Below are 142,490 nucleotides of genomic sequence, written 5' to 3'. Positions count from 1 at the left end.
TACGGTTTCAGTTTGTTTGTTTTTTTTTCTTTTTTTTCTTTTTTTTTTTTTCGGAGCTGGGGACCGAACCCAGGGCCTTGCGCTTGCTGGGCAAGTGCTCTACCGCTGAGCTAAATCCCCAACCCCACGGTTTCAGTTTTAAGGTTGGGTCAGTTGTACATTGGGAGCTAAGCTCTGTATGTGGTGTGAGGTAGAGTCAGCTTCGTCTTTCCCAAAAGCCTGTCAGGTTCTCTAGCATGGTTCGCTGAAGACACTCTCCTCATTGGTGTGCCTTGGCCCTTATGGAAAACTCCATCAAAACGGTAGGGGATACATCTCAGTCAATAAAATTACCGAAGTGCTGCAGACCTGAGTTTGATCCCCAAACCATGCATAAGCCACATACAGCCACCTGCACCTGTAAGCCCAGCGCTGGGTGTGGTGTGAAGTTAGAAACAGACAGATCCCTGGAGCCCACTGGCCCGACAGCCTAGCGAGCCAGTGAGTTCTAGGTGGCTAAAAGCACTTGCTGCTCTTCCAGAGGACCCAGGTTTGAATCCTAGTACCCCCTGGTGGCTCTCAACTGTCTGCGACTCCAGTTCCCAGGGATCTGATGCCCTCATCCGACCTCCACAGGCACCTGCAGTAAGCTGATATATATGCAGGTAAAGCACCCATACGCATAAAAGTAAATCAGTAAAACTTTAAACATATTTAAGATAACCACTGGAGAGCAGTTGAGGCAGATGCCCGTCTCAGTCTTTGTCCTTCATGAGTATGTATGTACACACGTGTACTCACGCACCTTCATACACACTTGCACACATCTTCATGAAGGCATTCATACCACACACATGCCCAGAAAGCAAGGGCAAGAGCAATTCGTGTTGAGCACATTCCCGCAGGTTTATTTGTAGACTTCCTGGACTTCACTTTAACTTTTGTGAAAGGCCTTACACCACATTGTCTTAATCCCTGCAGTTTTACAGAAAATCTTGAAGCCAGATAGTGCACGTCCTGTCAGTGTCAATGTTATTTTGGTCATCTAGGTCCCTCGTGTTTTCGTAGATACATCTTAACCAACCTGTTGTATTCTTACCAAAAAGTTGGTCACTAGCAACATTTCTAGGGCAGTTGGATAGATCTGCCATCTTTCTTAAGCTTTGCTTTTAATCATGTGTATGTGCACACACGTGTAGGTGCCCTCAGGGATAAAGGTGTTAGAAGGCCTGGAGGATATATCTGCTGGGAATCAGACTTTGGATCATATTTTTTCCCTGAAGTAGAAATTATTTCTTTTAAATTCATTTTTTTATCATTTCCCCTCTAGCAGAAAGCTTCAGTTGCATTGTACACATTGACATTATATCTGGGGACATGGCTGAGCTAACGTACTCTGTCTTTTGACTGATTGGGGAGAATGTTAGAGCTTCCATGTAAACCGCCATGTCATCTAAGGTGGACGACTTCTCCCCACCTCTTTGTGCCTTTTTCTTTCCTTGCTCAATTGTATCAGCCCCTGCCAGGAACAGAATATTAAGTAGACAGGACATGCTTTGTTCCTAGTGCAGGGCAAAGCATCTTGTCCTTCATGTTGAGCTTCTGGCTAGCTACAGTTTGTCATTGCCATGCTTTATGGATTGAGGACATTCTTCTGTGTCTGTGGTACATGGAGAATGTCCATCATGGATGGGTCGTGGTCCCTGCATCTCCTGAGCTGGTCATGTGGCTCTCCTTACTCTTCTGGCTTCATCAGTTATCTGTTTTGATGTAGAATCTTGTCTTTTTGAGTTGATTTGTATTTTCCTATATTATTGAATTTATTTTTTTTAGCATTTCTAAACAGTAGTCAGCAGAATACACACATATATGTGCATATGTTTATGTGTGTATGCTATTCATATGAAATTGTAAAGAAAAAATGTTAATAGTTGACTGTATATCATAAACAGTCCGAGGATGGATGAAGTAATTAAACTAAGGCAGTGAAAGTATCTGCACCATGCCATGCACTGATGCTAGAATGAAGGTTAGGGAATTTCTTGAGAGATTAGAAGAATCTGGGCTGGAGAGATGGCTCAGCGGTTAAGAGCACCCGACTACTCTTCCAGATGTCCTGAGTTCAATTCCCAGCAACCACATGGTGGCTCACAACCATCTGTAAAGAGATCTGATGCCCTCTTCTGGTGTGTCTGAAGACAGCTACAGTGTACCTATATATAATAAATGAATAAAATCTAAAAAAAAAAAAAAAGAAGAAGAAGAAGAATCCCTTCGAAGAGGGTGGGTTGGCAATGCAGAAGGCAGCACAAAATGCTGACTGGAAACAATGCGGTGCATTACTGCCGTGAGGCTGCTGTAATACAGCAGCACAAACTCGATAACTTTAACCCTGGAGATGGTCAGCAGCACACGTTGTTCTCGAATGGCTCTGGAGGCCAGGAGTCCAAAGTCAAGACATCCAAAGTCGGGGTCCTGGCCCCTCCAGGCTCCAGGAGAGAACCTGTTGCTTGCCTCTTCTGGTGCCTTCAGCCTCCTAGTCCCACTGCCTTTCTCCTTTCTGTGTGTCTGTCTCCTTTATGGGATGTAAGGCCCGTTGAGATAATCTGGGGTGTTCTTACCTTAAATTTCCTTAGTTTAAGGGCTGGAGAGATGGCCCAGCTGCTAAGAGCACTGGTTGCTTTTGCAGAGGACCCAAGTCCAGTTACCAGCCCCTATGTCAGGCTGCTTGACACTGCCTGTAACCCCAGTGCCAGAGGAGTTACACCCTCCTTGGGGCTTCATGGGCACCTGCTCTAAGGTGAAAACACACACACACACACACACACACACACACACACACACACACACACACACAGTTAAAAAATAAAATCCTTAACTTAATTATAACTACAAAGAGATTTTCCCAGGCCCTGAGATGTGGTATGAGGTCTTTTCAAGGAACCCCCCCTCCCTCCCTCCTCCTCCCTCCCTCCCTCCTCCCTCCCTCCCTCCCTCCCTCCCTCCAGCCTAGCACATAGTAGAGCTTTAAGACTTTCTGTATGACACATGGGCGTTTGATTACTAAATCAGGTGCCATAAAGCCCAATAGGAAACACTAAGAAGACTGAAGTTAGGGATCCAGGATCTTTGATTTTGACCAGCATAGTGTTTTTTTGTTTTTTCCCAATACTGCTTGAACACGAAGTGAAAATGTATTAACTGAAACAAAACCATCTCCGGCAACATAAATTGTTGTCAGCTTTTATAAATGGTTAAAATAAACAAGTTTGGCCTAACTGTTTATTTGAAAAATTTGGGAATGAAGCCACTTGGCAACGTAATTTGTAGCTAATTGGCTTTTGATGAATTGGTCATTTGACACATTGAGTTTTGGCCAGCTGGCTCTTTGGGGAGTCAGCGTTCAGCCTGGGGCTTGGTGCCTGGGGCTGGTATGAGGCCCACGGGGGCGCCAGACAGGCTGTATGCTGGGCCTAAGATCTTAAGGTCACCTTCGACCAGGAAAGAGCCCAGAAGGCCTACCCATTCCTCAGACCTGGCTGGGGCCTGCTTCCGGCTAGGTGATAGGAGGTTTTGGGGACTCTACTAGTACCAACGCTTCATTGATTTTAGTGCCTGAGCTGAGTGCCTTGAGGTGACTATTATCTCATTTAACCACTGCCTGAACAGCAAGTGTGATCTTTGCTTTACGGATAAAAGGAGCTCAGGAAGGGTAGCTTACCTGGCTAAGAACCGGGTAAGTACCATTCACATTCCAGGCCAGGTTGTCTGTCTCTCTCTTGCTCTTAACCACAGGGCCCAAATGAACCTGTTGTCCTCCTCCTTGCCCTTAGCCGGCTCTGATCTGCCAGTCCCTTCATAGACATAGACTTCATAGACTTCATTTGCTAGGGGCTCTATTCAGAGGCACCTGCTACTGATTCTCCACCTGAGGAAACTGAGGCAGGATTGGACGTGAGACTCAGCCAAGTTCCAGCATCCCAGCTGAACAGGAGGGAGGCTGTCTGCTGCTTCCCACAGCCCTTAGCCTCCAGCCAGGGCTGGGGGGCTACTGCTGCTTGGTTTCTCTGGCAGTGGGACTAACCCCCAGGCCCCGCCTTCTGCCCCCAGCCCTCCTTGTTTATATCCCCGTTAATGGGCCCTTGCAGGCCAGCCCAGCTGCCGTGGGAGAGCCAGTGAGCCACCTGGAGCTGTGTCTGCTGCAGAATGTTTACGGCGCATGGAGCCAAAACGAAACAACATCCATCTTGCTGACTGGTCACAAACACTGCGCCCATTCATGGCCAGGCGGTGGATGGCCCTTCGCTTGGCAGTGAGCTGACAGAGATCAGCAGCTTTGCAGGACAGCAAGAGAGTGAGGAGAGGGCAGGTGGGCTCGGGTGAAATCACGCCCAAGCCCAGGCACACCTCTTGCCATTTTCCGTTCACCCGTTCCTCTCACCAGATGTGTCATAAGATGGTGCGCTCAGAGTTGCCTGAAGAGAGTTCTCAGTCCCTGAGGTGGCTTTAGACATATAGGTCAGCCCCAGCCACAGACCTCAGGAAGGTCCGAATGAAGTCATCTGTCCACGTGAGGTGCCGCAGCATGTGACAGCTATCTGGCAGCCTACAAGAGTTTGGCCTCCTATAGACTCCCTGGTTATACGCTAGAGGACCAGTTCACACAGTTACCGTAAAGAATTTCCATCCTGGTATGAACCAATTATAGCGCTCGCTGCCTCCTGTTTAAGGGTCCTGTGACTTACACAGGCCTCTGAGGACAGCAGCAATGTCAGACACACCCTTGTGTTGGTGCAGAGTTCAGCAACAGGTGCGCAAAGCTATCTTTGGCCCAGATCAGGCAAAGGTTTTAGGGCAGGCACCCAAGCCAGAACAGGGAATACCCCCTTTCCCCCATTTGTAGTGAGGTCCCTAGTGTTAGAGCTAGGAACAGGAGGAGGAAGCAGGGCAAGGCCCTTCAAGCCCCTCCTTTGGGTCACAAAGCCTTTTGGTGGTTTCACTATGCTGGGATCAGAAGATACCAACTCTGGGCAGCACCTGCAGTCTCCGTGATCTACAGAAAAGTAAATGAAGGCCCGGAGCTTGGGAGTTCACAGGCTGGAAAGGCTTGCTTTGCTCAGCGTTTCCCTGCACTTAGCCTTACTCGTGACAGGGGGCAGAGTTATGGAAACAGAGCAGAGAACCCTCACCTTTCCCACAGAGGCAAAGAAAGGCAAAGCTTTTTCCTCCCCTCAGCAGCCACTTGCTTTCTTGCAGCCTGTGGAGCAAGGGCAGGGTCTTATTCACAGCCTGTGCACGGGAGCTCAGCTTCCAGGGCTCTATGTTTGAGCCCATTTCTGCTCGCAGTGAGAATGTGCTCTGCTCGGGAGTGCTCTGCTCCCCTCTTGTCTCCTGGGGTTTGCCTGGCTCTCAGTCAGTAGAGCAAAGGAGCTTCCATGTGCCCTGAGCATCCTAGGCCAGAAACAGGGATGAGTGCACGTGTGTCTTTCCACAATGCTGGGATTTACTGAGTAGCAGTGAACCCAGAAGGTGCAGCCGTTTTGATAGCCGTCTGCCAGGTAACCTATCCATATATCTGTAGCTGTATTTGTGTGCACATCTATGTCTGTATATGTGTGAGTTACAGAATGAGTACGCATTAAAGAGACTGCAGCAGGCGTCCAGAGGGTTCAGAGGCAGGCTGACAGAAGAAATGCATGTATTGACGAGCAGCCCAAGCCAGCTGCAGGGATGGAGGTGCCCCTGTGGAGATCCAGCCATCGGAGAGTCAGGGCTGAGAGTGCAGATATGGTCAGCTGTAGAGACAAGGGTGGAACAGGATCCAAAGTGGGGTCAACAGGCCCAAGTTCAGATGGGCAAGGCAGTGAATCCAGTGGGCCATGTCAGCATCAGGAGAACAAACTGAGCTGAAGACCCAAGGATAGGTAGGAGTCCTCCTGTCCATCTGTCCCAGTGGTGTCAGGTGATGGGTTGGCAGGGTTGTGCCATCACCGTGATGGGTACTGTATGGAGTCCAGATGAGGGAGTGATACCCTTGGTGTTTGTATATACTGCTTGGTCTGGCACATCCAGTAGGTTCTTGGGTCTGGCTTCACTGGTATGATTTTAATATGCCCGTGTGTCCTCAAGGTCTCAGTGCACCCCAGTACATTTATGTGGCCGCACCTTTTCTACTCTCAGAAATAAGTCATTTGTCAGTCTGTACTGCATGGATAGTGCCCAACAGAGGGTAGTGTTTGTGGGTCTCCCCAGGCATCATCAAACACCCTCAAAATAAAGTCAAAAGCTACTTACAAAATGGAGCCTCTCAGGATAAGGGCCAGCTGCAGACACTGTTTTATACATCTAGAATGACTCAACAGCAGTGATCAGGGCTTCCGTGGACCCTACCCCGTCACCTGAAAGGCTTCTGAGCTGTCTTTCCTCACCTCCTCTAGTCTCCCAGGCTCCATTTCCTTGAGACCTAGCCCAGCGATCACTCAACATTGCTCCTTTCAGCACTCATTCCTTTACTCAGTGGTTCTCCCCGAAGATATGTGGTACCCTTATCTGCCAGCCAGCTACCCAGTGCAAGGGGAACGTAGAGAGGAAGGGCACACTCAGTGGGGGGAAGAACAAGAGGAATCAGAACAGAGCTATGACCAAGTCAGACACCATGTAACCGTGCCATGTGGTGGGAATTACAGGGGATGGGCTTCTGCACCGAGGCCACACTGAAGGTCAGTCTTCCTTGGTTGGCTCGGAAGTCATGTCCTAGGCAGTGAGAGGATCAGGGGCTAGACATGGCCACATCTGGGCTGGATTTTTATTTAGAGCGAGAGATTGCCCTGACTGTGGTAGAGAGATGGATCACATTTAAGGAGCAGAGGAACTTAGTCCAGGTAGAAGAGTGGCTTAAAAGCAAGGCAGTTAGTAAAGATGAGGGGAAGGAGGGGCAGGAGGAGGGAAGAGCTGGGAGAGGGCATTGGCTGGAGTCAGGGTGTGCATCGAAGGCATCTCCAGGCCTCAGCCAGTGCCCACTGCCTGCCAAGGTGCCGAGGGATAACCTGGCATGCCTCGGCACAGACCGGACTGCCAGTTTCTCTTGCCGGGCAGCAGCATGTGTGGAACCCTGTGCCCGCTTTCTTGTAGGTGCCTTCAAGTTCAAGACCTGGCCATAGGATCCAGGAACAGACCTTACAACTCAGGGAGATTAGACCCAGTCTTGTTCTCAGAGCACCTCTGTGGGGTGGAGTGGGATACATTTGATCCAAATCTTAACCCTGCCATGCTTGCTCTTGTGACCTTGGGAAGACCTGGCTTTGCTCCTCTGACGAATGAAGAGTAGGCCTGGGGGAGAGGTGGCCTGCAGGGCATCTTTCTCCTAACAGGATCCTTTTTGTGTCACCCCCCCTTCACTCCTGACATGGACTCTATAACGTTCCCTTCCCGAGCTGCTGATTAGGAAAACCCCATGTAGTGTTGTAATTGCAATGTGAAGAAAAGACGAAAGGAGGGTGGCCCGTGAGCACCAGGTTCCCTTGTGTGACGCTCAGGCATCACTGGCTGGGGGAGGTGGTTGGCTGCTCACACCTGTGTGCATTGTCACGCAGCTTGATGGCCGCAGATGTACAGAGTCACGGGCAGAGTGGCTGGGGTGACGTGATTCTCTGAATTGGTGAACAACCCTTGGGCAGCTTCCAAACAAAACACAGTACAGTCTTTCCCTAATGTACATGGTAGTTCCAGGCCTGGAAATTTTAATGTATGTTACAACCATGAAAACAGCGCTTTGTTTTCTGTGTGAAACAGACCTATGTTCTGCCTTCCACAACCGGGTCGCCTGTTTACAGATATTTTGAATCTTTGGCATAATATTAAACACTTAGATTAGGATTGACCCACCCTTGGCAGTAAGTTGGGCCTACCCCACTAAATGACAGTCTATGACCATCAGAAATCCCCCCAACCCTGTGATTTCCATTGTCCCTTGGAGTGGCCCTCTCCCAACCCTGTCATAGTGATGCCTGGGCTCAGGGTGTAGCCCGGAGGACTTAGAGCAAGAGAGCACCCCCTGCCACCACCACCAATCACAGGGCTTCCTGCGGGGAGGGCCCTCAGAGCTGGGTGGGTTCAGATCTGGAGTGGAGCTAGGGGGATTTTTCAGATGCCAAAACTGTGCCTTGCCCTGCAGGCTTTCCTGGCCTTTGGACCAATCTGTGGAACAAGTAAACTTTTCCACAGGGTTCAGACTTCTGAGACTCTCTGAAGGCCATGGAACCCTTCCTGTGTCTTCCTACGAGGCCACCTCTTTGCCTGGTGGTGTTCCCCAGGGGGTGGGGATGCCCTCCCTCACTGGATGGTGGTAGGGGCACTTCTCTCCTCCGGCAAAGGTGCTGTAAGTGGAAAGCCCAGTGTGTGTTCACTGTCCCTAACATGACATGGTGGAAGAGGGGTGACTCACCGCCACTAGTCGTCATCTAGACAGTGTCTTAAAAAAAAGTCACAATTCAAGCATGGTTTCTGCCAAATGTGGATTGCTTTCCCTCCTCCCCGACATCCTAATTTCAGATTCTGCCAGGGACTGAGGTGCCTTCATAGTTACCGATCCTTCTCGGATGGGAGGCACGGGGACCACCGTCCTCATCCCTACTTCAGAGTTGTCTGGAGCTGGGTACCCTGAACCTCCCCTGCTGGGCCATCTTCCTTCCTGGGTTTTACATATTTTCCAGCAGCTGGAAGAAACATTACAGTAGCCGAGAGAAGAACAAATGGGCAAGGAGTTAACTAATGAGCTTGTTTCAAAGGAAACAGAATTGTGAGGTCGTAAATACATACCTGTGTCAAGGCTCGTGGCTCTGGACTGGCTGTCCGTTCAAGTTTTATAGAACCCAACAGCCATTTCCTCTAGTTTCTTACCACCCCATTCCTGTCTGTGCTTTCTGAGCTTGAATAAGAACAAGTGACGTTTGGTGCCGGTTACTGTGTGTGACTTGGGCCAGGCAGGACTCCTGTGGAGCTCCAGAGCATCCTAGAAAGTGAGGGTGAGAAAGGAGAGCTTGGAGCCTGGTACCGTGGGCTCTCAGGCCCATCTTAATGAAGGTACTGAGCTCTGTGAACCTGAGGCATCACGGGGTGAGAGAAACAGATTGATAGGTTCCCAGATGCATAGGGAGCTCAGCTTTCAGTCTTGGAACCGTGGAGACTGAGAGTGTTAAGCCATATCAGGACTTATTCACTGGGCTACCCTGCCCCACCCCTAGGAGGTTCTCAGATTCACTGAGGACATGTTTTCTTTCCTTGGGTCCCTGACACTCCAGAACCTCCATTGCCACCGAGAGGCACTTAGCATCTTTTCTGCCTGAACTGGTCAGGGCCCCTATAACAGGGACTGAGGGGTTCCCTGAGGAAGAAGAGTCTTGGCCCTCGGAAGCCTGGCAGTGTGTCTACCACAGTAGCCAAATGTTACAAGCTCCTTTTAGACTGTGCTCTGGTATTCTTGTCTATTGGTTGCTTGTGGAGGCCTAGAGGAGCAGGGGAAGTTTGCACACCAAGAAGCCTGGGGGACAGCCATTGAGAAGCCAGGTGGCAGGAATCTAATTCAATCCCATTTTTGATGTAGCCTCGAGGACTGGTTATTCATTTGAAAAACAGTATGCAGTGTTTTAATATATACAATACAGATTATAACCTAGAATTTATACCTGTAAAATTTACCTATGTCTGTGGACAGTTTATGAGATGACGAGGATGACTAACACTGTGGCTCTCAACCTATAGGTCATGACCAACAGGGGTCAAACAACCCTTTTACAGAGGTCGCATGTCAGATATCCTGCATAATAAATAGTTACACTATAATTTGTAACAGTAGCAAATTTACAGTTATGAAGTAATTTTATGATTGGGGGTCACCATGACATGGGGGACTGTATTAAAGGGTTGCCGCACTAGGAAGGTTGAGAACAACTGGCCTGTAGTCACATTGCCTGTTTCCTCTGCCCTAAAGGAGAGTAGAGAAAGATAGAAACCCTCAGTCCTAAAGCCAGATCTCCTCCGAAACCTTTCCTAGGCAGAGCCAGGCTGAACCCCGTGGCCCATCATATCTGCCATTCCCTGCTCAGGATCCATGGCTTCCTGCTGGGCCACACTGTCATCACCACCCACAAAGTCCTGCAGGACAGTCCCAGCCTCTTCTGTGGCCTCACCACAACCTTCTCCCTGTTCCTCGCCGGGCTTTTCTTCCTGAGCCTTCCTGCACCCCTTCTCTGGAGAGCACACTGGCCTTGAGGCCCTTACTATTCCCTCTGCCTAGAATGCTTGTTCCAGGTGTGGCTTCTGCCTTCCTTCCCTCCTCAGTCAGCCCCTCCCTGACCCTGACTGGCCTGCTTCTCCTTACTCTCTAGCTTCTTGGCTAGTTTAACTCATAGCCTTAGTATCTACCTGATATCACAGGGTTAATTTGTTTCTTTTCCTTTGACATTATCCTCTCTCCTACCAGAATGCAAGCACCACGAGAGTGGAGATCTTTACATTTTGTTCAGCACATCCATGGGGCCCAGGGCAGAGGGAAGCTTAATTTCTGGTCTCTTATCCTGGCACCAGTAAGTTATTCACTGAGTGTGTGTTAAAAGAACACGTCAATCATTAGCATTTGATATAGCAACTCCTTTCCCATTTTTTATTTGTGGGAGCTTTTTTGGTTTATTGGGAAAAAAAAAAGTGTTTTTTAAAATTGCCAAACCATACATTGACATACTCTCCACAAAGAAAGTTACTTGGGTTAAGAAAAAACACAGTTAAAAACAGTGAAAATCAACACAAAATTCAAATCCTTCTTAACTAGCTGCTGTTCAAATAAGATCTGCAGATATTTTCAGGTTTTATAATATTGAAGTCTTGTTACCCTTTATTTATCGCATTAATTTTTGCTCTAAATTGGCATTACTTACACTAACCACTCTTTATTTATTTTTTTTCCATCTTTATTAACTTGAGTATTTCTTATTTACATTTCAATTGTTATTCCCTTTCCCGGTTTCTGGGCCAACATCCCCCTAAACCCTCCCCCTCCCCCTCTATACGGGTGTTCCCCTCCCCATCCTCTCCCCATTACCGCCCTCCCCACAATAATCACGTTCACTGGGGGTTCAGTCTTAGCAGGACCAAGGGCTTCCCCTTCCACTGGTGCTCTTACTAGGATATTCATTGCTACCTATGCAGTTGGAGTCCAGGCTCAGTCCATGTATAGTCTTTAGGTAGTGGCTTAGTCCCTGGAAGCTCTGGTTGGTTGGCATTGTTGTTCATATGGGGTCTCAAGCCCCTTTCCTTTTTCATTTTTTAAACAATCAAGACTTCAGTTTTTTTTTTTTAAGTACGTGAAATTTCAAATCCTGCTCTTTTCTGGTGTTTGCTTTGGTGGCACTGTGGCTTGAGCTTGGAGTCTTGGGTGTTCTGAGCATGTGCTCTACTACTGAAGTATCTCCCCATCGGTCTTTTCATTGGATGCAGTTCTTAAAGTGCTTTCTCTTGTGATGAAGATTTTTTTATAAATCCAGAAAAAATATGAAATGATGGCTTGTGGTGAGGCGGACTTCCCTACGTTGTGTCTGTGATTAGCAGCTGTTTGGTCCCGTGTCCAGTGCCTCCAAGTAGGTGAGGAGGGTCCCCCCTCTCTCACGTCTGGCAGAGGATGTGGGAACCGACTCCCTCATGAGCTGTGAGATGGTCTCAGTTCCTACTTTGTGGTTAACAGGCCATTCAGTAAGTAACCCACATGAGTTGAGGAGAGAAACTACCAGAATATTATTCACAGACTGCATTCCTCAGCAGCTGAAACTTTCGAGTCGTGGTGGCTGCATTGTGGTGTCATGTCTGATGCCTATCAGATTTCTGTCTGTGTTCCATGGTTGACTTAACCATTCTGTTGGTAGATGCACAAAAAGCCCCCTGTCCTTATCTGTTACCGGTGGCTCTGAAGTGTAAGGTAGCAGATTTTTATTTCAGAGTGGAGAGGGAGGGAGGGAGGTGAGCGCGGGCGTGCTTGTGACGCTGCGTGCGTGTAGAGGCCACGGAGTCTCGGGAGTATATTCTCTCCTGCCGTGACGTTAGGGATCAAATGCAGGTTGTCAGGCTTACACAGCAAACACTTGACCCACCAAGCATCTCACAAGCCGACTCATATTTCTAAATGGGAACACCGAGAGTCATCTGCGGAGAAGACAGAGGTGTTGCGGATGGCATGAATCGATAAGAGTCTTTTTGGCGGGCAGTTTGGACGGTGAGTGAGACCGTGCTTAAAAAGAGAGCTGTGCTTCTCTTTGGACTCGGTAATCCCATATCCAGAAGATTATCCTAAGGCTATAAATACGGATAAATGTAAGATAGGTGATCATAACCTGACTGGTTTGGTTTTCTCTTTTCTGAACAGTTTGAGGTACGACTCTAAGGAATAATGTTTGCGCAGCCAGGAAATAAGATGCTGCTCGGTTGGTACAGTTATTTGTTGGAAAAGTGTTTTCACATCTGGACTAAAACAAATTTGGCCTGTATCGGACTAAAGCTTCTGCCTTAGTCTTTTTTCTGTTTGTACCATTCATTACCTGAGAATGGGTTACTTATCCCAAGGGGAATCTGCGGACTCATGGTTTGGAGGCTGGGAGCTGATACTAAAGTGCCAGCCCCTGGCAGATGTCTTCTTACTGCTTCACATCAGGGTAGATGGCAGGGCATAGCTGGAAGCTCACTAGAAGGCAAGAGAGAGGAAGAGGGAGGCAGACTCCCAGCAGGACAGACCTACTCCCCAGGGAAAGGCGTCATCTGTTCATGAAATACAGTATGAAGATAAGTGAAATAAAATCAGCTAGAAACATCAGCCCATAGTGCCGCACAACAGGAATTAAATTCCAACATGGTGGGGTTGGTAGGTCAAGTACATTTAATGCTTAAAGTCAATGAAGAGCTGCCAAGACAGCCAGGAGTCCACACACAGAAGAGAAAAACAGTACACTGAGGTGACTGGGACTCTGGGTGTCATAATTTCCTTTCAGGCATTTATCACTTGCTGAACTCCAGGGAGCTTTTTTGCAGCCTTACTGTACACGTAGACTCAATTGGAGTTTATTGGAGGATAAGGCTGAGTTCCCAGGAAGACAGATAGACTGGAGTCTTACTCTGTCATTTCATGTTGCCTTTCCTGCCCACTCATATTTACTGGTGCTGCAGTGTTACAGGCAGCGGATGAGAATGTGGGAGAGTCCGGCAGTCAGAGGATGAGAAGCGAGGTGAACTTTCAGTGGCTTCAAGGAAGACAGATATTGAAGTTCAGAGTCAAGAAGGAAGAGCCTGGGGTTGGGGATTTAGCTCGGTGGTAGAGTGCTTGCCTAGGAAGCGCAAGGCCCTGGGTTCGGTCCCCAGCTCTGAAAAAAAAGAACCAAAAAAAAAAAAAAGAAGGAAGAGCCTGACATCCCATGCCTTCCAGGACGGCATCCTAGGAGAAAAGGATACAAACACAGCCACAGAAATCCAGGGGTATGGGATTTAGGACCAGGAGTGGGGAAACCCCACACAGATTCAGAAGTGGTCCAGATGCTCCTGTTGGAACATTGGATAGAATAATAGAATTAAAGTAAGGGGGTGGTAAATATGAATGAGATGTGATGTGTTGGTGGGCTGGATGGAGTTGAGAGTTCTGTGCTCTTGTCCTGCCAAAGAAGTAGGAAAAAAAAAAACCTATTAGACAGTAATATCTCAGGGTAACTTAAAGGTAGAGGAGTTGTGTATGATAAGCTAACAGGCAGAAAACAGAACAATAAAAATCACTTATATGAACAAAGTTGAGAATGAAGAGGAAAAAGTATAGAATAGGTAGGCCAAATAAATTAATAGTAAGTTTACAGATTTAATTCTGAGCATATGGTAATTATATTAAATATAAGTGGTATAAATGGACTAAATATTCACATTAGAAAGGTTACCAGAGTGCATAAAAATGATTTTGTAGAATGTTGTATTAACAAGGTCTTTTTCGTGGTGACGGGTATTGAACACTGTGAGATGTTATCTATCCACGAGTGCCGAACGTTGTTCGGCTGTTCTGCTTGAAGTGCCTGGTTTACTGATACTGGCCTCACATGGACTCTCCCTGAGACACGACGGCTTCTCCTTAAACAAGATGACTTCATCTAGTTCCCAGATCTGCCCACTGCATGCAGGAGAGCAGTGGACACTCCCTCCTGGTCAGAAAGTAGAAGCTCTAGCTTCTGACCTAAACCAACTTGTTAAGTTATATGTCTGTGCTAACCCCTGGCCGAGAGGACCAGGTCCTGCTGATTGACATGGGTGTAAGGAGAACGGCAAGGCAGGCTGGGTGCACAGTGCCTACTGCCTGTCATGCTCTGCACTGGGCACCTCGTATAGTGTGGTGGTGGTTTCAGCTTCATAAGCCGTGCCGTGGAGAAGAGAAAGCATGTGTTCTACACAAGGCCACAGGGCTCCTAAATAACCAAGCCAAGATGGAAACCCAGCCAGAATGGCCATGGAATCTGCCTGACTCTCCTATCTCATTTCTAAGCTCGATAAATAGGAGCCATCTTCTTTCCTATCTCTATTAGCAAGGGGGAAGGGCCGAATTGGCTACTGGGGGTCATGGACTGGGTGGGTTCTCTTCCTCCAGGTTCACAGGTTGAAGTCCTAACCCCCCAGTGTGGGTGCCTTTGCGGTAAGGAAGTCAGTGAGGTTAGATGGGTCCTAAGTGCAGGGTCCTGAGCAGTGGAACTACCGCGTTCATAAGACGACACCAGAGTGCTCCCTGCTTTCTTTCTGTGTGTGAGCATGTACCAAGGTCAGACCTTCGAGCCCATGTGAGATAGTAGTGTCTGGAAGCTCAAAAAAACAAAAAAAACCAAAAAACAAAAAAAAAAACCCACAGCCTTCACTGGAACCCAAACTGCCTAGGACCCCAATCAAAGCCTTCTGGTTTCTAAACTTGAGAGGAAATAAACTCCAGTTGTTCAACCACTCTGACTATGGTGCTTGTAACAGCCACAGAAGACTCACACTAGGAGAGTGATGAGTACCTCTCCCCTAAGGCCCCGATAGGGAGCGGCTCTCCGGGGATGATGGAGTTCTCCTTGTATGATCACAGTCATTTATAGTGGTGAGACCATAGACATGTCCCATACTCTGCTTCTGGAAAACACCAGTTAGCATATGTCACAGACAGAGCCAAGGACACAGGACATGACATGTGACAGGCATGTCACCTTCTTTGCTATTCATCATTAGAAATGATTGGAAAAAGACAGGACAAGAATATGTTAATTATCTTATCATCTGACTGTTATAAGTAAAAGCTGTATGCAGATACACGGGGAGGGACTACCAAGCTCTTTCTCTCTCTCCCTCCCCCCACTCCTCTTTCTCTCTCTCTCCCTCCCCCCCACCCCTCTCTCTCTGTTCATTGTGGCTCTCTGGCGAGTGGCTATTGACTACTTATTAATATTTGCGATTAGTATGTAGCAATGTGAGGAGAGAACTGGCCCCCACGTGTGTCTCGATCCCAGCATGTTCATAGCCACACTGTGACAATCTTGGACTGTCATGGTTTCTCTGACCTGGGACAGAGGTGTGGGTTTGCTCTTGGGGTGCCATCTTAAGGTGAGCTGGCTCGGGTTTTATTGGCTGGAGTCCCTGTAAATCTAGCTTAGCTTTAAAGGGGGGATTTATGGGGTTCTTATAGTCTGGGATAAGAGACAGTGGGCAGCTTTGAGCTTGGTGAGAGCTCAGCATCGGGAGCTGCTGCTGTGGAGGCCTTGTCCAGGTTACAGGCCCCCTGGTAGCCGTGAATACCGCAACACTCCAGCAAGTAAATGGCCTCAGCTTCCCGTCTTGCTAGGATACGTGGATGCAGAAGACACGTGGCTGTGCGCCTCTCACTACCTCTCCTCTAGTAGCTCCGGCTGCACCTCAGGGTTTGGTGTTTCCAATGCTAGGAGAAGAGGGAACAGAAGTAACCTGGTGAGGCAGGAACAGCCAGAGAAGTTCTTTGTACTCTGCCTCTTCTGTGTCCCCTTAGGTGAGCTACGGACTGGGCCTGGGAATAGGAGGCATGGAGCCCTCTGTGCCCTGGTTCTCTGTGATGCCCTGCTGCCAGTGCCTGGCACATGAAGTTCAGTTCCTATGTTCCCACCGCCCGGAGGGGAAAGTTGCAGCTTAGCATAGGCTATACGCATGCTGCTGAGGAGGGGCTGCTGGCAGGGCATCCCTGGCCCAAGGCTGCCTGTCTGTGGTCACTGTCACTCCCTGCCCAGGAGAGTGGGCTCTATCTCTACACCTGTCAAGAGAACAAAACATTGGGCCCCCTTTCAGAATGCCAGCCGCACCAGAAACCATACCTGGGGCTCTGCATGCTCTGTGTCCTTTAATGTGCACTGCCAGCCACCCCTGCTGCTGAGATCCTAAAGCCCATTTTGCATATGAAGAAACTGAGGCTTGGAGAGGGAAGATCACCCACTCCGGAGTCAAACATCCAGAAGGGCAATGGTGGACTTGGATGCTATCCTAGATGTGTGTGCTGGAAGTTGTTTCGTTCTCCTGAATTACACGAGGCACGAGTGTGAACTTGGTCCAGTTCACAGACACACTCTCTCAGCATTCCAGCCACCTGCGGTGAGCCTAACTATGGGCTCTGAAGAGGGACGTATCCTCGTATCCTCGGGAGGGGAGAGGGAGGCAGAGATGTCTAGAGGACCTACCTGCTGGGTGAGACGGATAAGCCCCTTTCTCAGCTGGACCTCTATTTTCTGTAAGGAGAAAGTTGGTCCAGTTCACATCTGGAGCTAGGTCTGCTAACAAGAGACTAAGATCTTTGTCCTGGGGCTGTTAGGGGCCTTTTGGGAGGGGAGCTTTAACTGTTCCCACAAGCCAGTGTGGCAGTTCAGTGGGGGTGGAGGGTGGGGAGTGGGTGGCAGTGATCCAACTCTGGTGATAGGGATGAGATGTGACGTATGGGCCTGGGCTGTGCACAGGACACCCAAGTAGCAATTACTACCAGGGCCGCTATGAGCTGAGTGGTGGGGAAGCTCCTAGAGACTGAAACAGGGAATGTTCTAGAGGAGAGGAACTTGCAGAGGCCTCTAAATTGGTAAGGATGTGCCTCAGGGAAACATTGTGAGAGTAGGCTCACCCAGGCAGATGGGCGAGCCCAGGTTTTGAGGCCCTAGAGCCAGGCTGGCATCCCATCCATTTGTATGCCCACCGGGCTGACCTTGTCCTGAGTGGTTGGTTTTTCATTGTCAGTGCCACCTATAAATGTCTCCCCGCTTTGTAGACGTAGGACAGTATAACAGTTCCGGGCTCTGAATCTCTGGCTCCTTCAGTGATCATCAGACTGATAACCATGGTTGCCTTCATTGTATGATAATACCTGTCCAAAGTATCTTAAAGGAAGAAAGACTTATTTCAGCTTTTGTTCATGACCGAGAAGGTGTGCAGGCATCATGGCAGCAGAGTTTGGGCCAAAAGCCAGGCTTCAGTGCAGCCCTCAAAAGCCTGCCAGCCATGCCTCCTGTCCCAAATGTTTCCCAACCTCCTAAAACTGCACCCAAGTGTTCAAATACAGTGACCTGTGATGGACATTTCACATTCAAACAACCACATCCCAACAGCCTGGGACCTGATTTCTAATAAAGTCCTGTTGGACGCACAGCCCGACCTGCTCCTGTGTTGCTTTTGGTCCCTCTGTGGCAGTGAGTAGCTGTGAGTCCTCAGTCAACCCCTGGTTGTCTGCTGGTTTGCCTTTTGCAGAAATACTTCGCTGACGAGGGGGACCGGGTGGGGTATTACTGTGTGGACTTGGGCAACTTACAAGCCACTCCGAGCCTGCCTAGCCAGCTCCTGGGGGTTGTAATGAAACTCACAGTTGAGGACTACGAAGTTTTTATAAACTGTGAAGTGCTGTGGCCTGTCCCTGGCCTGGTACCTGGTTCGTTGGCTTTCCTGGTCCCCATAGGTGGCCGCAGATGGCTCCAGGAGGTGCCCTGGATACTAAATGGTACCTTGGATACTAAATGGTAGCAAGTTTCAGCACCAAACCACCTTCCTGTGGGTGTCACCTAGGGTTCGGTTCTACCTTATATTCAAGGCATTATAGGAACGTGCCAAGCTTCTGTGCAGTATAATGTAAGCCACTTGCTTCAGGCTGGCTCGCTGGGACTTTGTTCAGCTGGCTGAGCCCTGGGTTTGGTGAACCCTTAGCCTGGGGGTTTGTCCTTCAGAGTCTGACTTTGGATCCTGTAGGGCCAGCCTGCCAGGGGATGGACTGCTTCTCCAACAGCCCTGCCTGAGCCTCAGGAAGCACAGACTAAGTAACAGCACCCTTCTTAACTCTTTGAGTGCTTGGTATAAGCTAAGTCCCCACCATATGCACTTGGTTATCTCCCTCGTTACCACCACCCTATGAGGTAGGTGACTCTTGTCACCCCATTATACAGACAAGAAAACTGAGGCCGGACCTGGAAACGAGACCAGTTTCTTACTTGGTTTCAGAAGTGCCAGTCCAGGTTCTGCTATGAATATGCTATGTAGCGACACAAGGTCTTTTCCACTTAGAGCCTGTTTTCTTCATATACTACAAAATACATGGCTAGTTCCAGCCCTGACTTTCCAAGATTTCTCACCATTTGTCAAGGGCCTTCATGTGCTTGGAGAAAGCCAGGGCGTGGGGTCCATTTTTTACTTCCATGGCTCTGAGAGAGATACACGACATCTATGTACCCCACCTTATCAGAGCAGCAGGGCAGCAGACGTATGCCTTTCATCCTTCTCTCTCCAGAGAAGATCCTTCCTTCCTGGAGACGAGTATGAGCAGAAGAAGGCCTAACCTGGGTCTTATGGTGCCCTTGGGGATGGAGAAAAAGACTCGGATTCACGGGACCTATATTTGCCCCAGCAGACCTGCTGCGTGTGGCCCGCAGGAGTGGCTGTGTCTCTGGGTTTGATGGCCAGCCTTCCAGGAAGTGGGAGACGTGGGGCTGCTTGGCATAGACGAGAGCTCCATCTGTACCAGAGGTTGCTATGTGACCTTGGGTGACTAGTTGTCAGCTCTGGTGCTCAGCTCTGCCAAGTTCAGAGGTCGGGCTTTCCCGCAGGCTTGTGGCCGCAGCCAGTGCCAACTTTGACCTCAGAGCCTCTCCCCTCCTTTCCAACATCAGTTGTTTGTTTGTTGCAGGGAAACTCTTGCTGTCTCCAGCAGAGAAGCTGCTAAAAGGCCTAAGCATTGATCTACTTAGTCCCCTCAGGCTGTCTTTACTGTGGGATCTTGGCAAAGCAGTTAACCCTACTCTGTCTGCTCACTGGAGTCCTGGTTGGGAACACTTGTTTGGGGGTATGGAGATGCAGGACAACACTCAAGTCTCAAAGTCCAAGAGGTCTAGGTTTGGATTGTGTCCCTGAGCCTGGGCAGAGGCCCTCCATCTCAGCAGCCCATCTGGAAAAATCTATCATGAGCCTGCCCTCGAGTGGGTACCAGGAAGTCTGAGGAGGAAGGGCTGAATGAGTGTAAGGCCTGTCATCACTGCTTCCCTAGGTTAATCACCACTGCTCCCTGATCAGTCGTTTGTGCTCCCTGGGTTAGTCACTGGTGCTCCCCAGACCAATCACCACTGTTCCCTGGGTCAGTCAGTAGTCAGGCCACTGCTCCCTGGTCAGTCACTGATACTCCCTGAGTCAGTCAGTGGTGCTCCCTGGGTCAGTCAATGATGCTCCCTGGGTCAGTCAGTGGTGCTCCCTGGGTCAGTCACTGGTGCTCCCTGGGTCAGTCACTGGTGCTCCCTGGGTCAGTCAGTGGTGCTCCCTGGGTCAGTCACTGGTGCTTCCTGGATCAGTCACTGGTGCTTCCTGGGTCAGTCAGTGGTGCTTCCTGGATCAGTCACTGGTGCTCCCTGGGTTAGTCAGTGGTGCTCCCTGGGTTAGTCAGTGGTACTCCCTGGGTCAGTCAGTGGTGCTCCCTGGATCAGTCACTGGTGCTCCCTGGATCTACCTTTCTTCTTTGCACTCTGCCTTGTGCTTGCAGGAGGAGGTACATGGCCCAGAGCGCTCAAGAGGTCCTAGAGGGAAGCTTAGAATCACCCTTACCTCCAGGATCCGGGAGAGGTCCTGGCAGAACAACCCCCTGTGATGCTTTCTGCTCCAAATGCCATTAATGGTCATAAAATTATCCACAGTTTTTTGGAGGCTGGTCCCATGGTTTGCCTCAATGGAACAATAAAACTGCATGTAGAAATGATCTGGAAAAGGCGAGGACGGCCAAGCAGAGCTGGAGTTAAATGAGCTGCAGCCTGCTCTCATTAACTCGGGCCATTCCCATTTGTTACCAGGGATTTCTTTTTAATTAAAAAGCAACCAAGTTATTAAAGCATAACCCTAAAAAGGCTGGGCAGCTGCCGAAGCCAGCAGAGCGAGCGGTCCACGCAGCGGGACAGGCCAGGGCCACCAGGGAAATGGCATGAAACACGTGTTATTTTGAGCCCTCACCCAACCCAGGGCCTTGAAATCTGCACACTGTAAAGTGGGGTTCAGGGCCAGGAGACGGTACTGTCTGTCATCGGCACAGAGATAGCCTGTGCTAAAGAGACAGTGTCAGCTGAGCTAGGACTGAGGATGCAGCCTTAAAAAAAGGCCACTTCTTATAGTACAGGGGCCCAGCACAGATTTCCAGCTGTGTAATGTGCATGAGCCTCAGTTTCCCCATGTATCAAATAGAAACAAGCAGGCAGTGGGGAACCCATGGCTTGTTCCTAGCGTGCCACATGTGACCTCGTTGCTGTCCTTGTCCTTAGCGTAGGGGTTTCCCATCCTCTTGCTCAGAATTGACAGTACCTGGACTACTTGGGCTTAGTAACACTTTATTCCATCTCCAAGGCATTTTAAGGTTTCAAAGTGCTGTACAACCTAGGAATTCTCGCCATTCCTGGGGCTCCTATGGATGCTGGCACTGTGGGTCCCATGGTACCCAGAGGAGCACAGGGTCAGGCACACATCAAGATTTGCCTACGTTGCAGAATGGGTTCTGGGAAGTGAGGAAGCTCATGCTGTGATCCCCAGGTCGCAAAGCATTACCCCTAAAGGTCCTAGAACAGAGAGCCTAAAGGATACCTTCCCTGACAATGAGCAAATGTGCTGAGGGAAGACAGGAGAGGCTTACAGCAAGCATGTCTGGCAATTTTATTCACTTTATGGGATTTTTAGAGTCACCCATGAACACAGCCTCATCTGAGGCATTCACAGAAGCAGGCAGGGGTGTGGAGTATAGGGAAGTTGGGTCATCAGGAACCACAGGACACAGAGATAGATAACCAGACTGTCTATGGTCTGATTTGGGAAGCAGGATAGAGGGGGCTTTGGGTCCAGCTGGCAGCAGATGCAGTTGGACTGTTACCTCCCCTCTTGGTACATATACCCAAAACATTTCCAGTTCCAGAACCCACTGATGAAACATTGTTCATCCAACCACTGAGGCAGACCCAGGACTGTCCCCAACCCCCAAGTCCAGCACATCAGAACCCAAACCCCTGCCTAGCGTCTTGTCTGTGTGTGGTCAGTTCCCACCGCGAGGTGGTATTTGTGAGTTTCCAGAAATCATCTAGTTGGCTCGCCAGTTTTCAAGCTCCTAGAACAGTTGTGTTGAATTCACAGACACCCAATGTCTGCTAATAGTCATTAGAGCATTGGTGTACCTGTGCATGCACGCCTGAGAACTAAGGAGTTCTGCCAAGTGGTTTGGGGAATTAAATATGGTGTCCTGGAGCTTCAAATGTGGGTTGCTCAGATGGCTACGGGGCTCGGTCCTCTCCGTGCACTCCCTACTGGCTTGTCAACTCACCTGCCTCCTCTTTCCTGTTGTTTCACCCTAGTGAACGGGAGTTATGGGCACAGCTCAGAGAAGAGCCTGCTGGACCTGGACCTGGCCGAGGGTCCCAGCCCCTCCTGCCACCAGGGTCTGTTTCTTCCTGCAGGGACCCCGCCACCCCGGGGTCACCCCCCTGTCTGTGAGAGGCTGCTTCATTTCCCCCACCCTAACAGGTATGTGCCCATTTCTGTCCACCACACCTAGTCTGCTTGGCTAAGGGGACACACAGAGAAACGGAGACACAAGAGGGCCAGGGTCTTGTCGGAGTTTGTTACACAGAGGTGCCTAGTGTAGGCTCTCCTTGTTTGACCAGGGGCTTCTAAGGGACATAGATGGCTCAAGTGAAATGCATGTCCCTGTTTCACAAGCTGAGGTGGCTTCTCTCAGAGCATCAGGAGCTTCCTCAGAGGAAGGCAGCTGTGGGCAGACTAGGAAAGGAAATCCAGACAGAATTCACAGTTCTTAGTGTGGAAACTTTTGCTAGGACCCTGCTCTCTGCACTCGCATGTCTCCGTGGAAGCACACCGCTCACCGCTCACCGCTCACCGCTCACTGCTCACCCTGGGGGCGGCATGCCTGGAGCCTGCTTCACAGGCGAGAGGCTCTGGGTACTAGCCCAGATACTAGTTATATCCCACCGCTTCACCAGCCACGTTGTGCCTACCCCAGCCACGTGCTGGGCTGCTGCTGGGGTCCTTGGGGATGGGGGCAAGGAATAGCTGGAACAGTGGGAGACATTATTAGATAGGAAGACACTGAGAATTTCAACTCCCTGTGGCCTTTTCTGATATCACTTCTGTTTTGAAAGAGTATTTTGAAAGGCTTCTATTTTGAAAGAATGCAGTCGTTTGGTCAGACTCATAATAAATGTCATAGACTGGGTGGCTTAAATAAAAGAAATTTATTTATCATAATTCTGGCAGGGCAGGAAGCCCAGGATCAAGGGGTTGACAGGTTTGGTTTCTCCTGGCCTGTCTCCTCAAGGAACTGTGAGGCAGTCAGATGGCTACCCCTTTAACTGTGTGGTCTGTACTCCTATCTTATAAGGGAATCAGACATATTGGGGCCCTCAGAACCCCATTTAGCTTTAATTGCATCCTTAAAGGCCCTGTCGCCAAACACGGCTTCCAACACATGAATTGGGAGAGGGCAGTCCAATCTCTAACAGGAGTAAGTCTTTTAGTCTTCAAGCTGCCTACTAGTTAATGCCAGTCACGTGTGACTACTGTCTGGATACTGAGACTCTGGCAGGACACTTTGTTGGGGGAAGGCAGGGGTAGTATAGGGGGTACACACTGTGCTGTGCACTGAATAGAGAGTCTTCAGCCCAGGTTATAGGCTTTAGGCCACAGAAGCATGGACCCCCACCCCAGGTGTGAGGCCCTCTTTGCCCCCCACCACATCTCTACTGCAAAAGCTGGTTCCTCAAGTTAAGCATCTTTGCAAAGAGTCCAGGGCAAATGTCAAAGGAGGTTTACATCTTTGACTTAGAACGTTGATGCCCTAATGACATGGTTCTCAGAAAGTCATTTGGCAGATGGGATGCTGGCTTCCCAGTAATGGCATTGTGAGAGTATGGGGTTCTGACTCAGGCAGACCCATCTGCACTGGGTCCATCACTGTGGCTTTGAGATATGAACCTGGGTAGAACAGTATTCCTTAAAGATCTGGTCCTGTACCAAGTAGAACATTGTGGCCGTTATTCCACTGTTAAGAAAGGAGTAGTCAGCTCTTGGGGGGTGGGGCACCTGGTGCATCTGGCTCTTAGACACTGTGTGTGCACTTAGGGCCCTGGACTCACAATTTCTAGAGAGAATTGTAGAGCTCAACCCCAAAGCAACCAGAACCATTTGTCAGGCCTCCCAGGGCAGGGAGCAAAAAGCCAGGCCCTGCCACGCCCATGAGACCTCAGGTTGGGACCTCCTACCCTCCCCACTGAGGCTGTTCAGGTAGCTGTCACTTGCATTCCTAATTCAGCCCCTACTGAGCCACGCTCCTTTGCTGATGTCAGTTCACTGACCTGGAGACATTGGCAAAAGCTCCAAGCTGGTCTCCACTGCCCTCCCTGCCAGCCTGCCTCTGCCCGCGTGGTGCTCCGCTAAGGCAGCTATGGTTTCCTTTCCTTAAATTTACAAAGCCGCCACTTTCACACAGACTTTCAGTAGAACCTGCTGCTGGCTGGAGTCAGCCCTGTCCCTGCCTCTGGGGATTGACGTACATTTGCTCCTCAGCAGAGATGCTGGGAGGGAAAAGAGCTCAGTGGGCAGTTGCTTAGTGTCTAAGAGCAGACGTTTCTCTTGTGCTTCCATTCAAGGAGAGTGCAGTCAGCTCTGCACAGGAGATGGAAACTTGGTTCCTGGTCCAGGCCTGACACTGACTCTGCTGTGACACAGGGTCAGAGGCCAAGCTCTGAATGCCTCTGGCTCCGACTGTCCTTCCTGCCCCTCCCTCCCCTCCATTCTCTTCACCCATTGTCTATAACGGAGGGGACAGGGGCTAGGTCTCCAGGCCATCTTGGAGAGCTCCGCTCTGGCTGGGAGAGCCATGGGGCAGTGGTCTTACAGAAGCAGGAATAAGGGTACCACACCTAGTCAGCCCTCTTCCCCAGGCTGACCCTTAACCCCAGCCATTTCCCTCTTCTGCATACAGAATGTGGCTCTGGTCTCCCGGATAAGGAAGCAGAGTCAGACAGGGCATGCTCATCAGTCAGGCTCTGAGCATATAACCAGACCTCCAGGCCCTGTAGCTACTGGCAAGGTGTTTATGCCAGCATCATCCTCCATGTCTCTTGCATTTTCAGTCTTCTGGTGACAGGTTAGCCCTGGTATTTCTGCCTCCGTCTTACCTTGTCACTGTCCACACTGGTGAACAGATCCGTGCAGGGATTCCCGTTTCCTGTGAAGATGGTTGAACGGTGCTTGTCTGTGGCCAGCCCACCCTGCCATCCTTCCACTTTCACCGTTGATGTGGATAGGGACCCCAAACTTGCCCAGAATGAAGTGATTTGCCCCAGTTTGCCCAGCTAGCACAGAACTGACCCCCAACCTCAGGCCTGGTCTCCCAGTTCCCAGATGGTTCTCCCGAGAACTGCAGCTTCACACACATCTGAGCTCAGAACTCTGGGCCATCCTGCCAAGAATCCTGTCCCCTTGCTGTTGACGGTGCCTCGGGCTCCCACCCAGTCACACCAACTGTGGGAAGACAAGCCGGATAGGGCAGATGTCACTAAATGAAGGAATGAGTGTAGAGAGGAAGAATTTAAACCCCATTGGACCTGAAGAGGCCTGTAGCCTTTTGCCCACAGAACCCACTTGAAGGCCAGTGGGGAGGGTCAAGGCTGGCTCCAGGGAAGTCAGAGAGGCAAGTAAGATGGTGACAGAAGCAGCAGTAAGTGGGTCTGGCAGAGGATGGTGCCCTCCCGGGCTCCTCATTCATGCCCTGGTTAGCCTCCCGCCTCCTCTCCCTCCTGTATCTCTCTCCAGGCCATACCCTTCTTGCTTCTGCTTCATTTCTCTTCCCCACCCTTGGCACAACCAGTTCTGGTGTTCCCTGTGTTCTGGCTTCTGTCCTCCTCTTCTCCCCAGACCCCTCCCTATCTCTGCCTCTACTTCGCAGGAGGGCAGAGAGCCTGACCTCTCCAGCAGAGAGCACCTGCCTGCCTTTCACAGTCACTCTGTCCACTTTCTTCCAGGTCACCCAGACCTCAGGCTACGTATGCGAATGGCAGCCTCCCAGCAGCCCAGCACATCAAGCAAGAAGCCCTACCCGACTACCAGGCCATGGTCAGCGCCCACACACCCCTGCCCACCCACTGCCGAGCCCCATTGTCCATGGGTCTGCACTCAGACCTGGACTTCCCAGGCCGAGGCCTCACCAACCCCGCACCTTCCTGCTACCTTGTGGGCAATGAACCCATCTCAAGCCTGGGTCCCCAACCCGAAGCCCACCTCCCTGAGGGCAGCCTGAAACGCTGCTGCCTCCTGGGCCTGCCCACCACCTCTTCAGCCTCCTCCTCACCCTGTGCCTCCTCAGATATCAATCCTGTCATCCACTCCTCCCAGACAGCTCTGGTTAGCTGTGTAAATGGACTCCGAAGCCCACCTCTGCCGGGAGACCTGGGGGGCCCTCCCAAGCGATCACGGCCTGGGCCTGGGCCTGGGCCTGTATCCAGTGACGGCCAGGAGGGCAGCTTGCAGCTTGAAGCATGCCGGAAGTCAGGCTTCCTGAAGCAGGAGCCCATGGACGAGTTTTCAGAGCTCTTTGCTCCTCATCAGCAGGGTTTGCCACCTCCCTACCCCTTGCCTCAGTTGCCTACTAGCCCCAGCCTTGGAGGCCTAGGGCTAGGCCTGGCGGGCAGGATGGCGGCCGGTCGGCAGGCATGCCGCTGGGTGGACTGCTGTGCAGCCTATGAGCAGCAGGAGGAGCTGGTGCGGCACATCGAGAAGAGCCACATCGACCAGCGCAAGGGCGAAGACTTCACCTGCTTCTGGGCCGGTTGCGTGCGGCGCTACAAGCCCTTCAATGCCCGCTACAAGCTGCTCATCCACATGAGGGTACACTCGGGTGAGAAGCCCAACAAGTGCATGGTGAGTCCCGGGCTGCCAGGCCCTCTCAGTCTCCCACAGAGCGGACCACCCACTGCCTAACCTTGGGAGCAAGGCTGAGAGCTCCCACAAAGTCCAGGGCTGTGGGTGTGGCCAGTGTATGTGCCCGCCATGCATGTTTCTGTCACTGGAACCTTGGCAGGACTACCTCATCCTTGCTAGGTGCCCTGTCCCCCACATTGAAGCCTTAGATGGATGGTAGATGTAATTTAGCATGCCATGCAGCCTGATGCTGTGTGATCTCTGAACCTAAAGGAAGCCTGGTGAGACTGGTCTTTTCCATGTCACCTTAGTGGCAGATAAGTAGAGAGTGTGCCCTCCAGCACTGGCCTTGACCCAGTGTACTTCCAAGAGAGGCTCCTAGACCTTCTGAGCTTCCCAGTGTTGGCTTCTGTAAACAGGTGCTGGGTCCCTAGGGCAGGCTTGGAGCTGAGGTCAGGACTTAGCATAAGGCCCTGCACAGCACCAGCAGGGTCTGGCTGAGGTTGAGACAGAGGTTTTGGGGAAAAGAAGGAGAGAAAGAATCATGTGTGAGAGGTGCAGGTACCCTGACCTCGGGCCCTTCTGGCTGGCTACATCCATGTTGCTGTAGTAGAAAGTCCTATCAGAGGCTAGGAGAGAGCTCTTAGTCCCTGTCCCCACCCTCCCGTTCAGAAGCAGAAGCCTGGGAATGAAGGACCGGGGCTTGAGGGTGCTATACAGCACAAACAATGCAGACCATTCGGACTACACATGTCTCCCTCCGTAGCTACCAGGCATAGGCTGAGTGTGCTCTCCCGTCTTGAAGATAGGAAATCTGTCAGTTCATAAGACAGGCTACCGGTGGGCAACCTTGAGGAGAGAAGGAGGGAGAGGCTGGGGCTCAGGAGCTATTGTGCTGTGCAGAGGTGTGGGGGGAAGGGGACCGAGCTGCTGGAGAATTTAACTTGATGTCTTTGGGCTGAGAGTATGCAGGCAGGAGGGCTGATGGCTGAGTTAGTCCCTGAAGATGTGAGGTCTTAAGACACACGGCCTAATGAAAGATGTGCTTCTCTAAGATGGGGAAGATCAACAAGCCGATAGGCCAGGGCTGCAGGAGGCAGCCTGTCTTCCCTCAAGGCACAAGGTCTCAGTTGTCACTCATCTTCCTCCTGTGGGGAAGCCATGGTTTCTGTAATGGACCTAGGGAGTAACCGGAGGTGGCCAACAGCCTTCTTGTGCTAGGGCTTTGTGTGCAGACTCCCAGTATCCAGGAGTGGCCAGTGAGATGACCTGGGCCTTCCTTGAGCCCAGTTGGGGCCTTGGTTGCTCAAAGCATCCTCAGGATCTCCCTGGTCTCACTTGATTCCAGCCTCTGCATGGCACTGGGGGCCTAGATTTAGTTCTGTCACAGTCCTTGCCCTGAACAACCACACCCTTAGGGATGTGTCCTCAGGCCATCAGGGACCAGGCTGTGACATCCCTGGATGGAGTTTGAAGAGGAATAGGAAGGGAGTCCAGAGAGCTTCATGGGGTTGGTGTTTGATGCCTTTGGGGGATACATTTAGTCTTTATCAAGACACTGTGAAACTCAGGGCTTTCCTATATGGAGAATCAAAGGTCGGAGGTCAGATAAGTCTGGCCAGCTTCCCACATTCTTGGCACAGTAGTGACTTCACAGCTCCATGTGGTCCTCACCACATCTCTGTAGATAGGAACTGTTCACCCCCATTTTACACATGAGAAATCAGAGAGTCAGAGAGGTTGCACAATTGACTCTAGGTCACACAGAAAATATTAGAAGCAACAAGATAAGAGAGGCTAAGAATCGGAGTGGTAGTAGTGATAAAAGTAAGTTATCCAGAGTTGTACCACCAGTAACCACTGGAGTGGAACTGAACCCACATCCCTGTCCACTGCAGTGCCCTTGTTAATTTAGATGCTTCTCTGGGGCCTGCAGGCTGATGCTGTCAGGTGAGACTATGTGCAGTGGGAGCCTCTGTGGAGCCCCACCCCAGGCTGCTCCCGATGGTGGAGTAGGTAACCAGAGCAGTGGGCCAACCCCGGCCCACACCCAGGTGAATTGAACAGCTCCCATCCCTGTAAAATTATTAATTTCTCATGACAGGCCTGTGCTACTATGTCTGTAACAGACAAAGGAATCTTGGACTGAGGCCTCTGGAGGACAGGAAATAGATGAGACATTTTGATTGAGGAGTAAATGGCCCACTAAAATAGCAGTTAATCCTTTTAGTATCTTCCCAGCAGCATTTCCACAGCTTTCATGAGGTAAGCTTCCCTCACCCTGTCTAACTGCAGCACCCCCATGCTGGCAGCTGGTTTAAATTTAGCCTGTGGAGCCTCTGCCCGATCGATCGGATACCAGGCAGTCTGGGTGTGGAGAGAGGAGCCAACTCCCCACCATTGCCCCTTAGTCCTAAACCCTGCTGGCCTCCAGGTAACCCCGCCCTCCCTTGGCCCTGTCCTGCCCTGTTCAGTAGCAGGCAGCCTGAGGAAGCTTCTAGATCTCCCTACAATATCCTGTTGTCTCGGTCTTATTAAATCCGGGGCTTCATCTGCGTTACCATAACAAGCCTATGTCCAACCCAAATACTCACAAGGCGCCTCGAAGACGTGGACTTTGAAAAGATTAGTCCCCTGCTTTCTTAGGTTGGTTCCACCAGACAGTCAGAATCCTCGTTGTCTGAGCTGCAGAAGCCAGCAGCCAGCCATGGGGCAGAGAGGGGAACAGCGGCTTCAGCTTCTCAGGATAGCCCTTCCCTGCCGTGGGCTCTGTAAAACAACAGCGGTGCCCAGAAAGGTCCTTTCTATGATGAAGAATTTTAACAGCACCGTGATGCCTCATGGGGGTGGGGGGAGCACGAGCAGAGCCGCCATTTGCCAGCTCTGTAACCGAGGCAGGTGACTTACCCTCTCTGAACCGTAGAACGCTCATTTATAAAATGAGGCGATAATCCTGTTGTTAGCAGGATGCAGGAACTCCTCCCCATCACAACCTTCTTGGTGTTGCTCTGAGCCAACACAGGTCTGTCCGGTGCTGGTAAGCAGCTGAAATCAGACTGTTCCCTGCCCTGCCCAGCCCAGGTCAGCCGCAGTCTTCTACCTTTTACACCAACCCTGCTTGCCCCTTGGGCCCTGGTACATTTGAATGGTGGCCTTGACATAGCTGAGTATTAGAGCCAGAGTGAACCAAGGAAGGCAAAACTTAGCCCCAAGGGTTTCTGGAAGGACACACACACACACACACACACACACACACACACACACACACACACACACACACACACGAGAATTACATTTATGCCCACTCCTAGTCTCCTGGCTTCAGCCCCTCCCCCACAACTGATCTCTGGTGCTTGGGGAGGGAGGGTAGAGGGGGCGGGGCATTCTGAGAGTCTTCTTGTTTTGCATGAGCTTGGTGTGAGCATCAGCTTAGGACAAAGCTGGGCAGACTACAAGGCCCAGAGGGGCAGGCCAGCCTCTAAGGGTCACAGTACATGGGAGGTCAAGGGGGGAAGGGGAACTGGTACCCTCAGAGACTGGCTACAGTCACCTAGCCTAGGTGTACCCCACCCTTTACCGTGCATAGCCTCCTTCAGCAGTGCTTGTCCAGTCTTGGCAGGCGGAGTGCCTGGATATATGCTCTGCTCCTGGCTTTTGAACCTAATTTTGAGGCTAACGCCACCACACTATCACAGCCTCATCCCAGGGATGCCCTGGGCCCCTGAAATGTCTAGACGGGCAGGTCTGTTGGTCCTTCCCCTTATGTACAGACAGAATATAGGGGAGCCAGAGCCAGAGAGGGTCACCAGGAGCCTAGGATTGCACAGCAAATGCATCAGGGTAAAACATAAGCAAATACTGGGGGAAGCTTAGGCTGAGAAAGTGACCCCCAGACAAGGAGAGACCCGCTCCCTGACAGACTCGCTTAGTGAACCAGACTTTATGCCGGAAGCCATTTGAGGTGACTTGGAGATTCTGCCACTGGGAGAAGCATGCCATCACATGCTTATAAGTAATAAGTCTTGCCAAATTCTGCTAGGTGATGGGGATGCGAGGGAGACAGGAGCTAAGGATAGAGAGCCAAGATCAGCGGGTCTCGACCTTCCTTATGCTGTGACAGCTCCTCATGTGGTAGTGACCCCCCCAACCATGAAATTATTCTCGCTGCTACTTCATAACTGCAATTTTGCTGCCGATATGAATTATAATATAAATATCCGTGTTTTCCAATGGTCAAGGCGACCCCTCTGAAAGGGTTGTCTGACTCCCAAAGGGGTAGTGACCCACAGGTTGAGAACTACTGGCCCAGAAGTATAGCCAAGCTGATCAAGAGGGTAGGACTCTATAGATATCCTTGGGTATTGCTGAGGAGGTGGATCAGTGGACAAAAGTATTTACTCCATGCAGACCTGAGCTCAGTGCCCCAGCAACATCAAAGCCCAGCAGGGCCATACACATCTGTAAGCCTGGTGCTGGGGACCAGCACATTCTGTGGATGCAGATCTCAGCAGCATCCTGGCCAGACAGTCTAGCTAAAATGGTGAACCTCCAGGTTTAGTGGAGAGGCAAGGTATTCTGATGTCAACTCCTGGCCTCCACATGCAACCACATAGGTACGTGTACACACATATACACACACACCTTCCCACACACACCTCCATACACAGTCATATACATACACACACCTGCACATACACAGACACAGACACACACACACACACACACACACACGCACCTGCACACATACATACCTGCACATACACATACACACATCCCACACACTCATGCACACCACACACACCTGCACACACACACCACATATACACACACTCACACACATATACCTGTGTGCACACAACACACATCACACACACATACACCTTCGTGCACACCCACACACACCACCCCTATCCTTGGAGCATCCAGGGCACAGGGATCTCGTCCCACTGTGCAGACGGGAAGGGTATTCTAGGACATAGGGATCAGCGTCCCCATTGTACAGTTGGGGAGGGCAGTGGGAACAGCAATGTGCAGCAGATTCACACTCCTGCTGGGACACCAGGAGTAGGATTTGAACCTGGGCCTCAGCCTGACTCTGGACATGTCCTCCCACAGCTCTGGATGGGGAATTAAGTACATATCCAAACTTGAATCTTACTCTGTAAGCTTTCAGGGGCCCTTGCCTGGGTCCTGGGGTCACAGAGAGGGATCAGCTAGGTTCAGGAGCCCTGAGCTGGATAGGGAGGCAGGTCATTAAGTCGCCAAGAGAGATAGTTAGCTGTGACTTGGTGGGTTCTCTGTTCTCTGTGAAGGGACAGAAAGTTACCTGAGAACAAGCCCCTGGCACGGAGGTTGGAGTTCCTAGCCAGGTTTGAGGGCTGCGTAGTGTGTGTGCTTTAACACCTCTCCCTGGAGGACTCCGCAGCTAGAAGCCCAGAGGAGCCACACTCCGCTCAGGTCACCAAGTCACACCCTGCTACGGAAATGGGGCCTGAGTATCACCTCATTCCAGGGTTGGGAGATGCCTGAGTAGGGAGATGGTTTTGATCAAAGACAGCTTTGCAGTTGGCATCCAGAGTGCCCATAGCACTAACCTCTCCTGGGGTCAGTCAGTCCCTTGTCCACCTCACTAGGAGACAAGGGAGTCAAGGCCAGAGCAGGCACCAGGGCCTGAGCCACCCAGGGAGTTCCAGCAGTCTTGTATTGCTTGCCTCCTTCTGGTCCCTCAAGACCTTCCTGGGCTCCCACTTCTTAAAGCCTCTAGGCCTTGGCTTCTGGTTTCTGGGTTGGCAATGTCTTTCCCAGCTTGGCTGACTCCTGCTTTTCCCTCACATCCCTACTCAGTGCTTCCTGCCCAGCTCCTTCCCTGGGCCTGCTGTTCTCCCAGGAGCTTCCTGGTGTGGCCAGTTGTCTCGGAGACTGTATTACTTTACCCATTGCTGTGACAAAATGCCCGACAAAAATAATCTTAGGGGTGAGTTTCCAGTTTGAAAAGGTATACAGTAATAATAAGGTACTCAGTAATAATCTTAGGGGTGAGTTTCCAGTTTGAAAAGGTATACAGTAATAATAAGGTACTCAGTAATAATCTTAGGGGTGAGTTTCCAGTTTGAAAAGGTATACAGTAATAATAAGGTACTCAGTAATAATCTTAGGGGTGAGTTTCCAGTTTGAGATGGTATACAGTTGTTCACGAAGGAGTGACAGTGTGATAGCAGCTGTTATACTGTGTTGAAGTCAGGAAAGAAGAGATAAAAATGCCAGTACCCACTTTGCTCCTACCTTTTTAATTCAGTCTGAGGCCGCAGCCCATGTCATGGTGCTGCCCACATCCAAGGTGGGTCTTCTTCAACATCACTAGGGATGTGTTTCCATGGTGATTCTAAATCCAGTCAGGCATGAAGATTAACCCTCAGAGAGACTGGGTGGCAGAGGAGCAAAGTCATGGGCCTCTTTGTCCCAGGGCTGGGCCAAGTTGTCCAGATAGTTCCCTCTGAAGTCATGGCCCTGAAGAGACTCTAATGCTGTCCTATCTGCCCCCTTAGCTGGCACTCAGAGTTTTTGTACCTGGATGCTGCCATCAGCGTGTGACTGGTGCAAGCCTGGCCCTCGGCCTAGACTGTCTTACCTGCGAAGGGGGGTGACTGGGATGTCGTGTGGCTTGGGACAACAGCCCATAAGAAACTGTGACAGATGATTCTGAATGTTTTGGACAATTTTCCTTTTGAATGTGTGTGTGTGTGTGTGTGTGTGTGTGTGTGTGTGTGTGTGTGTGTGTGTGTGTGTGTGTTGGAACAGGAAAGTTTGTTGTACAAAGGATTCTACTGTGGGCTGGCTTTGTTAGGCCTCTGCCTGCAGTGCCATGTACCGGCTCCTCCCTGCCTGCACCTTTGCCTGCCTGACACCCCTGCTCAGGCCCCTCCCAACACATTTTAATTCAAAGCTGCCCACAACACTGGTAAAAGCTGGATGGGCGCGGTAGCCCTCCTGTGTAATCTCAGCACTCGGGAGGTGGAGACAGATGGTCCCAGGGCAAACAGGCCAGCTAGACTAGCGGACTCAGCAGGGTCAGTTAGCGAGAGACCCTGACTTAGTAAATATGGTGGGGTGCGATGGAGAAAGACACTGACTTTATCCCCTGGCCCCTCTATACACATAACACACGGATGGACAGACAGACACACACACACACACACACACACACACACACACACACACACACACACACCCTGAGCCTGAGCCTGAGCCAGGGGCTGGTGACAAGGCTGGGCAGTAGCCAATACCTATGTTAAACCCAGGTTCAGATCTGTATGCTGCCCTTTGGCCAACAGTGAGACCTGGCAAGTCACACAGTCCCCTGAGCCTGGATGAAGGGACGCATGTCGTGAGGGTGAGATGATTGGGTATGTGGAGTGGGTACTGTGTCCTGCTGCTATCAGAAGCTGGGGTACAGGAGCCCTAGTGCTCCCCAACTCAGCTGCAGGCTCAAGGGACTCTGGAACACCGGCCAAGCGCTGTGAGCTCAGCGCTGCTCTGTGGAATATGAAAAACATTAAGGATTTAAAAAAAGCACAACCTTCTGAATCGAATTTAAAATAACAAAAGGAAAACAGCTTTTGAATTTAATGTAAACGGAATTGAAATGATTCCCTTGTTGGAATGAGAATCAGATAAAATCAACAAGGACTCTGAGAAAGTGTCCAGACTGCCTTTTCCAAGGGATGTCTGTCATGGGGATGGCAAGCGCCACAGTGAAGCATTAACTGGTCCTGTCTCGGGTGTGTGGCTCATGTCTGGTCAGAGCTGGCACTGCCCTGGCAGGGACGCTGTGGGACAGACTTCACCAGGGCACTGTCCTGCCAAGTGGGAGCTGGGGCACCGGGTTCCCCCGATGGAAGGAGAAAGAATGGTTCCCTCTGAAGAGACTCCTGGGCTGCTCTCTATACCTCCTTCCCTTCCCAACCTCTCAGCACAGCTTTATGATGTCCTGGGCCAGGTTTAACCAGAGCCATACGGGGGATGGGATGGGATGCAGGATGGGGCGGCAGCAGATACAGAAAGAGGACAAAGCCTTCCCTGGGAGCCATGAGAGCTGGGCTCTCTCTCACTGGTTAGTAAGAACTTCTCCTGTGCAGACCAAGAGGAAAGGCATTGCGTGGAAAGAGATGGTAATCTTCACCGTTGGTAGGTGTGTGGTCGTGCTACCTTGGGTCTTGATAAATGCATAATATCTAGGAACAGAGTGGAGATTGTAATTGAGCCTCAGTAATCCTCAGAGTCTATAAGCAACTTGACTCTACCCCGGGGGCAGTGGCGAGTCCCTGAAGGGTCCTAAGTCGGAGAGTGGCATGAGCTGACATGAAGAGGCCTTTGAAGGGGAATGGTCCTAAGCCAGAGCGGTTTGTCTCCAGATCCTTCAGAGCAGCATGGCTGGGACTGTGCCCCAGAAGCAGAGCTTGGCTGTTGGCCAGTACTGGGCATCCTCTGACTGGGCCCAGTTGGCTCGACATCTGCACACAATTGGGCACTAGAGCCCAGTCCCCACTAGAAACGATGCCCAGGACACTTAACCAGTGGGAAACGGAGAGACGTTTCCCATCACGTGGCTAGGTAAAGTTTGCACAACTTTTCTTTGTTTTCCACTGGCCCCCACAGTAAATCTTCCTCCGCTGCCAGGATGGGCCATGGAGGCCTGTGAGTGATTAGGGTGCGACTCCATCTCCTTGCCCTGCTTTCTTACTGCATGGGTAGTGGTGGGTTGCACCGATGGATGGGTCAGCAGCTATGTGGTCTTGCAAGGGTCTGGGAGGTGAGCTATGGGGGGGGGGTCAGCCTCCTTCTGCCCTCTCTAACCATGCCAGGCTCCCTTGGCAGACCTGCTTTGTTACAGACATAAGCTCCAGGGAGCAGGGGGCTTGGTCAGGCTGGCCTTCGCATCTCTTAGGATGAGACGTTTGGACCAGAGGGCTCTACAGGACTGTGCATCTGGATAAGACCTGATGGGTCTGTGGACATGAGCAAGGCTAGCTGAGTGATATTTGGTGGAAAGTGCCTACCAACCCTCACTCTATAGGATCCCTAAGGCACTGGGGCCTGGAAGTGGCATTCACACCTTCCCTGACAGGGTTCTTGATGGGCAGTATCTGCTTGGGAAATGAGCAGGGCATGGGTAGATTCCAAACACTGCAATCCACGGGGTTACAGCCATGGCCAGGTTTCAGTTCTCCGTGTCCTTCCCCAGCTCTCTACCCTGTGATCCTCCCCTGACCTGTAATCTACTGTCACACCAGAACTGATCCACCCAGCTACACACCACAGCATCTGTTGAACCACGTGGTTCAGGGATCCCTTTGGTCTGCAACATTTCAGACTGCATTGCCAGGAAACATGGTTAGAACTCAAGGAGTCTTGTATGGCCCCTGTGCTTTCTTACGTTCTACACTCCCAACTTTAACAGCTCCCGACCATCTCCCCTCCAGCATCCAGACTGAGGGAAGGGATTCCCAGGCCACAGCTCTCACTGCCTGGGTTTGTTCCTTTGCTATTTGCAGATTTGTAAACCGAGGTTCATAGAGAGGATCCGGCTCACTGCAGGTCAAGGAACCATTGGTCAGCATGTCCCAACATGCCAAGGGATGTCTACTGGTGCTTGGCATGTGCCGAGCCCCAGGCTGAGGGCTCACATGCCTCACTGTCCAATCCTGAAGCACACTGCCCGTGTTACATGCACTGAGAAAGAAGCTTCCAGGATTTGGCGTCTCACTGTGTGTTCCTTTCAGCCACCACGTCACCCCAGTAGAGGATCTGAAGGTCCAGGTCATCTAAGGGTGACCTGCTAAGTTCAAGGCAGGAGTGGCTAACATGTGTGCAACAGAATCGCTTTTGTTCCAGCGATCTGGTACTCAAGACACCGCTTGGCTGCCTCCAGGGAGACCTGCTCAGCAGTGGGTTCAGGCCTCACCCTCCTGTACACTGGAGCAGTGTGGTGACTGATGCCCATGGATGTCAGGCCCAGAGGGAGCTGGGTGGGTACAAAGACTCACACAAGCACACACGCAAGTGAGCTGAGCTTCCGCTGTGGGTCTAGGAGCTACCTCCTAGTGTTGGGGCCTCGGTGTCTCTGTGTGTGACAAGGGATTTGACTAGATGAAGTTTATAGCTATTCTGCTCCTGACTCCTCCTCCTCGAGGCAGCACGGAGCAGGGGCGTGGGGCCCATTCTCTCCACGTCCACAGGCAAACTTCTGTGACTGGAGCTAGCAGCTCTCCCCCTTTGGAGCCTCATTTTTCCTCATTTGTAAAGCGGAAGACCCGGACTCCAGCATTTCTAGATGTTCTGGAACTCTTCAGAGGCCCCTAGTTACATCCTCATTGTCCTGGCATGGCTGGAGGAAGGAGTGAACCAGAAAGGGAGGAGCAGGCAGAGTCCTCCCGGACACTGACCCTATTTCTCTTCCAGCCACGCGGGCCTCCTGGCTGCTTCTCAGACATGTTGGGCTCATTAGAACCACATGCTCTCTGCATAGCTGTTCCCTCTGCCCAAATGCCCTACCCCAGTCTGACCTCTATGCATTCAAACCCCGGCTCCTACGTTACCTCCTCCAGGAGGCCTTCCCTGACCTGTAGCCCACTCTCTGGCGTCTGTATCAGTTCCCACCGTGCAGCCAGAGCTCCATGATGTCTGGACTTGAGATTTGTTTCCTGCTGTCTTCAGTGTTGTCACCAGTCCCCAGCTCATAGTACGTGATCCACAGGTCACAACGAACGTCACCAAATTAAGGAGAGAGTGGTCCAGAGGTGTTGAGGGCAGGTCTTGGGAAGGGTCCAGGAAGGGTATCAGAAAGCTTTTAAGTGAACACCCTACTGTGTGTGTAAGGGACTCAACGGTGCCAGGTGAGCCTGAGTTGGGCCATCCAGGAAGCCCAGCATCAGGAACACGGTAGATGCTGAGTACTTCCCGGCCTGGTTCTTCCCTCACACCATCTGCCGCACTAGTTCAGAATTCTTGGAGCATCAGACCCCAAGACCCCATCCCCTGTACCAACCTGGAAACTCATCCTGCTTCCTTGGAGGGTGCTACAGCTTACAGAGAAATTTGCAGTGAGATTCCCTACCCAGTAGATGTCCTGTGCTCAGTCACCATTGCATTGGTCCCTGAGCCGCAGAGCTTAGCTTCATGGCCAAGTCCACAGATGGAGCAAGGGTACAAATTGTCATTAATTCACAACAAGAAGATCTGTGCAGACTTAGACTGTAGCAGGGGACACAGTGAGGCTCCCTAGAGCTGCGAAAAGTGGGAAGGAGCCAGCTGCTCACTAGTCCAGAATTTTCTTCAGAGAGTGCTGCCTTCTGAGAGCAGAAGCCTGTGTTTCTGTGGCGAATCCTTTGACCTTGGCAATAGTCCACTTTACAGATGAGGAAACTGAGGCTGGGGTGCAGCCCCTGGCCTTCCACTGCTCCGGTTACCTGTGTCCAGAGGTTCTCTGCAGAGTGTGAGATGGAGTTCCCTTTCCCTTGTATTCCCCCTGGAGACCTAAGAGGCAGCCATTCCTTAGGGACAGTCACCTGGGACCACTGGTGGCCTCGGAGCTGATCTCAGCACTTAACCTGCACCCAAGAGGTCTGGTTAAAATAAGAATTGGCACCATAAGCCCCAGGCTTCCTCCTTCAGGAGAGTGGCCACCTCACCAGAAAGGGAGGGGACCAGAGGTGGGGATAGGGGATCTGGGGGTAGGGGTGTCCTTGGACTTTGGCCTGAGAAAGGGCGAGAATCTAGGCTGTGTACAGGGGCAGACAGACTGTAGGGAACCCCATCCCTATGGGCAGGAGTTGGCATGCCCTAGGATCTAGGTAAGCCCTAGGCCAGGGGTTCTTAGTCTGCTGGTTGAGACCCTTTTGGGGGGAATCACACATCAGTTATCCTGCATTTCAGATATTTATAATTCTCAGCACTAGCAAAGTTACAGTTATAATAGCAATGAAATAATTTTGTGGTTGAGGGGCCACTACAACACGAGGAACTGTACTAAAGGGCCAGAGCATTAGGAAGGTTGAGAACCACTGCCCCAGACACTTACAGGTGTTGACTGGGCTGCCATCTTGCTCCTGGCTCAGTTTACCCCTCAGCACTGTAGAAATGATAAATGTCTGCCTGGGGTTGTTCACCTACCCTCCAGAAGATTCATCCCAAGATGATTGTTCCCCTTCCAGCATGTCTGTTGCCATGGCAACCGTCAGGCTACTTGGATAGAGAAGCAGGAAGTGGGTACCAGTGGCGAGGCTCAGGGTTTCTGCCACATGTCTCCTGGGGTCTTTTGATGCTTGTGTGAGGTGAAGAGCTGTTTCCCCAGCCAGCTCTGCCCTCACCACAGCCTCTCAGTGAAGTAGGCCCTGCTGAGTACTGAGGAAGACAGGTGTGGTCCCCAGAGCAGGGGCTCCCAGCTCCAATCGGTAGGAACAGTAGAGCTGCTGGCTGCCCGCAGTCAACACCTCTGTAGGAAGCCTGCAGCTTACTCCCGGAAAGTACCAGCCCTTTAATTGTCTCCACATTGAGAACCAGGAGTGTCTGTCCTGCTGAGTAGCTGGTGAAATCAACCAGGGACCCACCCCCCACCACAGCCCACAGGGGCGGTGGTTCAGCCTTCTGAGAGCTGTCGGAGGTGGTTACTAGGATCCAAATTAAATGCACCTGGCAGGGGCCCTCACTTCCTCTGGTAAATTCATGATAGAGGAGAGAGGAGCATTGGGTGCAGCCTTGGGCCACAGGTGAGCTGGGCAGGTGGGACTTGAAAGTTTGCATTGCCTATTGGTGAAATGGGAAAAGTGAGCTGGACCTCGGGTGTTCAAAAAAAAAAAAAAAAAGTTGTGGTTTTTGACAGCGTTGGCAGTGGCTTAGAGACAAATATCTCAGTAACTGACTGACTTACGTTCTATCTGTGTCTCCCCGAAAACCAAGCCAGCAAAGGTTGGGCGTGTGGGAGTCCCAACCTCACTGGCCTTCCATATCCCCCACCCACTATGGAAGAGGGAGGCAGGGAACACCACAGAGTCCCCTGTGGTGGTCTAGCCTGTTCTGCTCTCGATGATTCTCTTTCTTACCAGTGAGTTTTTCTTGTCTTTGTAGCTTTTGCAAGAGAGAATCTACATGCTGTTCTCACCGATTAGAGCACGTATGTGAACAATCTAAGCTTGTTTAGTTTTAGGTTGAACCCTAGGTTTTTGTTGTTTGGGGTATTTGTTCGGCTTGGTTTTTGAAGGTTTCCCATAGCCAAAGCAGAGAGGGCACCTCGTAGACTTGCAGGATTCCTTTTGTGTAGGAAAGGAGACCATCAGCTTATGTGTTAGGGCTGGTTTCTCCCCCCACCCCGCAATATTGACCTGCTGTGAGGGCTTGTGGGAGCCACGTGAGCGGTGGCTGCAGGGAGGCTTAGCAGACAGAGCTCTTGATTAGCATCACGCTGATGCTGTTCCTAAGAAGTCACTCAGCCTCGCATTCATAAAGAACTCTGCTTGGGTGTGATCTGTGAGGGGACGATGCTCAAGACCCAATCCCGGTTAGCAGGGCTTCTGCAGCAAACAGCCTCTCTGCAGACTCCAAGGCTCAGTCTGTTACTTGGGGCTGATTAAGCCACTTTTCAAGGAGTGCGGAGCCTGGTGCACTCTGTGGGTCTTAAGTAAGAGGAGACATTATGATTGACCCGGCTGAGGTAGGCCATCAGAGAGCACCAAAGAACAGGTGAGAGGCATCCAGGAGGAGGCAAGTACACGGTCCAAGTCTGAGAGAGAGAGAGCTGCTTAAGTCTGGCCTGGCAAAGGAGGGGAGCCCCTACCGCCTGGGAAGAACCACTTCTGGCTGTATGGGGCCCATGCACCCACGGGTGTTCTTGGCAGCCCTTACATTGAGAGGCACAGAGTCTGTAGGCCCTGAGCCTGTGAACAGGAAACCTACATTAGCTTCTCCAGAGCCAGCCACCCCAGGCCCGTAGGGTGAGAGTCTGTGATGCTGTGGTCTCGGTACCCTAGGTGTCACCCTGGCAGGTGTTCCATCTGCCAGGGTCCTCGGATCCAGCCTCCTGGAGGAGGCCTAGCTGGTCTCCCTCGCATACACTCACCACTCTGAGCAACAGTCTGGATAATTGGTGTGGGGCACACTTGCCATTCAAGGATACACCGGGATCTGAGAGGGAGCAGGGAGAGGCAGGAACCAGGAGGAGCTGAGGGAATGCCTGAGTTCCTTGAGCAGGTGGATGGATGCCCACGCAGTGACCAGGCGGCTTGGATGGAAGAAGGTGGGCACCAGCTGGAGCCCTTGGCCAGCCCAGTGCTGGCCCAGGCTGTGTGTAGTCCTGTGTGTATGTGCAAATGTGTGCAGTGGACCACCTGCCCTCAGCCACAAGCATCCACACGGACGGGCAGAGGTATGTGGGAATTTGCCCAGAGAGGAGGTGCTGCAATGTGTCAGCAGCTGAGAGCTGGAAGACAGACCGTGATACTCATGTAGCTGGGTAAGGATGGAGCCAAGGCCAGAGAGGCCCATGAGTGGGGAGGTGTCCTGACTATAGAATTCTCAGGCCTCTGTGCTCAGGACTCTCAGTATATGCACGTGGCAGAAACTGCCAGAACATGGGTCTTCTACCTAATCAGCTGGGAACAATTCTCTTTTATGGATGAGGAAATTGGAGGCATAGAGAAGTCAAGTCACTGAAGAACACGCAGCTCTAAAGCGCAGACCCAACCTCTTAAGAAAGTGTGTGAATCTGGGAGGGGCTGGGTGAGGTAAATGGAATGGAGCTGGTTTAGGGCAAGAGGCTTTACTAGAAGGTCACTCAGGACTCTAGACATAGAGGAAGACTGGATTGGAGAACAGATCCTTGCTGAGACTAGCAAGGTGAGGTGAGGGCTCAAAGTGGAGCTCCAGAAGTTAGCAAGGGGCACTGAGGGGCTTCTGCAGGTGTGGAGGTGTCTGAGTGGGATGCTGGGCACATCAGGCTCTCCTGTGAGAATGTCATGGCGTCCCAGGTGCAGGGTGACATTATGAGGCTCATGCTCTTTGGGGCTGGGTGGTACAGTATGCTGTTCTTGCTCACTGGGCCCCCCAAAATTCTGGCCTGCTCTCACTGACTGACTGTACTTTCCCTGTGTTTCCAGAAACAGCAGATCCTGGGCCAGGATGCCGAGGCCCCTGTGCAGTCCCTAGCGCCAAGCACTGTCCTGTGCATAGCTCTGTATATATCCATTGACCCATCTGTGATTCAGATTCGACTGACAGTTGCTCTGTGTCTTACCTTGGTGCTAAATGTCAGCCTCTTAGCAAGGGCTCCTGCCTCACACAGGAAGGTATCTTCTGACGTGAATTGGTGTGGCCTGAGAAGCGGAGGACAGGAAGACAGACTTGACAGGCTCACACTGGAGGATCTGAAGGTAGTAGGACTCGAGAGGTGTTCTGCTCAGTCTCCGAGCCCTAGCTCATTTCATTTTTAGAAAGGATTTATTTATTTTATTTATGTGAGTACACTGTAGCTGTCTTCAGACACACCAGAGGAAGACATCGGATCCCATTACAGATGGTTGTGAGCCACCATATGGTTGCTGGGATTTGAACTCAGGACCTCTGAAGAGCAGTCAGTGCTCCTAACCGCTGAGCCATCTCTCCAGCCCTCATGTTAATTTTTTTATCATATCATGTTTGATAGATTCAAAAGAATGCATGCAGGTATGTGTCAGCAACAAAGCATAGCACAATGACCGTCTGTGAGGTTCTGAACTGCACCCCATCTTCTGTTTAGTGTTCTCTGCTTTTTAAAAAAAAAGCAAAAGACAGTTTCTCCACACAGTCATGTCCTTAAACAATGAATTGTTTAGTGCTGCTTCATCTAAAGCAATATGGCGTCTGTGGGCTGTACACGTTTGTCACTTAATACTATCTTTAAGACTACATGCATTACCGCAGCCCTAGAGCTTATGTTGTGGAATTCAGTGTTGGGTTTCTATTAGTATAGCCTAGGCTCTATGAAGGTCCCTGTTCACTCATGTAGCTGTTTTGCCCCAGGGGAGGTTCCTTGGAATGCGTGCTTTGAAATGAAATTGCTCATTCCGGAATGGAAGAGAGAACCAAGTCGGTTGTAGAGGTGGTTTTGAGGGGTTTGCACACCCACCTGCACGATGTGGCAGCCCTTTGCTCTGTGGCCCAGCAGGCGTGCGTAAGGCAGCACCTCTGTCTTCATTTACATGTCCACATGCAGGCACGGTGGGTGGTGCATGTGTGGGGGTGCTCAGTGGTCTTTGACTAGAGCAGTGTTGAATCTAAAGTTGGAGCGGGAAGAACCGCCATCTTGACGCAGTCTTATCCATGAACATGGGATGTTTCTCCCTTTCCTCTTCTTCAGTGGCTTTTATTTGTCATTTTCCTCCCATAGATCATATGCCCAGAAATGCTCCTTAACTTAAGACGGTGTCACAGGCTGATAAACTTGTGTTCAGGTTGAGAAGCTGTAAACTGAATCTTACTCATTTGAGCACTTTCTCTAGACTCTTGCCTAACCGCTTCATTTTTAAGGAGCGTTGCTGTGTTTTGAATTGATGTCCAGAATTCATTTGTTCATTCCAAGTATCTAGGAACATATAACTTTGGTACATTGCCCTTGTGCCTGCGGATTGCTGTGATTTGCTCCTACCAGCAGTGTTTCCACACACATGCCCTGTCCCCTGTGAACGGCCTCACTTCTTCCGCAGTCTGTGTACATCTTTCCTTCTCTTGTCTCGTCATGTTATCTAAGTCTTCAGTACGGTGTTAAGAAGGCGTGTCAAGAGCCTCAATCGGGGCAGTTCTTTTTATTCCTTATATTTCTTATGAGCATCGAATGTCATCAACTCTTTGACTAGTCTAGTGCACATGCAGGTTATTTACAAATGTAGTATGTGTATTCCTTAACTTTCAAATGCGGAAGTTAACTTGCAGACTTTGCTGTTAACCCTAAGAGCCACGGGGTTATAATGTGCTGTCCCTTCTACAGTCACCATGAGTGATGTCACCACGAGTGATGTCTGCTGTGTTTGCATTTCTCACACGTGGCTCCTCTGTTCTGATATCAGGATTTTAGCTGCTCTTGCAGAATGAGTTAAGGAGTGTATCTTTTTATATTACTGGAAGCATTTATGGAAGACCGGAATGACACTGTCTGGACATTTGGTAAAGCTTACCTATAAAACTGTCTGCATTTGATGTTATCTTTGTGATATTTTAAACTACTGCTCCAATTGCGTTAATTGGCATGGAGCCATTCAGGCCTCTATTTCTTTTGAAGTCATTTTCCGCCTTCAGGAATTTGTTCATTTTTATGTATGTTTTCAAGTCATGGCCATGAATCAGCCACTTTTGTTCTTTTGTTTTTGTTTTGTGGTACTGGGTAACTGAACTAGGGGCTTTGCACGTGCTGGACGAGTCGTCTCCCATTGAGCTATAACCCCAGCCCTTTCTTACTTTTCTATTTTGAAACAAGTTCTCCCTAGGTTACCCAAACTGGCTCAACTTAGCATCCACCTGACTCAGCCTCCTGAGTAGCTGGGATAAAGGGCATTGCCAGACCTCAATCAGTGTTCTCTCCTTCTTCTTTTAAGAGTGTGTGTGTGTGTGTGTGTGTGTGTGTGTGTGTGTGTGTGTGTCCCATATGTGTATCTGTGGACCCTGTGCTTACTTGGCCTGTGGCCAGACAGAGGCACTGAATCCCCTGGAGCTAGAGTCCCAGATGGTTGTGAGCCACTGTTTGGGTGCTGAAATCAAATTCTGGTCCTCCATCGAGTGCTCTTAGGCACTGAGAGACCTCTCCAGCTCCGGCTGTCACTGTTGAAAACCCTGCTGGATCTGTAATGATACTGGCCTCCTTGCTAGCATCCTTCACGTTGTGTGCCTTCTCCCTGTTTTTCTTACTCCCTTCCCAGAGCTTTGTCTCCTTCCTGGTCTTTTCAAGAATGACTTGTTTGCCTCTGTCGTATCTGTTTAGACTACATCAGCGTCTGCATTTATCTTCATTTTCTCCTTCCTTTCCATGTCTAGGGTGAGTCTCCAAGCACATCAGGTAGTTCCCAGCTTCCTAGTGATAGTCCTGCACAGTGACCTTCCCCTCTAATAACTGTCCCTGTACCACGGAAGCCCTGGTGCAGCTCTGGCTTCATTGCTCAACTCCAAATGAACATTACTGTACTCGTTCTGATGCTTTGGCTGGTGCAGGAAGTCTCTCATTTTCCAAACATAAGGACATTTCCCCCCTTTTATTGCCTTCTAATTAAATTCCACTGTAATTGAAGAGCATTATTTACACGGTCTGACCCTTAGACCTAATATATGGCAGGTTTTTGTAAATGTTCCTGTGTGCTTGAGGGAAATTGTGCACACTTGGTTTTCATTCTGTAGAAAGTCTTCTTGTGTTGTTCAAATCGGCAAATTTATTCACTTCTTTTTGCTTAACATGTTAGAAATGGAAAGAACACATTCTCTTCCTCCTCGGGGGTGACCTGCGTTCCCACCTGTAAAGTTGGGTTCATTGCAGCCCCGCTCAGTCTCTAGAAACCTAAAGCTTTTTACCATGAGAGAACAGATCTAGCCCTAGTAAGTTTTTCGCATAAGCTCTACTGTGTCAGATACTCGTGTGGCTGCACAGCCTTGTGGATGGTTTGTGCTGGGGACCCTTTAGCTTTACACTCTCTTCGTTCTTGGCTTTTACGTACAATCCGTGGAAGTGGCAGGTTAAATTATTTCATTCTGTTGTTCTTTAGTCTGTTCTCTTTCAATTAGCATGTAGGCTTCTCAGTTCTGTGGTTACCAATGCATTAGGACATGTTTCTCTTTTTATTGTTGCTTAAGGCCAGGCAGGAAATCAGCATTCCTCTGCCTCAGACTCCCAAACTCTGAGATTACAGGACTGTATCACCACAGCTGGGTCTGTGTTTCTGATATTTTTTTTAAGATTTATTTTTTTAGTATTTATTTATTTTATGTATATGAGTACACTGTTGCTCTCTTCAGACACACCAGAAGAGGGCATCAGATCCCGTTACAGATGGTTGTGAGCCACCATGTGGTTGCTGGGAATTGAACTCAGGGCCCCTGGAAGAGCAGTCAGTGCTCTTAACCGCTGAGCCAGCTCTCCAGCCGTTTCTGATATCTTACATTTTGCCTTCTACTTCTGCTGTTTCTGTCCCCTTCCCCCATTTTTTCCTGAGTTTAGTTGCTCTATCTTTCTGGATTAAGAGCAATTTTTCCTTACTATTCCCCCATCCTCCTGCCTGCTGTCCCAGTAGTTATGTGCTCAAGTTCTTTGGTTAGTGATTGGCTTCAAACTTTGTCAGACATTCTTGACCTGAAAGAGCAGTGAGTGAGCACCCTGCCGCCGTCTCTAGCTGTACACCCGCCTCAGGGCACTGCTGGCCACACTGTCCCTACAAGTGCCGGGGCTGCAGGGCTCTGACCCTGGCCTTTGTACCTGCCACACGTTTGGAGTGCCATTGTTTCATGGCAGAGGTGTTGAGCTCTGGCCAGCGAGTGTAGATTCAACTGCACACCCCACGTCTTACACAGCTCACACCTTCCTTCAGGAATCATTGTCCAGCATCCTGGACAGTTCTTTTTCTCAGTTCTCTCACAGTATTATTCTCTTACAGCGGGCTTCTGTCTTGGCGATGAACGTGGTCTCGAGGTCGTGCTGTGCAACGTTGGTGTTTTCTGGCTTTTGCTCTTATGTGCTTCAACCCAGTTCTCTTTGTGATCGTAGCTCCGGGAGACACTCCCAGCCTTTCTTCCGGGTTCTCTTCTCTCCTGAAGCTCTGATTAGAGGTGCACCCTCTCAGCCTGGTGTCTAGCCCTCTGGTTGGAATTCTGCAACATGCCTTCAGCTCCTCCTCCTGAGTCAGTGCCGTCTAAGCCAGTTTGCCTAATTTAAGTCACAAAGACATTTTTAATTAACAGTTTTAATGCTGAAACTTTCTACTTGGTCCTTTTCCAATACTGTTGGTTGGTTGGTTTTGCTAGCCTTGGTATATGGTCATGTATACTTTGATGTGTGGTGGCGGGGAGTGCATGAATTCATGCCTACAGATGTCAGATGCTGAATGATGTGTCAGTCACTTTCCACCCCACCCCCTTTCCGAGACAGGTTCTCTCAGTGAACCTGGAACTCACTGATTGGCCAGACTGGCTGGTCAGCAAACCTCAGAAGTCCTCTTGTCCCTGCCTCCCCAATACTGGGATTGCAGTGTGACCAGCGTACCCACTTTTTTTCTGTGTGGATGCCAAGGATAGATATCAGGCCCTCATGCTTCTGTGGCAAGCACTGCACAGACGGAGCCGTCTCCTCAGATTCTCCCCCATGTTTGTGGTTCCGTCCTTTAAACAGTTCCACACACTGAAATCCACGCTAGGGGGACGTCAGACTTAAGGCTCACTTCCCACCCGGGGTTCTCCCATCTGCCTGCCTTCTTGTGTTTATAATCTTTAACCGTGAGATGATATAGCTTGCCTCTGCCTTGTAGAGGGGCGCAGTGGTTCTCCCTTATCCACACGGTGTTGGTTCCAGGACCTCCCACAGATAACCAAGTCTGCAGATGCTCAAGCTCCTTATGTGGAATGCAGCAGCGTTTGCTTGTAATGCGTGCACGGCCTTCGCGTGCACGGCGTTCAGCTACTCTAAACCCTCTCTAGACCCTCCTTACATCTCATTTACACTGCACCGTAACTGCTGCCCCGCTTCGCTGTCTGCATGGAGAATAACGACCAGAAAAAGACTGAACACGTTTGGTACAGATGGGGTTTGGGGGTTTAGGGGGGCACTTTTTATCCTTGGATGGTTGACCGTACACATGCAGCATTTGAGGGTAGCAGAGGACAGCCGTAGTGTTAAACACCGAGAACCTGGTAGTAGGCCACTTTGGAGCCTGGCTGTGTCTCCCACGCAGGCCAGGCCGAGGTGAAGGTGGAGCAGAGCCCCGGACCACCTGCGACCTGCCGCCAACTCCTGTCATCAGGCAGTTCACAGCCAGGCTTTAAGTTGCAGCTTTCTGGTTGGTTTCTTCTCAGTCTCTCAGAACTTCCTGTAACCAGAATAGTAAAACAGAATCCACAGTTCTGCATGGTCTGGTTGTGTTGCGGCTGAGTGGCTCAAAACCCGTACCCCAGGCCCTGGGGTAAAGTGGTCTGCAGTAGACAGCAGCTACCCCAGACGCTGTAGAACGGATCCCAGAAGTTAGGATGACGCAGAGCATGAAGAACTGCTATTCAAAGAGCGATTGCACGAGCTGCTGTTGTGAGGTGCTGGGTGTTTCCCATGCATTATCACCCCGAGGCCTCCCGTAGACCCAGGCCTGTCAACACCTGCATTTCACCACAAGAACTCCAGGGTCCCAGTGTTGAGGCCCACCTTCGTCACAGTATCGTGGTGCGTTGCTGTTGGAAGAGGAGCAGTTGCTGCAATATCATCGTGCCAGGGAGCAAGGCTGCGTCCTCATTGAGAGGCAGTATGGTGCAGTATGGAGTGCTGCTGTGACTCAGACAGACAAGGGATGAGGCTCTCACAAATCCTCGCAGAGTGACCCTGAGTCAGTACAGCTTGTGGTGCAAGTGAGAAGCTTGGGGTTCAGGGGTGTTTTCCCACATGTAGGAGTCTCTATGACGGTGTGACCCTCCTGTTGTTTCATTTATGTGACTGCCCTTCTCCGGTGTGTCCCCCTGTCCTTTTGTGTCCCATCTTTGTTCAGACCCCTTGGCACCTGCTTCCTGTCACCTCTGAGGCTGACTCTGACCTTTCTCCCTGGTTCTCTCACCCACCAGGGCCTATGGCCCAGCAAACATTCATCATGTCACCACTTTGGTCAGCAACATGGCCTGTGTCGTCTTTGTGGCATGGGGTCATCCAGCCTCTGCCTGCTCACCTGTGACTGCCTTCCTACACCACTGACCACTCGCATGCTATCATGTTGCTTGGATCATCTTTCCCTCATGGGCAGGTATGGTTAGTAACAATGGTCTCGGTAACTCTGTCTGCTTCCAGCTCTCATTTTTGTGTTATAGGGAAAGGGCCTTGAAACTAGGCTGCTCTGGGTTCAAACCCTGGCCTCACCACTTACTGACTGAGTGGACCATTGGCATGACTTGGGTGAGCTTTACTACTGCAGTAGGAAGAGGTGGACCAGCCTCCTAGGGGTGTGGGAGTAAGTGCATGGAGAGGGGATGCCCTCCAGCCTCCCTGCCCCCTCCACTGGCTGGCATCTTCCCCCCAACCCAAACAAGCTGGCTCTCCAGGCTTAAGCCGCACTGGCGTCACATCGTATGAGGCCACTCTGTGGGGACTGCTGAGCGCTCTGACTCCTTCAGCCTCAGCCAAGCCCGGCATGTTCTGAGACTTCCCCGAGTGTGCCCCTCGCCAGGACCGTTGCTGTGGTGTTTGCCTGATGAGGAGGCAGCTGCCAGCCCACTGTTTACCTTGGGCGCAGGGGCTCCTCTCTGGCAATGTTTCCAGCCACAGAGCGAGGGCAGATTTATGGACTGGGTTACACAGAAATTATTTAAGGCCCTGGTCGGCCAACAATAATGTAAAGACACACAGTGCCTGTTTGGAGACAGATTGCGGTGTCGGTGCCCACACTGCGGTCTGATTTACAGCATAGGCTGACGATCCAATTAGCAGGCACAGCAGGCTTTGAGCTGAGACCAACGCCTTCCAGGATTATGTAGACTTTCCGGGTCCCAGCTATGATGAAATTATAGCTGGAGGCTTGTAAAATCATGCACGGCTTATAAATACAGCGTAGTCTTGACTGCCCTGCCTCTCAGCTTACCTGCAAGACCCAGGAACCCCCTTAGGCCTGGCTGGTTGTTCAGAAATCCTGGAAGATTATTGCAGATAGATCTGGCTCCGTCTGGCTTACTGTGTGTCCTTATGTAAGTGCCTACCCTCTCTGAGCCTGATTTTCTCACCTACGACTTGACCAATAGGGCCGAGTGAGACTTAGGAAGAGTGACAGAAACTCTGCCTTAGGAAACCAAAGAGACCAGGTGAAGATGGTAGAGAACTCTGCAGAGTCCCCAGCATGCATCGCTATGCCACAGTGGAGTGAGCATTCAAGATCCTAAAGAAAACAGACATCTCATGGCCTCCTCTCTGGTTCTCTGCCTAGGGGCATGATGGAGAAACTTGGCACCGTCAGGATAGGGGTACTGAAGACTAAAATACTGCCCACAGTTCTTCAGGTAGCAGGGCCCGGGGTTGTGCGCAGTCTCTGGGGGTCCTCAAACTCCTCTTGTTAGTCTAGGACTCATCGGCCACCTTCATCTACTTCTGAGGAGCCCACGAAGCAGATATGGTCAGGGTCTTCCTAAAGCAGCCGCTGCATGCATGACCACCCCCGTGCCTGGAACACACTGGACACAGGGTGTCTGCAGATACGTGCTGAAGGCCTGGTAGAGCGGTTGTGCTGCTGTGTCCTAAGGGGAGCCAAGTGTAGATCTCACCAGCAGCCTGCGTGTCACATATGCCCCATCTCCTACCCCTACTCCACCCAGCATCCCTCTCACTGAAACACAAAGACCGAGACCAATGACCTTGGGAGGGAAACTTATGTCCACTCAATGTATGTATGGATTTTCCTGGTCAAAGCTGCCTGCAGAAGACTCATTCATACCTTTGTAAGCTGGGAGTGAGTTCATACCTATAGCCCTCAACCTAGGAAAGCCTGGAGAGGTAGCTACGACCCCAGGGACAAGTCAGCACCTAGGCACAGCTGGCTTTTCTTTGCCCGGCTTTGTCGTGTGCTGCAAACCCCTGGCTCCTCTGTAGATTCTTCTCAGGTCTGAGTTATGGAGGTGGTCCTTGCCAACAACCAAGTCCTGCAGTTCAGTACCTGTGGTACTGTGTGCAGGCTGAACTGCTTGGACTATTTTTAGGAGAGTCCAGAAGGCAGCTCTGCTTGGGCAGTCAGGGAGGTCTTCCCAGAGGAGAAAGCCCTTGTTCTGCACCTTGAAGTGCAAGGGGTCATTGGCCAGAGGGGGAGCAGGAAGTCTTTTCCAGGGGAGAGACCATTGGGACCAAAGGGGTGGGCATGTGTGTGTGCATGTGTGCGTGCATGCCAGTGAATCGCATATACAATATGTAGGGTCCGGATTATGTGGGTGTGTATGAGTGTGTGTAAATGAACATGTCAGTGCATGTGTGTACAGTCATGTCAGAAACGTGTGGGGTGGGATGGATGGCTGTAGACAGTGAGACAGGTGGGTCTGGGAAAGAGCAGAGCCAAAAGCATGGATCTCTGCTCCAATCTACGCCACAGGTGTCACACTTTGACCCCGAGGACAGAGAATGCCGGGCTCTGCTGAGTGGTCACAGGAGCCTCCTCATCTTCATCCCTGGCTGAAATGGCCTGGCTGGAGCAAGGAAAGGCCAGCAGGGAGCAAATGCTCAAAAGGACAGTCCCGGGGACCAGGGGATTAACTAGCAGTTGAGAGATGAGTTAGAGCCCTTCTGACTCAAGATGAAAAAAACTCAGGCCAACTCTAGGGCTGAACAAATGCCAGGGAAGGATTGTGGCCTGAGGACTTTTAGACTGACAGTCTCTCTCCATGTGTGACAGGCCAGCAGTTCCCAGTGTCCACCCATTTTGTGTCAGGTTAGCCTCTGAGAAGGATTGGACACAGCTAATAAAGGCATGGGCTCAAAAGAGTGAGAACTCCAAAAGATGGGATCTATACAAAATGTTGGAGGCTAGCAAAACCTCCTACATTTTCAGTTATTGTTTCTGGGAATTCCCAGGGTTCTATGGAACATTCTAGGCCCTTCTAGCTCTGGCCTGATTCTTAGCTTCTGCTAGTTCTTACCCCTATCTATCACTTGGGGATTCGTATCTTTCCTCATTTCAGTTTCTAGGACAAAGCAGGCAGGCCTCGGACTGCTATGTGCTGTCTAGAGGTCTTGACTTTCAGGCTGGAGGGCACTGTGTGAAGCCCCGGAACTGGAGGGAACCTGGACACATGCAGTGGGTTCATAAGCACTGGCTATATATAATTCTGAGACAGAAGAGTAAAGAAACACAGTCTGGTGGTGTCCCCGCCCTATGCACATACCCAGAAGAACACATCAATTGAGTAGGGCAAATGACTCAACACATGGGGGAAGATGGGCATCTATTCATTCATTCATTCATTCACTCATTCATTCACCCATTCATTCATTCACTCATTCATTCATTCACACACCCTTTGTGATCACCCTTTGAGTCAAGCTCCTGTGGGCTCTATGACACAAGTGGAATGTTCTTGATCTTGACAGCGTAGTAGGAAAGCCAGACAGGAGAACAAGGCGTGTGGGCAAGTGACTTGACCTTTGGGAAACAAGTTGTAATTTGTTAGATGTGGACACAGTATGATTCAGGAGTATTATTGTCTTCAATACTCTGGAAATCTCCTAATGCCAGAGTAAGGGTGGGATTAGGAAGGTCAGAAGGGTCCAGGTTGAGTTCATAGACGCAGAAGACCTAGTGTTTAGTGTGGAAATCATGATGGGTTACAAATAGAGACCTCTCCAAGCTAGGATCACGTTGACTGTCCCCTGCCCCTCCCCAGGGTAAGATCACTTTGACTGCCTCCCCTGTGTAACCAGCGCACCAGCTGTAGCTTTGCTCAGTCGTTTTTGTGTTCATCACACATTTGACAGTGAGCTCTCTAAGCCCAGCAAACAGTCCCTGCTGCAGGCCCTGACACTGCCAGTCCCACCAGCTCATCCCTCATCCTCCAGGGCCAGGTTCCTCAGCTCCTGCTTTGATTTGGGGCTCTCCTAATGACATTTGATTGGCAGTAACTAGAGTCAGCGTCAGCTCAGACCGAGGCTATTTATGTGTTCTCTTTGTTCTGTTAACAATTACTTCAGAGGGGCATATGGAATGGATAAGGGGCTACGTAGAAGACAGAGCTTTTCAAGACACTAGAAGCAATTAGACAGAAACTAACTATTTTATTGTGCTTCATTTATAAAAAGACATATTTACCTAATCTGTCAGGTTTTGCAGGAATTAAATTGGAAAAGATATTCTGAAAAGTAACTGGAGTGAAAAGGTATTTCATGGTAGCTGCTTCATGGGACTGTTTCAAGGCCCACCTGATGGGCCAGATCCACACTTCCCAATCCACCCTGCACTTCATGCTGGTGCCTAGAACCTCAGAGGCATCTAAACATTTTCTCGTCTTCTCTCTTGCCTATCCCAGTGCTGAGCATCAGTCCTGCCTCTCTCTCTGGATTCGGCTTCCTATCCAAGTGGCACAGAGGCGTTAACAATGCTCTTTGCCTTGGTCTCTCAATCTGTGAAGTGGAGATCATGAAAATCACACCTAGCACTGGAGTGATCTGATTCTAGGGCCTGGATGATACAACATCCATGCTGTCTGGGACCTTCAAACCAACAGAGGCCAAGTAGATACACTTTGTTCCCAGACCTAATCCATAAGAACTCTGTGGGGATGGGCGGGAAGGTGAAAGGTTTAGGAGAGCTATCCTGGTGTTGTTCATGTCTCACATTCAGCCCTAGCCAAACATGAGGCTGCTTGCAGAAGGTCTTGGTAGCAGTGTCCATGAGAGAAGGCTGTGTGTGGTCTATGCTTAACTTCTTCCAAACCTAGAGGGAAACATCTTTCTGTGTGCTGGTTTCCCTCTGATCACTCTTGGCATGTTCCACAGAGACTCTTTCCAGGCCTCTCCAGAGAACAATGGACAAGATCCCAGCTTAAGAGGATAGTCCTGGCTGTGTCACATGCTCACACACATAGCAGCAAGCCGGTTCATAGGTGTCCACTACTTTGTGTTGAGAAAGGCTTAACATCCTGCAGCCACTGCAGCCTTTCTAATGTTCTACCCCAGGGGACAGCCTCCTCATGGCCGAAACGTAGCCTGGTTAGAGATTATAGGAGCAGAGCAAGCCCAGAGACCCCCCTCAGCAAGGGCCTTGCTCTAAGGAGGGAGAGGAGAGGGACTTGGTCACCAGAGTAGAGGTAGCCAGTCCTTCGATATGAATGTTAATGTAAATCTTTCTAGAACATTCTGGCCTCAGGATCCTTGAGCCTAGAAAAGCAGGTAGGGTCACCCAAGTCTGCTCAGAGAGAGTTTAAGGCATCCAGACAATGGCTAGGCCACTCCCTGCTTTTGTGGCTGTTCTAATGCTGTACCAAGAAAGCATCATCTCCATGTCTCTGAGGCTGTGATGGAACCTGGGAAGGCAGTGTGTTCTTTCAGGGTGGCATCTCCAGGCCCAGAGGACATGCTCAGGTTGGTGGGCTGTTTGCTGCCTCTCTAATATGACCCCAACCCTTCCCTACCCACACCCATCCCCTAGTGTCCCTGACACCCCCAAGCTCAAACCCAGACCTTCATTGATACTAACAAATTACTTAGCCCTGTAGTGACAGATTTGCATTGAATCTGGGCTCTTCCTCATAGTTTCAGTGTGACCTTGGGCAAGCCACTTCTCCTCTCTGAAGGCCAATCTCTTTTTGTCAGCTAACATGTATAAGTAGCCAGGTACTCTGTAACGCAGTGGCCACTCCTCCGCATTGTCCAGCAGGGCTGTGGTGGGATCTTCTGAACACCTTGAAGAAGGGACTTGGGACATAGTTCCTCATTTGACCCAGATGGCTGACAGCGTCTCCATGCCTCAGTTTCCACATCAGTCAGCAGGGGTTCTTACCCCCTCACCTTGTTTTGGGAAACTCACAAAGCATAGGGGCCGAATGGACAGGTGCTCTTGGAGAGCAGACACTGGACTTCCGGCTACAGTCTGGCTTTTGCTATACCTGGAGGCAGCCCTGACGGGGGCACTGGAGCCAGCTGAGACCCTACCACTACCCACCTCAACCCCACCCAGCCCACTCAGGCACCTTCTACCACATTCCGGCCTCAGGACCTTTGCAGTGACTGTTCCCCTAACGAGAGTTCTAGAACTCTGGAGCCTATCATGGGGTGCCTCTTCTCAGATTGGCCTCTTCTTCATAGAGGCCTTCCCCTAGCTACCTCCCAGACAGAGGTCACTTTAGTTTGTCACATCATTAGGCCAACTGTTTTCTTGATCATATTACCCTGCCTGACCTTGTCTGCTCACTGGAGTGGAGTCTGTGTGGCCTCATAGTGTGGGACCTGCAGAGGCCACATGGATGCTGTTCCCCATGCTGTCCATCAGGGAAATGCCCTGTACCTTAAGACACTTAACAAGTCTATAGTTAATGTGTGTGGGCACATGGCTATCTGTCTGAATAGGAAAGGCTGCCTCAGACAGGGCACAGCATCCAAAAGCTGTGTGAACTGAAGCTGGGTGGGTCCCTGGAGCAGGCAGACTCCTGTCTCCTGGGAAATCTGAGGGAAGTAACCCAGGCCAGACAGAAAGACCGAACTGTCTAAGCCTACCTAGTTCAGCCCAGGTGCACGGTGGAGCTATCCCGCTCTTCCACACAGGCCATCCAGAGCTGTGGGATGGGTTATGGGGTTTGAAGAGAGGCCAGGAAGGCTGGCAGTCCCATAGCTAGCTAGGGATGGGTTGCAGCTGAGACCACCATAGGCCAAGGTTGTTCTGTTTTTAAAAGCCAGGTAAAAGAAACCTGTGTGGGTAGCCTCTCCCTGCCCAACTCCCATCCAAGGTTGGATGATAAAAATAGAAATAGGAAGGCTCACAAGAGGCAGCTTCCTGTGTGGCTGTGGCTGGGTAGAAGGGCCTGACTGAGCAGGGTTAGGGTGGAGGCTCTTAAACCATGGGAATGTTTGCTTTGCTTCCCCCAAGAACTGGCTGTGACCATGTAAATCACCCGGAGGAGATTTAGAGGGTCCCAAATGCATCTGTTGGTTTTTATAAAGAAAGAAAAAGACAACAATCTCTGTGGGCTGCATAAAGTATTTTAATCATTAATGAACAAGAAAGAGCAAACCCCTGGAGCAGGCAGGAATTCAAGGGGAGACTGGTGAGGGCTCCCATCCCCCTGCCACCTGGGCCCCCGCTGTGCAGAACTGGTCCAGGCGTAGAAGCAGCAGGCACGGGGGAGGGGCTGTCGGAGGATTTGAAGAGACCTGCTGGGTTCTCCCGACTGTGGCCATATCATCCATCCTTAGTATCTGCTGCTGAGCGTGTGTGAGGTGCGAGAATAGTATGTATACTGAAAATGTATGAGGTACATAGAGTCCAGGGTTGTGGGGTTCCGGGCTCAGTGACAGTGTGTATGCATATCTATATGTATGTTAGTTAAGCTTTCAGCTACTTAAAACATGTCATCTGTCTATGTGATTATATGTCTACAAATTGTGTGTCTACACGACTATGGGTTACATAATCTGAATAAGTGTGGGGCATTCGAAGTGTGTTGGGTGGGTATAGTTACAGAATATATGTTATGTGGTTGGAGGCTCTTAGATGTAAAAATGTGGGAATGTAAGTGTGGGTTTTAGTGTGGGGTTGGAGAGTTTGTTTAGTTAGGCATGTGCATATTGGGGATGTGTTAGGAACAGGTACCGGGTATTCACAAGAACCATTACCCATCTATACCCAAGGCACTCACATCCCAGACACCACGCCCAGACACTCCTTACCCTGTATATGTATATATTGTTGTATATACTGCATAGCCTGGAGGGCTGCCACATACTGCAAGATGAATGCGTGTGTTTCATGGTTGGGGGTAAGTTTCAGGAGGTTGCTATGGTTGTGTCATATCCCGATGTTTAGGGAATGTCACAGGGATGTACAGTATGAGTATGTACCTACTAGATATGCCTATGTGGTTGGGCAGGTGTGTGTTGGAAGTCGGGGAGGACGTGTGTGCATGTGCAGTGAGTGGGGAAAATGAGCCGGGCTGACTCGGCCTGTGACAGGGTAGGATGGTTAGCTTTGCCTTGAACAAAGTTAGGTCATCATGTGCATGTGTGTTAGATCTAAGGGGTTGGCGCCTGTGTGCTGGGTGTGCCCTGTGTGTGTTTGAAGTATGCACCATGCATGTGTATTGGTATAAGGAATTGTTGGGTGTGTATTATGAGTGTATATAAGAGTCGGTGTGTATCGGGTGTGCCTTGTGCGTCTTTGGAGTACAAAAGGTTGGTATGTGTTCTTTGTATGTTGGTTGTAGAGGTTGGTGTGTGCATGCTGAGGTGCTTACTGTATATGGGAAGATATTGTGTGTACGAAGCATTCATTGTCCATCTGTTGGGTGTAGGGGGTTGGTCTCTTATGCGCTCAGTGTACATTGTTTGGTTGATCATATGTTGAGGTGTGTGTGTGTGTGTGTGTGTGTGTGTGTGTGTGTGTGTGTGTGTGTGTGTGTGTGTGTGTGTGTGTGGCCTAGGTGGGTTCTCATGTAGTCCCATTCTATCCTAGCTGATGTGTAGGGATAGTTCTTGGAGGCATGAGTAGACCAAGAGAATAGAGAGCTCAGATGTCAAAGTCTAGGTGTGGTTACTACAGAAGCCTGAGGAGAGAGTGGGCATCCAGGAAGTCAGGCCTAACCTAGGAAAAACAGAGAACTGGTCCTTCCATCTCCAGGAAGCCCACCCTTGGAGGGACATAACCAAAAGCAATCTGTGAAGCAAGCTCTCATCATCAGGTTCTGTTCGTGTAGCTGTGCTCTGGGATGCTGTCCGTAATGACTGACCTGCTATCTTCCCGGCAGCCTAGGGAGGGTCAGGACCAAGACAGCCCTTCCACTGACAAGAGGGCATGGATCTAGGACTTAAGGTCCACTGGATGCAGTGGGGGCTGGGGCACCCTCAGCTTCTTCAGCAAGATGCTTCCACCTGGGCATAGGTTGGGAGTGTGGTTGGGCCACCACAGGTCCCAAGATGATGGTTCCTTACTTTCCCAGGGGCTCAGGAACTACAAGAAGCAAGTGATTCCCGTTCTTTATATAAATAGCACAGTCCTGAGAAACTTCTCAGGGAATAGAAGAGGACTCCCAGTCAGGGGGAGGAGACCATCATCTGGCCATTTCTGCCATACCAGATGGGGTGCTGAGCGCACTGTCAGACTGAGTGAGAACTTGACAGGCTGTCAGCAGGACACTCCACCGAGAAGAGCTTACGTCCCAGCTTGCCCTCAGCTTGGATGAGGTTATTCACCTCCCTGCTTCTCAGGTTCCCACTGGTGTTGTTGAAAAGATTATGAATAATTAGGATTGTTAAGTGTAGTTTATAAAAATGAGATCTCCCAGGAGTCTATGGTACACTGTGCCCATCCTTTTTCATAGCAGTATTATAGTCCCTTATGTGAGTTGGGGTAAAATATACCCAGTTAACTATTGGACTAGTCTTCTGCTATTCGTATTTTATAACCAGAACATCTATTAACTATCTTCTTGCATAAAACTGATCCGCAGGCCCACAGTGGAGAGGTCAGAGGACAATTCGAACTGGTCCCTGTGAGTCTATGTTCCTCCATTCGCAGTTAGAACTCTGGGGTCAGAGTTCCTCTGGCTGCTGCAAAGCCAGTCCCAAGATGCTCATGCCTGAGCCCTTCTGATGTCATCAGCCTAGAGTATCACTGTCCATGATTTGCAGTGATGCATCCTGAGCCACAGCCTTTCCTCCCTGTGAGAAAATATTCCTTTTTTTACCCAGTAGAGCATGCTTGCCGGTAAGGAATCTAACTCCCTTTGGGATAAAATCAAATCCAGATCCCTCAGGATTGACAGGGGTAAAAGGAAACCCAACCACCCCACCCCACTCCCATCCCCACCTCACCCCAACCCCCACTCTGGTATCAATCTAATGGCTCTAACACCTGCAGGGAAAGCCACACCTCTTTACAAGGTCATCTGCTGCTTGAGGTCCATGTCAACCCCAAGAGGCTCTCCTTCCCAGAAGTAGTTTTGGCAGACTGGGTTATGTTTGTCCCTCATGCCCCAGGATCCACTCTGCCACTTAGTAGATAGCTGAAATGAGCAGGTTACAGCTTTGTGGCTGCCTGTCTGCAGTGTGGGGACAATGACAGCAGTGACCTATGGAGCTGTGGGAGGAAGATGCTTCTGCCTGGAAAGGCTTCAGTGTGGCCCCACGTGTGGTAAGAATTATACCTGTGGCTTTTTTTTTTTTTAAAGATTTATTCATTTATTATATATAAGTACACTGTAGCTGTCTTCAGATACACCAGAAGAGGGCACTGGATCTCCTTACAGATGGTTGTGAGCCACCATGTGGTTGCTGGGAATTGAACTCAGGACCTCTGGAAGAGTAGTCGGGTGCTCTTAACCGCTGAGCCATCTCTCCAGCCCATACCTGTGGCCTTTGTTTGGCTCAAAAACAGTCACCTTTGCAGTCACAGATCAGGGAAGGGACTCACCTGAGCCACAGTAACAATCTCACAGCTGAATGATAAAGAGACAAAAACAGTGGGCTTTTTAATGGACAAAGGCTCGAGTGACATTTCTCTGAGCAGTTGTAGAGAAAAAGATGTTTGACTCATTAACCAGGAGCCTGGACATAGCAATGAGAAGTGACTTGACACTGCTTAATGGCAGTGACCAAAACCATGGTTCTCGTACAAGGGTTACAGAGTTGTGGAGACACCAGAACCATCCCTGGCTTTAGAAAACTATCCGCAGTTCTTCAAGCTAACATAAGGTTGGTGCCTGTGTGGACTTCCATTCTGTGTGGAGATACTGAAGGGAGGATGAACGTCCACACCAAAACCCGTACGTGAACATTCCAGGTCTCACTAACCATAGCCAAAATCCAAAGAACAGCCCAGGTGTCCACCAGTAGATGGACAGATGAACTCCACACAACAGAATACTTCCTTGGTATTACTCGTGTGTTAACTTATTACGTTTGTGTGTGACGTCATGGCAGGGCATGAATGCCACAGAGCACGTGGGGATGTCAGAGAACAACTTTTGGTAGCTGGTCCTCTCCTCCATTTAAACATGGGTTCTAGGAATGAATGCAAGTTGCGTGGCTTGCACAGCAAGCAAGTTTACCCACTGACCCATCTTACAGGCCTCCAAAGAAGATTGTGAAGCCCTAAAAATGACTGAAGTGCTGTATACAGTCCAACATAACACAGAGGAGTCTTAGAAACACGAAACTAAGCAAAGGAAACCAGGCATAAAACCTACATGCTATGTGATTCACTTACATGTCAACAAAGAAAGGAAAGGACCAATCTGTAGGAGTAGAGAGTCTGGCTGCAGTTTCTGGGGACTCAGGAGAGGGAGAAACGAGGACTGAGTGACAGCCAGTGGCCCAGGGTTTCTTTGAGTGAAAATGTTCTACAAACCATTGTGGTGATGGCTTCCCAGGCGTGAATATGCTGACACCCACTGAATTATATGCTTTAAGTGGTGGGTTTTATGGTTGTGTGTGTTCCCTTTCTGCAGAGCTGTTGAAAAGCATTACTGAAGCCTCTGGATGACCACAGGGACACACACCCAGCATATCTGGCCTCCAGCTTGACCTCTGTGGTTCAGCTTCACAGGGCAGGGGCCCAGGCAGCTCAGCAGCTTCTGGGCAGATGCAAGGGCTGCCCCTCAAGCCCAGGCCCAGGGCTGTGGCCACAATGCAAGGCAGAGGAGTATCAGGGTAGCAGAAGCTTCGCTTCTGAAAGGTCGTTTGTGACAGTTTTATGTGGGGTCAGGGTGTGCTGGATAGAGAGCACAGTCCTCCCTCTGCCCCTCACAGGAGAGACTGGCCCAATGAGCTGAGCTCTTCCTGGGGGTGATGAGCCCTATTTCTGATGAGAAATGGTCGCCACGTGCCCTGGTGGGCTCTGACAACTGGCATGAGGAGAGTTGCATACTGTACTCAGTCCTAGCCTACACCTGCGTCATCAGGTTTGTGTTCCGTGACTCAGTCCTCCCAGCAGCCATGAACAATTAGCAAATGTGCCCTAAGTCTCGGCCTCACCATTCTGCAGGTCCCTGCTCAAAGCTCTGCTGGTGGGGAAGTTCTTGGGGTGCTCAGTGTGCTGTGGGAGCTTTTGCCAAGTCAGACTGGATAGTGGGAGGGGAGCAGGCTCACAGACGTGACTGACTACGGTGTCCTGCCTCAGAAGAACCCATGCTGTAAAGGAGTAGAATCCAAGGCCAGTGTGCCATCTAGCACTGTGACCATGACAGGAGGGGCAGCCCTGACAGCATCCATGGCTGCCTCTACTACCTGTCACCTTATCCAGCTGGACGCTGTTGTTGGAGGAGGGAGAACCTGGGACCAGCAGTCTGAGCCCAGGGCTGGAAGGTTGGAGATGAGGTCAAGCCACCGTAACCAATCTAACACTCGGTCTGGAGCCTATCTTTGTTGTTTGTATCTGCAGCACCCCCACCCCCACTCCACACCTCAGACCGTCTGTGATTAGAGCCTTCTCCTTCCCCAGCAATGGGATATGGGTCAAGGAGGCTGACTCTGATGGAGTGGTTTCCTTGCCATCTGCAGACCGTCAGGAACACCTACAGGATACCTGGTCCGTTGCCTGGTCACAACAAGGATTGCACCGTGTCTGACCTCTTCCTGAAGCAGTAGAAATAAGCACAGAGTCTGTGCTGAGTCTGAGGCAGTGATGGAGGGAGGAATATGGCCAGGAAGCCTAGGGAAATCAAGGGGGGCTTCTGAAAGGGATGGTGATGAGCTGGAGTGGCCAGGTGACGGGCATTCTGAGAGGATGGTAGTGGAGGGGGCACATGGGTACCGGCTGCGTGGAGCAGACCACCCTTTACTGCTCCTGCCACTCTGATCTTGTTTTAGTCCTTACACTAAATCTATTGCAGAGAGGGTCATGTGACCTCTACTGCAGGACAGGGCACAGGTGACATGCTCAAATCCTGAGCCAGCAAGAGTCAGAGGTAGGACTTGAACTTATCTCCTGATCCATGGTCCAGGCCCTACCCAGGTGCCTCAGGGTGATACAGTGTTTGAGGCTGTGGTGATGGGTGTTGAGGGTGCCTTTGCCCCTTCCCAGGGCTCTGCACCTCACTGTACTTCTGGGGCTATGGTATAGCCATCGCCCTCCTCGTCTGTCACCACCGTTTAATTAAACCTGTAACTGTCTCCCTGATACCTCTGTCATCACTGGCCAGCATGTGTGACACAAGATCTCAGTGAGCTCATCCTTGTGAGCAGGCATCCGTGACCTTCATTCAGTTCATCCAGGGAGTACCCTACAGGTCCCCAATATACGCAGCACCATGGGCTTCATTCCAAGTCATTTGCCCACCACTTCCCTACTCGTCAGCTCCTCCCAGATGTCACCACACTGTCCGCATGTCTTTATGAGGAAAACTTAGTGGAAGACCCTGTGGCCCTGTCACGTAGAGTGAGTGTCCCATCCAGACACGACTCAGATATTCCTGCCGACACGAGAGTAGGCACGTCCTGTAACCCAAGGTTACCTGCTGAACTGAGAGACAGGTCTAGGATTACAAACTCAAACAATCCACAAAGGACCGCACCAACCACTAACTTTTTACAATAGAGCATAGTATGACATGGGACACAGTGAGGATAATGTTTGAAGAAATAGAGTATAGCAAAAAGGGCTCCTGATGGCACACTCACACTTGACCCCTGTGATCATTGTGGAGGGTTTCCAGGCCTTTCTCTATCACATGACAAATGCACTAAAGGTAGCCATGCTGGACTTGCTTTCCCACAGACAGTGTATCTTAGACATCTAACCACGCACAGTTAGCAGGGGGTGGGGGATGAATGAGTGAATGGATGGGTTAATGGATGCCACTTGGCCCTACTATATGCCACCAGCCAGCCAGACCTGGGAATCACCTAGATTACCTTTCCCATGTCGCCAGGCACCCAGTTCCCTCCTCACAGCCTTGGAGCTCAAGTTCTATGTCTGTGCTGAGGACTGTGGGTAGTAGTACGTCAGCAGTGTCTGGCACTGTCTCTTCATGAAGCGCTGAGCTGTCTCGTCTTTTACTCTCATGGTGGAGCAGGCGTGCTGATGCCCAGAGTTAGGTGGCTCATACCAGTCACAGCCTTGGAGGGGCACCAGAATCTGCTGAAGCTCGAGTTAGACAGGAGGGCATCGGAATTAGAATCCAGACACAGGTGACTCAGAGATCAATACTTTGTCCAGCAGGATGAACATGTGGGAGCATATTCTGCCTAGGACCACAGGAGTGCATACACTGCCAGATCTAGGGGACAGAGGAAGCCTTGGTAAGCCTTTGGGCTGCTAGGGTGTCCCCACCTGTCACATGAAGACCTTTGGAGGCCCAGCTAAGCCTGACAGGTTTCCTGGGCTGAGGTAGACTGAGGAGGCTCAGGACTTTATCCCTAAAGGTACCTGTTGTGGCATCCCAATTGCTGCCAGCCCTGACACTTGAGGCTATCCCAGGAAACAGGCTGTCCCTGTAGGCCAAGAAGCTGGACCAACAAGCCCACAGGGCGGGCGGCAGGCTATGCTTCCATTCTAAGCCCAAGATGGGTTTTGAACAGTGACAACAGCATCTGGCAGTCTCCGAATCCCTGACCGTGGGGTGGGCATGAAAGGTGATGACTAGAACAGAATTCTGTAGAATTCAGAATAGCAACAGGGAAGCCTGCAGGAGAGTGGGCGGGGCATATGGAGGACAGAGGCCACCCAATTTGGATCCTGGACTACAGCTCCCTCCTGGATCAGGCCGAAGACTCCACTTTCTATCTCTGGCCCTGTTGTCAGTCTCAGGGTCCTGCCTGGGCCCAAGGGCTAAGCAGCAGTTTCTTTCCTTTGAACTCCGGGTACCCAGGTCACAGCCACCTGAACGCTCAGTGCAGCGGCATCTTCCCCTTTTTGTCCTCCTCAGTGTTTGAAGCCAAAGCTAAATGTTTTAATTTCACATTATTCCTGACATAATGCTAATCAGTTCCAGCCGTCCCCTGAGTCAGGGTAGTGAGGCTCCACACAGCCAGGCATCTGGGCAGCTGGCTTCCCAGAAAGTGCCTCATGTCCCCCGAGCTCAGGAGCATGGTACAGCGAGCACTTCCCCTCAGGGACTTGCTTATCACATAGACATAGTTCTTTGGTTTTCATAGCTGATGCTTCAGTGTGGTGATGGCTGTCTGTTTCTCTCTGGCTCGAGAGGGGGAGCACACACACGGGTTGTAGAAAGCCTAGGCCTTGGTGGAGCCCAGACTGGGCGGACTACACTGCTGGAGATTCGTGGTTTTTACGAGTACTCAATATGGCCGTGACCACATTTTCTGGTGACTTAGTAACTCCTCTTACTCTAGCCATTTCTTTACTGTGGTCAATGTTTCCTCAATCCCTGTAACACTTTGTTTTTGGTTCAGTACATAGTAAGAGCCCTGGTGTTGGATGTCCTTGGAAGCCTCATCTAAGAAAATCGGTACAGTGGCCCTTCCATCCAGGGGAGTCTGGAGATCAGCCAAGCAGGACTGCTTTACTTCATAGTTAAGGCTGCTGAACCTGACTGAGGGGTGCCGTTGGTGCCAGCGATGGTCTTCCTTTTTGTCTGTGTTTCTCCATGTTACTTACATCAGAGTGCATTCTGAAGCCCACGGCTGGATTATGAGGAGAATGCGTTTAACTTTTAAGTTTGCCCCAGCACAAGTATCTCTGCCAGGGAGGCCATCCCCAGAAGCCCACAGAGCAGCACCTAGCAGTCTCCAGCTTTCTCTCAGTTCTGGGACATGCACGCTTGTGTAGAAACAAAGGACCCTCTGTCTCAAACACTGTCACCTGCTAAGCCATGCTGCCCCATTTCTGGTCAAAGTCCACTTGTCCCCCGTCCATCTGATCAAGTCTGCACTGGTTCCAGAAAGTCTGTCTTCCCAATTCCCAACTGGTAGGGGACAGACTTCCTTGAAACACACAGACACTACCAAAAGGGTAGTCAGGGTAGATAGAGTACTATAAACTCCCCTAGGGTTTGGCCTCCCCACTTGGGAGATCCCTTCTTTGTCCTGGCCAGAGCACTGTTTGTGAGAAGGGAGTTTGGGAGGACTTTGCTCTTTCTCCCTCAAGCTCACCCCTGGATCTAACTTGGGAGACCATCACTGGGCAAGCTACCTCTCCACTCTACCCTGGAATCTGGCTCTAGAAGAGAAAAGGTCTTCCTTGGGTCACGCTTGCTCCTTGTTTTTATTTAGTCCTTAACGGGTATTCACATACACCGGGAACCATCCCGGGCACTCTTGAGGGTTAATGGCAGAAGTGTCATTTGAATATTAACTACATGACTCATACGTATAGTCTGCAGAGTTCTTTCCACTTGGTCTTGAGCTTGATCCAAAGCTAAGAGCTTGCCCCATCCACTCTCCTTTCTGCCGCGTCATCTCCACCGTGTCACCTTTAAGTACTTACAGTTCTCTCTGTTCCACACACACCCACTCTACAGATGAGAACTGAGACCTAGTGGGGAAAGACACTTCCCTGGGGACCTGTCCTAGTGACCGATTCTGTATGGCTGGTTAACTGGATGTCACTATGGACACTGGAGAATAGGCCATAAGCAGAACCACTGACAGCAGATCCCTCCTGACTGTGAGACATAGAACAGGGGCCTTGACTGGCATGTGGGCCTCCTTGCCTCATCCAGCTTACTGGCTCCTGGAGGAGCTGTGAGATGTGGACCTCCATAGCTGGATACCCTCTCCACCTACCTCCTAGAACCATAGTCTGAACACACTGAGGCCCAGCCCTAGGTCATTCCCTTGCCATTCGATGCTTCTACTTACCCATCTCAAGGACAGAAACCCACTCTTGCCTCTCCCAGGGTTGCTCTGATGCTGATGGGACCAAGGAAGAGGAGTGCTCAGCACACTGGGGCCCTGGCCACCAGGATGGTTCTCCTCAGCACATTTCCTCTGTAGGCGGACGTCTGTGGCTGAATGTGCAGACAATTGCTGCTGCTTTCTCTGTGTCCTTCACTAGATCAAGGGTGCATACAGGGCTCAGGTCCTGGACCCAGGCTGTCAGAGTTCCTTCAGGCCACCTCTACTGGGCACCCTCCATGAGTCTGAGCACTGCCTTCCATCTGTGTTGCAAGTGTGATGTGAGGCTTCAGGGCCTCAAGCAAGGCACCACGAAAGTGTGATCCTTGAGAAGGAAGAGTCCATGTCAGCACCAGTGGGAGGAGTTTCAGGGCAGACCAGCAGGAAGGACGCTTAGGAAAGGCCTCAGTACAAGCCAAGCCTAAAAGAATCAGAAGGGCTAAAGAGTAAATCAAGGCCATTGTGAGAAGGGGCAGCATGGGTGTAGGCTGAGAGCAATGAGGTATGGACCAAGCTAGAAGAGGGTGGGAGATGGGCACGGGAGGCCAGAAGGAAACCCACTGTCTTGAGGTTTTCATGGTCTCTCTGCCCAATCCAAAGTCAGCCTTACATAGCTACCCTGTGGAAGTTAAGAGTCAGGGTACCCTAGCCTTTTCTTCCTGAAGCTTCTGTGCTACACCTTAAAGATACCTGGGTCTAAAGAGAGGGTATATCTGGGAGTACAAGACTATATATAGCCTTGGGACCCAACTTCTACTAGTGGGTATCTGGGTGCTGGTGTGTCCTTGGGGAAGCCTTTTGTCTCTGGAAGCATGCCTTTCTTCCAGAGCACATGGACTGGCTGCTCTCTGAGGCTACTCTCATTCCACACACGCCAGTGTCTGCGTGTATGGTGTTGCATACAGGCAGTGTGTCAGTGAGTGAGTGTCTCTAGAGATGGTAGAATTGGCGTGTTTGTGACGGTTACGGTAGTATCTGCAGCTTGTGTATCTTTGGGTGTGTGTACAAGCAGTGTGTGTTGTCCTGAATGAGTTGTAGGGTGTCTGTGTGGTGGGAGCGTGTGGAGTATGTGTGCAGGGCTTGTGTATGAGAGAGCATATCTAGGTCTTGGTGTGTATATATGAGTGTGCTGGTGTCCTAGGTTTGTCTTTGACATACTGCTAAGTTGAGAGGGAAAGAGTCAATTTTGGGGTACATATGTATGTGTGCCTGTGATTCTGCGTCTCTTATCTGGTGGCCTGGTATGCATGTGTCAGATAAAAAGCTATTCCCCTGCCTCCCCTCTCTTGGGGCCTGGCCCCTAGCCAAGCCTCTCTGTATACCCCTGAAAGACAGGCCATCTCGGTCCTTGCTGGCTGACAAACATGTCTCTAGGCCTCCCTCAACTACTAGGAGTAGAAACCCATTTCACTTGTGGAGAAGGCTTTGGGCCCAAGGTGAGCCTGACCCAGAGTGGTCATTGTGGTCCTGGTAGGGAAAGGTTCAGGTACCACATCCTCGGAACCCTCTTCCCAGGACAGGCATGACTCCTCTGTCCCCTCCCCCCTTGCCTTGCTCTATCCCTGCCACTGCCATAGCCTGCCAGCTTCTCTGGGTGGTTTCAAGGGCTCCTGGAACTTGTGTTAGCCAGAGGAGATTGTCAAACTGGCCAGCCTGGGATGAGAATCTTCTCCCAGGCACAGAGCTCAGCCCAGGGGCGGACCCCAACCCCGTCCTTAATGAGCTCCAAGACTCTCACCTGCTCTGGGCCTCGGTCTCTACCTTTAATGGAGTCAGGTACTCTGCCTACCCAATGGCCTTGGGGAGACAGTGCTTATGAGTTTGGTCTGCTCACAGGTATGTGACAAATGTGACAGTTGCTACAGGGGAGAGTCACCTACTGCATACAGCTGCCTACTTATTCTTCGTACCCCAAATTGAACTATGCCCTCCTCCAGGGGCCTCATAGTCTAGAGGCAGAGTCCAGGCTAGTGTTCTTCAGCCCCACATCCCCACGTCTTCTACGCTTGTCTCTCCCCTTCATGCCTTGACCCCCCCGTCCCCAGAGGACTGGCAAAGCCCGGGGCTCTGGAGAACCCTGTGAAAGCCACAAAGGGATCATAGGCTGGTACACTTGCCCGGGGCCAGCCAGCCTGAGCCTCTCCCAGGGTGAGGGGTTGAGGAGTGGCCCTCAATTCCCGGATGGCTAGCCTTTAAAGCTGGCCAAACACAGCATTGTTTGACATCTTGGAAAAGAATCTGGCACCGCACATTTCTCCCATCTAAATCATTGTAAAGTAACTTAAAAGTTTGTACAAAAATGAGAAGTTGATCTCTGAATGGCCTGCCAGGCTATTGTAACCCAATATATTTTACCCTTAAACCAGAAATGTGTTTGTTTAGAAGCAAGTCACTGGCAAATGCCAAATCTGGAGGCATTTCCTCCCCTGCCCTGCCGCACGCCCCACTCCCCCAAACCCCTTCTTTATTCTCTGCATCCAGCTCCTTCATTAGGGCATGAGAAACTGGGCCTTCCTTCCTCTTGGGCCATGTGAGCTGCAGCGAGGAAACTTGACATTCATTAGGCACCAATTGTGTGCCAGGTCCTACTCTCAGTCTATCAGTGTATCACTCCTCAGAGCTGTTTGTGATGGTCCCGTTTAGAGGCAAAAAATGGGGACAGGGATGGGATCTGATTTGCCCAAATTCATGGTCCTTGTTCTATGTGAATTTATACATGGCATCATCCTACACCTTATGTATGAAACAGAGCCCTTGATTCTTCTCCAGGGGCCAGAGGGAAAGACATCATCACCAGAGCCAACTGTGTCCACCACCCAGAAGGTTCTCCTGCGGGGTCTCAGCCCTTACCCATGAGCAAAAAGCTCAGAAGGCAACTTGCTGAGAACCCAACCAGTCCTACAGATTTTAAGCCTAACCCAGGGTCTGAGAGGTCCTGGGCTTTGACTAACCCCCCTCCCACCCAGAACTGGAAGGGTCTTTGGGCTGGGCCTGGAGGGGAAGATGCTCCCCCTCCCTGGCTCCAGCAATGGCCCCTCTCTGTCTTTCATCTCCTGCCCTCCGTACTGTGAGCTGCACGCAGCAGTAATGGATTGCAGTGGACTTTTTTCAATTAGGCTGATTTTCCCCTGCTTGTTACTATAAAACTCCAGATGGTCCGGGGCTTCACGGTTCCCGGGGTATTTTCCCCCATTATTTTAATCTTCTTTCGTAACGCGCCCCACATGTGGGAACAGGGCCTTTCAAGGCTCGGCACTCTGTGGATCAGCCCTGTGCTCTCCTTTCCACTAGGCTTCCTGGGTTTCCCTTTCTGTAGGGTAGCATCCCAGAGAGCAGTTCCCACCATCAGCCCCAGCCTAGATTTGCTGAGAAAGAGAGCCCATGTCGGGCCCAGTTTGAAATCACAGGAATAACAGCCTGGTTTAGGTGGTCTCACATACCCCGAGGCACTGGGCTAAGAGTTTAGGGGTGTGCAGCCATGTCAGTCAGACTCCGGGCCAGTTTTGATTGGCTACGTGAGTGTGGTGACATCACCCTTCTGTCATCTGCAGGGTGAGGCTGGGAAGTTAACTAGCCAGTGGTAGGTGTGTGAGGTGTGTGCCTTTTCACACCACTCTCTCTCAGGATGTATTTCAGTGTTGATAGCCACCTATCTGGACATGTTTTGAGACTATTAGACACCCTACATAGTTTTCCCCCAAAAAATGACCCTGTCTATCCCCATGTGTGAGCCTTTGCTTCAGGCTAGATGAACCGGGAGTATATCTGGTTAGTTGAAACAGCGTGTCTAAATTTACCCACTGAACTGTCCGAAGGCCACTGGTGGCATGGAGACCAAGGCCCGCAGGATGCTGCATGCATGCTTTGGTTCGCAAACAGCACCCTCCCCATGTGCCCAGGAGATCACTGGGCTCTGGACAGGTAAAATGAACTCACCTAAGAGCATTCCCTCAGGGTGCATAGAGGATGGGCTAGAACCACACTGTACAAGATGCTGGAGCAGAGAGGTGTGCCAGCTGATGACTCTGCCAAGTATCGCCAGGGCCAGATCATACCGGCACGAATGCAGGGTCAGACTGTATAATAAAGTGCGAGAGAGCTGACCCCAGTTGTAGCAAGGAGGGGTAAGGACAGACCTTATCTAGATGCTATGTGCTTGTTCTAGATGCCACATGGGAGCGAACTGGGAAGAGGCAGGCAGCTCTGTGGTACCCAGGGAGGTCATGCTGCAATGGGTAGAGTATGAAGAGGTGTTGGAGAGATGGCTCCTCCATGGGCTGCTAGCAGATTGGATGCTGAGGTTAAGGAGAAGGAAACAGGTCTCCTAGCTTAGCACCTGGGTAGAAGGCTGTCTCATCAGCAGAAGCCATGCTGGAGCACCCCAGGGGAGCCTGGTGTCATTATCTGCTGACCCATGGCAGTAACAGTACAAGAGTGTTCTGTAAAGTTGTTCGGGATCAGAAATACCAGAGCTCACTTGCTCCATGTGTGTGATCAGAGGCAGCCCCAGCTCCAGTTTCTGCTTTCCCTCTGCGTTCCTGATGCTGGCACCCCAGCGCCCCTGCAGCTCGCACTGCCAGGGCTTGTGCCTGCTCTCCCTGAGATGAATCTATTGGCACCTCATTTGTTGAAACCTAGACATCAGGGCTCAGCCTCAGGAAGGCTTTGGTAATCCCCAGCCCTGCAACTGGAAGGACCACACATTCAGCCCTTAGAGCTCTTAGCTGCCTATGTGAGACAGTAAGCCATTTTGTGCCTTTGTTGTTGAAAGGTAGAGTATAATGAGGGGGTTAGCTAGGTGTGGGCTACAGGGGGTGAGGAGTAAGAAAAGGAAAGGGTAGGGGTAAGTGGGAGGACACAGACAGACAGACAGACACATACATGCACACGCACATGCACATATGCACGCACGGCTCTATTAGAGGTGCAGTAGGCCAGAGATGACCTCAGCCCAACCTCCACTTAACCTGCTCTGGGACCTTAAGCACCATCGACAGGGACAAGATCAGAGCTTGTCATGTGCTATTTCACTTAGGACTAACATCCAGTAAGGTTAGTACCATTCCCCTAGTTTACAGATAAACTGAGACCCACAGAGGAACTTGCCTGGGATCACTCAAGAAGTGAGCAGCCAACAGTTGCCCGGATAGTCTGTGGCAGAGGCCATGTCTATAATCAGTGTGCTCTGTGCCGCCGAGCCTCAGCCCCTCCCTCATCTGACTAGGCAGAGTCATACATACCCAGAAGGCCATGGGGACAGCATGCTGGGGCAGCACCAGGCCCCTTGAAGCCAGGCACAGGTGTTGACGCGATGGTCACTCCCAGCCTCTGCTCTGTCTCTGGCCTCCTCTGTGCAGTTGTTAGAGATAATTGGGCTTGCAAGGGTAAGCAGGTCTGGATGCTGGTTCTGATGGAGGCACGGGTCTGCCAGGATCCGTATGGCACCTTTAACTCAGACCTGTACTAATAAGGCAGCATCCCTTCCCCACCCGCTGCTTCCTCTAAGTGTCCTTGGAGTGACAGGCTGCTCCCAGGACACAAAAGCTTCCACCGCAGATGCAGTGGGGTTAGAAAGGCTCCCCCTAAGAGGTGATGTCTAAGGGACAGAAGCAAGTGTTTGTTAAGGGGGAAAGGAAGGAAAGGCCTTTGAGGCCTCTCAACCATATTAAGAAAAGGCCTTCCGGATGGAGACTCCTGGCAAGTTCTGAGTCATCTCTCCACAGCTGATGTGTGGGCTGTATGGGGTGGGAGAGACATTCGGGGACGTCCTGGAAGACATTAACATAGATCCTGGATTTCTGGAAAATGTATACATTAAATTGTCAGAGTGGGAAGGGAAGACTTCCCAGGAGAGGTGCAGTCTGAACAAAGGCAGGGACAGGGAAACAGGTGTTCTGTAGCCCAGACAGGATCCATAGAGTCCTGGCAGGGAAGGGGTAAACCAGTCCCCAGAGTCTGACAGACTCTCACATAATCAGAGAAACCAGTCAGTAAGCAACTAAGGGCCAAAGTGGATGTTGAGAAAGTGGATGCTGTTTCTGCCCAGGGGCCTTCATCACATAGGCGTGAACTTGGTGAGCGGGGAGACACTGGCCGCTCGCTATTCCATATCCAGAATTTCCTTTTGTTCTGATAAAGCAACAGGCCCACAACTAGAAACCCAGGTTGACCCCAGCAGCGGCATGTACAGTGACCCACTTGGCATCTAAGGGGCCATTGTCTCTGACCCTTGTCCTCGCAGCTATACAGGAAGTTCTGCCATGGCCTCTGCTCTTGACAGACCTCAGTGGCCCTCTGTAACTGCAGCGACTCCTTCTCTCTGCCTCTTCTCCAAGTCTCACTTGCTGCTAGCAGCCAAAGGTGACTTCCTCGTGCATACTTGGCACTGTCCCCATTTCCCCCTGCTCCCTCTGATTCTCATGATTCATATATGACCCTGTCCCCCTAATTCCCAGAGGGTGTGTCTGGCTCTGCCCACACACACCCCTAATTTCCAGAGTATACATCTGATCAGCCCTGCCATGATCTCCACTTTCCCTGGTGTGAACTATAAACTTCTCTGCCTGTCCTCTGAGCTGCAGGGCAGCCTGACTCTGATTCCCTACATGAACCTCCCCCAGCATTCCCTAGGGCATAACTTACACAAGTGCAGAGGGGCTCCATGGTGGACCTATGCCCTTTGCATGTGCTGGAGCCTCAGTCTACCCTTTGTGTCCCACTGTCCTGTCAGCCCGTCAGAGTGGGCTGTGCTGCCATGGTAATGGGTTCCCAGGAGCATTGGTGGGGTGACTGAAGACATACCCATACCTGGTATGACCAGGTGCTATGTCTTCCACACCCCTTCCCATCTCTCCATGCTTGGGATGGTCCTTACTCACTCTGAGACATCTCATGTCTGATTCCCAGGCTGGCTGAAGGGACCAGTCTGTGCTGCCATGGCCTACAGCTCTCTTGCTCTGACTGTTTGGCTCTGATGCTTTCTGATGACATGTGTATGTCCTATGTGTCCTTGTCCTTCTAGAGGGCAGTACCCATGTCTGAGTTCCCTTGACAACCTGGTTAAGCCAGCCTAGGCTGGAACTGCTCCATCCAAATGAATGTTCCCAAGCTAGAAATTACCAGGCATACAGAGCCTCCCTAGATTAAGCGCCTACCCCTAAAGGGACAAGAACACAAGCCGCGGGATCTTAACTCTGCCCCTAAGCCTTTCCAGACATGCCCTGAACTTACTAGCAGGTACTGCACCTTTAAAGTCGGCAAAGACATTAAAGACTAAATGGCAGTTCAGGGGAGAGGGAGAGAACAGAACCTTTAGCACCTTCCCTTGAGGGGGAGTCTAGAGCGGGGACATAAAGGGTTGTTTTGGAGCCCTAGCCCTTGGGAAACATGAACCTTTTTGTCCCCAGCGGGTTGCTGTAGCACAGGGAGACCTAGTGCAGAGGGCTGGAGTCACATAGGTTCTAACCTGGGTTGGGTGCTCACAGCTGGACTTGCAGGAGAAAGCCATCCCTCCATCCCTTCGTCCTCAGCAGTCGCTGGAAGTCAGCAAGCATAGCCACCTACCTCGGCTTTGACATCACATTTGGCCTGTAGCTTGTCTTTGCTGTGTCATGTGACTGTGGTTGGGCAGGTCACTTCACTCTACCAATGTTTCTGAGACAAGGACATGGATGTCACATGCTTCAGCGGTTTGTTACTAAACACGCATGCCACCTGGAGCAGCAGGTTCCAGCCACTGTGGCCTCTACCCCACCCTGAAATGCACATAGCCGGAAGGCCAGCTGCATGGGCAGATAGTAGGTGACGCCACACCAAAGGCTGGAGTCTGCTGCTTCACTCACTCACCCAGCCAGCCAGCCTCTGAGTTGGACTTTGAAGGCTGAGCGGGGGATAGGTGGATGATCAGGAGAGATGACCTTCCTTGTTGAAGGACAGGCACGAACGAAAGCTGAAAACTGCCTTCTGCTAGAGGAGGCCAGGCAGAGAGGCAGGCAGGTGGGAGAATGGAGAGGAACAGAACGCTAGGTGGCAGGCAGGCCTGTGAGGAGGGAACCACTGGGTTCTGTTGGTATGCGGGGGCTCCAGGGTAGCTGTGTGGAGACCAGGGCAGGAGGTAGGGAGGATGCGCATAAGTCAGAGGGTATGGAAGAGAGGTCCAGCCTCAGTGGAGGCTGCGGGGACACACAGTTGAGGCCATGGAGAATGGACAGGGTGGGCAGAGGCCCATACTCTTCTTCCTGTCTTCGTCGTGACTCATTTCCTCACACACTCACTGCTAGGAACCTAACAGCCATACTGTGTTGGGTGGCTACTACAGGTCCAGTACCTGGCAAGCGACCTACTGGAAGGTGGGCGTAGGACAGCAGCTAAATGACACGTGACCCAGTGACCCTTCAGTGTCCATATGTGACTGTCTTACAACAGCTATTAAGGATGGTGCCCTATGTCATTCACTGCCATCTTTGTATCGTCCCTGATGGATGGCCATAGCCTCGCCTTAGGAGAGGAGCAGATACATCGAGTGCTCAGGGCACCCCAAAGCCGCTCAGGAATAAAGCCCTTCCAGTCCAGGCTGGGCTCTCACATCCTGGGGTTCTATGCTTGGACACGGTCTGCCTTGCAGTTGCTAACTTGGGGTGCACAACTGGCACATGTGTAGTTGTTACCCCCATGGTCAAAAGCAGAAGGTCATCTTGTCCCGCCCTAGCAGACTCTAAGCCTGGCCACTCTCTTAGGGCATTGTTCCCAGAGGCTTAGGGAGGGCAGCGGGTAGTTTGGGCTGGGCCAGGTATGCATAGGGGTGCTGTTTCTAGGTGGGTGGGCCCTCAGGGCTGAGGGCACCCCTCATCAGCCTCTCCTGCAGTTCGAAGGCTGCAGTAAAGCCTTTTCCCGTCTGGAGAACCTGAAGATCCACCTGAGGAGCCACACAGGCGAGAAACCATACCTGTGCCAGCACCCAGGCTGCCAGAAGGCCTTCAGCAACTCCAGTGACCGTGCCAAGCACCAACGCACCCACCTCGACACGGTAGGTAGGCCTGAATGTGGAGGCCGGGGTGGAACAGGGCTACACACAGACCCCAGCCTCCAGGCTGAGTCTCTGCCTAGAGCTGCAGGCTCTGTCACACAGGGCAGGTAACTCTGGGCAGGCGTGGGAGGGGTGTGTTCTTTGTATTGTAGTATGATTAGTAGACTTCCTTTCCACTAAGTAGATTTTTTTCCCCATCGTCTTCCAGTGGTAGCAGACACAAACAACTTGGGTATTGCCACATGTCCTCAGTGAGGATGTAAGATGGTCAGACGAACTTAACAAGGGCCTCCAGATGAGATTACCCTACTTGGCCCACAGGTATCAGCGCAGGCCCCAGGGTCTTATGGGAAAGTGGATGCTCTCACTCCCACATGCTTTCTTTGGCAGGCCAGCTCTGTCTGCATCCTGAGCAGGCCACTTCCTGCTCTTCCCACTCCTCACTTGGGTACAATACATAGGCTCTCTAAGGCTATCTTTCTCCCCTAAGGAGCTGTAGTTGATGGCACGCAGGATCCAGCATCTTGCCACAGCAGTGCTGTGTCTCTTCCCACCTTCCTGCCCTGCTTATATTCCAGAGACCCACAGCTCTGTCCCAGGTCGCTCCACACTTCCCCTGCGCAAATAAGGGCACCAGCAGTGAACACAGCACTTTCGGGATGCCCCTATACTGCTACCAAGGCCCCTGACCCATGTGACACAGCAGGGAAGTGGGCTTAGGGGTCCTGTGCGTGCTCACGATTGCATGGCTGACCCTGGCAGAGATGACAGACTCCGTCTCCATGCCAGCCTCACAGGGAATGTGGCGTGTATCTTGGGAGGATCCCAACCCTGTGTGCAGGACAAGGCTGGAGTCTGCTGGAAGAACCCATGTTTGGACTTCAGAGCAGTTCTCTGCTGTGCTGCGTATGTTGGTGGAGCTGGGATGGGGCTAGGCTCCATTTGATAGATAAACCTATCCCATCCAACACACAGACGAGGGAACGGGGGCCCGAGAGGCTAACTGACCTCTTCGTGCAACTCGGAAGCCATAAAACAGAAAGTCAAACCTGAGAAGACACGCAGCCCTCCAGTCCCAGCCCTGTACCTCACAGCTAGGAACCAAGATTCAGAAAAGTCAGCGGAAAGATCACAAGGAAACGTTGGAGCCAGGCCAGACCCTGGACTGTGCCCCTTCTCTCTTCCAGCCCTATAGTGTCTCACACCTGCCCCAGTTCAGGCGAAGCTGAGACCCAAGCCGGATCATTTCTGTGTCAGTGACAGGCAGGGGGCAGAGCCAGATGCACCAGTGGCTGACTCCAAGCCCAGGGCTCTTTACTGAAAAAGCTTGAATGGCTGTATCTAAGCAGAAGGGGCAGATTGGCAAGTAGTCCTTGTCCCCAACTCCAACTCAACTTCCCTCCTCTTAGAGACCTCACTGTCAGTGGCTCAGACTGGAAGTGAGCTGTGTTCTTCCAAGCCTCTCTCTATGGTCACCTCAGCCTTGGGGTCCTTGGCACTTGCTCTTGAGAGATGCAGCTCATATGGCAACACCCCTAGATTTGCCTTGAAGCCACAAGGCATCCAACATGGCGCATCCCCATTGCCTGTCTAGTTTCCGGTTCCTTCCTCACCCCTGCCCATACTGTATTTCCCAGCCCATGTTTGATGAGTGAGCATAGCCCCTGAGGCCTAGGCCAGGTCAGGTTCGCACAAGCCCACTGGGTTACCCCCAGGCCACTCACACCCAGCTCTCTGCCTAGACAGCATGGGCAGCTCCTTGTTGCTAGGCTATGTCCTAGCCCTTACCCCTCAAGTCAGAAGCAGGTCAGGCTCATACACAGGACCTCTCACAGAGACCCAGCCTCAGTCCCAGCTATCCCTGCCATCAGAGAGTGCAGGACCCATGGCAGGAAGGCAGTTCTGTGAGCAGACCGGAGAAGGCGGGCTGCAGCTCTGATTTTGGCTCTGCCACCTGTCACAAAGCTCGGATGAGAACCCCCCTTTACCTCCTGTACCCCAGTTTTCTCAGTGGTAAGAGGTCTGCCTCTTGAGAATAGAGGGTATAGCTGAGGTGACTGATTAGAGGCCTGCATTGCAAACCAAGCGGCCCTTTCTTTCCCAGTCTGTTATGTCAGCCAAATCCTACCACACCAATGTGGGGTTGACCCTGGTAGCCACTGTTCCAGTGTGGGCCTCAGTTTCCCCATCAACAGGATGCAGCCTCTATTCGATTGAACTTTTCGGAGGTTCTGAGAGAAGGAAGTCCCCTAACATAGAAGGGCACATACCTGCTGGCTTTGACATCTTCTGTAGAACTGGGGCATTTCTCATGAGTGGGTGTGGGACTCAGAGGGTACCATGAGTGGGCTGGTGCTTGGCAGTGCCTAGGAAGCCTTCAGAGACAGAACTGTCTTCCACATCCAGCTCATAGAGCTCTGTACAGATAAGGAAAAGTAGCCTTGTCGACAGGAACAACACAAGCCCAGTCCTGGGGCTTGTATGGGGATTCCGGGCCTAGGGTTTGACTGGTAGCTTGGGATAGCCACGGGGTTTCCTGAGGGCTCAAGGGAGCTGCTGGGCCTGAGGAATGTTCAATACACGTCAAGCCCTGGAAAAACAAACACAAAGATGGGCCTTGCTGCCCTGTTTCCAAGCGAGTGTGCCTGCCACACAGGGCTGTTTGTTTCCTTTTTGACCAAAGCGTATGGATTGTATCAGCGTTCTCAAGGGACAAGGCCTGGGGCCAGACAGCTCAGGGGCAGGGCAGGGCTCATGGGAGAGCATTCTGGGGCCCCTTAGAGAGAACGTGTGTGTGTGTGTGTGTGTGTGTGTGTGTGTGTGTGTGTGTGTGTGTTTGTGTGTTAGGATGGAGGTTGGGTCTCATGTGAGGGGCTGTGTGAGTGTGTGGGACTCGCATGCTGAAGCAGGTGGTGGGTAGTCCCAGTCAGGCCTCCCTCTCCCTCCCCTGCCTTCCTCTTGGCCTAGTCAGCTTCTCACCACTGTCTCTCTCTTTTTGTTGTTCTCCATTCTTTAACCTGGCAATCTTCGTGGCAGCTCCAAGGTATGGTTACGGTCATCTCTTTCTGTTTCTCCCCACCTGAACAGTGGGCACCTCTCCGAGCTTCCCTGTCTCTGACAGGGGCAGAATTGCCTTGAGGCTTATAGGTAGCTCCACTTGGTGTCTCTGACTGGACATGACAATCCCTGGGGCTTCTCTAAGAGGTACCATTTCCTAAACACACACGCCCATGCTACACACACACACACACACACACACACACACACACACACACACACACTCTTCCATCCTCTGCAGTTCCAGGAGGCAGTCCTGAGGGCTATGAAACACTCAGCGTGCTTCAAATAAAAAGCCCTGTGAACTTCATGCCTCAGTAGCATCTGAGAGCCCCAAGTACTGAAAACCCCCGAGCTGTGAGATGTATGTAGGGCCATGAGTTGCCCTTCACTGGTCTTCTGGAACCTGGGCAGGATTAGATGGGTTCCTCACTGGTAGCACAGAGGGACAGCATGGCCTGCGGGAATCTCAGGTCAATCCAGAAGACAGGATCTAAGGAAAGATAAAGAGGAGGTGACATGGGTTGGGTGGGGTAGGAGGACCATTGTGGGATACGAATGGGGACAACAATAGGAGGGGACCCCAGTCAGTGCCAGGAACCAACCCAGATCCTATCGGGTCCATCGAGGGTTGCACAGAGGCAGGACCATGGCTGCACTGTGGCAAGAGCTCTGGGACTTTGCATGGGAGGACACTAGGATCTTGGGGGCAGGGGAGAACCTGGGGCAGGAGTCTAAACAGAAGCCAGGGGCTGGCTTGGAGTCTCCTGCTGGCCTTCCAGGGCAGTGGGATGGTCATAGGAAACCAGTCTGGCCCATGCCCATGCAGACAGCATGGCCGTAGGGCCCCCCAGCTTATGCTCCTTGAGGTCAACTCCCCCACCCCCAGTTATTGGAAGGGAGACCTTGCTTGCTGTGGCCCATAGCACCACTTGGACCTGCCTAACAGCAGCCATTCAGGCTGGCCCTGGGACATGCCATCTTCCTCTCTTCATTCTCCTGCCCAGGACAACCTCTTGTGTACCCCTGCTCCATGTACTGCTTCTCGAAGCTAAGCTATGACAGCATTCTTGTCACAGCCAGTGTGAGCTAGAAAGACCCATAGGGTTCAGTCAGTCCCCCTTTGCAGACAGGAAGCAACTGCCTATACCCTCAACATGGTAGCAGAATGGGGACAGCTCACCTCTCCTCCCCCAGACCAGGTTATCTGTAGCCTTCAGACTGCAGCCTGCCCCTTACCTACTCACCCTTCCCATGGCAGGTCACCTTCAACAGTGGCCTCTCACCTATCCCTCATTCCCTCTGATGTTACAGAAGCCATATGCTTGTCAGATCCCTGGCTGCTCCAAGCGCTACACGGACCCCAGCTCCCTCCGCAAGCACGTGAAGGCCCACTCAGCCAAAGAGCAGCAGGTGCGTAAGAAGGTAGGTGGCCACAAGCCCAGTCCCATCTCTGCAGAAACCTCTAATCCCAGCCACTTGTCCAGCATCAGACCAAGTACCCCATGTCAGTGTCTCTACACACATGTAAATGCCCACTGCCCTTCTGTCTGCCCATGTCTGCCTCCCACCCAGTATACCCTGCCCCCATCACCCCAAGTTGATAGACATTTGCCCACTAACAGACTGGCATCCTTAGCCATGGCACTGGTACCCAGCCACAGTGGGCTAGGCATCGCAGGTCTAAAACAAAAGACATGGTACCCATTTCCAGCGATGTGAGGCAGACCAGAGGAGGCTCCTTGCCTCATATTAATGACAGCAGGGAGGTCATCTCTGGCACAGATAAAGGGCCTTGGCCCATCTGCATGAGAACAGAAAGGTCCCAGGAAAAAGGACCAGGAACCATGAAGAGTTAGGGGTGTGACCTCTGGTCCCATCTGCTGAGTCTGTCATGGCTCGCTTGGTGGCCCTTATGCCTCTGAGTCTCCTGTTCCTCGGTTGCTGGCTGGGCCATGGGTGCTGGTAAAGACTGAATGACAGGACACAGATTCACAAACATACAAGGGGTGGGCATTGAGTCAGGTAAGAAGTGTGTGCCGGGAATGACCACAGCACATGCAGAGCCAGTGTACTCTGTACATAGATGGGCAGTCCCACATGCTGGAAGCCCTGCCTAAGATTTGAGCTGTGTCCTGAGGACATTCAATGACATCTTGAGGCAAGAGCTCTCTGTACTGGGAGCAAGCGAAAGAGTGTAAATGCCCCAGGATAAAATGATGGAGACCTGGGCAGGGGCTGTGGGGCATTAGGACCCCAGGGGACACATTGATGGTAGAGAGGATGTTTTGCATGAGAAAGCCAGCGATAAGGTGCTGGGGCCTCTAGGTCATTAAGCAAGGAACAGACCAGCACCTCAGAGCAGCAGCAAAGCAAAGCATCCTGACCTGTGGCTCTCAGTCTCTGAGGGCCATGGGAGTAGGGTTTCCTTAGATATCAGAGGATGTGAGAGTGAAGGGACAGGCAGGAGCCCCCTGGGACCACCAACAAGGTGGAAAGACACAAGAAGGGCGAGCTGGTTCACTTGCTTACGCGATGTGAGCAGTGAGCACTATGGTCCACACAGTGAGCTCAGACACTGCAGTAAATAAAACAGCAAAACCATATACAGACTGGGGGAGCAGATGGCTTCTGTACCATGAATGGGCAGATGGAGACGGTACTGCGTACACACCAACCCCATGATGGAGATGGATAGGATGGCAGGGTCATGGGTCTCCATCCTAGAGGCACTGGGGGACCTATCTGATAGAGCAGAGGAGGGTGAAGTCAGTGCATGCAGCTTACTGGTGCGAATGTCACCACATCCTTAATTTTGAGACCTGGGCTGGGGGCTGGGGAGCATCAAGATCCCAGGGGACACATCGATGGAGGACAAGCTGCTAACCCAGTGGCTCATCTCAGTATATGTGCTGTAGCTGTCATCCTGCAAGTGGTCCCTTGCTTATGTCCATTTCAGAGACGTGGGAACTGAGTCTCAAAGCGTTAATGATGTATCCCAGTCATGCAGCCCAGGACAGACAGCTGGAGTGCTAGATCCTGACATTGCCCTCGGCATAGGGGCCTCGGGGCAGCAAGGGATGGTTCAGGCTTCCGTAGGCTGGAACTAGGTGCCAAGGAGGCTGCTGTCCCCAGCACACTGGTGCCTAAGGCCCAGAATCCTGCCCTGGTTTTCCCAGGCCCGTGCTTGGCTCACATTGAATCCCCAGGGACCAGGGCTACAGATCTGCAAACTTCCCAACAATAAGCATCCATTAGAGCCATTGGGGATGATGGATCTTTCTGGGTAAGGCGACCCTTGTATTATGACAAGCCCTTGGCAGCCCTGCTGCATTTTGGAGAGAATTAGAAATGCTTTTCTTCCTTAATTCCCCTCTCCTGCTGTTCCTAATCCAATCGACATTGCGGTCTGCAAGAACATGCCTTGGCCCTCTTTTGCCAGAAACTTCATTTACATGGAAAACAGCTGCTGGGTCAGGCGCTGAGAGCCCGGTGCGAGATTGGCATGCCTTCTCCACCTGGGAAGGTGGCAAGCCCCTCGGGCCTGAATCTCAGCTGCCCAAGAACACGGGCAAAGCTCTGGGCTCCTCAGCACCTGTTTTGACCTGGTACAGTGAGCATTTGCACAGAGCCTTGGCTTTTGACTGCTAAGCTTTGGGATTCCCCTAGAAAAGGTTCACCTCCCATGCAGGTGCCTGTCCCCTTGTCGCCCCATGTCTTGAGAGCCCCGCCCTGTCTGTCTTATCTCTACCTGGAGAAGTATGTTTGCTCCAAGGTGTCCCAGGTGTCCTTAACCAGATCATTCCAGCCAAGCTTACTGCTAGCCAGACAGCTCTGGTCCACCCAGCAATCCACTGGGCCACTACTGTGACCTGGTGGGAGTCATGCAGCTGGAGCCTAGCCAACCCTACCCACAGTACTTCACAAATCACCTTCTTGGTATCGCCTTACTGTCAGCCATGGCTGTAATAGTACAGTCAGTCACTGCTCCAGAATACAGGACCCAGAGCAGTTATTTATCCACTGACATACGGGAAATAAGAGGTGGCATGGAGCTGGGGATCAGCCCTGGACTCTTTCCATTGTCCCTCATAGTGACAGGGAGGATGGATGGAGAGGGGTGTGAAGGGATGGTTGCTAAGCAACACCACTCCTACCACCACAGGTTGCCCTGATGGGAGCTGCAGACGCCCATTAGTTGCACTTAACCATCCCCCTCAGGTCACACCTCTAAAGCTGCTCCCTCAGGTACCATGAGGAGACCCTTCCCGAGAGACATAGGACCCCGACTCGAGCCTGAGAGGCTCCCCTCCCTCCTAACCTAGCTCAGTGGACTAAAGGTATGCCCACCTTTCTGACATGGCTTCTCCTAGGAACAGCCTCTAGTAAAATCCTTGCACATCAAATCCCGTGCTGGCGTCTCCTCTCGGAATTCCTTACGGTGTCCACTAGCCCACTTTCCTGATGAGTAACCAGTACAGCAGAGAAGATCCTGCCTTTCCCGCCTTGTCCCCCTGAAGCAAGGGGTGCCTGTGGGCAGGTGGCCTGACACTCACGCTTCCTCACTCTTGCTCCCCAGCTGCACACAGGTGCCGATCCAGAGGCTGCCGTCCTGTCAGAGTGTCTGGCACTGCAGCAGCTCCAAGCATCCACACCCTTGCCAGCCAGCAGAGGGAAGGGCAGCCAACCCCTGAGCCAGGAGCTACTCCCAGGTATGTTCACATGACACAGGGCCAGGGCACAGCCAGGGGGGTCTTTCTCGGCCAAGCATCCCTCAGGAGGACCCCGGCACACTGTCGGCCCAAGGGATTATGGGTAAGACTTGTTGCAGAGTGTGTTGTCTCCTGGACTCCACTGCTTCTGCCCCCGCACTTTCAGAATGTCCTCTCACAACTCTTCTAAGTAGGTAGATGCCCATGAGTAACTCACCGTTGCCGTAAGATGTCACCCACTCCCCCTTAGTCTGATGGAGACCTCCTGGATGCACTCTGAGCACCTATCTGTCCTCACTGCAGTAAGCCCCTCCCCCACCTTCCTTCACCATCATGACTCTTTTTTAGTTCTTTTTTTTTTTTTTTTTTCGGAGCTGGGGACCGACCCCAGGGCCTTGCCCTTCCTAGGTAAGCGCTCTACCACTGAGCTAAATCCCCAGCCATGACTCTTTTTTAAATGATTTATTTATTATATATAAGCACACTGTAGCTGTCTTCAGACACACCAGAAGGTGGCATCGGATCTCATTACAGATGGTTGTGAGCCACCATGTGGTTGCTGGGATTTGAACTCAGGACCTCTGGAAGAGCAGTGCTCTTAACCACTGAGCTATCTGTCCAGCCCCATCATGATAGCTCTTACCCTGCTCTCAGAACCTTCCATCTTGTCCCCTCCTCCTAGAAGTCTTCCTTGGGACTGTCATTTTACCTTCTGTCTCCCCACCAGCCTGTGGCTGGGAACTCCTCTGGAGAAAGCCCAAGTCTGTCTCATCCCAGAGTCAGCAGTACCCAGCTTGGGACACATGCAGAACCGGCTTGGGGACCTGTGGCCCTGTCTGAAATACTGTGAAGAGAGTCTAGCCCTCTGAGTGTGAGCCAGTTCTTCCTTGTGGTACCTACAACTCATTCACAACGAGGCACTCCAAGAAGCACCGTCTTGCTCAGTGTCCAGCACGACTCCTTCAGAAGAGAAAGCTGAGGCTTTGAGAAGGGCGGGCCACTTAGCCGAAAGCACAGCCTATTCACTGCTGAGCTCTGTGGCCCAGCATAGGGCTCTCTGGGCCTGACCCTGCAAGGCCCACTTGGGCAGCACTTGTAGCCAGTGGTCCAGCAAGAACAGCAGCTGCTGGCTGCAGGGCACACTCAGGCCGTGGCAGGCATCCTGGCCTCGTGGCTTGGGAACGCTGCCCAGCTGTGGGCACATGGCCTTTAGATTCAGCAGGAGGTTCTTGGGCTGTGCCTTCCACCCCTGAGGAAACCGCAGCGGCAGAGCAGAGAGCTCAGTTGCCCTATGGGATTTCTTGAATTACTCCAACCATTTAGAGCATTTTTTATTTTCTAATTATATTCTTTCCCCCAACACTCAAGTAGTATTGAACTTTAGGACATGTTAGCACCCTAACCAGACAGCCTTGGAAGAGCAGGTTTTCACCCATTTGCAGGCCTGCTGTGTGAGGACACCCCAAGGCGAGGGATGCACACAGCCCAGCTAGGTACCCCAAGTCCCAAAAGTGCAGGACTGGACGGGTCAGGAAGGGGCTTATTCTCCATCACTGGGACCCCAAGTGAGGACTCCAGAGAGGGGCACACTGATAGGGGCACAGCTGCCTGGAAACCTGGGTCCTGCAGCCCCCGTGTCCACCTTGAAAGAACTCACCGGGCAAGGACTAACCCATCTAGATCAGAAGCAGCAGGTCAGCCCAGGAGCCTCTTTCTCCTCACAGAGTTGTCTCTTAACCCATGGCATCTCATCCAGTTCCCAGATACAATGGAAGGCCTCTGGCCGATATCATGCCTGCCTGCTGCCTAGTGTGGATTAGATCAAGTCTTCTTCAGTGTCCCTCCCATGCCTGCTGTGAGGACAAAGCTGAAAATGCACCCCAGCGGCTATTCGGGGCTATATCTGCTTCCCACAGCTCGCTTCGCTGGTGGTTGGGGGTTGGGGGTGGGGTAGGGGGTTGGGGGGTTGCCTGCTTGAGCCCAGCCTGTGTCCCTGAGGCCTTGCTCTTCATGGAATGTCCCCTATAAGCTCTGTTGAGGCCACCTCACACAGTTCTTCATACCTGCTATGCTCGCACTGTACTGGCCTCAGCTCTCCAACCCATGGAGAAGCGGGAAGGATAGCCTGCCAGTCGCTCCCTGGGGCTGGGCTGCATACAGACGCCTGAGGCAAAGTTGAGAACAGATGTTAGGGCCAGAGGTTAAGTGCTCATGGCTGATGATTGATGTTGCTGCTTTACAACCCAAAGAGGTGTGGTCTGGGGAGGCTACAGGCCCAGTCCCCACTTCCATGGCCTTTACGGTCCAGTGATTCTTCCGTCCCATCCACTATCCATGTACACGCTCCATCACCGCCGTGCGTCTGTCTGGGGCTGTGAAGACGAGGGCGTCAGCCAGGACGGCAACAAAGGCAGGGGACAGATCCTAGGAGGATCGGAAGAGTCCAGAACTGAGGGGATGAGGGAGAGATGATGTAGGCTTGTCACTGCGTGTTCTGGAAGGGGACACTTACCTAGCAGGCGTGTCTTCAGCCCCCACAGGGTGCCATGACAAGTGGTGAGGATGTGAGAAGTGGGTGTCAGTGTGGCGGAGGGACCTATCAGCATTCCAGACTTCCCAGCTGTCAGGACCTCAAAATTGATTCAAGATGGCAGGCGAGGGGTTGAGGAGAGCACAAAGCAGTGCAGGCTGAGCAGCACTGCACCACGCTGCTCCCAAGACCTTCCCCTCCAGGTACCACCTGACCAAGGCAGGGGGCCATGTGGCCAGGACAGGCAGCGGTGGGTGGGCAGCCCTGCTGAGCCTGACAGTAGGGTTCTCAAGGCAGGGAGACAGCGCTGGGGAGGACAGCCACAGGGCGCTCCGAGGCTGCCCGGAGGCTGGGCGTCATGATCAGCTGGCTTCAATGCCTGCAGCAGAGTCAAGATCGTCCTTGGACACTTTAGACCCAGCTCAGCTGAAGCCTCTACCTCATGTAGGCAACGTCTCCATTCGGAGCGTGATACTCAGGGAGTCTGAGTGTCTAAACTGTCAGATTAGGTGTGTGGAGAAACCTGGCACACAAGTATCATAGTTACCAACCATGATGACCTAATAATGGGACTTTTCCTAGTGCTTTCTAGCCACAGCCACCTGTACCACAGATGCTGGTCATCTGGTCTTCAAGGCAGAGTGCTGCAATCTGATAGTGACAGCTTAAAGGCGTGGGGGCCACATTATCATAGCTTCTTGATGCTTGCTCAGACCTGTGTCCCAGCCCAATTCAATGCTCTGGTAATGGCCTCCCATAGGTCTGGTCAGAATGCCCGGTCTAGGATGAGATAGCCTTAGAATGCTAAACAGCTGAGCTCACCCTGAAAGAAACTTGGGTGTTCCCAGGCTAGACCTTAAATGGTCTTAAAAAGCTTTGGGTGTGAGCTCCTGTCCCCCTACACCCTTACAACTAGAACAACATTTAAGAAGTAACAGCCAGCAGGGAGGAGTCTGACCAGCCAGTGGACATTGCACCAGCACTGCTGAGAGCATTGCCCTAAGTGAAAGTCCTCCCACCGTGTCTGTCACCTTGATGCAAGAATCCATGTTCTTGATTTCAAGAACATTAGTAATTCCATTCAAATAAGCATACTAGGTTAGAAAGTAAAACTGGTCCCCTTATTTTTCGGGTAAAGTAGGGAGTATCTGAAACCTACCCTTGAACTGACGGTGTGACTCCATGGCAGAAGTCTTGCCTGGCATGCGTGGGGACCTAGATATTATCCTCAGCACCACAAGATAAAGCACAGGCCTTGTGCCCGAAGAAGGGGCCATCCTCTCCTGACAGGGGCTGCCCTCTGTGGTCCCCAGACCCTCAGCTGGAACTGTGGACCAACGTGTGACTGACCTGGAACTGTTGGTCTGTTAGCCCAGCAGTGTGACTCCCATCCTTGAGTGGGACTCTCATGTAGGCTACACAGCCTCCATAACTATCCGTAGTAGGCCTTCTAGGAGCCTCGAGAGTCAGCCTACCCAGGTCAGCCACTCCTCTGCCGCTGGTCACGGTGGAGTCCCAGGCTCTGCCTGCTTGTATCTGCAGAGGCGTAGTTCAGTTTATGCAGAGGAAGCCCGGTCAGGTTCTACCAAGCCCTGAGCTTCTCTCTCCATTTTAGGGTCCTTCTGCTTCTGGGGATACGGAGTCATGCCCTGCTTTTCCACAGCAGCCCCATGGATATTTGAAGCCACTCACTCCAAACAAGTCTCCCATACTGTGCCTCTGACGGTCCCCACCATCATCTCTGTCATTAGAGTGGCCTCAACTCTGTCAGCCACAGTCTGAACCAGAGCAATGCCATCACCGCTCCTGGTGGAGTGTCCTGCTTGTCATTCCACAAGCAGACAGTCACAGCTCCTGAGATGTTCTTACCCTTGTGAGTGGCCAAAGCCCAGTAACGTGTGTTTGGTTCCCTGCAGGTGTGTATCCTGGCTCCGTCACCCCACAAAATGGACTTGCTTCAGGCATCCTGTCCCCTTCCCATGACGTCCCTTCCAGGCACCACCCCCTGGAGGTCACCACTGGTTCCCATCACCACCTGTCCCCTCTGCCCACAGCTGAGAGCACCAGGGATGGGTATGTATGGCAAGCCAGTCCTCAGCGGGCACACCTGAGCAGTTGTGTGGGAGGTGGACAGGCCAGGTGCCTCACACCTGAGCACTTGTGTGGGAGGTGGACAGAGCAGGTGCCTCACACCTGAGCACTTGTGTGGGAGGTGGACAGGGCAGGTGCCTCACACCTGAGCAGTTGTGTGGGAGGTGGACAGGCCAGGTGAGCCTCACACCTGAGCACTTGTGTGGGAGGTGGACAGGGCAGGTGCCTCACACCTGAGCAGTTGTGTGGGCGGTGGACAGGGCAGGTGCCTCACACCTGAGCACTTGTGTGGGAGGTGGACAGAGCAGGTGCCTCACACCTGAGCAGTTGTGTGGGAGGTGGACAGGGCAGGTGCCTCACACCTGAGCAGTTGTGTGGGAGGTGGACAGGGCAGGTGAGCCTCACACCTGAGCACTCGTGTGGGAGGTGGACAGGCCAGGTGAGCCTCACACCTGAGCAGTTGTGTGGGTGGTGGACAGAGCAGGTGAGCCTCACACCTGAGCAGTTGTGTGGGAGGTGAACAGGCCAGGTGAGCCTCACACCTGAGCACTCGTGTGGGAGGTGGACAGGGCAGGTGCCTCACACCTGAGCACTTGTGTGGGAGGTGGACAGGGCAGGGCAGGTGAGCCTCACACCTGAGCACTTGTATGGGAGGTGGACAGGGCAGGTGAGCCTCACAACTGAGCACTTGTGTGGGAGGTGGACAGGGCAGGTGAGCCTCACACCTGAGCACTCGTGTGGGAAGTGGACAGGGCAGGTGCCTCACACCTGAGCACTCGTGTGGGAGGTGAACAGGGCAGGTGAGCCTCACACCTGAGCACTTGTGTGGGAGGTGAACAGGGCAGGTGAGCCTCACACCTGAGCACTTGTGTGGGAGGTGGACAGGCCAGGTGAGCCTCACACCTGAGCAGTTGTGTGGGAGGTGGACAGGCCAGGTGCCTCACACCTGAGCACTTGTGTGGGAGGTGGACAGGCCAGGTGAGCTGCACACAATCTGTTGTGACTGATGATAGCAGCCTACATTTATGTGTCACTGTCTAGGGTCTGTGTTCTGTGCCACCTTCTGTGTAAGATGTTGGTGCCTCCCAGGGACACCCCTACCACCAGAAGCAGATGTATTGGTACCCAGTCTGCTACCTACCCACATCCTCCCTTCAGAAACTTCTGAGAAAATTCTGCTGTAACCAGGCTCTCAGGAGTACACCCCTCTAGTGTCTCTCTGGCTCTTTGGACATTTGATACCAGATTTTCCATAGAGAAGCCAAGCTGGATCCTGTTGGAACCCTCAGAGCCTTCCACAGGGTCACGACATTCAGTGTGCTTCTTTCTCTACTGGTTGGATATGGGAACATGCTGCCTTCCTCCTCCATGATCAGAGGAAGTCCCAGTCCCCAAACTCCACCCACTTTGTTTATCACCAGTAGTGACTTGCTTGAATTTGTTGCTCAAGGTCTGGCCCCAGCAACTTCCTCCTTCCTTGCCCTCCCTCCCCAAGGCTGCATAGCCTTGACCACTGCACACCTAGGATCAGTCTGGCTTTAGTACATCTGTGGCTTGCTGCTCCTCCCTGGGTCTTCTTGCCGTTCGTTCATCTGTTCTTTCTGACCCCTGTGAGCAGGTCCCTGACCACAGTGCTAGGCTACCTCTGGCTTTGTGTGAAGAGACGCTGGGCAGGCTGCACGGTTCAGCCATAGAGAGAGGAGCAGAAAGGGCTTTGGAGGCCCAGAAAGGAAGCCCGTGAGCCAGATGGGCTGCCTACAGGGGGTAGTGCTAAGCCAGCCTCCAGGGGCAGTTGGGCAGGTCTAGGAAAGAGTAACAGAGACGAAGGTAGGTATGGTGAGAGCTGGGACACGCTGGGCGAGAAACTATGATGTGGAAAGAGTCCTGAGCTGGAGAGAGACCACCAAGACCAGACCTAAGGCCAGTGATAGAGGTATCCTAAAGGTTAGGCCAGGCCAACGGCATGGTGAGGGGCAGCGAAGGGCTTGGAATAAGAGATGGCAGCCTGAGCTAAGGCTGGGTAGTTGGAGACAGAACCCACATAGCAGTCATGGCACAGGCTTGATCCTGGCTAGGTGAGGGGAACCCAGTGTCTTGGGCTCTCCCTGAACATGTCTCTTCCTCCATCAAAGGCATTAAAAGGTTCTTCTCCAGAAAGGTGGTGAGGACCACCCACCTGTGCCTGGTGTTGCTTGTGTCACCTGGTACAGGTCCCCTCCCTCGTCTTCCCTTCCTGTCCCCATCTCAGGCCACCTGCTTAGCCAGTGGCCAGCCTCAACTAAGACATTCAAGCAGAGGCCCTCTCAGGGCATGTGCTGGTGGCTTGGCCTCATCCATCATCGCCTGCCGCCGGCATAAGTACCTATCAGGAACGCCTATGGCGAGAGGAGAGGCAGAGTGATGACAAGACAGGACCCGAGCCCACCCGCCCACCCCTGGCCTGCAGAGTGGCGAGCGCTGTCCCCAGCCGCCAGGCGCCCGGGTTCCAGATGTCTGCTGGAGAGGAGGGCCCCAAGGCTGACACAGCCTGGGGCTCGCCTGAATGGGTTTCTTTTTCAGCCCCAGAGGAGAGATGGGCGGGAAGGCCTTCAGCTTCTTCTGCTTGCCAAAACCAACAGGGACTGGCCACTTGGGGCTCCCCAGCGGTTTGCTGGGACGTTTAAATAGCTTGACAGAATTATCTGATTCACTCAAAAATATGCTAAGAGGGCCTGACTTCATGACCAAATGTATTTACCCTGGCTCAGAGGAGACACCAAATTTGGTGGGTTTCTTTCCCAGCCTTGCGCGAGGAAGGCATGGAGCCCTGGGGTACCAGCCAGGTCCAAGGTAACTTACACAGGCTTCCACTGAAGTTCAAGCATGCGTCTCTGGAGTTCCTTGCCTGGCTCCAGAGTGGTACCTGGCTCCAGGTGACTTTCTTGCCGTTGGAATGGTGCGGGTCAGCCCGAGTCGGCTGCGTGCGGTTGCGTTCTGTTCCATTTCACTGGCTGTGAAGGTGGCACAGGAGAATTTATGGAGGGTCTGGACAGAGAAAATAAACCTCGAAGGTGCACGTGCTTCCCCCAGATCCATGCCTGCTTCTGCACTGTACTTCATCCGTGGGGTTTGGGGCTGAGTGGTTTAGAAAGCTACCTTGTGCAGGGCATGTTGGCCTGAAAATCAACACTCAGAGCAGGAGGATGGTGAGTTTAAGGGCAGTGTGGGCTAAACAGTAAGGCCCTGTCCGAAAAAGAACTTGTTTATGGATGTTGGCCACTGTTTGCCACATGCCAGGGCCCTTTGTTGGTTCTGGTCATGCAGAAGAGCACGGCCAGCCCTCTCTGCAAGGCACAGCTGGGTTTGGATACTCTGATAAAGGGTTGGGATTTAGCTCAGTGGTAGAGCGCTTGCCTAGGAAGCGCAAGGCCCTGTTCAAGGTCCCCAGCTCAAAAAAAAAAAAAAAAAAAAAAAAAAGATACTCTGATAAGAAGGGGGACAAGCCAGACACCCCACAGTTCTGAAGGAAAGAGCTTCTTATCTGACCGTGCCTTGGCCTAAAGTCCGATAGGAGAATGTGGCCCGGCCTTCACAGTTGGTAACGCACAGAGGGAGACCCTATCCCCCATGGTATGGAAACATTCACAGTTGGGAAGGTTAAATCCGGAGATTCAGTTAGGACTTGGCTCTTGAATTGCAGAGTCAGACAGTGACATCTCAAGTGGGTGGAGGATGGCAGTGTATTAGTGAGACTGCAGGAGCAGGCTGCCAGGGCTGAAGGAAGCAGAAGATACCTCCAGTGTGTCCCTAAGATCTGCCACTCAGTCCTACTTCCTTCAGAGTAGGTACTAATCTGCCCTGTGGATCTAACTTCTAGTAGGAGGATGAGAAGAGTGTGCCCTGCTTGACAAGGTGGCCTAGAGCCATGGTCCTGAATTTACTCTTCGCTTTACTGTAGACCAGTGGTTCTCAACTTCCTAGTGCTGCGACCCTTTAATACAGTTCTTCATGTTGTGGTGACCCCCATCACAAACTTATCTTGTTGCTACCTCATAACAGTAAATTTGCTTCTGTTCTGAATTATAATGTAAATATCTGAGAAGCAACCCCTTGGAGTCATGACCCATAGGTTGAGAAGCATTGATATAGGTGATCCAGGAAATGCCACAAGTCAAACTGAAGCCTGGGGGACTTGGCTACTGCTCTCACTCCCTCTGCAATGCACACACGCACTGTCAGGCTACAAGCCTGAGTGTGGTTCAGAGTCCCTGAGCCCAAAATCCTTCCGTCCCGGGATGTAGAACTCAGAGTTTGGGATGGAAACCTGAGTTGGGAGCCTGGCTTATAGGATCTGCAGTAAAGTCAGGCAGCTCTCCTTCAACATGGCTGCACCCACGGCACCCCTGCATCTGTCTTAAGCCCGGCAGTTTTAGCACGAGTGCTTCTGAAGAGCACAGGCTTGAGCTGAGGTCCCTTAAGTTACGTTGACTGTAACCCTTCCATCAGAGATGCTATGCAATAGGAGACACATGGCAGGAAGAGAGGAGAAGAAAGCCTCTCTGAAATACACCGCATGGTGGAGTAAGACGCCAGCCCGCATGTCAGGGGCACCACCCGGCTACTTGTCCTTCCCTTGCAGCATTTATCAATGAGGACATGGGCACATCGTGCTGGGTCATTTGCTTACACGGTTTTGATGATACTTGCATCAAAACTGTGAGGCCAGTGCCTTGTGACCATGTGCACAGAAAGCCTGTGCAGCCTCTCTGAACCTCGGTTTCCTGATCTAAAAAAGGGACCTAGTGAATTAGACTTCAAGTGGTCTGTTCCACCCCTCATCTAGAATGCCAGGATGGCTCACAGCTGGAGGGCTGGTCACAGCACAGGTGGATGGTATTTAACCCACGATGGTGACGGTTGCAGCATGTCCGGTAAACACAGCACCCTGCAGGAAAACCAAGGCTCCCAACATCCAAGGTCTGTGTCTGGTGGAACTTGCCAGAAGTTTAAACTCTGGTCTGTGGATTTCCAAGACCCGAATAATGACTATAACTAACTATAACTATAGCAGGAGGACCACAGACATGCCCATGGAGTTGTAAATTATAGCAGGTGTTGAGGCCCTGGGTTGTGCCTCTGTCCTGGCTGCCCTGAACTCATATGGTACTCTCTTCTCTCCAGCCTGGGGCCTGGTCTTCTTTCACCCATGGTCAGCCCACTGAAGGGGCTTGGTCCCCCACCATTGCCACCAGCCTCCCAGAGTCAGTCTCCAGGGGCACAGTCATTCTCCACGATCCCCAGCAAGCCTACCTACCCACCCTTCCAGAGCCCACCACCACCTCTGCCCAGCCCCCAAGGTAAGCTGCATTCAACCGCTTGTGACCCAGAGGACTGAGGAGGGGCCTGGGGGAGGCAGGTGTGTACTCCTAACAACAGGTTGGGTTCCAAGGACCACACTGGGCTGCTTTAATGACAGGTGGGAGAGGCCTGATGGTTGGAGGAAGACTGGATGGGTGTGGTGGATTTGGGAGGGGAAAGGCCAACCATCCCTCTTGTAGGTCTCCAGTATGGGCCACAGACTTTAGCAGACTACCTTTCCTGTGCTCTCTCCTCATTCACACCTTCAATGCCTACACCAGACCACAAGGAGCGATCCCCGGATGACCCGGGTGCTTCTGTCTATCACCACCATCCCTGCCTCCTCTTGCAGGCTACCAAGGCAGTTTCCATTCCATCCAGAACTGCTTCCCCTATGCTGACTGTTACCGGACCACTGAGCCAGCAGCCTCCAGGGATGGACTGGTGGGCGATGCCCACGGTTTTAACCCCTTGCGACCCAGCACCTACTCCAGCCTCAGCACATCTTTATCTGCCCCAGGTAAGCTGTCCAAAGCCTCCCTTCCTTGAACACTAGAAAGGCTAGCCCTGTCTGGACTTTGTCCACTGTCTCATGTCTGTCTAACAGCCCCAAGTTGAGATAGAAGCAGAAGCTTGGAGAAGGCCAGACTCCCTGAGCTAGGGTAAACCCTTGGTAGAATGACTGCATTCCTGCCATAGCTTAGCCCAGCTGTATCTAAATGCTGTAAGTCCCTAGATTCTCTGAATTAGACTGGAACTTACGGTCCTAATGGAGTGTCATACCGGGTGTTAATCAGGCACCTGCTGAGTTCTGGCTCAGCGCAGCCCTGGACCCTGAAGATACAGCTGATCCCTGCTTTACAGAAGAGAAGCAGGAAGGGGCGGGGCCTAGAGCATGCCTGCTCCCTGCAGGACCAGAGATCTGAGAGTGCAGGGGATAGGAACCCTGATGCTCTAACCCTGCTGGGTGCAGATGTCGACAAGGAGGGCTGCGTGTTGCCCAGAGCTGGAGTCAGGCTCTATCCAGCAGGCAGAGCAGAACTGAGAACAGCATATTATTGGTAGGTAGTTCCTCCTTCTGAATTACCTAAGCCAACCCCCACCCAATCAGCCCCAGGGTCCAGATCTAGTGAAGAGCCTAAGGCTCAGGCCAAGGAGAAGGTGAAGCCCTGGACAGGGCTCTTGAGTAGCCTGTGAGCAGCACAGTGGGGGACAGAGGATGCTGGACATGGGGCCAGACAGGGAAGCCACCAGTAAACACAGACCTGTAGCTCCACCATCATTGGGGCCTTGGCTGCGTGTGCACGGTCCCACACAGGCTCTGTGTCTCTGTTCTCCCTTCCCGTTTTGTGGAGCACAGCTGCATGCATGTAGGGCTGGCCCTGGTGGTTCCGGGCACTTGGAGGAGCACCCATGGCACATGCGTGTATTCTTAGGTTGTACTGATGGTCACATACCTCTCTCACAGTTACCTACCCTGAGACTCACATCTAACTCCACAGACACACACGCACATGTGGAACTGCTTCAGGTTGCTGTGCTTGTATGGACATAGACCTGTGTTTGAGAACAGTGGACACATCTGTGGGTAGATTTGGGCCACATATATACATAAGAGGCCTGCACCCTCTGTGATTAGGGACCCATTCTGTGCCTATACTGCTGTTTTTCATCATTGTGTGCTCCCTGCCTCGACCCAGGGGAGATTTATTAACTTAGCAGTCTGACATTAGTACAGAGAGGTCTGTCCCCAGCACCTATTCCAACTGTATTCGACTGCCTCACTGTTAGCCACCTCCCATAAAAATGTTAATAGTCCTAGGATGAACAAATATGTGGGCCAAAAGGCTTCAGGAAAGTTCACCCCATACTCATTTCATGGATGTGGGAGACTGAGGCCCACTTGTCAAAACCACATAAAATCTTGACAGCATCTCAGGGTCAGGACATTGGATAGGATGATCTTTTCAGGTCTCTCTGCCTCAAGACAAGAGCCCCTGAGCAGTGACCTCATTCTGCAAACAGCATGTCCTCCAGAAAGGCCATAGAGCCAAATGGGCTTGCATTTAAGTGCCAGCCCCCTACTTACTAGCAGTGTGACCTTAGACATTTGCCCCTCTTTGAGCTACCCTTTCACTATGAAGACAGTGAGTCCCGTGTCACAGAACTGCTGTAAAGTTAACTTAATTGGGATTAATGACCACTTATTAAGTTTCAATAATGCTTGCTCTCCTCCTGAGGCATCTTGAGTCTTGGGGGGACCTGGAAGAATAGGGGAGCTGAGTTCCTTCTACCATTCCATGGTCAAAGACTGGGGAAGGATGTGCCAAGCCAGCCTGCCTGTCTTCCCAGCTCCCATGGGCTCTTTGGAGAGCCCGTGTGTCCTCTCCACCCAGGTCACCAGCACCCCTATCTGTGGGCCCCCTGAAAGGAACATAAGAGGAGAGATCCTGAGGGTCACCTCTGGCACCTACCAGCTCTGATCCCCTGCTCTCCCCACAGGCTATGAGGCCCTGGCAGAAACTCCATGTCCCACATTGCAACCACAACCATCTGAAGACCTGGTGTCCAGTGGCCCCGAGGACTGTGGCTTCTTCCCCAATGGGGCTTTTGACCACTGCCTGAGTCACATCCCCTCCATCTACACAGACACCTGAAGGAGCCCCGCTCTACCTGCCTGCCCAGCTCCTGATACTACTTCGCCTACTTGCCATCAGCCCTGGTGCTTCCCACAAGGGGCAGAGAGGCCACACCACAGGGGCACTTCCCTACCTGGAGGGCTGTCTGGTCTCAGAGCTGCCTGCCCGGAACTGTGGTCCTCTGACAGTCCCTTGACTGTATCTTCCTCTCTCTCCCTAAGGTTCTCAAATCACAGACCTCGTGTATATACAATGTACAGGACCTCTTTCCCGTCTCCCTGCAAGTTTTATATTTTTGGTTTTACAAGAAAAACATTAAAAACTGGAAACTAGACTCGAAGGTTTGGTTCTTCTTTGGGATTCGGTGTAAAGGCTAGGGATCCAGAAGATCTCAGGGGAGTGCAACAAGGAGTCCGATATCTGGGCATAGCTGTGGGGATGGAAACCCTCTTCTTCAATCCTTTCAGTGGTCCTTACAGACCCCAGGCCGTCCCAAGGCAACAAGCTAGGCAGAGGTAGTCCCAGGGCAGAGGAACAGAGAATCTGAGAGGTACTCAGAGACAGACATACTGACAGATACATGCATATGTAAATACACACACACACACACACACACACACACACACACACACAGATGTCATGGAGCCAGCCTTCTCACCTTCTGCCCTCAGCCAGCTTTGGCTCTACTGTCTTGACTGTATGCAAGTCAGGGACACCATGGGACCCAACAGGCACCCCACAGACCATCTGGGTGCAGAGAGCACTGAGACCAGGAGAACCCACACCCGCACACGGCCCCAGCCTGTAGAGGAGGCCAGTCCTGAGAGTACCATGGCCTGCCTGAATCTCCTGTCTCTGGTGTCCATCTCGGACAACAGACCCCCATCTAGTCTGCAGAGTTGCCTAGAAGTGAACTTCACACCAGTGTGTCAGTGTCACCAAGGAAAAGATGAAGGCAAGCGGCAAGCACCCCACTTGGTAGGAGACTAGGGGGGCTAAGTTCCCTACTCACCCGCTCAACACAGCCCTCTCTGACTTCAGAAATGCTCTCAGGAGGGTCTTCTCTTCCACTGAGCAACAGCCACCAAGATACAGTCTCACCTCAGTCTGCATGGCCGACTTTGATAGGGAAAGTGAGCAGGAAAGAGCTTCTTTCTTCAGAAGGGAAACCAAGGCTCCTTGGTCACCCAGCCATGCCAGACTGCATACTTGGGCCTTCTCTGTCATCTACAGACACCTCAATCACCCAATTATGCAAGCCCTCCCCAAGGCTGAGAAGACATCACTGTTCTGTGTTCCGCTGTTCTGGGGGTCCAGGGCCCTATGGTACCGTAGCCAATGAGGCACCAGCATGGGTCTCAGGGTCATGCCTGGGCCCCATCGTAGTCTTGCGGTATTCAGCAGCCTTCATCCATCCCACACTCCTGGATTGGTGGCAGCTCTTGGTTGTCTCTCAAGCATGAGGTGGATTTATGGCTGCCATCTCCTGTGACTCTTTCAATCACAGTTGTCTTTGTGTAAGAGAGACACAGTACAATCCATACAGTACAGACTGAGGAACGGAGACGGTGAAGTAACCCGCCCATGTGCGGCAGCCGCCCGGGGCTCTCACACTCACTGTACCGTTGGGCCCTTGAACTCAGGGTTCCCTGCCTCCCATATCTACCTCGGCCCTGGCCTCCTGGTGTACAGGCCCAGTCCAGGCCTCAGTGAGGAAAAGCCAACCTAAGTCACACAGCACAAAGGGCCCCTGACTCCCACCCAGGGTGCCCTACCCCTCCTCCCTCCCTTACTTTTTTATGGAACTAATTAGGCTGTGGCAAATTTCCTTCAGCAGGATACTCAGGAGTCAATACTGCATGTCATTGTAGGCTCTTAATCCACTCCAGATAAGCAGAATTAAGCTGTACAATGAGGACATATTTCTATTAATAATGAAAAGGGCTGAGCCTCGAGCACACAGGGAACACACAGGGTGCTGGCAGTTGGATTCCATTTAGTTTCAGAGAGGAGCGAGGGAGGAGACAAAGGCCATTAGAAGCAGACCAGAGAAGACAGGCAAGCTATGGAGGTTCCAGGCAAAACTCCACAGGGCACCCAGGGCTTGGGGCTGCTACGGTTGTTGGGATTCCAGCTCCCTATCCCACTCCTTCCAGGACCCTCAGGGGCTCAGCATGAGCACAGCACAGGAGGGCCTCCATATCTCCAAGCCATCTTTGATCCCTTCCCCAGCCAAGCAAGGCTTTCTGGCCACTCCTCGGCTCCATCCTTCAGACCAGAGAGCCTGGGAGATTTCCCTTTGCCACTCCTAGGGATATCATGACCCTAAATGGTGGGGAGACAGGACTGTCATTGTCAGCCAAGGCAGGCTGGAGGCTAGGTGTGGTAGGCTGGTGCTTTTCATTGGGCCTAGAAAGTCATGAGGGGTCAGGCCACAGACGGCTTAGAGACCCCGTACCAATGGAGGTGAGTCTGTCCAATGAGAGAACAGCCCAGACCTGACCTTGTAAGTGATCAGCTGAAGTTGCCCCCACCGCTACTACGACCTGGACTCCCTAGGGCCCTGTTCCCTCTTCTTCCCCTTCCCCTCTTTCACACTCCATCTCCCTCCGGACCCCTCTGTCTCCTGCTGCCCTGCTGCCCTAGGCCTCCCTCCTCCCTTCTCACTACCTTGAGTCCACCCCCTCCAGTTCACCCTATTGTCTCATTCCTTTCCTCCATTTTTTAATTTGACCTGCCACAACCAGCATCTAAAATCATCTTTCTGTGACTAGGACACACTCAGGACAGTTGGAGGAAGAGAAACTGCCCTTTGGGTCAGAGTTTCACCCACTGACCCTCAGCTAGACCAGCATCTCTGGAATGTTGTGCATTCTGACCCTCTACCCCTGTGGCCAGGTTCCGAGATCCCCAAGACTGACACCTGTCCCCACCCCAAGGGTTCTTGATGGTTTTTGGGAGTCCGTGAGCTACCTCAGGACCCACACCATCAGGCAGAGGGCCCTACCCCTTCCCACTGCACCACAAGAAATCCAAGCAGAAGGCAGTTTTTGAGACACCTCTTTCCACTTGCCCTGTCCAGAGGAACCGTCATGGAGATTAGGAAATGAAGTAAGAGCTTCTTACACCTCAGCAGCTCCCTCTGCTGGACAGGGCAGGGTAGGGTTTGGCCAGGTAAAGTTCTACTAGAAGACAAACCCCAAGAGGGAGCCCTGATCTGCCCTCCTCCTTCTCAGGCCTGGGGCTCCACAGGACCTCCACAACAGTTGTTGCTTATCTGCTCAAACCCATCAGTGAAACTGGAGAGAGAGAGAGAGAGAGAGACAGAGACAGAGACAGAGACAGAGACAGAGACAGAGACAGAGACAGAGACACAGAGAGAACACAATGACTGGCCCCTACAGAATCTCACACACAGTAGGACCATAAAGAATATCAAATCAGACTGTGGTGGCGCATGCCTTTAATCCCAGCGCTTGGGAGGCAGAGACATGTGGATATCTGTGAGTTCGAAGCCATTCTGTTTTACAGAGCTTGTTCCAAGACACTCAAGGCTATGCAGAAACCCTGTCTGGGGGTGATGGGTTGGAGGGGAGGAAAAGAGATGTGGGTTATATAAAGGTGGGTCTGGTCAGCCAGGGAGAAGCCACTCCATCACACATATTAGAACTCTAAAATAGGGCTGGAGAGATGGCTCAGTGGTTGGGAGCATAGACTGCTCTTCCAGAGGTCCTGAGTTCAATTCCCAGCAACTGCATGATGGCTCAAAACCATCCATAATGGGATCGGATGCCCTCCTCTGGTGTGTCTGAAGAAAGCAACAGTGTACTCATATACATAAAATAAATAAATCTTTTTTTAAAAAAAAAAAGATCTCTAAAATACCCCACACCTGCTGACCCCATTGGTACAGGCAGCTCTAGTCCATTTGGTATGCTAAGTGTTGTGACCTACTTTGCAGAGAAAAAGACTGAGGCAGAAGGCAGTCGCTGTCTGAGGCCATTTGGGTGGTGTTAGCATTCAATGCAAGTCCACTGCAGCCCTCCTGCCTCACCCTATCCTGTCAGTCCACATGACAGCTCAGGATTTGAGCCCCGGGACCCGCCTGAGGACTTCTGGCGTGCGCCTCTCTCGCCTGTCCAGAGGGGACCATTAGGCTTTTACAAGTCCCGATTTATATACTCGCCTGAGCCATGGGCCCTGCCAGGCATTTATAGGTTTCTAAGTGGTCCTGTCTCTGGGGGAAATGCAAACAGAACAGGAACTGGGAGGGAGCTGCCAGTCCTCATCAGCCAAAGTCTTCCATTCATTCCCAGAGGCCCTGGGCCTGGGGCGACTGGATCTCGCTTACGAACGTGCATGGAGTTAGACTCTCAGCCATGGGGGCTATTTTAGGGGAACAGCAAAACAGCAGACAACTCCAGGTTGAAGATGCCTAGCTAGACTGGCTGAGGCCTTGTTGGGAGAGGGACTGGACTAAGTTTACCCTTACTCAGTGACCATCCTGTCATTGGTCACATTGGTTCCATACAGCCTTGTATACAATTGGCCTTTAATAAATGTCTTTGAATTAACCTGCCAATGACAGAGTCCATATAGAACAAGAGTCAGAACAGGGAGAGGCCTGTTAGCCTCTTCCTAGAAGGCAAGCCTTTGAATACAGGAGCTAGGGTCCCTGGCTTCAACGCCCAAGCTCTGCAAGGAACCACAGAGAGGGAGAAGGCAATACCGGAAGACCCTTGAACAGACTGGGACCCCAGACCGTGGGGCTGGGGCAGATCTCAGATTTTCAAAGAGCAAAGTCCTCTGAAGTAAATGGGTAGCAGTGCTGACCCAGGACTGCAAGTCAGGGTCAGGGCCAAGTCAGCCTTCAGGGCCTGGGAGGCAGCTGGGCTGGCCCACATCCCCCTACATCCCTGTTAGCCCCACCTTTCCTGCTCAGCTTGGCAGCAGTGCCCTCAGTCACCTGAGCCAGGTGGGTAGCAGAGGAGGCAGAAGAGGAGTCCTGAGGACCTTGTGTCACTTTGTCCCCCAGAGACCTGTTTACCCATATTAACAACAATCCACCGAACCTCCATGGCTCTCCATTACAAGTGCAAGGGAGTTCCCACAGCTGTGGCAGCCCCACCCCTGAGTAGCCACCACCGGGCCATGTCCAAAGCTCCCTAAAGGCCCTGGTCCAAGGAAATGGGGAACACTACCACAGACGGCTCCATCAACAGCGCCCACCCAATGCAGGCCAGGCGTGTGGGAAAGGGCCCTAGATACTCCTCATCTTCGGTAAGAACTGAGGACAAGGATGGAGTGAACCACCCTGACTGCATATGGCTGAGCCAGGGCATTGAACGTCTGTCTCCCTAGCTGCAATGCCTCAGAAGCCCCTTGGCCAGCTTCTGAACCCCTGCCTTGTGTGTTGTAGGCCCCAGATAGGGAGTCAGCCCTAGTCCACAACCCGCCTCCTCCACTCACCTGTGCAGAACTACCTTACACTCGGCACCTCTGCTCCCATCCGAAGACAGAGCCACACCCCTGGCCCTCACTCCAGGCTGCAAGAGCGCCTGCTAGCGAAGCTGGTCAATCAGGAGAGCCACTGTATAAGTGGGAGGGGCAGTGCCCAGGCAAGCCAGGGTCCTCCCGGTTTACCCCTGTCATCATCCGCAGTTGCCTCTGTCAACTACTCTCCCCCTCCAGCCTGAGCCCCAAAAGAGGAGTGGGGTGTCTCCTACCAGAAAGGCTAGGAATTGGAGGGCAGCCTCAGGGTGAGGTCCTGTGTCCAGTGAAGAACAGACTCTCAAATGCACAGGCTCTACAGGGCCTGGACCCTCCTTCGTTAAGCAAGACACAGCCACCTCCCCTGAGCCTGATTTCAAGATGCATCTGTGGCTGAGGAAGAACATAAGGCTGACTCTGTTCTACTTTAAAAAAATATTATATATGTATATATGTATTCACACACATATACTATTTATATATACTGTATGCAAATGCTTTATCACCATGTATGCCTGCAGGCCTGAAGAGGATATCAGATCCCATTACAGATGGTTGTGAGCCACCATGTGGTTGCTGGGAATTGAACTCAGGACCTCTGGAAGAGCAGCCAGTGCTCTTAACCGCTGAGCCATTTCTCCAGCCCTCTACTTTTAATACTAGAGAAACTGAGGTTCTGGGAACTTAAAAGATAATGAAGACCTATGTGCTGACAGCAGGATCCCACAGTCTCCTAGTCCTGGCCTAGTCAAGCACTGACAGAGATCCTGGTGACTGACTCTGGAAGCCGGGACAATGTCCACTCCCTTGGTGGACCAATTCAATGCCATCACGTTGAGGCCTGTATGTCGTAGTTGAGTTACTTGATAAAGGTAACTATCAGTCTTTCTTCTCACCCTAAGCATTCTCCCTGTGACTGTAAACCAAGCTCCGTGCACAGTAGACAGTCAAGACGGGAACGCTCCAGCCCACCTGAGGAAGCACGGACGTCTGGTGCTAGGTTTGTCTGGTGTTGAGACTCCCGGGGCAGTGCTCACATTAGCCGTGTGGACTTGAGCCGTGGCCTCCCCCATATCTGTCTACCCTGGGACCTCAGTTCACAAACTCCAGCTGTGCTCTCCCGGCTTCAGCTCGTTCCATTAGGGTGTGCTGGGAGGGACTGAGAAGCCAGGTGTAACGGCCTTGAGTAGAGCAGAGGAGACGCAAATGTCATCTAGTGATTCGGTGACCAGTGGCTTCCTTACGTCCGACTTGGTCTACAGGGCGAGAGCTGTCCCGGCCATAAACCAGGCCCCTGGCAGGGAGTTCTGGTGCTCAGCACCAGCCATGTCCCCAACACGACCTCTCTTCCCCATAGCTTACAAACCTCTGTCTTCTCTCCTAATTTCTTTCTGTGTACTTGGTGTGCTCTTGAAATAGATTCTCCTCCATGGAGCCCTCTTAACGAGCACTGGCCATGGGCCCAGACATGGGTACTCCTTTTAGCATTTCCCCACAGAGGTCAGTGGGGGGGGGCAGAAATGCTTGCCAGTCACAGACAGCTGGGATGCTGCCAGCTCCCAGGCCCAGGACGCTCACAGGCAAAGCCACCACTTCCAGTTCAAGGCTCTTCTCTAGTGACACTGCCATCTATAGTCAAGAGCCCACCTTGACCTCCCCAACCTTCAGACCTCGCTCCTAACAACGGGACTCTAGAGCCTCTTTTGCAAGCAAAGCACTTGACAAGCCCTTCGAAACCCCAGGTTGGGGAGAAAGTAGGAGCCGGTGAATCTAGGCTCAGACACCAGGCCAGGTCTCCTGGGTTCTGAGCTCCCTGGTCCTTCTTCAGGAACAAGCTCTCCCACTTAACAAACCAAAAAATGAAAGAACTTCCTCAGCTTGCAGAACGGCATAGCTAATGTGCTCCCTGCTACTTATTGGTGAGCATAGATGTGCTTTCCTTTGCCTAAATCAAAACTAAGACGAGTGTGCCCCTCTTTACATTTTATTCTACAGTGTCCAAAAGGCTCTAACTAGAGAAACTAGGCAAGAACATAAGTTAACACACATAATTTTTTTGTCGTTTTTCAAAAGGTAAAACTATGTTAGAGGGGCTGGAGAGGTGTCTCAGAGGTTAAGAGCACTGATTACTCTTCTAGAGGTCCTGAGTTCAAATCCCATTAATCACATGGTGGCTCACAACCATCTGTAATGGCATCAGATGCCCTCTTCTGGTGTGTCTGAAGACAGCTACAGTGTATCCACATACATTAAGTAAATATTTTTTAAAAAGGTAACATTATGATCTATTCTTAAATGTAGAAAATCTTATGGAGCATACATATACACACGTGTGCACAAATACAGGCACACACATACACCTATCAGAGCTAACAAATTGACTGATCAAAGTTGCAGGTTACAAGAACACACAGTATAATTGTATTTACACTAGAGACAAGGTATCCAAAACTGAACTTAAGGAAAAACTTCATGTAAAATGGCATTGAAAAACATACTACCACTGGGTGTGGCGGTTTTGCCTTTTATCCCAGCACATGGTTGGCAGAGCCAGGTGGATCTCTGGAAGTTTGAGACTAGTTTGGTCTGCTGTTCTAAGACAGTCAGGGCTACACGGTGAGACCTTGCTTCTGACATAACCCACAAATGGAGTAGTTTCGGATTGCATTCTGAAGACTGCAATCATTGCTAAGTAATTGGAAAGTCAGCCCCCATTCACGTTCACGTTCACTGGCCAGAAGACCAATTCTTAGCACATCGATATTCCTCTGTTTGACCTACAGTCAGAACAGTGCCTCTCCAAACCACAGCTGGATTCTTTGCAGAATTGTCCATCTGAGCACGAAATCCATATGCAAATGTACACAGGCCATAGCATACCCAAGCAGTCTAGAAAGAACAGTCATAGGGCTCAGGGTTCCCGCATCCGTTTCCAGACATACCACAAAGCTGGAGTAACCAAAGAGACGTTAAGGGAGCACGGGGAAAGCCCACTAGAGTGGACGGCTCAAAGGCAAAAGCCTCCACGTCCATGGCCGGTTGGTTTTTGACAAGTGCCACACAAGTAACTGGTAAAAGAAATGTCTATGTGTAGACAGGGACGGCTGCATAGCCTTGCACAAAGAGTGAAGTTATATCTTGATCTTTGACTATACACAAAAGAATTATCTCAAAACAGAACAAAAACCAAATAAAAGCATTAAGATCATAGAGCTCTTAGGTAAATGATATTAGAGGACCATTGCAATGATTAAACCTTAAATCTCACACCAAGAGCCCTGCCACCGACAGTGACAAACTGGACAGCTCTAAAATGACAACTGTTTTGTGTGTCAATGGACACCATCAAGAAAGCGAAGAGACTACCCATGGAACAGGAGAAAATATTTTTAAATTGCTTATCCTTAGGAAATTATGCCCAGAATATATCTCAGGATTTTTAAATCTGTTTTAAGCAGGTAAATGATTTGAATTCTTGTTGCTCTGAAGAACATTCACAGATGGACGGTGGCCCTGCCTCATTAGCCACCAGGGAAATGCACACACACATTCGAGGGGACGCTGCCGTCCACTCACCAGCGTGGCCACCACAGATGTACTGACAAACAACGGAGAGCCAGAACTTCAGGTGACACTTGTGGGAGTGTGACATATCGCGGTTGCTATGGAAACGTCCTAGCAGCTCCTTAAAAAAACGTAGTTATGGAGTTTCTACATGACCCAGCCATTTTACTCTGAGGTGGAGTAAAAACACCAGGGAAACTAGAACATATGTTTACAGAAAATCTTGTGCACAGATGTTCATGGTGGCGCTGTTCATAACAGCCGTCAGGTGGAGTCGAGTTAAGCATCAGCCATGAGAGGATAAACAGATGTGGTACATCCACACGCTGGAATATTATTCAGCAGTTAAAAAGAAGCGCAGCACAGGCACATGGAGAAGCTGGAAGACACCAGGCTGAGTGGGAAAGAGCAAACAGGAAGGGCCACACGCTACATGACTGTGCTGCTGTGGTGTGCCAGGCTATCAAAGCCACAGGGACAGAGAGCAGGTCTGGAGAAGAGTGGTGTGAAGGGGTGTGCCCTTTGGGGACATGACGGTGTTCTAAAGTTCTGCGATGAGGACAACTAACTCTAAATATTGGAACCACTGAACTGGACACAGTGAAATGGGAATTACATATCGATAAAAACCTCGATTTAAAACAAAAAAAGTCTGTGCTGAATTTGTTCCCGACAAATTCTCTCGCAGTAGTGGGGGAGCCATGCAATCTAGTTAACAGCCCGCCTGGCTGCAGCCCCAAGTGACTAATTTGTTATTTTTTCCTCTGGTACTGCCTTTCTCTCGGTTGGTCACCTTGGAGACAGAAAATGAACAGGTTAGACACCAATTAGAGGAAAAGAAGGCTTCTCTAGTGGAAAAAGAACGGCCAGAAGGGGGCGCGTCCCTGCACAGGATGAGGCCTAACTTTTTCCACAAGCCAAATCACTCTAGAGTCTCCGCTCTAGAGAGACCCCGAGAAAACACCATGGAAGGCACAGGGCTGCTGGGAGGAGAACCGAGGGCTTCTGCCAGCCACCAGTGCCCTTGGGGCCCCACACAAGCTAGGCCAATGTTCTACCACTGACTCTCCCTCCACCCTTTATTTTTACTTTCTGAGTCAGGGTCTCATTAAGCTGTCCACACAAGACTGGGATTTGTTATCGTCAAGTCTTGACCTCTTGAATAACTGGGATTATAGGCCTATGCCACCAGGCCCAGGGCCCTGAGTTTCTTGTTCCTTCTCAGGGGAACGACCTGTGCAAAGGGGTGGGAGAGAATGAGACCATGCTTGTAGTAGGTAGTCTGCGGCATGCAGGACTCAGGAAGATGTCCTCTGAGCAGTCAGACAGGGTATGGCAGAACCTCGAGGGGCCCTGCCCCTCCCTCCAGGGCTGGTGAAGGAGTTTAGATGGCCTCACTGGGCTCTTATATGTCAGCCACATCTCCCAGCCTGACTCCACTTCTGTAGCAGGCTCCCTAAGTAAGAATCCCATGAGATAATCCATTGTCACAGGCCTAATGGATCACTGGGAACAAACAAGGGTTGCATAAATCTTATCTGCTCTAATGATGATGACATTTCCTTGGCTTCCCCAGGCGGCCAGACGGTCTAACGTGACTGAAGTGCAGCTGAAATGGCAGAGAGAGGCTGGCTGTAAGGAAAGAGCTATGAGGACTGAGGAGGCATCCCAGGCTGGGGAAGGGCCCTGCTGGGGATGGGCCCCAGAGGAGCCAGCACTCAGGCACCCAGCATTAGAAAAACAATCAGGGAGAGGTGAAGTAAAAACAGGGGTTGGTGGAAAGCCAGTGAAATAGCTCCCAGTCTCCCCCAAACAGCCAAGAGCCAGCCCCTCCCCCCACACTCACCTTCCTTTCTCCCAAGAGCATCAGGCAGGGGTATCTTGATCCAGAAATGCAAAGCAACTGGGCATCCCCCTTGGGCAGGAGGATGGACAGCCTTTCTTGGAGCAACTGACTGAGACTAGAAATGGGCATTTTAAGTCTACCCTAAAAATCTGGCTTCCCCACTTTACGGCAAGCCCCAAGTTGTACTTCAGGGCCCGTGGGACAGAGGGCTGAGCTGGAGGAAGAGTTGATCTGTGGATGACAGCCACAGGAGGAAGTGTGATGTACGCCTGTGAAAGGATTGTCAATGGGGACAGAGGACAATGAGCCTGAGGAAGGGAGCTGTTAGTTAACGGGTCAGGCTGCAGAGTCGCCCACTGTCCCTTTAGCGCCTCACCTGGGCTTTTTAGTGCCTCGCTTCAGGTAGGTGTCACCCGCCAGGGATCAGCACACGCCAGTGACAAGGGAAATCTGGAGGAAACGAAATCTGCAAGGCAGACAGAAGGCAAAGCAAACAAACGCCAGGACACACCACCTGTGAGACAAATCCTTGAGGGTCGCTTTGAAAGCAGGTGTCTTCAGAGGGGGCAGAGGAGACAGGAATGGGAAGTAGGAAGAAATCAATGATACTGTTTGGATATCAATATAGGAAGTTCTGAAAACAATGGAAACTAACCAAAGCTACCCCAAAAGAGAAAAGTTTAAAAAAACAGTTCCTGAATGTGGAGACAAGTCTACAGATGGACAACGTACGGTTGTCCTCGTAAGGCGAAGGATAAGATGACCCGCACTGACACACTGAGCTGAAAAGGGATCCTAAAAGAGAGAAGAGGGCAGGGAGGAGGGGAGAAGAAAGTCCATGCAGAGCTGTGACATTTGAATCTGATTTTGGAGCAGCACTGAAAGGTATAGGCCCACAGCAAACAACTTATGAATTCTGAACAAACCAGTGTTCAAATGCAAATTCCATCCTAATTCAAACTAACTGCTTATCAAAGGTGAGCACAAAACAAAGATATAGTCTCAGGCAAGTAGGGAAGAAAAGTGATCTCGATGCACCTCTTTTCAGAAAGTGCCGTGAGGCAGTAAATGGGGAGTCTCAGCAAACATTCTCCCAAGCAAGGACTCCAGGGCAGGGATGGGCAGGGAGAGATCGCTGCAGAAAGAGCTGTATGTACTTCAGGGCCCGTGGGACAGAGGGCTGAACTAGGGGAACAGTCAATCCGTGGATGACAGTAACAGGAGGAAGAGTGATGTAGGGCTGTGAAACGGGATTGGAAAGAATTATCGATGGGGACAGAGGACCATGAGCCTGAGAAAGGAAATTGTTAGTAACTGGGAAACTGGTCAAAGGGTGAGAATAAAATCAGAATATGTTACTGAGTTGGTTAAATATTTACTAATTCGAGGTAACAATTATCTGGAATATGGATTCAATGGAAATGTGTGTTAAAGTTCCCAGGGTGTGTGTGTGTGTGTGTGTGTGTGTGTGTGTGTGTGTGGTGTGTGTGCATGTGTGTGTGCTGTGTGTATGTGTGTGTGTGGGTGTATGTGTGTATATAGTGTGTGTGGTGTGTGTGTGGTATGTGTGTGTTGTGTGTGTGTGTTGTGTGTGTGTGTGTGGTGTGTGGTGTGTGTGTGGTGTGTGTGGTATTTGTGTGTGGTGTTTGTGGTGTGTGTGTGTGTGTGTGTGTGTGTGTGTGTGTGTGTGTGTGTGTGTGTGTGTGTGTGTGTGTGTGTGGTGTGTGTGTGTGTCATGTGTGTGTGTGGTGTGTGTGTGTGCGGTGTGTGGTATATGTGTGTGTGTGGTGTGTGGTGTGTGTGGGTGTGGGGTGTGTGTGTGCGTGTGTGGTGTGTGTGTGGTGTGTGTGTGCGTGTGTGGATGTGTGTGTGGTGTGTGTGTGTGTGTGTGTGTGTGTGTGTGTGTGTGTGTGTGTGTGTGTGTGTGTGTGTGTGTTGGAGATCCTCCTAGATGCCCATAGAACGGTCTCCAGGGAATGGCCGAGGATCAACACACTGCTAGGCAATCTGGGATGGTGAATGCAGCTACTCTGGAAGAGGAAATGACAGTTGGGGCGGGTGCTGGTTACCGTAGAAGTACAAGTTTTTGAAACATTATTTGTATTACTGTGAGAAAAAGAGAAATCCATGTTACACGCGTGTAATTAATCACTCTGAGAAAGAAAGGCATAGAATAGGACTCAGCAAAGCTAAGTGTCCTACTGTGGACAAGCCGGGACGGGAACTGAGTCAAGCCATGCTCAGTGACTCCCAGCGACAGTAAGGATGCTCTCAGGAGCCTTGTGAGGATGCACTGTTCGCACACTCAGACTCCAGAGCGAGCCGGCTCCACCCTCCAGTGCTGGAAAGAGTTTAAAACCGTTCAATCCTGTTCCCTTCTGTGGAGTTAGCAGAGCGCGGGAGAGACAGATGACCGTGATTTGTGTGTGTTTGATCCTAGGGCTTTTACTTTCAAAGAGAGGAAAAAATATGGGACCAGAGGAAATTCTTCTCACTGACCGTGAATTCTCAGGCCACAGAGCAGTGGAGATAATTTCCACAATGCTCCACCTCACCCTACACACATTTCCCAGCAGCCTTTGATGCTTCAGTGAAGAGGTCCCCGAGTGCCACCCCACTCCCCACACTTGCTCTGTAGCCTCAGCTCCCACACCTCCCTCCAATCTGCGTTCCTCAGAACAGGTTGGGAGGGATATTTTGGGGGTGTGTATTTTGGAGGTAGCAGGGTTCTGGCTAGTACACACACACACACACACACACACACACACACACACAAAGCTGGCAGGAGGAGTTATCTCTGTTAAGAGATATAAAGTTCAGGGTTGGGGATTTAGCTCAGTGGTAGAGTGCTTGCCTAGCAAGCATAAGGCCCTGGGTTGGTCCCCATCTCTGAAAAAAGAACCAAAAAAAAAAAAAAAAAAGAGATATAAAGTTCATAAGCCTGACAAAAGACTTGGGGCCTGTCCCTTCTCCTTCACTGGATTTTGCTCAGTGGAGCCACTAGCGTTGTGTTTTATAAAAAAGAAAAAGAAGCCAGGGATATGTTTGGTGGAGGCACGGTATGGTGCAGGAGAAGGGGGCCCCATCCTGAGGCATCCTTTCCTGAGGGACCAGCCACAAGCCGGTATAATATAGTTTAGTAGAGTTTATTTAGAGCATGGGGAGGGGAGTTGAGGGGTTAGTAGAGACAGAGAAAGGCAGAGAGAGAGAGAGAGAGAGAGAGAGAGAGAGAGAGAGAGAGAGAGGAGAGAGAGAGGAAGAAGAGGAAAGGCTGGCTATGAGCATGTGGAGAGAGGAGGGAGGGGAATGGGGAGAGAGTGGGAGTAGGAAGAAAGATCAAGACCAAGAGATGAGCAAGAGAGGGAGGGGGCAAGCGGCCCCTTTTACAGTGAGTCAGGCACACCTGGCTATTGCCAGGTCACTGTGGGGCGGAGCCTAGAAAAAAATGCCAACAACCAGGTCACCATTCTGATCAGGTTGTCATCCACTATTCATGAGCATCTTTCCCTCTAGTCAGACCAAGGGGCTCTCAAAGGCCTAATCCAGTATGAGCTCTAGCACCTCAGCTAGGACAAGGGGTGGTTGACTCTTGAATAAGAGAAAAGAGTGGTGAGCATTCGCATCCCCCGTGTGACCTGCCACCTCACAGCACCTTATCTAACATGGTGGCCACACACCCCTTGACTCAGGGCCTCTCCCGGTAACTGCTCTTAATACAAATTTCTGACCGGTCTAAAACCTTCTGGTGCTTAAAGTCCCTGCCCCAGGCTCACTGCCTTCCTCCAGAGGGCAGAGGGCCATGCGTCTTCCCTGGCCTTTATCCAAAGTGGTTTCTGTCTGAGTACTGGCAGCAAGCAGGGAGAAACAGAGTCCACCTACCCCAGGCCCAGCACTCAGCTTCTCCTGATGTGGGGTTCAGGACTATAAACCTGAAAGCACTGGTTCTGTTTCCTCTCTATGTGGTCAGGCTCCTTCCAAAACTCCTAGGAGGAGTGAAGGGTGAGTCAGGGTGAAACAACAGAGAAGTCCAGAGCACCCAGGGCCAGGAGGCACCCTTACAGTCAGGAGCTCCGAGGCGGTGGGTGGGCAGTGGGGAGTGAACAAACACAACTGCAGGAAGGAGAAGGTGGCCGGGCACTGGGGGCTTCTCCCAGACTATCTGCCTCCTGTCAAGGTCAGGCGAGGTCCTGCTCCACGGCAGACTGGAAGCTGGAAAAAGAGGGCTGCTCTCAGGCGAGCCTTGGGTTGGGTCCTAGCGGCCCCTTGTGGCCATTCCTCTCGCTCTCTTCACAGGCCTGCACCTGCTGGTGGGAAGAAACCTAGGTCATGGGAAGGACTCAGGGCTGGGCTGTGCAGCGAACTTGGCCAGAGGGCTGCAGCCCCTGAGCTCACCGAGTGGCTTGAGACAAGCCTCTGAGCAGGGCCAAACCAATAGTCAGAGAAGCTTGGGCAGAAGGACCTCAAACTACGAGGCTCACTCTCCACAAACTCATACACGGGGAACTGAAACATGGATCCTGACAGGGGTCATACCTACCTAGGTTGTGGGTACAGAGCTGAGAGAGGGCCACTGTGTGCTGAGGAAGGGGCTTCCAGAGCCAGAGGAGCCTGACCTCATGGGAGTTCATCCCTTCACTGACCCCCGCACCCCCAGGGGATCTACTCTCCCTTCACTGTCTCCACTCTTCTCCCTCCCCAGAGCCCACTTGGATGCCTGATGCTCACCAGTCAGGTTGGGAGCTGGAGTTCACATCCTAACCTCAGTAAATCCCCTGCAGCCCCTCTCCTTACTTGAAACTTCTCCATCTAGTCCACACTAAGGATGCTATTTCGAGGACCCTCCGGAGTCTGCTTTGCTCAAGCTCTCAGCCACCAAGATCCTTCCCGTTACTCTGCACACGAGCTTCCTCTCCTTTTCTCCAAGATTCCTCATCTGAGAAATCTGTGACAGCTGGCCACGCACACACACACACACACACACACACACACACAGATGCAGATACACATACACACAAACATACATATGCATACACATTCAGATACACATATACACACATACACATAAACACACACATGCAGATACACACTTATAAACACATATATACATACACATGCAGACACACATACACATAAATGCACATACATGTCCAGATACTCGTACACATATACACATGGACACACACAGACACAGCGACATATACACACACAGGCATACACTGTAGACTTCTTTACCACCTATTACTATTTGGCCACTTCTAGCTCAAAAAATATATTTTTTTAGGCAGGTCTCACTAATAAGCTCTGGCTGTTCTGGAACTCTCTAGACCAGGCAAGTCTCAAACTCACAGAAATCTGCTTACCTCTGCCTCCTGGGCTGAAATTAAAACCATGCCCCGGTGGGCCTGACCTCCAGCTCAGGTTTTAGAAGATGGAGTCATACTTACTCATGGTTCCTTCCTGCCCCACAGAAAAATTCTAACCTGTCCTTATTCCTAAAGCCAGTGGGCACTGCACAGTCCCATCTCAGCGGTTTGCCACCTACTTCCTGGAAGCGCTGCCCCACTCCCGCTTGGCTACATCCTTCCCAGGCTGCACCTGTCTGAAGACAGCCCCCTCCTGTCCTATGCTGGCAGGGGCATCCTTCTCAGTGTGGTTTGCCCTCCTGGGCCTAACTCCAGGATTCAGCCCCATCCTGCCCTGCCAGATAGCTGCCCATCATCCTCCAACTCCACATCTAAGACTTTCCCCTGTGTTCTTGTCTCTCGAGTCAGGGACCAGGCCTTGTCATGGTTCTCGGCTGAAAGTCCCTCAAGAATGAACCTGGACATTCCCTGAATGACACAGGGGCACCAGAGCCACACAACAAATGGCACATTTATGACCTTCCTGGCTGTCCTTCATCCTGGGTTGACAGAGTTTCCTGAAGATGGAATAGAAGACATTCTGGGTCCCCCTGATTAGCAACAGGGAGGGGAGTCTGCCCAGCTCTAACCCCTCAAGATCTCTCCACACACCAACTCCAAACCATGCCAAGCCACCCTCAACACCAGGGGATACTGTACCTCCTGCCCAGGACTTCTGACAGTGCTAAAATGCTTCTTTGTGGGTGCAGTAGGAAGGGGTGTGGGGGTGCAGATGCATGTACCGGTATGTGTACCTGTGGTACATACAATGTGTACCTGTGGAGGGGAGAGGAGGCCATCGCATGCCCTATTCTACAACTTTCTCCTTATCCCTCGGAGAAAGGGTCTCTCTCTGATTCTAGAGCTAAGCCAGCAACCATGGACTTTGCAGCAACCTTGCATTTCCACTCTTCCCCCTTAACCGGGGGGCTACAGGCATGGTGGCCAGGCTCAGCTTTTAACACTGGATCTGGGAACTCTAACTCAGGCATGGTTGTGCACCAAGTACCCTTGTGTGCAGTCATTTCTCCAGCCCCACTTAAGAGCCTACTTTCTCAGTGTTCAACACCAAGCATCATTTCCCTTGAGAAGACTTTCCTTTGCCTGGGATGTGTAGCTCACCCTGTGAATCCAGGCCCTGCTTTCTTCCTTTAGATCCTTGGATATGAAAGCCCGTCACCCACCTCAGAGCCTTCACACCTGACACTTTTTCGTCCAGGACCCATTTCTGTCCCATCTATCCCCATTTTGATTCCAGTCCACCCCTTGCCTCTGCTAGCTGGCTAGAGGCCTCCAACTCGCAGATCCTAGACTTCTTCTATCCCAGGCTGCTCTGCTGGATGATCCGGCCTGCGCTCACACCTGCCTCCTAGAGGAGTTGACAGCTATGCCTTCCTTCGCTTGCTCTACCAGGGGGATTTGCATGTATCCAGCCTGCATGGCATATAATCACCTGATGATTAGCCATGTCTTACACATGGAAGCGAGGCTCTGTGTCCCAGGCCGAGTATCCAGTCTGTGCTGGGAAGGGCTTTCCCAGACCAGAGTTCCACAAGAACGAACAGCCGTTCCAAATGTGGTTTAAATGGAAACCAGCCTTGGAGCTGCTCCCCGCCCCCAACCAGTTCTGGATGGAGGCTGTGTATCCTCTTCCCTGCTGTTTATTCTTTTGAACAAATTGTGAGTTTTACAAGACATTCAAAGTCTGTGGTGGCAAACACATGTTCCCATGGTGAGTGTCTCTTGGCTCACTGAAGTGAGGGCTGTGAGTGTAATAGGCGGCCACACAGCCCCTCCCCCTCGGGCTCTGCTATTCCATGTGAGGCTCACATCTTGCTGCACCAAAAGCCACCTCAGGAAGAAGCTGTCTTCACCTCAGTGTCCCTTTCACATCCCTGGACCCCACACTCACAGTTCTGCAGAAGGCTCACAGCATCTGAGGGAGGGTGTGGTGTTTCTACTTAGGAGAGAAGGGAGCAGGTGTACAGGAAGAAGTGACCAGCCCAAGACCATGGGCTGCTGGGAGCTGGAGCTCGGGTCTCCTAGCTCCAAAGCTGGGGTCTCTGAAATCATCAGAGCGTTTGAAGTCAAGGCAGCAGTCCCTTCTGCTTGGGTCCCTGTCTTAAATAAGCCTGGGTCTCCTGAGCCCTGGGATTTCACTCATCTTCCAGGCCCCAGTTTCCCCTCTGAAGAACAAGATGGTGGGCCCTGAACTCCACAGTCCCCATGTTCACAAGGAAAGCACACACTCCCTTCACCATGCATCCCAAATTGTCAAGCCACCCCCACTCTGAAGGGATGAGTCTCCTTAGAGGCTCTTCTCCTGTTTCACAGGTACCTTAGACATACTCTAGGAAGATTGGGTGGTTTTAGTCCAAGCAAACGTCCCAGTCAGAACGGAGTTTCAAACTAAAGAAACAAGAGCCTCACCACATGCAGTAAAGCCTCAAATACGCACAGCTCCTGTGTTCTGAGGGATAAATGTGGGGAGAATGTTTGCCTTATATCAACCCTGTGTGGCGGTGGGATCACCTCAGCATCCTCCAATGTGCTAGGCTTCTTTGGCTCTACCTTCCCTAGTACCCTTAGCAGAGCATTCCCATAGATGCCCTAAAACCTCATCACTCGCTGGGTATCCCTGCGAGTTACCCTGCGGGTAACCCTGTCTCCCAGAGCTCCAGCCATATCTGCACAGCCCTGTCCTGAGACCAGTCCTGAAGGTTTGGGGGCTCACCAGTCCTGATCCTAGATGCTGCAGTGTCAGGTCGGGTAGAACGAGTGTCTGAAACAATAACTCTGAGCTGAGACTGGGATGACAAGAACAGCAAAAAGGAAGAAGGGGGAGGAGGAGAGAAATAAGGAAGGGAGAGAGAGAGGGACAGAGGGAGGGAGAGAGGGAGCAGAGGAAGAGACATACCAGGAACAAGCAGGCAGGGAGGGAAGGGGCGGAAAGGGCCTCAGAGGAGGGGAAGAAGAGGGAGGGTGGGATGACAGGGATAGAATCCCACCCCACCCCCCAGCTAAGCCTGTGGGAGTGCTGGTGAGAGAGTATAAGAGCCCTGGGGTGCTCGACAGGAAGTTTATACAGGAATTGAATTGCCACCCACACAGCGTGTGAGCAGCATCCTCTTCCAAGGAAATATTGGCTCCAAAGACCACAGCCTAAAACATCGTTTAAAAGACCCTTTAGGAATAGGAGCAGATGTGATGAAACCTAAAAGAGCAAACAGTCGCATGAGGCTCCCAGATTCAGGACCCTGGACACCAGGGATCAGGAAATGTGAGCAGATGGGCCCCCGGGGAGGTCGCTGTCTAGGTCCAGGCACTATCGGACGCTTCATAAAGACAGACAGGTGCTTACCACACACTGAAAACAAAGAGAAGTGCGGGCCATATTTGGACCAATGATGAATGATTGTCATGCACTATCCTGGAAATCCAGGAGGCCCGGAGCTCCAGGGAGCAGGCTGGAGGTAGGGGTTATATGGAGAGCAAGTGGAGCCACTGGAGGTTTGGAGATTTGATCCATTTGCAAAGGCCACCCTGACTGTAGAGAGAATGAGGTCAGTGGAGGTAAGGGCAAGAGTGCTCTGTCTTGCCACGCTGGTTTGGGAGTCTGCTGACCCTACCTTTGCATCTGACACACATACAAAGCCATTGGCCACAATGTACTGTTACCCAAAGGCTGATCATGGCCTCACTCTCTGGCTTTCACTAGGAGCCAAGAGGCCGACTTTGGAATGTCTCCTCTCAGACAGATCCACTGTTGCATCTGCACCAAGTGCTACTAAGAGGCCCAGTGAGTGCCAAGGGACCTCTCTGCACCTTAGGTGATGCACACACCATGACTGGTACAGCCCTGGGGACTGATAAAGCAGATAGTTTCCAGTGAGCTCAAACCTGGCTGGGTTAGATCCGGGCTACCGTGCCAGCTACCCTGTCCAAGAGTTTTATACGTGATCAGATCAGTGGAATGTCTGGGAAGACAGGTTAAAGTGGTACCTGGGACATTTCCCTCAGAATGGGGGCACAGATCTATGAGCCCAGCCAGGCTCTTCTGCATTGAAAACTCTTCACCTGGCCACATGGACATGCCACAGATTAACAAGTGCCCAGAGAACCCACATGGCCTTGTGACTCAGATGGCTGGCTGGCTAAGTTCTTGTTGCCTACCCACCCCACTGCAATCCATTTTCCTAAGCCCCAGGGACAGGTCCAGGACCTCCTTGGACCCCTTGTTTCTTATGAGGCTCAGTACAGAAGAGCCCTGGCTAGACAGTGGAGAAATGGTATCTCTTCCTCCAGCTCTCTTTCTTCAGGATCCTCTTGCCCCGGAAGTTGATGCTGCCTCATGGTGGTCTCTGTAGAACTGGTCTTCCAGGGGCCCTGACACTGTGCTCTTCCTGTGAGTTTCCAACTCCCTGCTTTGTCTTTTTATGAATCCTTTCACTGACCTCCCTGCGAGCAGCTTAATTTGACTGTACACCATGGTTCCTGCTGGGACTCTGCATGATGTATACAGAGGGCCAAAGTGGGTTCGCAGTGCAAGGCCCCAATATGCAAGGCTTTGTGAGCCCCTCCCATTGAGCCTTGATTGCTTGTGTGATGAACACCCACTTCAATATTATGTTGGACTCTGCCATGGCAGACCGGAGAGAGATTGTCCTGCTGGCTTTGAAGAAAGAGCAGCTATAATGAACCCATCAGGCAAGGACTAGACAGTAGCCTGTAAGAGCTGGGATGACTCCCAGCTGGCTGCCAGCAAGAAATTGAACTTTAGGCTGCAAGGACTAGCTTGTAGCTCCCACAGTCCTGGAAGAGGATGATCATCCCCACTGAAACAGCCCCTTAACCAGCACCTTGATTCTGGCTAAGACCAGAGCAATGGACGCAGGCAGACTTTCACCAGTTCCTGATACAAATAAAAGAGAGCGAGATAATAAACTAGTGTTGGTTCAAGTCTCTCTGCTGGTAGTCATTTGTTGAGCAGCAATAGCGGCTAATATGCTGGGCTTTATCTGCTCCCTTAAGTCACAGCAGCCACACTGCAAACTGCTGAGTCCACATGAGCTCCATCGTCCAAGGCTGAGACCAAACAGACACAGGCCAACTCTGCAGCTGCTTCACCCGGACTCCCCCGGAGCCCGCTCCTGCTGCTTTCCGGTTTCTTTCTAGGAAGTACTTTTGGCAAGTTGACAGAGGGAAACTGTAAGGAAGACTGGTTCTCTGTGGATGTAGATGCTGCTACACCAGACCTTGCTGGAAGACTGGCACCCTCCTCAGGGTCTGCCCGGAAAGACAATGAATTGGTGAGCTTCTTCTGTGAGCAGAGCTTCACCTGATGGTCCACTTCAGTGGGAGGAGAGCCATTCAGGGTCGGGAGCCTCTGGGTGCCTGGGAACTTGGAAAACATGAGATTGGGAAGCTGGTGGCAAACAGGTACGTACATATCTGGATAGAACTCTCCATGGGGACACAGTTCGAGAAGAAAGATCCTCACATTTAAGTCCCCTGGCAGAGGAAACTGTTGGAGCTAACTGGGGAAATAAGAACAGCCACTCTGTTAGACACCAGTGAACCCCTCTCAGCAATTCCTCCAAGCATTTGATGGGTTTTTGAATAACCATGACAACAAATGACTCTCCACAGGTCGCTGTAACCAAATGATGCCCATGGATGACTTAAGGCCTTTTGTTCCTAGGTGGCCTAGATCTCCATGGAGTTCTCATGACCCCTTTGTTTTGTTTTATTTTCATTTTTGGAGACAGGGTTTTACTGTGCAGCCCTGGGACTCACTGTGGAGCTGGCCTGGAACTCACTATGTCGACCAGGCTGGCCTTGAACTCACAGAGATCTACCTGCCTTGTGCTTTCCCAAATGCTGGTACTAAAGGTGTGTTCCAGCACACCTGGTTCTCATGACCTCTTTGTGCATAAAGGGAGATGAAGAAACAGAGGGTGAGGAGAATAATGGAAGGAGAAAGATCCACTCTAGTGCCCTTTCTTATAAATTATACTACATTAGGGCCCACTGTTAGGGCCTCATATCCCCTTAACTTCTAGACCCCACCTCTGAGTATATCCACTGGAGATTGGAGCTCCGGCATGCAATCTTGGGGCGGGGCACAAGCATTTGGTCTGAATTTACAAGACGGAGACTTACCTCAGGCTCGATGACACTGATTTGCTCTTACCAGAGCTGATTCAGTTACTGCTTGCTGTGAATCCTCCTGTACCCACCACACAGGCCCAATGCTGCCAATGGCTCTCAGGAAGCCACAGCGACAGCCGGTTGATTACATCATGAGCTTTCCCTCACAAGGGGGCAGCAATAGTCCTCCCAGACTCTGAATAGAGATCCTTCTGCTAGTGTGGCCATCTGGAGCCCTACAGGATACCTTGTCTATCACCACACTGTATGGTCTTCAACCCAGGAACTCAATTAATACTGAGCAAAGTACAATGGTGGGGTTGCATCTGGCAACAACCCAGGAAGGGCAGAGGCATGACCTGCTGAAAATGTCTCCAATACTAGTTGGGAGACAGAGCCCTGTGAGGTGGGGAACCTGCCTATAAGAAAGGCATGTGCTCAAAACAAAGTTGAATATTGTGTGGTTATTTTCTTGCCATCCCAACCACTACTTTACCTAATGTATAACTGCATCATGGCTATCTGCAGCCACACCGTTAGGTGGCCATTACCACAGCCTAGCCTTTCTCTAAGGATTGACTATGGGCTCAAGTTTCCCTGTGGCACGGCAGGATTCGCTGGAACTCTGCCCAGACTCTTGGCGCTGTGTTTGGATCTCTCCTGCATTTTGTCTTTTTATTTCTATCTGAACATTCTTCAGACAGCCTTCCTTGGATTTTCAGAGTCTGCTTGGACAAGGCCCACGCAGTTGCAGAATTTCTCCTACCCATAAGTGACACTTCAAGCAGGTTTCTGTCAGGCAGGGCTTCCCTGGCTCAGGCAGATGCCATGACCTCCTTGACTTCTTGCCTTTCATCATCAACTCCCTTACCTGCCCCCATCCCAGTCATATCTTTAAGATATCACTTGAACATGAAACCTCACCTTGAGCTGTGCCCTTAAGGACCAACCTAAGACAATAACCTTGGGCTCAATAGGTTTGTCCTCAAAGGCTTGCATGGAAGAACAACTGTAGTTCTACTAAATTAGGAATGGAGGCTATGCTCTGACTGTGTTTAGCTTCCCAGTCTGCTTCCCTGATGGACAAGAAATAGACACTGGAGCTAGCTGAATCATCCTGGTTACCAGGGAGCTGTGGGGCTCTGCTAAGCACCAGGGGAAGAAGAACTCTTCAGGAAGCTGGGAGGTCAGGGAGAGCTGCTCTCATGTCAGATAATAGTGAGAACCATGGGTCAGTGAGAACCATGGTGAGCAGCAGGGTATACCTGGTAAGAGGGATCCAGGCATCCGTGAGTACAGAACTACCCCAGCTGAGGGGCTTGGGGACTTCGAGAAGAAGTGATGGTTACTGACCTGTTCTTGTTTGTCAGCTACAGACATGGTGACTACAGACAGCCAATATGCCTGCTCCATCATGGCTTTTCCCCAGCTCGGCATCTGACTCCATTCTAGACTAAGGCTCTGAGCAGCGTTGTGATTGAAATGACATCACCCTAAGACGGCACCATGTGCATGGGCTTTGTGGCCTGCTCCTCAACACTTGGAGATGCCTGGATGCCTTAAGACATGCAGTTAGAGAGGCTGAGCTGGCAAAAGCTACACAGGCTACAGTCCTGGCTGGTCCTTTGTGCTAGGTGTTGAGTCGTCTGATTTCCTTTCTGTCGTTGTGATGAAATGCTGAACAGAGGCGACCTGAGGAGGAGAGGGTTTGTTTGGCTTACATTTCCAGGTCAGAACCCATCACTGAGGGAAGTCAGGGTGCGAACTCAAGCAAGAACCGAAACAGAAACTACAGAAGACACTCCCCACTAGTTCATTCACAGTCTCGTGGTCAGTTAGCTTTCTTATACGACTCAGACCCACCAGTGTCACCCACAGTAGGCTGGGCCCTCTTCATCAACTAGCAATCAAGAAAATGCCCCACAGATATGCCCAAAGGCCCGCACGATTGAGACAATTCTTAACTGAGATCCCCTTTTCCATGTGACTCTAGATGGTCTTGAGTTGACAGCTGAAGCTGACTGTCTTAGTTTGGGTTACTATTGCTATGATCTCAAGCGTGGCTGGAACCTGAAGGCAGGAGCTGCTGTGGAGGCCATGGAGGGTGCTACTTACTGTCTCACTCATTCATCATGGCTTCGTCAGCCTGCTTTCTTATAGAGTCTAGGACAACCAACTAGGGATAGCACCGCCCACAGTGGGCTGGGCCCTCCCCATCAAACACTAATTAAGAAAATGCCTGGGGTTGGGGATTTAGCTCAGTGGTAGAGTGCTTGCCTAGGAAGCGCAAGGCCCTGGGTTCGGTCCCCAGCTCCGAAAAAAAGAACCAAAAAAAAAAAAAATGCCCTATATACAACTAAATCTTTTTTTAAAAAATTATTTATTTATTATATAAGTACATGGTGGCTGTCTTCAGACACACCAGAAGAGGGCATCAGGTCTCATTACAGATGGTTGTGAGCCACCATGTGGTTGCTGGGATTTGAACTCAGGACCTCTGGAAGAGCAGTCAGTGCTCTTAACCGCTGAGCCATCTCTCTAGTTCCAACTAAATCTTAAAAAGGCATTTTCTCAACTGAGGTACCCTCCTCTCAAATTACGCTAGCTGGTATCAAATTGACACAAAAGTAGACAGGATGCTAAGACAAGGAATAAGGATATGGATCTGAATGAGCTGCTCAAAGAACGTCAGTTAGAAGCGGGGTCTAGAACCCATGTGATGCCCACACACGGAGGAAGTCAGACCAGGCAACAAGGCAGAAATTAACGAGGACCGTGCAGGCTGAAGGCCTTGAGCTAATGCTGCAATCCTCAATATTGTTCCTTATGTTGTAGTGACCCCCAAACATAAAACTATTTTTGTTGCTATTTCATAACTGTAATTTTGCTACTGTTATGAATCATAATGTAAACATCTGAGTTTTCCAATGGTCTTAGGTGACCCCTTGTGAAAGAGTCATTTGACACCCCCATTGGGGTCACCATGCACAGGTTGAGAACCACTGGCCTGGGAGACTGTGTACAAACGGGGTTAGAAGACCAAAGGAAGAGAGGAAACAGAAAGATGTTGTTGGCGACCCCAAAGTGTGAGTTAAATGACACTCTTACTTGCCAGGAGAGACAGTCAAGGTACACCTGGCAGCAAGAAAAGCGAGGCAGACTCCCTAGAAGAGAGTCCATGCAGTGAGGAGGCAGCAGGGAGGGCACCTAGGGAGGCCCGAGCACAGCAGAGGCCAAGCTTCAAGGACGACCTGCCGTGGTCAGCTGGACCGCTGTGAAAGGCTTCACGGGCCAGCATAGAGAAGAGGAAAGAGTTAGGTGGGGGATAGCTCAGCCCTAAGTAATAGGAAGCTGGTGTGGGTGAGAAACATCCATCTTGTCTTGAGAGCCCAGCACAAGGCCTGACACATTGTAGACGCCCAATAAATGTACTGAGGTTGTAGATGGAGCTTAGGCCCTGTCTGATGTTGCAGATGGTGGCTGACATCACTCCATGACTGATGTGAATATGCCATGGTAGTAAAAAAAAAATTCATTCCAATTTAGAAAAAAAATGTCTAAGAGCCAGATGTAGAAAAACACTGACTTAATTAGTGGCTGACAACTAGAGTGGCAAGTTTCAAAGCCAGGTACACTTCACTCCTCAGAATGAGGTGCGCGTGAGGATCTCTCTTTTCCTCGAGGGCAGCTGTTGCAGGAAGTGCTGGGCAACACTGGGAGACAACTCAGTGCTTGCTGGGTAAGCAGACTGTAACCTGGAAATGACCGTCTGCGAGTGTGGGAGCTCAGCCAGTCAGTCAGGTCCACAGCAAGTGCCCCATGGATGGATCTACTGCCAAGTAAAGAGAAAAAAGAAGGAGGAAAAACTGGAGGGATGGAGAAGGAGAAGGAGACAGGGTGAGGGAGGGATGGGGAGAAGGGAAGAGAAGGGGAGAAAGGAGAGAGGGGAGGGGGGGGGGGGGGGGGAAGGAGAGGGAGGAGAGAAGAGAGAGAGAGAGGAGAGAGAGAGAGAGAGACCGCACCAGCAAACAGACTTTCTGATTCTCATTTTTAAAAGAAAAAGATGAAGAAAAAACACCACCCAGCAGCTAATTGTCCACAGGCCGGTGCCTGTGCTAGCTCAAATGCAAAAGCTGACATGATAAACTGTTAGCATCTTGCGATCTGCTGTTAATAAAATGTAGCACAAAGGCACAGAGGGGTTTTACATCTGCTAGCAGGATGTCGCACAGCTTGGGGAACCTCTGCAGGCCACCTACCCCATGGTTGGCTCCAAAGCACAGCAGTGGAACCCAGCGAGGCTGTGTGGAGGGAGGGTGCAAAGTTCCAAGAAGGAGAGTTGGGACTGGGGACTCCGGCTTGCCAAGATTCCCTCTGGAGATCAGACCTGGCTGGCTACCCATCACTGGCCATGGTTGCTGGGGGCAAAGAGGTCAGCACAGTAGCCTTCCCAGGAGAAACTTCTAAGACATTATCAGTAAAAGCAAATGATTAGAAACTAGTAGGAGTCTGGCTCTCCACGCTGAGTAATTTCTATTCAATAAAACACCACACAGAATATGTGTGAATGAAGAAACCTCAGGAAGTTCCCCAAGCTCAGAGACAGATGGAAACAGGAGAAAACGACTCTGCAGAAACGACTCTTGATCACCGATAACTTCTACCTATAACCCACTGCTTTCTTTGGCGATGCAAGCTGGCCATTAGTCCAAGATGAATTAAGTGTGACCCGGTCATGAATAGAAATCAGATCTTCTTAGATCGCCTTACACTGTCTCGAATATCTGAAGAGTTCAGTTGCAGCCGTACTTTTGAGCTATAAATAGCAGGCCACGGCTAAGTCTTGTTACTTGGTATTAGTCCAGAAGTCCGTGTAGGTTGGTCTTTGTTTTGACAGGTGTATGAAACGTCACTGGTTTCCTCCATAACCTCTTGGGTGATTTTTTCCACGAGTGCTGTTGTGAGAGGGACTTTGTCACCGTCCTCACCAACTGACAGAGGCCCATGACACAGAAACACAATGGCATACAAAATTGGTGTCGACCATCCACTGCTGTGCGTGGTCAAGAATCAGATCCCAGTTGGGCGTGGGGGACACACCTGCAAACCTGGAACTTTGGAGCAGGACATAGGAGGGGCAGGAGTCCAGGGTCCTCTGTGGTAGTGAGTTTGAGGTCAACCTGGGCTACATAAGATTCTGTCTCCAAAATGTGAGAAAAAAAGAGTGTGAGAGATATGAATATTAATCTATCTGCCTGGAACTGAACAGCCCCAAACAGGCCCTCAGAAATATACTTGGTTGGTTTTCCACAAAGGTGCAAAATATCATGGAAGAAACCAGGCATCCCCGTGTCTCAAACTGGACCTTGTCCCTCCACTAAATGAGCTCCAGTATGAAATGGGCAAGCTGGGTGAGCACAGCAGTTTTGGCGTGGTATTGCCCCATTGCTCTCCACAATACCGTGGGCGGGAAGGTGGCCGGTGGTGCGTAAGACCTCTGTACTCTCTCTCACAACTGCCACGACCCCGCAGGAATCTTTAAAGTTTCCAGAAAAAGCTTCTGTGTGTTCAAATCATGCCCGGGATGAGACAGGAGGGAGGTCTGGGAGAGGAGCGAGGGCGAGAGTAACACAGGTGGGAGAGAATCCCATTCCTAACGCACACGTTTACTACCAACTATCTTAGCTGCTACCTAAATTTATAATGAACCATTTTTAAAGCAGCCTGGAGAGGGCCAGCAAGATGGCTTACTGGGCAAAACGATTTGCCACACAAACTTGAAGGCCTGATTGAGACTCTCTGAGCCACCATGGTACAAGGGGGAGAAGAGCCTCCCAAGAGAGGTTCACGGCACATGCGCATGCCCACGGACCAGCATCGGACTCACACTATAACAACAACAATAACAAACAACAACAACAACAACAACAACACCACCACCCAGAGAACATGAGCAAATGGCCATAGGGAAATTATTCCAGTAAAAAGCAAAAGTGTTTGCCGTAGCAGAATGCTGTTGCTTGTCTGTAATCCTAGCTCTGAGGAGCTGAAGCAGGAGGATCTGAGTTTGAACTAACACTGATCTGCATAAATGCAATGCTGTCTCACAGACAGACAGACAGATAGACAGACAGACAGAGGACAAAAAAGGTTACATCCGAACTAAAGCCACTAATACTGAAATTTTTTTCATCCCCTTTAACCTATTAATATTTGCTGTTTTAAAAAGCCGTGTTTGTTTGTTCACTGGTTTTCAAAATGAAATGAGTTTGGAAGTTGTTTTTCTTAAGGGCTGTCTGTTTATTTTCATTCCCGGTTCCGTGTGTGCCTGCTGAGTTGATGTGTGCCACGTGGATGAGGGTGTTTACCGAGGGAGGCCATAGGGCGCTGGATGCCTTGGGTTTGGGGTTCCAGGACGCTGTGAGCCAACCGCTATGAGCACGGGGAACGAGACGGGGCTCTGCAAGAGCGGCAGGCACTCTTGATTCTAAGTCATCCTCCCAACCTGAGTTTGGACGTTTTTTTAAAAAACTTATTTCGGTGTAAAACCTAATTGTTGGTTGTAGTCAGCCATTGATGCCTGGCTCTGGGTTGCAGCGGAGCGGCAAGGCCCCCTGGAGCTGTGCTACGACATCTCCCTAAGATTTTCAATGGTCCCTCTGAGAAGCAGTGGGCACAGTTCGGTTGAGTACTTGGTTTTGAATTCAGGTGGAACTGAAAGTTAATCCACTCGGCTACCCATAGGCACCATGACTAGGGCTCCAGTTTACCATCTGTAACATGAGGCAGTAGAGGGACTTCCTGGAGGATTCATGGAGAATTCAGACTTTCTGGAAAGCTCTCAGCATAGCCAGGGGATGGGAACTGGAAGTAAGTAACTGTGAGGGTGGAGCTTTGCAGACACTAGACTCTCACCATGTCTCAAAGAAGAGGCGGCCTTCATGTGACCACTGGCCCAAATACCATGGACTTGGGGCACATATTTCTCATAAGAGCTCCTGAATCCTCCAGTGTTTCCAGGGACAAAGAGAAGCATGGGAACACTACATGATGTCCCCAAGAGCACACAGCCAGGAAGAGTCAGAGGGTAAGAGTGGGCTCTTCCAAAACTCTGGCCTTGGCCAAGGAGAAGTCAACCATGGTGCATTCTGGGCCTCTATATAGTCCCCTGTAATGGAGGTCTAATCTCTAGCCCATCAAAATTGTACTTCGTAGTAGAGGAAACTGCGTCCTGCCTGGGACTGCAGGAAGATAATCCCACCCCTCCCCCAGGCACAGGCAGGCATATTTTGTCTCCAAAGAGGTTGCAGGGCATCACTTATCCTATCCTCAAGAAACTGCGAGACCACTACAGTGGACGGCTTCTCTTCAGTGAAATAGAGGTGAAGACGTTGAAGTGGCAGCTTTGGAAGCCACTTGCTGCCTTCACTCCATCTTTGTCACACGAACACGGACAGCCAGGCAACAGGCAACGCTGAGACATTCTGACCAGTAGGTGGGCGAGCATTTGGAACCCCATGGGCCTTTCTGGTTGGCATTGCTTCCTCACGATGTTTACTGCCCTCTGTGTTGTAGAGTAGATCTCGGTGGACCAAGATCCTATGAGGCAGATGACCTCAGGCTGCTCTGCTGGGCAGTAGCACAGTGCAAGCATGAGTTCTGTGTCTCAGACAGCAGGTAATCCAAAAGGAACCTGTAAATTCTACAGCTGGCACTGGGAGCCGGGTGTCAGACCTCCTCATCCTGAACCATGCTTCTGCTTGGGGCTCTGCCCCTTACAAACTGTGACCTTTGTAAACAGCTCTCTTCACTTCCTTTCCACAGTAGAATTGACACCATGTAGTGGGGCTGCAGGGAGGGCAGGAGTGCAATTTTTGGCTCAGTGTGAGGTTTCAACGGACTCTCTTTCCTCTGGCTTGAGAGGCCGTAGCAGAGCAAAAAATGTACCCCAGTGGATGAGGCAATGGATGATTAAAGCAGGGTGACTCAGCCTCCAGTGCCCCTGCAGCCCACAGGACGCTCTGAAATTCACTCATTCACTCATTCATTCACAACTGCTGGACTAACCAATGTGAAGTCCAGAGGTGACGGCACAGCCTGGTGAGGACAAGTCACTGGTCCTCCAGAGCCTTCTAACACAGGATTGGGGGTTCAGGGCCTCGGCCTTCTTTGAGAATAACAAGAGGATGACTGGATGACTCGCATGCGCAGAAGCTCAGAAAATACGTAATACCAATGGAACACACGGAGGGTGGTATTTGAAGACAAAGAAAAACGGATTGCTGAGAAGCTAGTGATCACATAGATCGATCACATAGCACAGAGATCACATAGCACAGTATAGGGGATCGTCGGTCCTTTGTTTTGTTGTTTTTTTCCCTCCAGAAAATTCTCACATCTCTGAGGGCCGCTTCAGCAATTGCGCCCAGGGTCCCCCAGCCGCTCGAGCTACACCAGTGGAGCAGCTGTGTGCTGCACCGCCCAGGCAGAGACCGTCGCTAAGCAATAAGCCCCGCCTCCAGTCACGACCCGCTCGCCCTCTCGTGTCAGCATCCTGCCACTGCATTAGAGGAGGCTATCGGACCGTGTATTTATTCTTGTACATTGGAGTTAAACCTGAGTGGCAGGCCCGCCACTGGACCCAGAAATCCTTCCGTCACCCCCTGCTTAAGTCTGGCACGTTCTGCCCATTCCAGCACCGGTGTTGGACAGCAAGGAGGGGGAAACAAGACAGGCGGGCAGCACATTCTTATTCAAAGAGTGGTCTGGAGCCAGGCTAGCTTGTGAGGAAGGCAGCAACATGGACTATCCAGCCTTTGGGACCTTTGGAGCCTTGGGGGCCTTTGCTGCTGTTGGGCCAGTAGGGTATTCAAGGAATGTGGGTTGTACTGCCCCGAGGGCTTCGGAGTGCACGTGCTACCCACTTCGAGAAAGCCATTACTGTGGTAGGCTTTACCGAATAACGAAGGACAGCTTCAGACTGACAACCTGACTACACCCAGGAGAAAGGCAAGCCTCCTACCTCAGGTCAGTGAGGTGGTAACATGCAACAGCAGGCTGCCTACCTCACTTGATATCCCAAAACTAAAAAGATGTTGAGCCACTTCTGGATTGTAGGGTGACAGACTCAGATAAATGAGAAATCCTCCCAACTTCCCAGACCCTTAAGGGCAGGAACCCCTACAAAAGGAACATTTCTCAGAAAGCTAATGTCCTTCCCCACAGCCCAAGCAAACACTCTCTCTGCTTTAGACTGGATGTGGGTCCAGGTACAGTTCAGGCACTCGCTGTTGTGCACATTTGTGCTGAGCAGACACCAGAAACAGCTTTTACTGCCTAGAGCAGCCTAGCTGGAAAATTCTTCAAAATGTGGAGTCTAAACAATTAATAATAATAAAAAAAAAGCCATGTCACTAACTCGGTTCCTTTTGCTCTATTGATGGGCCAAGAGTCCTATAAAGACGGGGTATATGAGGTTAAGTGGAGAAGGCAGGTCTCCTCCCATAGTCCCAGGTTCATGAATCGCTGTGTCCCGGGAGAGTTGGGCCAGCCTTGGGGAACCTGACAGTTCAGTCCACGGGCCAGCCTAGTGCAGATTCAGAGCAGCTCTGGGTCAGCTGAAGTCAGTGCTGACCTACAGACTCCAGACCGCTGTTTACAGTGTGTCTGCTTTTGCCCCAGAGAGCACTTTGCAAGGCAATGACTGAATCCCTCTCATAATGGTGCCTGTTCTATTGCCTTTGAACCGGAGAGGTCCTGGCTCCGTGTCCTCACCATCACACTTGAGACAGGGAATCACTTCTTAATGACCATGACGCATCTGTCTGAGGACCTAAATAATGCTTGGACTCTTGTAGATTTCTTGGATGCAGTCAAGACAGCATGGGTACCAGCCCCGTCCTCATCCCAGGATCCTTCACTCCAACTCCCTCTCTCTTCCTGTCCCCCAGGAACTATTCTTTACCTCACTTTTGCACTCTAATTCGACCAGGCTTTCTTTGACTAGCCCCCATCTCTGTGCCCCCTAGCGATACTAGTGCCATTGGACTATCTGTCCCCTCCAGTAGATGTCACGACTCTCATAGGCAGTGCTGGACATTGCTAAGTCCAATTTTAGTTTAGCTTTCTTTTCATTTTTCTTCTTTCTTCAGAACTGGAGAGTAAGCCTGAGGCCTCACACTGGGTCTTATTTCAGGCTGCCACAGGGTTGCATTATAAATGAAGGAACGAGTGTCAAAAGAGGAGAGCAGCTTGGGACCCTTAAATAGCAGGATAGGATCAAGTTCTGTTTTTAAAAACCATGTTCCTCTGCAGAGACCATAAAAGGAGCTAGAGCCGGGAAAATACAGTTGACATTTCAAAACAGTCTTTCCTTAAACTCTCTCCCTTCTTAAAATCACAACGACGGTAGAAGGGAAGCTGAGGCTGGAGGATCCTAAGCTTGAGGCTAGCCTTGGGCACTAAATGAGATTCTACATCAGAGCCCACCCCGAAAATCTTGACAGTAACAACGTATGTGACCCGCCTCAGATCGTCTCACAGGGGTGAAAGGAAGAAAGGTAGAGCAGGGAGACGGGCTTCAGCAATAGCAAACCTGAACCCAGGTATCCCAGGCTCCCCAGACGGGCTCTACCCAGGAGCCTTCTGTGAGGATTAAACAGAAAAGCCTTCACGAGGATTTCCAATGCTCACTTTATTTAATACTCGGCTGTCCTCGGAGAACAAACTGCCATGTTATGCTCTGAGAACTGCTTCAGTGCCCACCATAAAAACATTGAATACTAAAATCTACATTTTTAAATGAGAAAGGACGCCCATCGTTGCTGGAGCTTCACGGGGAGGTGAAGCCTTGCTGGAAGAGGACGAGCGAGGGGTGGTGGCTGAGCAAAGTGGATGCTGCAGAGCCTGCTGTCAACATCCCAGTCCCTGGCACCCGCCCTGCATAGTCTGGAAGCCTTGATCAAACATCAAGCCTGGTACCCAAGCCTGGGGATCAGGCAAAGTGGGCAGAAGGCTGAACTGGATGGTGCCTTCTGTCCCGAGTGAGGCTTGAGGAAATCAGGGGTTCACCTCTAGAAGTGAATTTCATACATGACTCAGGATGGTTAAATTCATTCCTAAACTTGTGTTTCACCAGCCCCCACTCTTCAAAGGCCCTGCCCATCCCAGAGACTCTCCCCCTTCGTACACCACTTCAACACCCACACAGGATCCAGAGAACCTTGGAAACCACCTCTCCCCTTATAACTTGAAGTCGGAATTAGCTGCCTTCTTAAATCTGTCAGTATCCTTCCTCCCTATATAACACGAACATGGTGGAAAAAAAACCCCACCCATCCCCACCCAGTGGCCTTCAAGGTGGCCGTCAGCTTAGTTGGACTCCTCCTGGGTAGACTGCTGGCTGGGCTCACTGGGAGCGTCTGCGCCCTGCTCATCTGTAAAGGACAAAGAAAGCAGCTGGATTTAGAAAGAGGATGAATCGCCTGCTCTCAGGTACAGATTTCTACAAGGCCTTTTCTTGTGCCCAGGACCTCTGTGAAGAGTGACTCTGCTTTCTTTTGCTGGGCAAAAGACTGGCTTCTAACCCTGATCACATGGAACAGACTTGAGGCTCCCTATCCAGCCTGGCTCTTCATAGCAATGAACTTCCATTTGCCCTTCTGTCACAAGGTGATCAGTGAACAGTAATTTCAAGTATGCCCTCCTGGCTTCTGTCTCTGGTTTATCTTCAGAAGAGTCTCAAGAGCCAGAGACTACCATTTGCCTGCTTTGGTAGCTGCTGGACCCGAAGCACCACAGTGAATGTGCTTGTCCAAGATAGCATAGCTAGTCTAGCCAAGACAGCATAGCTAGTCTAGGCAAGAACAAAGCTCACAGGCCGCAGCCAGCAAGCTTCAAGTCATGCTGCACCAGCTGCAAAGCGAATGAGTCACTGGCCTCAGTCTCCTCTCAGTAAAACTGGAGAGCACCAGACTCACCCGGTTCAATAGACCGTTTTGATATTATTTAAAGAGCTATTTGGATTTTCCAAATCAGGGGAGGTTCAGAAGACGGAAAAGAGTAAATCCTTAGAAACTTAGAAGACAGCCTGCAGAGATGGGTCAGTGGTCAAGGACATTTGCTCCTCCTGCAGCGAACCCGGGTTCAGTCTCCAGCATCTATGTTGTACCGCTCCTAACTGCCAGGAACTCCAGTTCCAGGGCACCTGATGCCCTCTTCTGGCCTTTACAGGTACCTGCACATATGCGTATGCACATACATGTGTATACACACATACACATAAATTAAAAAAACTAAACTAAACTTAAAGGGAAACCTTAAAGCCATAAGGGCCCTCAAAAGAAAACCCAAGATAAGAATTGGTGGTGTGACAGTGACAGGGCTTAGCAAGCTTGGAGCTGTCCCCTGACCTTCATGTGCCCCTGCAATCACACATACATAAAAAATAAATAGATCTTAAAAACTGAATTTCAAAAAAAGAAGAGAGAAGTCCTGAGGCTGGCGAGCTAGCTCAGCGGCTGAAGTGCTTGCCTTCCAGCATGAGAGCCTGAGTCTGCTCCCTGAGAGGGATCGTGGTGTGTGTCTACAATCTCAGGGCTAGGAATGTGGGGACAGGGGGATTCCCCAGCTCCCTGTAGCCACGCCAGCCTAACTGGTGAGCACCGGGTCAATGTCCTGTCTCAAAGGAGATGGACCATGTTCCTGAAGGTAGCACCTAGGGCTATCCTCTGACTCCACACACATGCATGCTCACCCTCCCACACACAGACATGCATATACATATGCAAAAAAAGAAAATATCCATGTTTTTAAAAATTAGAAAGAAGTCACAGAGTGTACATAAATCTCAAAGGACCGCTGACCCTGTGAGGGGGAAGCCTGAGGCTCCCTGTTCAGGTGTCTCAATTAGCAGTGGCAGAGTTGCCAGGCAGACTCTCTAGCTCCTGTCCAAGGGACTTGGAGGATGATGACAGTGGGGTCTCCGGCATGGCTCCTCCTGTGGCTGTAGGCTCCTCCCTGACCAGAAGTCCTGGGCCTCTCATCTACTGAGCATGCTATAAACGTGAGCATACTCCCCCACTCCTTGCCCTCAGTAATCCTGTTCTAACCGCCATGGATTCACACTTATAGACTACGGGGAGGGCTGAGGAATGAGCTCAGCCCACGGCCCCTCTCTCCACCCCCACTTCAGGTGACCTCTCCCCCAGAGTCCTCCCCATCACCCGGAATATCCCTGTCTTACTGGTTTTCTCCTTGTCTGTATCATACAGGATGGTCAGCGAGAAAGATGGTGGAGATGGTGGTGGTGGTGGCGGTGGCAGGAAGTGGAGAGCAGAGAGGTAGCCTGGTGGGAGGAAGTGGGGCTGCTGTGGCTGGGGTGGGGGAGGGGGTAGTGGAGGGGGAGGCGGTGAGCAGTAGGTTGGCTGCAGGTCTCTGGCTGGTTCTGACACCTGTGTGGACACACAGAAGGAGGGGCAGAGAGGGAGACAGTGAGCTGATCTCAGTCACATCTTTTATTTATCAGGGGGTCCCTGTGGTGGTAGATACCCTTCTTGTGCAGGGCACTTGGGACAGGGCGTTCAGCAGACACCGGCTGCATGAACACGGGCAAGCAGGAATGCGGGCATATCTTAGCTGAGCCTGGGGGCTTTCCCTAGGGGACTTGGGAGAGCAGAATTCTCCAGGGTGCAGAGCTGGGAAGAAGGTGGATTGCTCTCTCTCTGGGCTTTGTCCAACTCTCTTGGGCAAAGGGGACTAGAGGAAGCACACACAATAGCAGTAAATAGGCAGGGACAGGGATGCTGAGGGCAGCGGCATGTGAGTGAAAATAGTCTCCTGGCTCTTAGTTTTAATCCAGACGTGGTGACCATGGAAGAGGGAATTGTCAGCATTTGAATTCCAAGCTGTCGACCAAGTCTCTCCTCAGAACAAAGCTCCTGCCTAGGCCAGCCCCAAATACAGGCTGGCACTGCACCTTTAACGAAAGTGTCTGGTAGGCCTGTCATTCAGAACCCTGCCCTGCATGCCAAGTGCAGGCTCCCGGTGAGCAGACCGTGTGCTGCGGCTGCTCTTGGTCACAGACTCTTCTTGTCTGGAGGCAGGTGGCACCTGCTCTCCCTGGCTGTGACAGAGGGCTGATGGGAGCAGCCACATCTTTCAGGCTGGGCAGGAAATGGTGCCATGGGAGTCGAGAGCTGGATTTGGTGTACCTCTGAGACACACTCGGGATAGTAGAAAACGCCTGGGCTTGAAGCCGGGCATCTCTGAACCCATACCAATCAGCCAAGTGTGCTGAATCCCAGGTCTCATTCACAAGTCCTGTGGCATCGGTGCTCAGTAGAATGAAGGCTGCTCTGACAGCTGCATTGCATGGATCAAGCCTACAGTCCTCCCTGGGCTCCAAGTCTGAGGAGCAGACATCACAGCCCAGGCCCAGTGGTGCAGACCTCTGTGTACTCCGAGAGATACTCTCTTATGACAACCAGTCCTCTGGGGCTGAGGGCCAGCGGAAGTGATAAGGGCAGCTGGGATAAGGGCGAGCTTAGACTGGAGTCAGGCTCCAACTTACCAAGCCACTTCCATGATAGGGGCCGCAGGAGACATGCCGAAAGCCTCTTTGTTGAGGGACCCCCAGAGCAGAGGATGAATCCTGGCCTTCCGAAAGTGGGAAGGGCTGGTAGGGTGGCACAGGGATGCAGGCAGGGCACTGCTTGAACGGCTCTCTCTCAGGGTACCCAGCTCCTACCACATGATCAGACTTGAATCTCAGAGGATGCCCTAAGAAGATAAACAGAGAGGAAAGTGTTAAGAACACAAAGCCGAGGGGTAAAGCATTGCACTGCTGTCTCCCAGGCAACAGCAAGATTGACATAACTGACCAAAGAAGCCTCGAGAGGTACACTGGGCTTCATTATACTCTTATGCATGCACAGATAATGTATTCTGGCTGCATTCACCCAGTGCCCTCGCATCTCCTCTCCTTGTCGTTGATCCTTTCTGCCCTTTGTCCTCTTTCTACCTTAACGCCTCTCTGTGTATGTGTGTGAACCAGTAAGGTTAGCTGAGGTTACTTTCAGGAACATGGGTGGTCACACTACCAAATAAAGAGTCTCCCCCTTGCTCTATTAATTAACTATTAATTGCCTGCAGATCCTTGAGGGGGTGGTCCCATGCAAGTAGTAGGCTGCTGTGAGCTGGTGAGTAGGACAGACAAGCTATGCTCGACACGCTCTGCCCCTTCTCCTGGCTCTGATGTTCTTCCCTCTCCCCTCCATGATGTCCCCTGGGACCTGGTAGAGGTGATAACGGACGTCCCACCTAGGGCTGGGCATTTAACAGCCGCTCTGCCGCCCTTTAACCACTTAAAAGTCTAGCAGTAGCTGCCATATAACACTAACAGCAGCACTCGCACACCGGTGAGAGTCTCAGTCCACTCACAGTGACACTCTACCACACTACTGAGGTTCTCAGTCCACTCCTTGGCTTGGCATTGTGTCGGGAAGGGACAATGTGAGCCCTTGGCTTCGGCAGCAGTCACACTGTTCCATGGGGTTGGTGTGACAGGAGAGGACATCTACGCCGCCTTGTGGAGGTTCTCGCCCACCACTGGACTCTGCTTCCATTTCAGTTCCTGGCAGTGCCTGTGTGAACGGCACAGCCCAGGCAGTTTCCACTGTGGTCACAGAGACACCATCTCCCCTCTTCATTTCTAGCCCCACTGTCCTTGAACACTCAGCCATGCTGTTTTGCTCTTTCAGCCACCTAAGGACCTCTCCAGACCAGATGGCAGCTGACTCATCGATTAAGAAACCTCTCTCAGGGTTGGGGATTTAGCTCAGTGGTAGAGCAAGGCCCTGGGTTCGGTCCCTAGCTCCGAAAAAAAAGAAAGAAAGAAAGAAAAAAAGAAACCTCTCTCACTGATGCTTTGAGGAACATTATTTCTCCCCACAAGGACAGGATTCCAGAGGGCAAGGAAGGTGTGTTAGTCAGTTACTTGACACTGGGACAAATACCCTGGCAGTTTAAAGAGGGGATGACTCGTTTTGGCTAACAGTTTAGGGCTCTTATCCCCATCGCCTGTGAATCTTGGTGAGGCAGAACATCCTGGTGCTAGCTATGGTGAAGCAGGACAGTTCATTTTCACCAGGAAGCGCCAAGAGAACGATCTGCTAACAAGCTTTCTCTTTCTCACCTTTCATCCTGTCCAAAACCCTAGGCTGAGATGGTGGCACCCACATTCAGGACCCACCTCTCCTACTTAAGTAAATAAACTTTCTCTGGAAAACACCTACCAAAATGCATCCAGAGTTGTGCTTTCTGGGGGTTTCTCACCAACCCATAGGACAATCGAGAGCAGCACCATCAGGGCCAGCAAGATGGCTGGGCAGGTAAAGGCACCTGCCACCCAGCCTGACAGCCCGAGCTCCATCCCAGGGAAAGAACCGGTTTCTCGAAGTTGCCCTCTGACCTCTCCTTCACACATGCTGGGATTAGCCACAAGTGACTCCTTCTCCCCACCTCCTTATGAACACCCGCGTTCAGCACATTTTAAAATTCTATTTGTTGAGAGATGGAACACAGATGTGCTCTCACAGGATTACAGGTTTAGGTCTGCCTTCCTCATCAGACAGATAGTTCCTTGGGGAAAAGATTTTTTACAAAATCCCAGAAACATTAGGAATGATTAGCATTAATTTCTGAAAGTCTGCCCCTCAAGGAAGAAACATGTCCAAAGAAAGGAGAGTTTAAAAAAAACTAAAACAAACAAACAAACAAAAACCCACATCTTCATCCCAAAGAGACGCTTTCCAAGAGCCTCAAAATTTACACTACTTGAAAACGGCATACTTCACGGGCTAGAGAGGTGGCTCAGCGGTTAAGAGCGCTGGGTGCTCTTCCAGAGGACCCAGGCTCAATTCCTAGCACCCACACGGCAGCTCACACCAGTCTGTAATTCTAGTTCCAGGGGATAAGACACCCTCACACAGATATGCGTGTAGGCAAAACACTAATACATTACAATAAATAAATTATAAGATATAAATACTTTTTTAAAAACTCCACAAGAAATCGTACTTTAATCAGGTACGCAACACGGCATAAAGAAACAATATTATTTATGCACAAAGCGAGGAGTGAGAAAAACCGTAACATCGGACCAAGTAGCTGAAAGTTTTATGCCCAACCACATCCGGTGAAACAGAAAAAGTGAGTACAGGTGCCTTAGGCCATACACTGCAGTTAAGATAAACTAGACTCCGCTAAATGAGAGAAGGGTGCGCAGGCACAGTCTCAGGCGAACAGCCACCCAGAAAGCAAGTTCTAAAAGACTCTCTAGTAGGAGAAAATGGCAGGCAGGGAGTGGGAGGAGGGTTGTCACGCAGGCGCAAGACCGCTAGACATGGGAGGGGGAGGGGGAGGGGAAGCCGTGCAAGGCGTGCTAGAGAGTCCACAAAAAGGCGCCACAGCCAAAGCTGCCCAGCTGCCATCTTTTTTTCTTTGCAAAAGTACAAAGGCAGAAAATTGCATCTCAACATAAACCCCCCTGCACCGCTCACTCTTTCCCACCAGCCTTTTCCCATTGCCATAAGAAGCCGCCCACCCAAATCCTTGTCTGGGAACGTGTTCTCAAAGCGGGGTTACCTGGGAAAGGCGCCTTTCCCACCCCAGCACCAGTCTGGGACTCCAGCTTAGAGCCGGGAGGCTGCAGGCCTGATGCAGGCCAGAGGAACCGTCGGCTGCACGAGGCTGGGCTTACCGTAGTCGGCGAACGGCAGTCGGGGCACGGGCCGCACTGGCAGGTGCTGATCCGGGCAGCAAAGCTCAGGCCTGGGTGCCTGTGGCCTGAGCTGGGGCAGCCACGCGGGAGGACGGTCGTGCAGTCCCCCGGAGCCCCCGGACCCAGGCTGGAAGGTGCTGGGGCCTGGACGGCCACTTGGGACCAGCTGGAAGGCGCTCGGGCCTGGGCTCCGGGCCTGCGGGGACCTCTCTAGGAAGCAGGTGGCCGCGGGGCCTGGCCCAGCACCTCCCAGAGCCGCCCTAGGCAGTGGGCAAATGCTGGAGCTTGAGGCCGTGGCCGTCGCGGCTGCCGGAGCCGGAGCCCTAGGAGGCAGCTGGGGACCCTGCGTGCCCACGGTTGCCCCCTGCTCCTCCGTAGCTTGGTTCTTGAGCACCTTCTGGGCAGCCATGATCTTCTGGCGCTCGGTGATCAGGTAGCACTTATCACAGATGCAATGCTTCCAGCGGCATTTACCCGCATGGCCCTTGACTGGTACCAGATAGCCGTGGTTCCGGCACCTTGAGCACTTGGGGGTACGAAGCATCTTGCCGTTCAGCTCTGCAAGCTCTGCTTCCAAACACAACCACCACTTCCCGAAGCTGCAGAGCGAGTGAAGCAGGAATGAGCTGTGCCCCCATAAATCCCTGGTGCAAGGGACATTGGATACACTTGTAACAAAACAGCTCACTGAGTGTCCCGAGAACTGCAACAGGGCTCTTGCATTTTTCCCACTTTCCAGGTGTGTGTGCTAAATTTACAGTGTTTCTGTGTGTTGGGCCATGGGGTGCGGAGTAAACTCAAAATAGAATACTTATTGCATGTATGTCATATGAGTTATTTGAAAGTTTTTGGCACTTGAATTTTCAAGCTTTCTGTTCCCACCAAATTGTAATTGGAAAATAGGTTTTTGTTTTGTTTTGTTTTGTTTTTTTGGAAAATGGCGGACGTGTACTCAACGGTCCAGAGGTTTAAAACTCCCGAGGATCAGAGCTGTTAGTAAACTCATACTATTGGAAAGTTCCAGAGAACACAATGTTTCTCCTCCCTGAAGCAGCTGCTTCTGCTTTCCTTTCTCTCCTCTGTAGAGAAAAAAAGCAGTCATGCTTCCAGAATATTCTTAGGAGCTTAGTGCCGTGTTGGTTACTTACAGGCATTGCAGAAACCCTGAGTTTTTGAGTTCTGTTTGTGACAGCACTCTGGTCTGAAAATTTCATGCTTAATAATGTTATAAAGTAAAAGAAACATGATATTCCGGAACTATTTTGAATTTTTGGGTTTGGGGTGTGTGTGTCTGTGTGTGTACGCATGCGTGCGTGCACGCGTGCGTGCGAGCGTGTTTATTGTTTCACATAGTCTTTTAATCATCTTTAGGAAGCCAAACAAAACTTACAAGAATTCCTTAGCCACTGTAATACAACACTGATGGAGGGTGCGTACTTCTCTCAGGAACGGGAGCCATATAAGTAAAACATTTTCAAGAACCTTCCCGAGATATCTGCTCATCCAGTGTGGGGCACGCAGCCCAGCGTGTACAGATCTAGCTTGGGGGAGCTTGTACCTCCAGGACGGTGTTCATACCCAGAATTTACCGATATTACAAGGAGCCGCGATTTGCTTGTTTTGTGTCAAACCATGAGTTCAAGTCTGTTTACTCTTAGAGGAAGGGAACACCCAACTTTGCTGAGTAATCCTACCCAAAAGAAAAAAATTACACACACACACACACACACACACACACACACACCACGCACGCACGCACACACGCATGCACGCACATGCAGGCGTGCACATACACACATAAGCAAACACAATTTCCATTTTAAAAAAAATCTAATAACCCACACACAACCTGTCATTTAAACACACACACACACACACACACACACACACACACACACACACACACATATCTGGGTTAAGGACATGTGCCTCTATGCCTGGCTTTTGTGTTCTCTCTCTCTCTCTCTCTCTCTCTCTCTCTCTCTCTCTCTCCTCTCTCTCTCTTTTCAAAAGAAATATCTATGGTGTCTTTCAAAGGGTTTCAAAAGGTAAAGACAGGCAGTGCTTTAAATAGTAAGCAGGCCATCTCAGAGGTCAGAGCAGCCCGACTATGTTAAGATCAGAACGAAAAGACTATAAAAGTGGTTATACCTCCCTACACAGTGCAGATTCCCTGGAGCTCCCTAAAGCCACAAGTCTTACTCCACGGATAACTGTAGTATCTGTCCCAGCTGAGTCCCCGCAGTGGCCCGCAGTGGCCGTCCTGACTCTGACTGCTGCAGTTTTGAACCTCAGCAGAAATCTCTGTGGGACTCGGACACCCATCTGCCACTTCCCTCTGGAGAACCCACTGCTGTGACTTTATGGGGGCAAAAAAGCCCAGGTTTCCAGCAGAAGTCCCTCAGCCATGGGAGGCTGAGAACTCCCTTAGACAACTTGGCAGGCTCTGGCAGGCGTTGGGACGTCGACTTACTGCGGGTCTGCACACTTCTAGTTCGCCGCCATTATGGCGCCCTTGGCATCGCCCTTTTTCTGGAAGGTAGAAAGCCCCGCAGCAGCAAGATCACTGCCTTTTACGACCAGCACTTCAAAGATCAGTCTGATCTTTGAGAGGAGCTAGCCTAGAGACTGCTCACTGGTGTAGAAACTCAGACGCCTCAGAAAAGGGTGATTTTAGTTCATGTGAGGGCTGTGGCTGAGCCAGTCAATCTTTCATCCCTGACCCGGGTTGGGGAAGTCCTGGGACTAAGTCGCCTGAGCCTCCTGACTGGAGAGTTTGGGCTGTTTTAATTCTCCTAAATTTAGTTATTTCTGTAAAGCAACCCAAATCTTAGAAAGGCTGGCACAGAGGCTTTGTGCTGGGAATGGAACCCGGGCCTTGAGCATGTTAGGCAAGTTATCCAACTATAATTCCTCCTTTTATTTTCCCTTCCTTCCTTCCTTCCTTCCTTCCTTCCTTCCTTCCTTGCCTCCCTCCTTCCTTCTCTCTGTGTAGAATCTAGTGAAGTTACTCAGGCTGCCCTGGAGACCCCTCAGTAGCCCAGCTGGGGGTCCTGAACCCCAGGTCCAGTGACTTAAGCTCCCCCGTAGCTACAATTACAGCCAGATCCGGTTACAAATATTAATGACGGATATTAAATTATTCATAAATTTATTTTTATAAAAGTCGGTGGCACTCTTGAGGGGTGTCATCTGAAGTGGGTTGGGACACAATGATACCTAAGTTGAAAAGCTTACGGCAGGATCCGCTTTATTTTTGTTGTGTTTTGCTCTTGTTTTTCGAGACAGGGTTTCCCTACATAGCCCTGGTTGTTCTGGAACTTGCTCTGTACAGCAGGGTAGCCTCAAACTCACAGAGATCCGCCTGCCTCAGACTCTGGTACTGGGACTAAAGGGGTGCACCATCATGCAGATCAGGGTCAGTTCTCTCTAAGGAGATATTTGTGCTAGCTAGCTAACTTCTGTGTAGTTTTCACTGCTGGTTTGAAATCTTTCTAGTGAGGCCAGGGTACAGAGTCTGCCTTGATTTTCCCCAAATCTCTGATTGCAACTCTCTGTGGCACGGAGTCTGTGTCCGTGTTCCCGCCCCTTCTCGTCATCCTTGGTCCCGATGCACCGCACCTCTTCCCCTCACCCGGGGATAAGAAGTTGTTACCATTCCGGGCTCATTAGACTCTTGAGAGTTGAGTGGGGGTGGGGGGTTCGTAAAACTTTGCTTGTTTAAAAAAGATTTCCTCATCTCTGAAAGTGAGCAAGAGCGTGTTCATTGGATTGTCAATTTGAGGAATTTTACAGGTGACTGGCACCATTTAAAGAGTCTAGGTTTTAGACGGGAGTGGTGGCACATGACTTTAATCCCAGCACTGGGATTTCTTAATTCGAGGAGGCAGGCCTGATCTACAGAGTTCCATGAGAGCCAGGGCTGCACAGAGAAACCCTGTCTCAAAAATTAAAAAATAAAACAAAAACAAAACCCAACCCAAACCAAACCAAAAACAAACAAACAAAACAACCCTCCCCAAAACAACAAACAAACCCCAAAACACCCTGAAACAAACAGAAAAAAATAGTCTAGGTTTGTCTCTGCGAGGCTCTAACACCTATGTTCGTCCCACACTTTTAAAACAGTGTGATATTAACCCTGTGTGATAGGGCCCCTTAAAGAGTAGGCACTCTTTCTCCAGTACCAACTGCCCAATTCAAACTGTCTAACTTTTTCGCTGACCATGTTATTTGAAAACTATTCCTAAAAATCATAGTTTCAGAAGCTCTAGTGCAAGAGCTAGGTAGGGCACTCGGAGGTAGGATACCTGTGACCATGCATCCTTCATAGGGTGTGGACACTAGTTGGGTCTCATTCTCACATACCAGACAAAAACATCTTGGGGTACATGAATGCTGGTGGCAGGAGTGAGCTGACAGCTTTCTGTCCCTAGGTTCAGCATCTGAGGGAATCCAGATAAGAAGCTGCCTTCCAAACCAGCAAACTACAGCAAGTTACAGCCTTCAGAGCTCCATGTGACACTGGGCCCAGAATGCCAGATGGAGTGTCCTTTGAGGAAGGTGACATTATCTACAGTACTGGCTCAACGATGGAAGGGTGGCAGAACTAAGCCAGTTCCAAGCAGGGCAGGATCCATTGACCGTCCGCTGCTGGAGGCAGCTTGAGCAAGAGGAGTGTTTGGACAACCCAGCGGGTGTTAATGGCTTTAGACAGAGTGGGAAGCACTGCTTTGTTTGGACTTGCTGTGGTCATCCCGAAGACAGAGTTAAAGTCCTGTTTACAGAGCCACACATGAGCAAAACACGCTGATGGGAGACATGGCTTTCATGCTGATGCCTGGAAAGGTTGTACAGACATTGTTTAGCTGCTCCTGGAAAAAGGTAAGAACAGACTTGAGAAACAACAGGAAGAAGCTGGTCCTCAACATGGCTGCTCATGCTGCATGGGACAGGAAACAGATTTGATTCAAATATATGCAGTGCCCAGGGCTACTTTTTAATTTTTAAAAAATGTGTGTGTGTGTGTGTGTATGTCTTTGTGTGTAAACGTGTGTGTGTGCGTGTGTAAGTCATAGACACTGAATATCTTCCTTAATCACTAACCACCTTATTTTTTGAGACTGAGTCAATGAGCCTGGAGCTAAGTAATTCGGCCTGTTACAGAATATTTGATCACATTGTGAACCCTGAGATTGTGTTATTTACTGAAAAAAAAAAAACCAAACTTTCTCCCTGTGAAGTGGTTCAGTACACACCTTTCATCTCTCTGGCTGGAATACAGAGATACCCTTAGTACACACCTTTAATCCCAAATGATGAAGGCAAAGTTAGTTTGTAAAAGGAAGCACCCATGTTTGAAAGTGATATCTAATTGAGTGGCAGACAAAGTGACGAATCAGAGAAAGATTTGATTGAATGGGATATGCCCAATTCTCACAAAAAGGAGAGAAGAAAGAGAAGCCACTTAAGAGAGAATAGTGCAGAGAGAGAAAAAAGGTAGGAGGTGGTTTTACTGGGAGAGTTTCTCAGAGACAGGCTAAAGAGTGAACAAGCTAGACACAGGTGAAGACAGAATGAGACAGAGAATGAGAAGGAGCCGGGAGATTAGAACAGACTGCCAGAGTTTAGCCAAGCAGAGCAGGCCAGGAGAGAGCAGAGAGAGAGAGAGAGAGAGAGAGAGAGAGAGAGAGAGAGAGAGAGAGAGAGAGAGAGAGAGAGCGAGATTGAATCAGTCAGCTTGGAGAGGAGTTGAAGATGGAACGGCTGAGTTGAACCAGGCAGTCAGAACTCGGAAAAAAGCTAGAAAGGGTGAGTTTATTTAGCAGCAAGTCTCAGAGGCCTGGATAAGATTGATCAGAGGCTAAAAGCTCCCAGGCCTAGGCGTAGCCTCAGAGATGACAATTACCCCACGTGAGTTACTTTTACATCTTCCTCTGTCTCCTGAGCCCTGGTGTCACAGGCGTGTGCCCTTGGTTTTTTTCACATTGAGGCTGAGCATCCAAACTCAGGTCTCTGCACTTACACAGCAACCACTTCACAAATGAACCACCTTCCCGTCCCACCCCGGCAAGACTGTCTTGATGGAGAAGGTCAGATCCACTCCTTTCTGGAGATGCTTTGGGGTCGATTTCTTTTGCTTTAGTCATTCCCAAAGCTTGTTTCCTTCTATAAGAGCCGTGATAAAGTAATCTATGTGAGCTCGGCAGTGTCACGCTGCGACTCCATGGAACATGTAAATGACTGGCCCTCACTCGTGGTTTGCCAGAAAGTGACAGGAAGGTTTTCTGTATAAAATAATTCCTGTCCACCAGAAGAAATTGTTTCTATTTGTCAAACTATAGAAATTTGAAGAATTCTTGTTCCTGTTAAAAAAATATTTTTTTTTCTTAAAGTTCCCTACCTCAAAGATTGGGATATTTTGAAAGGGTTTTTCAAGAGAGAAAGTGCTTGTTATAATAATAAACCAAAGTATTTAATGGAAAGTTGCTAGCTATTCTGACAAAAAAAATAAGATTTTTAAGAGTCTTTTGAATATCATAGTCTAAGTAGAGGTTTTCAAAAATTCTGGGGGAAATTCTAGGTGCAATGGGTGCGTGTCTAGTATATGTGAGGCCCTAGGCTCAGTTCCCAGCACCAGAAAGAAAAGGACATATTATATATACTTTATTCATAATATATATATATATATGCCATTGAGTTGGTTGTCATGGCAGATGCAAGACTGTTGCTGCAAGTTTGTGGCCAGCCTGATCTATATAGGTCAGCCTGGTCTACATAGGTCAGCCTGGCCTACATAAGTCAGCCTGGTCTACGTAGGCCAGCCTAGGCTACATGGGCAAGCCTAGGCTACATAACACATTCCATGCCACCCAGACCCTGACTCAAACCCCACCACACACACACACACACACACACACACACACACACACACACACACACACACACACACAGTCTGGAGCATAAACTGCATTACTCCACAGCTCAACACCACCACAGACTGCAAGGCTAGACCCTGCATTATCAAATTTGAATTGAGCATGAGGTAAGGGTGGACAGTCAGGCCTGAAGCAACGCTTATTCAGATTCTGCACCTGACCACCCAAGCTCTCTTCGTGTCCTCATTAATAATTTAAGGAGAATCCTACTCAAAGCTTTTGGAGTTAACACATTTTAGTCTTGTTAAATACAAAATGCCTCTGTGTTCACTTCACAGCTGGGAGGGCAAAATATACCCATGGCGATAGGAATTTGCATAGTGCTTTGAAAACATTAATAGACAACTGCATATCTTTTAAATCAGTAGTCACATGATGAGATGCAGAAACCCTGGGGTTACAGAATAAACAAGTCGAAGCCACTTATCCCCTTCCAGCCTCCGTCTGTGTAGGTAAATTTAACAGTGCTTTATTTATTTCTTCTTGGAAATTCAGGCAAACTGAAAGCTCTGTGTTTTTAGGCCGAGAGCTGACTGCGTCTCAGGCTGCTGCCTTTTAAAAGAAATAAATAAAGCACGTTTCTTTAAAAGACATTTGGCGTGATGTAAGAGAGAGAAACTGGATGTCAAAAAAGGATGGGTCCTTGGGAACAAGGTGGGGCCACTCTCCTGCCTATACTTGAAAATATTTTTTTTCTACTGATGGTTTTGTCTATTTTTGAAAAATGTAACTAGCATATATTCATTGTACAAAGCGATAGGTTTTA

At 51.0% G+C, this 142,490-nt stretch overlaps 2 protein-coding genes across 2 annotated transcripts; one reads left to right on the top strand and one right to left on the bottom strand.

Annotated features, from left to right (window-relative positions):
• The first annotated feature begins 25,556 nt into the window (after positions 1 to 25,556).
• Positions 25,557 to 94,895, top strand: Glis1 (GLIS family zinc finger 1). The gene is made up of 8 exons (XM_032900847.1): positions 25,557 to 26,451; positions 74,028 to 74,189; positions 78,561 to 78,671; positions 81,826 to 81,958; positions 86,405 to 86,561; positions 91,740 to 91,915; positions 92,269 to 92,436; positions 94,419 to 94,895. The coding sequence occupies exons 1-8, from the start codon at positions 25,645 to 25,647 to the stop codon at positions 94,571 to 94,573; spliced, it is 1,869 nt and encodes a 622-aa protein (XP_032756738.1). The 5' UTR covers positions 25,557 to 25,644; the 3' UTR covers positions 94,574 to 94,895.
• A 32,785-nt stretch (positions 94,896 to 127,680) lies between these two features.
• Positions 127,681 to 135,336, bottom strand: Dmrtb1 (DMRT like family B with proline rich C-terminal 1). The gene is made up of 4 exons (XM_032889184.1): positions 134,766 to 135,336; positions 131,577 to 131,785; positions 130,251 to 130,458; positions 127,681 to 128,442 (listed from the first exon to the last, which is right to left on the bottom strand). Exons 1-4 carry the CDS (start codon positions 135,328 to 135,330, stop codon positions 128,378 to 128,380), a joined length of 1,047 nt encoding a protein of 348 aa, XP_032745075.1. The 5' UTR covers positions 135,331 to 135,336; the 3' UTR covers positions 127,681 to 128,377.
• Between the last annotated feature and the right edge of the window lie 7,154 nt (positions 135,337 to 142,490).

The sequence above is a fragment of the Rattus rattus genome, chromosome 1 (assembly GCF_011064425.1).
Source record: "Rattus rattus isolate New Zealand chromosome 1, Rrattus_CSIRO_v1, whole genome shotgun sequence".
Taxonomy (NCBI): Eukaryota; Metazoa; Chordata; class Mammalia; order Rodentia; family Muridae; genus Rattus; species Rattus rattus.
This window is presented reverse-complemented; position numbering and strand designations above follow the sequence as displayed.

What these genes read in the sequence shown, in the direction of transcription:
- Dmrtb1 (XM_032889184.1), bottom strand. Translation starts at nt 135,330, where the DNA reads ATGCTTCGTACCCCCAAGTGCTCAAGGTGCCGGAACCACGGCTATCTG. An exon ending in ACTGCCGTTCGCCGACTACG is followed by an intron (nt 131,786 to 134,765) that starts GTAAGCCCAGCC and finishes TTATCTTCTTAG; the next exon opens with GGCATCCTCTGAGATTCAAG. An exon ending in CCTATCATGGAAGTGGCTTG is followed by an intron (nt 130,459 to 131,576) that starts GTAAGTTGGAGC and finishes GTGTCCACACAG; the next exon opens with GTGTCAGAACCAGCCAGAGA.
- Glis1 (XM_032900847.1), top strand. Translation starts at nt 25,645, where the DNA reads ATGGTCAGCGCCCACACACCCCTGCCCACCCACTGCCGAGCCCCATTG. An exon ending in AGCAGCAGGTGCGTAAGAAG is followed by an intron (nt 78,672 to 81,825) that starts GTAGGTGGCCAC and finishes CTTGCTCCCCAG; the next exon opens with CTGCACACAGGTGCCGATCC. An exon ending in GAGCCAGGAGCTACTCCCAG is followed by an intron (nt 81,959 to 86,404) that starts GTATGTTCACAT and finishes GGTTCCCTGCAG; the next exon opens with GTGTGTATCCTGGCTCCGTC.